The sequence below is a fragment of the Bos taurus genome, chromosome 11, assembly GCF_002263795.3.
Source record: "Bos taurus isolate L1 Dominette 01449 registration number 42190680 breed Hereford chromosome 11, ARS-UCD2.0, whole genome shotgun sequence".
Classification (NCBI taxonomy): domain Eukaryota; kingdom Metazoa; phylum Chordata; class Mammalia; order Artiodactyla; family Bovidae; genus Bos; species Bos taurus.
The window spans coordinates 20858135-20980030 of record NC_037338.1 but is presented as its reverse complement, the minus strand read 5'-3'; the positions used below and the strand labels follow the sequence as shown (position 1 = coordinate 20980030).

At 40.0% G+C, this 121896-nt stretch overlaps 1 protein-coding gene, 2 long non-coding RNA genes, 2 other non-coding genes and 1 pseudogene across 6 annotated transcripts; 1 reads left to right on the top strand and 5 right to left on the bottom strand.

Annotated features, from left to right (window-relative positions):
• Positions 1-2597: 2597 nt before the first annotated feature.
• On the bottom strand, positions 2598-33367 carry LOC132346554 (uncharacterized). Its single transcript, XR_009496389.1, has 3 exons — positions 32627-33367; positions 8371-13545; positions 2598-7471 (listed from the first exon to the last, which is right to left on the bottom strand). It is a non-coding gene; the product is annotated as an uncharacterized lncRNA (long non-coding RNA).
• Positions 22673-22776, bottom strand: LOC112448976 (U6 spliceosomal RNA). Its single transcript, XR_003037425.1, has one exon. It is a non-coding gene; the product is annotated as a U6 spliceosomal RNA (small nuclear RNA).
• Positions 32015-70281, top strand: HNRNPLL (heterogeneous nuclear ribonucleoprotein L like). 2 transcript variants are annotated; one of them, NM_001076900.1, is made up of 13 exons: positions 32015-32453; positions 44494-44612; positions 48517-48754; positions 50165-50250; positions 52250-52346; positions 52436-52508; positions 56766-56837; positions 61398-61615; positions 64383-64504; positions 64982-65183; positions 65867-65924; positions 66015-66113; positions 68599-69639. In NM_001076900.1, the coding sequence occupies exons 1-13, from the start codon at positions 32268-32270 to the stop codon at positions 68652-68654; spliced, it is 1626 nt and encodes a 541-aa protein (NP_001070368.1). In that variant the 5' UTR covers positions 32015-32267; the 3' UTR covers positions 68655-69639. The 2 variants fall into 2 exon arrangements, with proteins under 2 accessions (NP_001070368.1, XP_059747321.1); XM_059891338.1 differs by having other exon boundaries at positions 32075-32453; positions 50165-50245; positions 52245-52346; positions 68599-70281.
• Positions 70282-99930: 29649 nt separating this feature from the next.
• On the bottom strand, positions 99931-100001 carry LOC112448939 (small nucleolar RNA SNORD5). The gene has a single exon (XR_003037396.1). It is a non-coding gene; the product is annotated as a small nucleolar RNA SNORD5 (small nucleolar RNA).
• LOC783737 (tyrosine--tRNA ligase, mitochondrial-like) lies at positions 99969-102170 on the bottom strand (annotated as a pseudogene).
• Positions 102171-118429: 16259 nt separating this feature from the next.
• Positions 118430-119960, bottom strand: LOC132346509 (uncharacterized). Its single transcript, XR_009496332.1, has 3 exons — positions 119467-119960; positions 119060-119213; positions 118430-118603 (listed from the first exon to the last, which is right to left on the bottom strand). It is a non-coding gene; the product is annotated as an uncharacterized lncRNA (long non-coding RNA).
• Positions 119961-121896: the final 1936 nt, after the last annotated feature.

The following is a 121896-nucleotide window of genomic DNA, read 5'->3' as shown; positions in this document are numbered from 1 at the left end:
TCTTGATGAAAATGAAAGTGGAGAGTGAAAAAGTTGGCTTAAGGCTCAACATTTAGAAAACGAAGATCATGGCATCTGGTCCCATCACTTCATGGGAAGTAGATGGGGAAACAGTGGAAACAGTGTCAGACTTTATTTTTCTGGGCTCCAAAATCACTGCAGATGGTGATTGCAGCCATGAAATTAAAAAACACTTACTCCTTGGAAGGAAAGTTATGACCAACCCAGATAGCATATTCAAAAGCAGAGACATAACTTTGTCAACAAAGGTCCGTCTAGTCAAGGCTCTATGCCCCAACCAGTAACACTGAAGAAGCTGAAGTTGAACGGTTCTATGAAGACCTACAAGACCTTTTAGAACTAACACCCAAAAAAGATGTCCTTTTCATTATAGGGGACTGGAATGCAAAAGTAGGAAGTCAAGAAACACCTGGAGTAACGCAAATTTGGCCTTGGAATATGGAATGAAGCAAGGCAAAGACTAATAGAGTTTTGCCAAGAAAATGCACTGGTCATAACAAACACCCTCTTCCAACAACACAAGAGAAGACTCGATACATGGACATCACCAGATGGTCAACACCAAAATCAGATTGATTATATTCTTTGCAGCCAAAGATGGAGAAGCTCTATACAGTCAGCAAAAACAAGACCAGGAGATGACTGTGGCTCAGACCATGAACTCCTTATTGCTAAATTCAGACTTAAATTGAAGAAAGTAGGGAAAACCACTAGACCATTCAGGTATGACCTAAATCAAATCCCTTACGATAATACAGTGGAAGTGAGAAATAGATTTAAGGGCCTAGATCTGATAGATAGAGTGCCTGATGAACTACGGAATGAGGTTCGTGACATTGTACAGGAGACAGGGATCAAGACCATTCCCATAGAAAAGAAATGCAAAAAAGCAAAATGGCTGTCTGGGGAGGCCTTACAAATAGCTGTGAAAAGAAGAGAAGTGAAAAGCAAAGGAGAAAAAGAAAGATATAAACATCTGAATGCAGAGTTCCAAAAAATAGCAAGAAGAGATAAGAAAGCCTTCTTCAGCGATCAATGCAAAGAAATAGAGGAAAACAACAGAATGGGAAAGACTAGGGATCTCTTCAAGAAAATCAGAGATACCAGAGGAACATTTCATGCAAAGATGAGCTCGATAAAGGACAGAAATGGTATGGACCTAACAGAAGCAGAGATGGCAAGAATACACAGAAGAACTGTATGAAAAAGATCTTCATGACCCAGATAATCACTATGGTGTGATCACTGGCCTAGAGCCAGACATCCTGGAATGTGAAGTCAAGTGGGCCTTAGAAAGCATCACTACGAACAAAGCTAGTGGAGGTGATGGAATTCCAGTTGAGCTATTCCAAATCCTGAAAGACGATGCTGTGAAAGTGCTGCACTCAATATGCCAGCAAATTTGGAAAACTCAGCAGTGGCCACAGGACTGGAAAAGGTCAGTTTTCATTCCAATCCCAAAGAAAGGCAATGCCAAAGAATGCTTAAACTACCACACAATTGCACTCATCTCACATGCAAGTAAAGTAACACTCAAAATTCTCCAAGCCAGGCTTCAGCAATATGTGAACCGTGAACTTCCTGATGTTCAAGCTGGTTTTAGAAAAGGCAGAGGAACCAGAGATCAAATTGCCAACATCCGCTGGATCATGAAAAAAGCAAGAGAGTTCCAGAAAAACATCTATTTCTGCTTTAGTGACTATGCCAAAGCCTTTGACTGTGTGGATCACAATCAACTGTGGAAATTCTGAAAGAGATGGGAATACTAGACCACCTGATCTGCCTCTTGAGAAATTTGCATGCAGGTCAGGAAGCAACAGTTAGAACTGGACATGGAACAACAGACTGGTTCCAAATAGGAAAAGGAGTTTGTCAAGGCTGTATATTGTCACCCTGCTTATTTAACTTATATGCAGAGTACATCATGAGAAATGCTGGACTGGGAGAATCACAAGCTGGAATCAAGATTTCTGGGAGAAATATCAATAACCTCAGATATGCAGTTATGGCAGAAAGTGAAGAGGAACTCAAAAGCCTCTTGATGAAAGTGAAAGTGGAGAGTGAAAAAGTTGGCTTAAAGCTCAACATTCAGAAAATGAAGATCATGGCATCTGGTCCCACCACTTCATGGGAAATAGATGGGGAAACAGTGGAAACAGTGTCAGACTTTATTTTTCTGGGCTCCAAAATCACTACAGATGGTGACTGCAGCCATGAAATTAAAAGACGCTTACTCCTTGGAAGGAAAGTTATGACCAACCTAGAGACCATATTGAAAAGCAGAGACATTAGTATGCCAACAAATGTTCGTCTAGTCAAGGCTGTGGTTTTTCCAGTGGTCATGTATGGATGTGAGATTTGGACTGTGAAGAAGGCTGAGCGCTGAAGAATTGATGCTTTTGAACTGTGGTGTTGGAGAAGACTCTTGAGAGTCCCTTGGACTGCAAGGAGATCCAACCAGTCCATTCTAAAGGAGATCAGCCCTGGGATTTCTTTGGAAGGAATGATGCTGAAGCTGAAACTCCAGTACTTTGGCCACCTCATGCGAAGAGTTGACTCATTGGAAAAGACCCTGATGCTGGGAGGGATTGGGGGCAGGAGGAGAAGGGGACGACAGAGGATGAGATGGCTGGATGGCATCACTGACTCGATGGATGTGAGTCTGAGTGAACTCCAGGAGTTGGTGATGGACAGGGAGGCCTGGCGTGCTGCAATTCATGGGTTCGAAAAGGGTCAGACATGACTGAGCGACTGAACTGAACTGAACTGAATTCAGAGATGAACTGGGCTACTTGGGAATCAGTCTCTGGAGTTAGGTTGTTGACAACAATTTTTAGCCTTTTTCCTTTAAACCTGGGGTTCTCAACCTCCAGGCCATGGACTGATACCTCCTGTCAGATAAGCAGTGGCATTAGATTAGAAATAAATATGCAATAGATATAATGCACTTGAATCATCCCCAAACCATCTCTTCCACCCTCCTTCTGTGGAAAAATTTTCTTCTATTAAACCAGTCCCTGGTGCCAAAAAGGTTGGGGACCACTGCTTTAAACATAAAAAAATTCATAAACCTCATGGTAATGCAAGTCAAAACGGTTGGGGAAAAGTCACTCATAATTTCATCACCCTAACAAATGAACTGGCAACCCACTCCAGTACTCTTGCCTGGACAACCCTATGGATGTAGGAGCATGATAGGTTACAGTCCATGGGGTCACAAAGAGTCAGACACGACGGAGCGACTTCACTCACTCACTCACTCAACAAATGAACCATATTCATTTTTACATGTTTAGTCCATATGTCTTTTAATGGTTTGACACATACCCTTGAGATTACAAATTGGCAACACAAATATAGATTGCTTTTGAGCTGTGAGAGATGCTTGCATAGCATTTGAGGAGTAACACCACACAAGCGGCTTCATTGTCTTTAAAAACTCTTCTGACACTTATAAAAACATTAAAAAAGACCATAATCTGGAGCTTCCCTGGTGGCTCAGTAGTAAAGACTCCACCTGCCAATGCAGAAAATGCAGGTTCCATCTCTGGTCCAGGAAGATTCCACATGCTGTGGGGCAAATAACCCCATGTGCCACAATTATTGAGCCTGTGCTCTAGAGCCTGAGAGCTGCAGCTACTGAGCCTATATGCCTCAACTCCTGAGGCCACACACCCTAGCGTCATTCTCTGCAACATGAAAAGCCACGCCAATGAGAAGTCCGTGCACTCATTGCACTTCAACTAGAGTATAGGTCCTGTTGCCCGCAACTAGAGAAAAGCCTGAACAGCAATGAAGACCCACCACAGCTAAAATGAATAAATAGTTTTTAAAATGTGCTTATTAAAAGAAACATAATCTGTATACACATCTCCTGTTGGAGATTACAGTCTCAGAGAACAAATGAAGATCATGGTTTGTTCACTACTGTATACCTTGTACATAAAGGACAATCTCTGTTGGAAAAGTGAATGAGATTGATAAAGATGGGCGTCTGACTACTGGAGACTGAGACCAAGAGGGAAAGGAAAGTAAACTATTCTCCAAGCTTCTCTCTGACTTGACTAGTGACAGTCTTGCATGAGAAGGGGTATAGAGGGGTAGATAGAGGACACCACCAGGAATTTACTCAGTGTAACTCTCTGGAGTCCTTGTCCACTTCTGGCCACCTAAGGCTCTCATCTCCACTTATCTAGAGACCAGAGGGGAAAAGCACTGTAAGAGTTTTGAGAAGCCCTATTCTTTCACAGTAGCCAGAGATTCAAGAAGGTCTATAGCAGACCACAGTAACAGGCAGGTCCACAAGAGGTGCCCTACGGAGCACCCCGTGCAGTTAGGGGTCTGAGGACATGAGGTAATTTGGAGACAGCCAGCTGTTAAATATTAGCAGCACACCACTGAATAGAGGCCTGTGCTGGGACAAAGAGCCCTGTGGAGACATCATGACTGAAAGCAAACGGACAAAACCATCAACTCCACCAGTGGTGACAGCGCAATACCTTAAATGGCCAGAGAGGAAGGAAACATGAGCTGAAGTTCATCATCAAGCAATAAGACCAAACTAGTCCTTCCAGAACAGTGACTAAGAAGGATCCTGGACACCCCCTAGACTTCAGGCTCTTCCCCTTACTGCCCCAGCATTCTACAGTTCCTATCACTGAGCCACTATCCTCCCGAAGTCACTGAGCATCTACCTACCCTCATTACTGAGTCATTCAAGAGACTTTAAAAGCCAGGACTGAGAGACTTTTGCTCATTTAATTCATTTTTCATACTATAATCAAAGAACATAGAGCTTGACAAAATCTCCTTGGAAAGTAGGAAAATGAATTTACTTATTTAGGCTTAGCTGCAGGGCATGTGGGGAAGAAAGGGGAGGGGTATCTTAATTCCTCTACCAGGGACTGAACCCATGTCCCCCTGTAGCGAAAGCGCTGAGTCTCAACCATCAGATGGCTAGAGAAATTCCAGGAAAATAAGTTTGTTAGAGCTGGCATTTTTGTATCAATATTTACCAAAAAAGGAGAAACGTTTTTTAAAAATGGTGAGAAACACTGTTTTACACTAGAGTATAGATACTTCTATTTTCTGTACACCTCATAATTATGCTATTCTTGATCTTGATCTGGTATATATTAGACTCTGATTGAGGTGGGATTATATAAATAAACAAATTAACAAAAAATAAATAAGCAGGATGTTATTCTCAGTTCCAAAAAAGTCATCATTAAATTTGGAAATGGTATCTTAGTAATAGTTCTGATAGGGGTGGGCCAAAGTTAAGTGTGTCTATTGTATCCATACTTGGAGTTTTTTAAAATAGTGATTTCACATTTATATAGGGCAATTCTGACCTGGTTACATCAAAGTGACTTTAAAATGTAGCGCTTCAGACCTGTGTCCTAAATGATCTTCTATCTTCACCATTCTACTCCCTCCTCCTTAAAACTTCAGCATAAAGAAGACAGGAGCTTTGCCAATGACAGTGGTCACTAATGTCATTCATAAACAACCATGACCACATGCTTTATACAGGTAGTAGGAGGTAAATAAAGTCTATGCAAATTCTTTTTTTTCATCATATTTTTGGGGGTATGGTAAAAAAAATTCTACCTCTTTATGGTTGAAAATACCCTTTTGCTGGCTGCACAATGTGAAAATACTATAGCATAGAATAGGAACCAGGCAGCAGTTCTACCTTTTGCAGTCAAGTTCCTCATATGCCTGACATGTGGTGGTTTTCTTCTGCAAAAGTAGTAGGTGGTAGAGTAGAAAAACAAGAAGAAAAGAGGGAAGTCAAGAGAGTCATTCATTCAGTTAATATTTATTGAGCCGTACTATATTCCAACTGTTGTTCTAGGCGCTGTTGATAGAAACAAAGCCAGGATCCTTGCAAAGATCCTGCTTTGAGCTTGAGTTCTAATGAGATAGAAATGAATTAAGTTTTATCACAGAGTATGTTGCACATGAGTATGGGAGCTATTGATGCACGATGACAGGCTCACATTGAAGCCTACTGTATGCATTTTATAGGCATGTTTGGAACTTATTGTAGATATTAATTACATGTACCCACCAATGAGAATTCTAATAGCAATTATGATGTTATGTTAAAATTATTTATTTATTTTTGGGTGTGCTGGGTCTTTGTTTCTGTTCAGGCTTTTCTCTAGCTGTGGTGAATTGAGGTGTGCACTCTCTAGTCGAGGTGTGCGGGCTTCTCGTTGTGGTGGCTTGTCTTGTTGCAGAGTACCAGCTACGTACTTGTGGCTCCCAGGAAACAGGCTCAGTAGTTGTAGTGCATGGGCTTAGTTGCTCTGCCGCATGTGGGATCTTTCTGGACCAGGGATGGAACCCATGTCTCCTGCATTGGTAGGCAGATTCTTTAGGTATATGTTTGGTTGCTGGCATTCTGGGAGCAGGAAAGGGACATGGCTAGGGCTTCTGTAGTTCAGCATATAGCTTCTTATACAATATACCAGTTTTCAACTCAATGACTTGTCCTTGCCCTGTGTGTGGCTTGGTCTCCAAGTTCAGAGCCTTTTGGGTTAATTTCTCCAGAGTACGAACTTCCATTCTCCTGTGCAGTAGTGAGTAGAGAGGGGAATATCTATCTGGCTGTTTAGAGTTGGAAGGGGACCTGGGACTAGGGATCCAACCATTTCCCACACTTGTCCACCAATCCCACTAATTTTAAAGTCACATCTTCACTTCTCCTTTTGTGGTACTTGCTACCTCCAAACACTGAGACTTTCAATTTTTAGCTCATTCATCGGAATTCCCCTCTGAAATGCTTAGATTTCAACTCCCTCTGCTCTATTAAGTTAGTTATTACTACATTCACTTTCCATCTTCTGTAAGTTTGTTGAATATTTCTGGTTTCTGTTTCCCCTCCAACTTGTTGTATTTCTTTACTGTTATATTATTGGTGCTTGAGAGGAGGAATAGACGTGTGGTCACTCTGCCATGTCTTTCTTCCTTTATCTAGTTAACTTGATCTTTAATCCCAGGCTTTATGACAGTTAGCATCCCAATAATTGGATGTAGGAATAAAAACTCCCAAGAAAGGTTTAACAGTTGAGCAGGTTGTTGAAGGAGCTTGAGTCATTTTTCAACTGTTTTAAATATTCATTTATTTGGCTGTGCCAAGTCTTAGTTGTGGCACGTAGGATCTCTGACCTTCACTGCTGCTTGTGAGATCCTTAGTTGCGGCATGTGAACTCTTAGTTGAAGGATGTGGGATCTATTTCCCTGACCAGGGATTGAACCCAGAACTCCTGCACCGGGAGCACGGAGTATAGACCCTGACCACCAGGGAAGTCCTTGAGTCACTTTTTTCTTCAGTCACTTTTTAGTGAAAGAAACCCTGTGCACACAGGTTCAAGCAAAAGAAGAACTGATTGGCTCATGCCAGTTGGGAGATTCAGGGGGCTGAAAGAACAATTTTGGTCTAAAAGAGAAATTCAGAGAAATAATGTATTATATAGAAGGAACGTAAGCTCTCTATATCAATTAGTATAAATAAAATAAGTTAATAAATTCAAGAAAAGCAAACATGTCAGCTAGAAGTTTTGGAAGGAGACAAACAAGAAGAGAAACAAGTAGGAACTGCAGAATGTCTATATTTTTGTGAACACAAAGCAAGGGCAGTGAAGAACACAGTGGAAATGTCTGGTGTATTTCAAGCTTCACTCAAATTGTGATATGTACGCTCTTTCCCCACAGTAGTTCTAGCAATAGAACGTCCTCTTTATCATAATGACAAAGACCACTTGCACATTAAATAACTAACTGTAGGGCAAAGTCATAGGCAGTCTTGCTAGCTGAACCTTGGGCAACTATCTAGAGAGGAGTTTGGGGAATGATTTGGAGAGAAGTTTCAGAAGTGTTTGACCACAGATACAAGAGTAGTATCATGAAGAAAATAATTTGCTTGTGAAAAGGATTATCTAGACGTGAGAGAGCTTTTGGTACTTCCAACCTGTTATCTTTCTCCCTGACTTTGGTCAAAGTTAATGAAGACAATACATCATGTGCTTGCATGTTCTAATTGTCTCAACAGTTGTTTCATTCACACAAATGAGCTTGAAGGAAATTCAAGGAATCCAGGATTGGGAAATAGTGAGACTTTTTACTCCTGGTGAGCTGGGCAAGGGCGTCCCTGGTGGCTCCGACAGTAAAGAATCTGCCTGCAATGCAGGTGACCCAGGTAAATAAGTCTGGGACTGGAGCAATTGAGCCTACTGCTTCAGAGCAGATGGTAGGACAAAAAAGGAGTTAACATGGAGTGGGCTTTAGATATTACTGGATCCAGGGGCTCAAATGATGTCATCAGGGCTGTTTCCCTACCTCCTAGTTCTGCTTATCTCTTGCAGTTTCATTCTGGGTTTCTCAAGTTCCAGATGTTTATGCTTCCAGCTTAGCAAATCCAGAAAAGAGAGAAGCCTTTCCCAATAGCTCTGATGAAAAATTCCTGAAGGTGATTCTGATGTTCTGCTGGGTTACCTGTACATCTCTGAAACAAGAAATGACACTCAGGAAATGGGGAACTCTGGTTGGCCTCATCTGGCCACTTGTGCTCTCTTGTGATGATGATCATGTGGCCCTGAAAGTTCAGCCCCAACTAAGATACCTGGATTGAGTTCCTAACAGGAAAGAAGAGCTCTAGTCTAAAGGGAAGGAATCAGACTATTAAAATAAATGACGTCCATTACAGATTCATTCAGTATTTATGGAGTAGAATCTTATCCTGTGTGCTAGCAAGCATGGTCCCCAACAGAGATTATATCATTTGATATAAAACATTCCAAGCTTTTAGAATAAACATGGAATTGACTTGTAAAGCAATGCTTAAAATTCTCCAAGCCAGGCTTCAGCAGTATGTGAACTGTGAACTTCCAGATGTTCAAGCTGGTTTTAGAAAAGGCAGAGGAACCAGAGATCAAATTGCCAACAACTGCTGGATCATGGAAAAAGCAAGAGAGTTTCAGAAAAACATCTCTTTCTGCTTTAGTGACTATGCCAAAGCCTCTGACTGTGTGGATCACAATCAACTGTGGAAAATTCTGAAAGAGATGGGAATACCAGACCACCTGACCTGCCTCTTGAGAAACGTGTATGCAGGTCAGGAAGCAACAGTTAGAACTGGACATGGAACAACAGACTGGTTCCAAATCGGGAAAGGAGTACATTAAGGCTGTATATTGTCACCCTGCTTATTTAACTTATATGCAGAGTACATCATGAGAAACGATGGGCTGGAAGAAGCACAAGCTGGAATCAAGATTGCTGGGAGAAATATCAATAACCTCAGATATGCAGATGACACCACCCTTATGGCAGAAAGTGAAGAGGAACTTAAAAGCCTCTTGATGAAAGTGAAAGTGGAGAGTGAAAAAGTTGGCTTAAAGCTCAACATTCAGAAAATGAAGATCATGGCATCCTGTCCCATCACTTCATGGGAAATAGATGGGGAAACAGTGGAAACAGTGGCTGAATTTATTTTTTTGGGCTCCAAAATCACTGCAGATGGTGATTGCAGCCATGAAATTAAAAGACGCTTACTCCTTGGAAGGAAAGTTATGACCAACCTACATAGCATATTCAAAAGCAGAGACATTACTTTGCCAACAAAGGTCCATCTAGTCAAGGCTATGGTTTTTCCAGTGGTCATGTATGGATGTGAGAGTTGGATTATAAAGAAAGCTGAGCACCGAAGAATTGATGTTTTGAACTGTGGTGTTGGAGAAGACTCTTGAGAGTCCCTTGGACTGCAAGGACATCCAACCACTCCATCTTAAAGATCAGTCCTGGGTGTTCATTGGAAGGACTGATGTTGAAGCTGAAACTCCAGTACTTTGGCCACCTGATGTGAAGAGCTGACTCATTTGAAAAGACCCTGATGCTGGGAAAGACTGAGGACAGGAGAGGAAGGGGACGACAGAGGATGAGATGTTGGATGGCATCATCAACTCGATGGACATGGATTTGGGTGGACTCTGGAAGTTGGTGATGGACAGGGAGGCCTGGCGTGCTGTGGTTCATGGCGTTGCAAAGAGTTGGACATGACTGAGCAACTGAACTGAAGAAATAATTAAGTAAAATTTAATTTAGTGTACATAGTGTACATAGTACCTGTAGAAAGGTTGCTATTACAGCCTCATTTATTAGGCTTCATAAATATGAGCTTAAAAAATTGGTAGCTGTGAACATGGAGCCATGGCAGTGGTTAACAGAGGAGGAATAATTTTAGAGTAGATGATATGCCCCTATTGACTTCTTAACACCCAGCCTTCTCCAACCTAGTCTTCATCTCAATGCTCTTCTTATCAAGTTTTTAATCCAATTTTTTCCTGCCTGAAAAAGAATATAATGGTTCCATGTATGTAAATTATACCTAAAAATGCTTACTTACAAGAAAAAAAGAATTTTACCTATGAGAAAATAGTCAACTTTTCTGAAATATCTATTTTATAAAGTGAGGAATACCTAACAAATATAAAACTGGAACTGCAAGATATTTTTTGTTAATCAGATATAGTCTGAATGTTCTCACACCTATTAGCCTATGGGAACCAAAAGAGTCACATCAATAATAAACACATACCCAAAAGACTTCAATAACTTCCTCTCTCAAAATCTTCACCAGTTAATCTGGGAGTTTTGACTGGGTATTTTGCACGCACTTAGGAACAAACCTGCTCATGTTCCTGTCTTGGTCTAATCTCCTGGTGGAAGTCCCTTGTTCAAAATCTGTTTGAAGGAGTCACCAACCCTGTTACTGGAACTCACCAGATAAATTCTGCTTTTTGTCTGCTGAATTCCACACAGCACTTACTGTACTTGCTTTGCTCCACTCATTCAGAAATGAAGACGATATCCCCAGCCCACTCTGTTCTTTGTTACTTGGGTCTGACAGATTCTTGTTCACAATCTGCTCTCTTTTCCTTTCTTCCTCAGTTTTCAAATCACTCAAACCGCCAGTCAACACCTATGTTTGTTTACAGATTCAAATATATGCCCCAGAACCATCATTCTCTTTGCCAAAGCGGAGGTCCACTGGATCACCTGCTTTTCAGATAGAGTGATTTTCAGAATAATGTCATTGAGACTTCCAAAATTAGCTTTTAATCATCCCGTACTAATGGAGCAGGGAACAGAATGGCTATGTACATGATGACAATGGTTTTATTCTTCCCTAATCCTACAGTGGCTGAATAGCCTACACTCTTTGTTCTGTGTTCTATACTGGCCGTGCTGCTCAGCACATATTCATAAACAGAAGTTCTATTTCTTATGCTCATTTCCATTAAATGACAGAATGAACGCTGTAAGTTTGGTTCATTTCAGGTGCTCAGTCGTGTCCAACTGCGGGGAGCCGGTGAGGCATTCCACTCGTGACAAAGGTCATGAGGAAGGAGGCTCGGCATACGCAAAGGCGGGATCGAGCCTCAGGAGTCCCCCCGGATATTCTCGAGCATTTTCCCCCAAAAAAACCAGAGTCTGCCTACTTTATTGCTTTGTGCTCTCACCTCTGACTTTACTGGGGGCTGTCCCCTACCACCGTCTCTCTCTCTCTGTGTCAAAGAGTTAACTTACAGCTCCAATTAATAAAGTTCCTGGGCAATTAGGAGTGTTTAAATCCAAACCCCTCTGATGGCTCTCTAACTCGCCTGACAAGTTTACCCGGACTCCTGCAGCTATGCATACGATTGTTTACAGTCTCCCAGCCTCGAGAGGCATGGGAAGCTTAAGATATTCAAATAGCTTAGAGCCTCTCAGAGAGTTAAAAACTGTCAGAATAAACTAGTAAAGGATTTCATTGATGAGTCAATGCTTGTTGCCAAGTTTTCACATCCCCTGAATTGTATCCTTGAATATGTATCAATTAATAGTGGGTATGTAGAAAAAATAAGTAGTGGCCTTGGTGTTAGTAACTTTAGACCCTTAAGGTAATAAATTCTTTCTTTGTTGTAAACCCATTACACATCCGCCCTATAGGAATGCAATTTTATCTTTGGAAGATGGTGCCAAACCTTGAAATAATTACTCTTAGAGAAAGTAAGTCTTTGTTGATAAGTCCTTGTCAAGAGTCATAAAATGTTAGTAGGCCTTCTGGCCAGAAGATGATGTAAATCACCTAAACCATTTGTATACGATACATTTGCAGGAAAGAAACCTTGGTTTTTGATAAGAATCAAAGACTGCTGACTTTGCATCCCCTATTATCCTCTATGTGTAACTTAGGGTATAAAAGCCCCTGTTAAAAATAAAGCTACGGGCCTTGCTCACCAACGCTTGGTCTCCCCATGTCATTCTTTTAACTTCCAGCTGAGTCTCCATCTGGAGCGCGGAACCCACCACGCTTACTAATCATGCCTGGGCTTCTAAGACCCACTCGAGAAGGTGTCTAGGGTGAGACACCTTCCGCTATTCGAGAGGGCGCCTGCGGCCTACGTAAGTGGTGCAAACTTCTTGTCTTGAAGTTTTATTGGTCTCCCGCGTAAACCAAGCTACTCAGCTTCTTTTCTCCACTGAAATTTCCTACTGAGCTATCCTCATTCTATTGTTCTCTATATCTCTAATTAGCATATAAATAGTCGCCGACGCCGTCTCCCCTTCGAATACCCTGGATCAGCCGGGGCTGGTCCTCGGCATCCAACTCTTTGCAATCTCATGGACTGCATCATGCCAGGCTTCTCTGTCCATCACCAACTACCGGAGCTTGCTCAAACTCATGTCCATCAAACTCATGACCATCAAGTCGGTGATGCCATCTATCATTGATGGTGAGTCGGTGATGCCACCCATCTCATCCTCTTCTCCTCCTGCCTTCAATCTTTCCCAGCATCAGGGTTTTTTCAAATGAGTCAGCTCTTCACATCAGGTGGCCAAAGTATTGGAGTTTCAGCTTTAGCATCAGTCCTTCCAATGAATATTCAGGACTGATTTCCTTTAGGATTGAATGGTTGCATCTCCTTGCAGTCCAAGGGACTCTCAAGAGTCTTCTCCAACACCACAGTTCAAAAGCATCAATTCTTGGGCACTCAGCCTTCTTTATGGTCCAACTCTCACATCCATATGTGACTACTTGAAAAACCATAGCTTTGACTATATAGATCTTTGGCAGCAGGGTGACGTCTCTGCTTTTTAATATGTTGTCTATGTTTGTCATAGCTTTTCTTCCAAGGAGCAAGCATCTTTTATTTTCATGACTGCAGTCACCATCTGCAATAATTTCAGAGCCCAAGAAAATAAAGTCTGTTATTGTTTCCATTGTTTCCCCATTTATTCTGCAACTGTTAAATGCTATAACTCCTAATACTTTTTTTTTTTAACAAAATTGGGCATTGTCAAATGTTTTCAGTAACTTTCTCATTGAAGTCAAACATACATTAAGTTCTTACTCAAATCCAGTGATGGAGATTGGTGATGGAATAATTCTGAATTCACTTTTTTCTTGTATGAAGTTCCTTTCCTTTGAAATTGTGGCAACTCTGAATGCCGACTAAGTCAAGAAGCATTCTGCAGAGTAAGAATCACATCCAGTATTAATGAGTCATTCTGTCCTTCTTCCTCATCTGAATCACATATCAATTTGGCTTTATGAGTTTTTAAAAAATGATTTTGTAACCATCTAAATAAAGTTTCTTTTGATGATATGCTTATAGTGGGGAGATAAACATTATTTCTAATAGTGAAATGTATCAATATAATAATCTTTAAAGATTTAAATTCCTTAGAAGATTTTATAAATCATAACAGTCCTTAATTTTAACACTTAATATTTTCATTTCAAAAATATTAAAGAGAATGTTTAAAAGCTTCAAAAACTTCATCATCCTATTAAAAATGTCTTTAAAAATCTTCCAAATTTCCTTCCAGCTTTGTCTCTATGTGCATATATTTTACATAACTGTGATCACAGAAATATGTACTATATATGTTGTTCATCTAATAAGGATTCTCAACAAGAGGTGATTCCCACTCCCCCTGGGAGACAGCTGGAAATGTCTGGAGACAGTTTTGACTGTCTTTACTAGGGGCAGGAGTGCACTACTGGCATCTCATGGGTAGAAGCCAGGGATGCTGCTAAACATACTACAAAGTATAGGCCCCTCTCAAAAGAATGAACAAGCCAGGCCAAAATGTCAATAGTCCCAAGATTAAGAAACCCTTGTACATACATGCACATTTGTATTATGCATTTCAAAACTGTTAAATAATACACCCTTTTTTGTAACAAGATTACAAATGAGTTATTCCTCATTTTATCTATTTGACAATCATAATTTATGTAAATGATTCCCCACTCTCAGATATAGATAATGTGAGCACCTTCATGTACATAGCTTTTAAATTTGTTTGGATTAAACTTAAATTATTATGAGTAAAATTACTTTGATAAATGGTATTATTTTATGGCTCAAACTTGGTATAGGGACCTTATAAACATTAACTTAGCAAAACACATTCATTATTAATAGCTTATTAAAGAGAATTAAAGTTTGCCTTTAATTACAATTTCTAATGCTCTGATTTTGTAAGTGGGATGTAATGGTGCTGGGTGAGGATTTTATCTGACAGTTTTAGCTTTTGAATAGGCAATGTGATTTCAGAAGCAGAGGATTTCTCTTTCCCTATATTATCTTCCTCACTGTTTTATGAAATATCACTTAAGTCCATGGGAGTAAAAGATAACCATGTGCCTTAGCCTTCTCTAAAATATAAGTACTGGGACTTCTCTCATGGTTCAGTGGTTAATACTCCACGCTTCCAATGCAGGGTTTCAATCCTTGGTCAGGGAACTAAGATCCCACATGCCACATGTTGGTCAAAAAAAAAAGAAACACACACCTATATATATACATGGATCCAGAGAGAGCTGTGATGGGGTCTTATTCATCTTCGTATCTTTAGTGCCCACCACAACATCAGGTTGAAAATGTACATTATTATAAACATTTGTTGAATGGACAGAGAGGGGTAAGAGTAGTAACACACGAAGTGATTAACTGAATATGTCTGACTTTATTGGGGCTGATGATAGCATAGAAAGGTTGGTGTTCCCATAAAACCATTAGCATTCGTGTTATGATTAGTTCTTATAGTTATCATTATACTTAATGATTTAAGAATTGTTGCCCTTGCTATCAGACTCTGCTAGAAATATCTGCTAAGGTTGGTGGTAGAAGCCAACATATTAAAGATCTGGGAACAAATACATTCCTCCTCCTCTTGGCCAGGATGAAAAAGCACTCTCTAGCAAGATAACATTGGTTTTTGTTTAGCAGGGACACAAAGCCATTAAAAATTAATTAACTGATTGATGAATTTTTAATAACTAGGGAATACATATACACAGCACAGAAGCTGAAAAGTATAAAAGAATGTATAAAATATTTTTTCAAACTGGGATTTCCAGCAATCCAGTTTCCCTCCCTGGAGGGTTTAACATGGATATGCTAGGTTTAGTCTAGAAACTGCCATAAACAACAGGTCACCAAATAAAGCACACAAGCAAAATAGGAGTTTGCCTCTGTAATGTAACAGTCTGTAAGTACACGGGGGTGGCGCTGCTCTACAAAAACCATTCCAGGACAAGGTGCCTTTAATTTGCTATTCTGCTCTTTTAGTGTTGTGCATGGCTAAAGCTAACTTGGCAGCACATCTGTACTCCAGCCATATAGGAAAAAGAAAGAAAGGTCATGAAAGTCAAACAATTTCTTTTTAAACCAATGGTGCAGAAGTTGCACCATCATTTCTACTTATATTCCACTGGTAAGAATTTTCTCATGTGGCCATGTTTAGCTACAAGGGAGGCTGGGAAATGAAGTCTTTAGCTGGGTGGCTGTATGCCTAGCTGAAAATGCAGAAGAGAACTGAATTTGTAGTTATGAGTGTCTATAAATAAGCATTCTTTCCAAATGTGGCAATGATATCAACTGGATTATGAATCACTGAATCTGTCCCACTAGTGAACTATGAAGTCTGGCATGTCAGAACTTGATCCCTCTAAAATACTAGGAGATAAACAGCAATCAATAAATACTTGATGATTCGATCCATTTCATTTGTAGATTGTTTTCTTTAACCCATTCTTCTCTTTCTTGTTTGAATCTCTAAGACTGTTGTTCAGTTGCCCAGTCAGGTCCGACTCTTTGCAACCCCATGCACTGCAGCACGCCAGGCTTCCCTGTCCTTCACTATTTCCCAGAGTTTGCTCAAACTCACGTCCATTGAGTCAGTGATGCCATCCAATCATCTCATCCTCTGTTGTCCCTTCTCCTCCTACTTTCAGTCTTTCCCAGCATCAGGGGCTTTTCCAGTGAGTCAGCTCTTTACATAAGGTGGCTGAAGTATTAGAGCTTCAAGGGCATGATAATCTAGAGGTCACTGGCAAGCCAACATTCCTTCTCCACTACAACACCTGGCAGAGTTAGTCTTTTCAAGTTGTGAAGTAGGGGAAATTTGTCTTTGGCAATCTTAGCTTTCTTTGCCCTTCTTCCCTGGGCATACAACACCCAAGGTGCCCTGACCATTTAGAACCCCACACCATGGTACATACAAGACAGCTTTCCATGTAAGGTCATGATTATAAAATTCCCTCCTTTGCTCACCCAGAAATTACCCCTTTATTACTCCATCTCTAGCTGGTTGATAGGTTTGAGAAATGGGGTATAAAAGGGTTGTTTAAGGAGTAGTTGAAATGTTACCACTTTTGAAAAGAACTCAATCTGATTAGGTAGAATGGTTGCCTTACCTAGTTTAAAATGACTAGAGTTTGTCTTACTGTTTGCAGGACAAAACCAAAAAAAAAAAAACCAAAAAAAAACCCTCAAACAACCTCCCCCCAAAACCACAAAGACAAAATCCCCAAACATATAAAATGTTTTAGTTATAGATTACACATTGGAATTTGTGGAGAAACCATTTTTGAAAATTTTCACTTCTTTTCTGCAAAAAGCATTGTACTATGGAAATAGTCAAGCAGATTGATTTTCTTCTCCCTTCCTATGGTCATTTTGGTGTCATTGGCAGAACAGCTGAGACCATCTTAAAACTGGTTTTGGACAAAGATAACTTGCTATATTAATATATTCTTTTCTCACTGTAAACATTACAAAATGTAAATCAACTATACTTCAATAAAAAAGAAAAATCTTTATTATAAGAGTTGATCTGGTGATATATAAGTTGATTATTGTTATTTTTAGTTTTATTAATTTGTTGAAAGAATATTTAATATTTAAAAAATTACCTGTGACTCAGGTTCCAAAATGAGCATACATATTGGTCAATAATTGACCAAGATTCAATAATGGAAATGTTTATTCAAGCATTTATCCAAATGCTTCCCACATCACAGTATCAGTTCAGTTCAGTTGCTCAGTCGTGTCTGACTCTGAGACCCCATGAATCTCAGCACACCGGCCTCCCTGTCCATCACCAACTCCCGGAGTTCACTCAAACTCATGTCCATCGAGTCGGTGATGCCATCCAGCCATCTCATCCTCTGTCGTCCCCTTCTCCTCCTGCCCCCAATCCCTCCCAGCATCAGGGTCTTTTCAAATGAGTCAACTCTTCGCATGAGGTGGCCAAAGTATTGGAGTTTCAGCTTCAGCATCAGTCCTTCCAATGAACACCCAGGACTGATCTCCTTTAGAATGGACTGGTTGGATCTCCTTGCAGTCCAAGGGACTCTCAAGAGTCTTCTCCAACACCACAGTTCAAAAGCATCAATTCTTCAGCCTTCAGCTTTCTTCCCAGTCCAACTCTCACATCCATACATGACCACTGGAAAAACCATAGCCTTGACTAGACGGACCTTTGTTGGCATACTAATGTCTCTGCTTTTGAATATGCTATCTAGGTTGGTCATAACTTTCCTTCCAAGGAGTAAGCATCTTTAATTTCATGGCTGCAGTCACCATCTTCAGTGATTTTGGAGCCCAAAAAATAAAGTCTGACACTGTTTCCACTGTTTCCCCATCTATTTCCCATGAAGTGATGGGACAGGATGCCATGATCTTAGTTTTCTGAATGTTGAGCTTTAAGCCAACTTTTTCACTCTTCACTTTCACTTTCATCAAGAGGCTTTTTAGTTCCTCTTCACTTTCTGCCATAAGGGTGGTATCATCTGCATATCTGAGGTTATTGATATTTCTCCCAGCAATCTTGATTCCAGCTTGTGCTTCTTCCAGCCCATCGTTTCTCATGATGTACTCTGCATATAAGTTAAATAAGCAGGGTGACAATATACAGCCTTGACGTACTCCTTTTCCTATTTGGAACTAGTCTGTTGTTCCATGTCCAGTTCTAACTGTTGCTTCCTGACCTGCATACAAATTTCTCAAGAGGCAGGTCAGGTGGTCTGGTATTCCCATCTCTTTCAGAATTTCCCACAGTTGATTGTGATCCACACAGTCAAAGGCTTTGGCATAGTCACTAAAGCAGACATAGATGTTTTTCTGGAACTCTCTTGCTTTTTTGATGATCCAGCAGATGTTGGCAATTTGAATTCTGGTTCCTCTGCCTTTTCTAAAACCAGCTTGAACATCTGGAAGTTCACGGTTCACATACTGCTGAAGCCTGGCTTGGAGAATTTTGAACATTATAGGTAGAAAATATTAATATGTGTATTGCACAGTGATGTAAGGTAGAGCCATCTAACCTGGAGGCTCTGCCTGCACGTAGCCTAACCTAACTGCCCCAGGGATTGAAGGGAATCATCTCAGTGTACTCCATTCAATGGGCAACCTGGTTGGAGAGGGCTGATAAAATGCTATTCAAAATGTAGTCTTCACATCAGCAACAGCAGCATCACCTGGGAGCTTGTTAGAAATGCAGAATCACAGCGCTATCGAAATTTACTGAATCAGAATCTGCATTATTATAAGATTCCCAGGTGATTTATGTGCACATTAAACTTTGAGAGCACTGATCTAGAAAACAGTAGATAATATTACTAGACAGCTGGGAGGCAAAATAGATAATCATTAACATGCTTTTTACCTTTCAAGAAGTTGTGCTAAAATGGCCTGCCTGGGATCTGAGATTTGATCTTGTAACTTTTCTGGCAGCATGGAGCTCTCTCTGTGCTACTGCTACTGCTAAGTCACGTCAGTCGTGTCCGACTCTGTGTGACCCCATAGATGGCAGCCCACCAGGCTCCTCCGTCCCTGGGATTCTCCAGGCAAGAACACTGGAGTGGGTTGCCATTTCCTTCTCCAATGCATGAAAGTGGAAAGTGAAAGAGAAGTCACTCAGTCGTGTCCAACTCCTAGTGACCCCATGGACTGCAGCCTATCAGGCTCCTCCATCCATGGGGTTTTCCAGGCAAGAGTACTGGAGTGGGGTGCCGTTGCCTTCTCTGAGCTCTCTCTCTATATACAAAGTATATATATAGAGAGTATTATATATATATATTCCATATTCTGTGAAATGTGCAGCACAAAATGTATGGTCTACTTAAACCAAATATTCATTTGAGTATGGAAGATAAACAGGCTTGCACCTAATAGTCATCTTCTTCAAGCTTCAAGTATGCTTCCTGTATGGCAGAGGACTGTTAGGCCAGGATCACATTCTCTAGACTCTGTTGCAGCGCTTATATTATGGAAGTATGTAGGTTTCAACAAACGCTTCTATGTAAGATTTGGAAAGCTGTTTCTCTGATAGGTACAGATGTGGAGGCAACTTTTTCTTCTGTAGCAGAGTTACAGAGGTGTCACTGTTCAGTCATTAGTTTTGTGAACGTCAGGAAGCATGGGTGGTGCGTCCATTTTGCTGGTTCAGATTGCAGGTGGTATAGTGTGATTCTGGAGCTCACTGAGGAAGTGGCAGCTTCTTGATTCTGGTAGCTTCCAGACAGTGGCCGCAGTCCCGTAGTTCTGAAGATGTCAAGCTTCTCAAAAAGGAGGAGCATAGCTCTTTTGGTGTTAGCTCTGAGGTGTGGTTTTGAGAATTGGTCCCTAATATGAAGTCTCTGGGGTTGCAGAGAGTCGGAGACGACTGAAGTGACTTAGCAGCATGACCAATTATTTTTTTCAAGTGTATTACTAACTGGAGTGTATTCTGTTCTCTGCAGCCTAACTTTGACTGATAAAATCTGCTCAATTTGTTTTTAGGACCAAGCATTTTTCATTGATTTAGCAAATATTTATTGAACGCCTTCTCTGAAACAAGTGTTGAGACATATTTTTCAGATGTGTCAAACAATAGTTTTAGATCACACATATGTTTTTATATGTTGTTTTAAAAATTATATTTCCAGCAAAGTAGGTCCATCTAAATAGAACAGAAAAATTAAAAGTTCCACTTCCAATCTAATCACCACAGATAGTTCATTTGTCCTCATTGGTATAATGAAAAGATTATGGGAATTTACAGACAAAAGATTAGACTTTCTGAACTTCATCTGACAAATGGAGGCAGTAAGGACCTGTCCTACCTCATAAGGTTTCCATGAGAATCAAATGATGCCAAGTATGTGAAACTGCTTTATACACAGTAAAGTGCTACACAGTGCTGGTTATTTATAATTAGTTATAATAATTTTATCCTACAAAGTTTTCAACATTGGATGCTTATGATAGCACCTTTAAAGAAAACTTTTTTTGTTTGCCTAATTCTCAATTCAGTACAAATCCTGATTTTCATATAAAGGTATTCTGAAAGATAAATCATAGAGTGACTACTCATTTTGGGAGAGGAATTTTCTACTTTTGAAAAATATCCACAAGAGGAAACCTTTTACTAAATATGCCTCTCTCACATTTAATAAAATTGTTGCTTTACATATTTAAATAATACACATCTTGGTACATTCAGTGCACACAATAAGCTAATTATTTAGTTGTTTGAAAAACAATTATATCTTACAAATGATCTCATTTCAAATATGGGTGAGGAGCACACCAAATTATAAATCAGTCTTTAAGACACCTGCATAGTCAAGTTCACATGCTTTATGTTTTTTTTTTCATGAGTTATGTGAAAGAGAAGCTTGATTTAGATCAAGAAATGTCTAGTTAGTGCCTCCTACATACCAGGTAACGTTTTAGGTTTTAAAGACACAAAGATGAAAAAGACACAGTCATCTTCTATGTTATACTTCAGTCCAGTATTATCCAAAGCTGCAGCCAATTGTACTTGTGGCCATTGATCATTTAAGTATGGCTGGTATGACTCAGAAACTGAACTTTACATTTTATCTATTTAAATTAAATAGCCGTTTGTCACTAGTGACCACTGTATTGGACAGCACAGGTCTAGGCCAAACCCAACAGCTGACCTGTGGTTCTTGAGGATGTGGTGCTGGGAGGATGAAGTATGGGCAAGATCCCTTTCTTTTGTCTTAAAATAAAGGTGGTTTATTAATTTTCTGGTCTTATAGGTGGCAGTGGGGAAAGTGATGCAACGGTTTGGAAGAATAAACAGCAACAAGAGAAGTAGTTATACAATTCTGTTTAAAATCTGTTCTTTTGATTAAAATGTCCCCTAACATGTGACTGCAGCCATGAAATTAAAAGACGCTTACTCCTTGGAAAAAAAGCTATGACAAACCTAGATGGCATATTATAAAGCAGAAACATCACTTTGGTGACAAAGGTCTGTATAGTCAAAGCTATGGTTTTTCCAGTAGTCATGTTTGGATGTAAGAGCTGGACATTAAAGAAGGCTTAGTGCCGAAGAACTGATGCTTTTGAATTGTGGTGCTGGAGAAGACTCCTGAGAGTCCCTTGGCCAGCAAGGAGATCAAACCAGTCGATTCTAAAAGAAATCAACCCTGAATATTCACTGGAAGTGCTGATGCTGAAGCTCCAATACTTTGGCCACCTGATGTAAAGAGCTGATACACTGGAAAAGATTCTGATGCTGGGCAAGATTGACGGCAGGAGGAGAAGGGGGCAACAGAGGATGAGATGGTTGGGTGGCATCACTGACTCAATGGACATGACTTTGAGCAAATTCCAGGAGATAGTGAAGGACAGGAAAGCCTGGCGTGCTGCAGTCTATCACGGTCACATAAGAGTCAGACACTACTTAGCAACTGAACAATGTTTAGAATGAAAGACGTTGCCAGGCCAAGAAAGCTAGACAGCAAAGGTCAAAACACTGAGGTCTAAAAAGTCTAGGGACATCCCTGGTGGTCACATGCTTAAGACTTTGAGCTACCATTGCAGGGTGCATGGATTCAATCCCTGGTTGGGGAACTAAAGTCCCACGTGCCACACGGGGAGGTCAAAAACAATTAAACAAACAAACAAACCCTAGTTTATGTGTTATTGTTAGCATTCCTTGTCATTTTACATTGGCCATCAAAGATCAGAAAAGGATGAGGTTAATAGCAAATTCCTTATGAAAAACTTCCTTGATGGGGTGGGGTGGGCCATATCCAAGATAATTTTTCACTCAAATTTAAAAAGAACCGAGAGCTCATATTTAACAAAAAGGTATTGCATGCTACGGATCACTAATTATTGGGGTGATCTGTAGCACTTAATACCATTTTGTTAAATGTTAACAGCTACTGGTTAAATTTTTAAAAATTCATTTAAATTGAAGAATAATTGCTTTACCATATTGTGTGGTTTTCTGCCATACATCAACATGAATCAGTCATAGGTATACATATGTCCACTCTCTCAAAAATATGGAATGCTTCATGAATTTGCATGTTGTCCTTGCATAGGGCTCTTAATCTTCTCTGTATGGTTCCAATTTTAGTGTATGTGCTGCCGAAGTGAGCACCTGGTTAATTTTGCTTTACCTCTATTTTCATATGCAAGATGAATTTATTTTGATAAATTCTATTTATTCTAAACAGTGAACAGATGTTATGATTTTACTCTATTTATTACAGTTATTTTAAAAGATATCTAAACACTATCAATTCACATGAGTCAGACAGGAAGGTAAAAATAATGTCAATATTGTTGCTAAGACTAGGGGTAAGTGGCTATAACTGATAACAAGAATATGACCTGTCACTGGTCGTATACCACATATCCTTCTAGGGTCAATGTATTCATTTTGCAGATTTGTCCCAAATTACTGGATTTTTTTTTTTTTAAGAGACCAAACACAGTGGCAGCTCCAGCCCAAAGCAGATGTGCCGGGTGAGAGCATCTGAAATAGAATACCATTGTGGTTACACTTGACTGCACAGTTAGGTAATAGTGCTTTGATGCACTTCCTGCAGGGTGCATACTCTTGGAACGGTGGCTTCTTTTTCACCAAAACTAACCAAATGTGGACTGAATTAAAGGGGTTGCTGCTGCTGCTGCTGCTGCTAAGTCGCTTCAGTCGTGTCCAACTCTGTGCGACCCCATAGATGGCAGCCCACCAGGCTCCCCCGTCCCTGGGATTCTCCAGGCAAGAACAATGGAGTGGGTTGCTATTTCCTTCTCCAGAATTAAAGGGGTTAGTTTTGGTAATAGCACCATAGTGCTCATTCTTGGTGATCTTTTACAAGGAAAATAGTATCACAAACAGTATACTCTGGATTTGACAAACTTTCATAGGAACTATTAATAATTGAAATATCTCTGAATGGACTTTGTTTGAAGCTGGATTTCATGTTAACGTGAAAGTGAAAGTCGCTCAGTTGTGTCTGACTCTTTGCGACCCCATGGACTATACAGTCCACGGAATTCTCCACGCCAGAATACTGGAGTGGGTAGCTCTTCCCTTCTCCAGGGGATCTTCCTGACCCAGGAATTGAACTGGGGTCCCCTGCATTGCAGGCAGATTCTTTACTAGCTGAGCTACCAGAGAATCCCTTCATGTTAAATATGTATTATTTAAAACACATCCCTAGGGTTCCAATCCTTTGGAAATATTGTTCACAGGTAAGATGAAGGCTTTGATTTTTGCAGAAGCTAAGGCAGGAAACAAAACTTTGTGTATTCAGCAAAACAGCAATATTGGAAATTGAGTTTGGGCATAAAATCTTATCATTTGCATCTCTAGCTGTTCAAAATGATGCATCCATCAGAAAATGGTGAGACTTTATGATTTCTGGGCCTTGTCTATAGAAATTACATTTTAAAATGAACACTAAAACAGTATATTTGTAATTTCCTACAGACGCTAATTGAATTTCCTTATACCAGTGAAAAAAGTGATAATCTATTTATGCCTTCCCAGAATTAGAGGTATAAGCCCTGTTAGAAATTAGTGACTGAATATCATAATAAGTGACTCTAAATTTGATCTGTATGTCTTTGGCAGTAAATAACACTTAAATAATCATTCTTCTTGATGAAAAGTACTGGCTCTGGAATCAGATTCTTGGGTTCCAGTCCTGGCTTTCCAGTTTACTAACTGTGGCTCTAGGGCAGGTCTCTTAACTTCTCCTAGACTTTCTTTAAATGTACCATGGCCACAGTAATAATAATGCCTGTGTTAGGGGGTTTCTGTCAGAATTTACTGACATGACCCTTGTAGTGGTTAGCACAGTATACAGCACGTTATTTAAGTGGCTGCTGTTATTATATGTATGTTAGATGTGCTTTGTGGGGCTTCCCTGGTGACTCAGATGGTAAAGAATCTGCCCGCAATGCTGGAGACCCAGGTTTGATCCTTGGGTCAGGAAAATCCCCTGGAGAAACGAATGGCAACCCACTCCAGTGGGTTTTTGCCCAGAGAATTTCATGGACAGAGGAGCCTGGAGGGCTACAGGCCATGAGGCCACAAAGAGTTAGATACGACTGAGTAATGCTTTAGATGTGCCTTGTAGTCTCTCCTGGGTATGTGCCTTGTTTCCTCAACTTAACTGCAAGCTTTGAGAAGACAAAAACCAGCTCATATAGTTTTCTAGTCTCTTCATCATCCAGCAAAATATCTTATAAATTATATTATACAGGTCAGCAATGAGATTTAAAACTAAAAGGCAATTTGGGGCTAAAGAACCTTGACTATCAGTTTCCTGAGACTGTCCGTGAATCTGTCTCCCACTCTAGGATAACCCTGTAGTTCCCTGTGAGTTGTGTCAATGGGAATTCATGGCTGCTGCCTACACCAATCACCAACAGTCAATCCAATCAAGCAATTTGTCAAAGGCCTGAGGCTGTATGCACAAAGTAGTGCAAAAGAAATTGCAGTTGAGTTAAATAACTGATTATTTGCATGAATTACAAACTGTTTCTGAGTTTTAAAGGCATTTCTGGCTAACCGGGAAGTGTGTAATTTCTTTATCTCACCTAAGTTAAATTATGCAGAATATAATTTATGCCTTCCTTCTTTAGCTCTTCTCATGTTTTAGTGACAGGCTAATTAGCATTTTCTGTATCTAAGAACTTACTGTCGCTGAACAACTTATCTGCAATAAGCTCAAAGGTCACTCACAGTGACCTTAAAAACCTACTTCTTTTAAACATGCCTCCTGAATTTTACTTCTCAATCTTTTTAAAAATATTTATTTGGCTGCACCAGATCTTAGTTGTAGCACATGGGATCTTCAATCTTCGTTGTTCATATGTGGGATCTTACAGTTGTGGCATGTGGAATCTAGTTCCCTGACCAGATAGCGAACCCAGGACCCCTACATTGGGAGCGCTGAACCTCAGTCATTGGACCATCAGGGAAATCCCTACCTCTTAAGTCATTTAAATTAACAGTTTGATTTGAGCTGTCCAAAGAAAGAATTAAGTTTAATTCTAGTACATATTGACTGTAACCTACTATAAGTTAAGTAAACCCTGAGTATAATAGCAACGTTCAGCAAGGCTGGGTTTCCTTACCAACTGAGGGGTGTGAGAACTGCATTTTAACCTGGTATAATCCATAGGTGGATTTCCCGGTGGCTCAGACGCTAAAACGTCTACCTACAATGCAGAAGACGCGGGTTCAATCCCTGAGTCAGGAAGATCTCCTGGAGAAGGAAATGGCAACCCACTCCAGTATTCTTGCCTGGAAAATCCCCTGGATGGAGGAACCTGGTAGGCTACAGTCCATGGGGTCCAATCACAGAAAACTAACCAATCTAATCACATGGACTGCAGCCTTGTCTACCTCAATGAAACTATGAGCCATGTCATGTAGGGCCACCCAAGATGGATGGGTCATGGTGGAGAGTTCTGACAAAATGTGGTCCACTGGAGAAGGGAATGGCAAACCACTTCAGTATTCCTGCCTTGAGAACCCCATGAACAGTATGAAAAGGCACAAAGATAGGACACTGAAAGGTGAACTCCCCAGGTCAGTAGGTGCCCAATATGCTACTGGAGATCAGTGGAGAAATAACTTCAGAAAGAACGAAGACACGGACCCAAAGCAAAAACAACACCCAGTTGTGGATGTGACTGGTGATAGAGGCAAGGTAAGGTCCGATGCTGTAAAGAGCAATATTGCATAGGAACCTGGAATGTTAGGTCCATGAATCAAGGCAAATTGAAAGTGATCAAACAGGAGATGGCAAGAGTGAATGTCGACATTTTAGGAATAAGCAAACTAAAATGGACTGAAACGGGTGAATGTAACTCAGATGACCATTATATCTACTAATGTGGGCAAGAATCCCTTAGAAGAAATGGAGTAGCCATCACAGTCAACAAAAGAGTCCAAAACGCAGTACTTGGATGCAGTCTCAAAAACGACAGAATGATCTCTGTTTGTCTCCAAGGCAAACCATTCAATATCACAGTAATCCAAGTCTATGCTCCGACCAGTAATGCTGAAGAAGCTGAAGTTGAACGGTTCTATGAAGACCTACAAGACCTTCTAGAATTAACACCCCAAAAGATGTCCTTTTCATTATAGGGGACTGGAATGCAAAAGTAGGAAGTCAAGAAACATTTGGAGTAACAGGCAAATTTGGCCTTGGAGTACAAAATGAAGCAGGGCAAAGGCTCATAGAAATCTGCCAAGAGAACGCACTGGTCATAGCAAACACCCTCAATACAAGAGAAGACTCTACACATAGACATCACCAGATGGTCAACACCGAAATCAGATTGATTATATTCTTTGCATCCAAAGATGGAGAAGCTCTATACAGTCAGCAAAAACAAGACTGGGAGCTGACTGTGGCTCAGATCACGAACTCCTTATTGCCAAATTCAAACTTAAATTGAAGAAAAGTAGTGAAAGCCACTAGACCATTCAGGTATGACCTAAATCAAATCCCTTACGATAATACAGTGGAAGTGAGAAATAGATTTAAGGGACTAGATCTGATAGAGTGCCTGATGAACTATGGATGGAGATTCGTGACATTGTACAGGAGACAGGAAGAAAGACCATCCCCAAGAAAAAGACATGCAAAAAAGCAAAATGGCTGTCTGAGGAGGCCTTACAAATAGCTGTAAAAAGAAGAGAAGCCCAAACCAAAGGAGAAAAGGAAAGATATATTCATTTGAATGCAGAGTTCCGAAGAATAGCAAGGAGAGATAAGAAAGCCTTCCTCAGCAATCAATGCAAAGAAATAGAGGAAAACAATAGAACAGGAAAGACTAGAGATCTCTTCAAGAAAATTAGAGCTACCAAGGGAACATTTCATGCAAAGATGGGCTCGATAACGGACAGAAATGGTATGGACCTAACAGAAGCAGAAGATATTAAGAAGAGGCGGCAAGAATACACAGAAGAACTGTACAAAAAAGATTTTCATGACCCAGATAATCACAGTGGTGTGATCACTCACCCAGAGCCAGACATCCTGGAATGTGAAGTCAAGGGGGCCTTAGGAAGCATCACTACAAACAAAGCTAGAGGAGGTGATGGAATTTGAGCTGAGCTATTTCAAATCTTAAAAGATGATGCTGTGAAAGTGCTGCACTCAATATGCCAGAAAATTTGGAAAACTCAGCAGTGGCCGCAGGACTGGAAAAAGTCAGTTTTCATTCCAATCCCAAAGAAAGGCAATGCCAAAGAATGCTCAAACTACTACACAATTGCACTCATCTCACACACTAGCAAAGTAATGCTCAAAATTCTCCAAGCTGATTAAAAGACGCTTACTCCTTGGAAGGAAAGTTATGACCAACCTAGACAGCATATTCAAAAACAGAGACATTACTTTGCCAACAAATGTCCGTCTAGTCAAGGCTATGGTTTTTTCAGTAGTCATGTATGGATATGAGAGTTGGACTGTGAAGAAAGCTGAGTGCCGAAGAATTGATGCTTTTGAACTGTGGTGTTGGAGAAGACACTTGAGAGTTCCTTGGACTGCAAGGAGATCCAACCAGTCCATTCTAAAGGAGATCGGTCCTGGGTGTTCTTTGGAAGTAATGATGCTAAAGCTGAAACTCCAGTACTTTGGCCACATCATGTGAAGAGTTGACTCATTGGAAAAGACCCTGATGCTGGGAGGGATTGGGGGCAGGAGGAAAAGGGGACGACAGAGGATGAGATGGCTGGATGGCATCACCGACTCAATAGACATGAGTTTGAGTGAACTCCCGGAGATGGCGATCGACAGGGAGGCCTGGCGTGCTGCAATTCATGGGGTTGCAAAGAGTCAGACACGACTGAGTGACTGAAGTGAACTAACTGAACTGAGGCTTCAACAATACGTGAACCGTGAACTTCCAGATGTTCAAGCTGGTTTTAGAAAAGGCAAACAAACCAGAGATCAAATTGCCAACATCTGCTGGATCATTAAAAAAGCAAGAGAGTTCCAGAAAAACATCTATTTCTGCTTTAGTGACTATGCCAAAGCCTTTGACTGTGTGGATCACAATCAACTGTGGGAAATTCTGAAAGAGATGGAAATACCAGACCACCTGACCTGCCTCCTGAGAAATCTGTATGCAGGCCACGAAGCAACAGTTAGAACTGGACATGGAACAACAGACTGGTTCCAAATAGGAAAGGAGTACGTCAAGGCTGTATATTGTCACCCTGCTTATTTAACTTACATGCAGAGTACATCATGAGAAACACTGGGCTGGATGAAGCACAAGCTGGAATCAAGATTGCTGGGAGAAATATCAATAACCTCAGATATGCAACGGAGAAGGCAATGGCACCCCACTCCAGTACTCTTGCCTGGAAAATCCCATGGACAGCAGAGCCTGGTAGGCTGCAGTCCATGGGGTTGCTAAGAGTCAGACACAGCTGATCGACTTCACTTTCACTTTCATGCACTGGAGAAGGAAAAGGCAACCCGCTCCAGTGTTCTTGCTTGGAGAATCCCAGAGATGGGGGAGCCTGGTTGGCTTCCATCCATGGGGTCGCACAGAGTCAGACAGAACTGAAGCAACTTAGCAGCAGCAGCAGATATGCAGATGACACCACCCTTACGGCAGAAAGTGAAGAGCTAAAGAGCCTCTTGATGAAAGTGAAAGAGGAGAGTGAAGAAGCTGGCTTAAAACTCAACATTCAGAAAACAAAGATCATGGCATCCAGTCCTATCATTTCATGGCAAATAGATGGAGAAACAGTAGGCTCCAAAATCACTAGAGATGGTGACTGCACCCATGAAATAAAAAGACGCTTACTCCTTGCAAGTAAAGTTATGACCAATCTAGACAGCATATTAAAAAGCAGAGACATTACTTTGCCAACAAAGGTCTGTCTAGTTAAGGCTATGGTTTTTCCAGTGGTCATGTATGGATGCGAGAGTTGGACTGTAAAGAAAGCTGACCACCGAAGAATTGAAGCTTTTGGAGAAGACTCTTGAGAGTCCCTTGGACTGCAAGGAGATCCAACCAGTCCATCCTAAAGGAAATCAGTCCTGCGTACTCATTGGAAGGACTGATGTTGAAGCTGAAACTCCAATACTTTGGCCACCTCATGCGAAGAGCTGACTACTTTGAAAAGACCCTGATGCTGGAAAAGATTGAAGGCAGGAGAAGGGGACGACAGAAGATAAGATGGTTGGATGGCATCACCGACCTAATGGACATGAATTTGAGTAAACTCCAGGAGTTGGTGATGGACAGGGAGGCTTGGCGTGCTGCAGTCCATGGGGTCGCAGAGTCAGACACAACTGAGCGACTGAAGTGAACTGAATCCATAGGTTGGATGTAGGCTTTGAGAACTTAAATATGTTCACTATCACACAAGATATTTGGAAAGTTTGTACAAGGCCACTGGGCTCTGCTCATTGTTCTCAGTGTTTTGTCAACGTTTCTTCATCTGAGATTCCTCTTTGATACGTCTACTTTCATTTTATTGTAGTAATTAAAAAAATAAATTCTAATTGTTTTTTGGTTTATCAGTGTATACCTGCAGGCGCACACGAATTTTGAGTCTAGCTGTACTGTGTTGTGAAAAAACTTGCAATTGGATCCTAAAATGACAGCAGTGTAAATTATAAAGTACCAAACACTGTAGGTGAAAGCACTGTCAGCAATAAATAAAAATGGCTTTCTTTGGGAGGAAATAACTGGAAAGAGAGAGAATAGGCTGGGGGAGGAAATGATCCACACCATTAGGAAAGGAAGAGCCATATTTAGGAAAGCATCTGAGGGACAAGGATATCTGAAACAAGTGAATTTTGGTCTTAGGCACTCCTCCAAGGGTTCAAGTCACAGAGGCAGTTAGGTTGCCTGAGCTTTGCCATTTCCTGTTTTGAAAAGACACTGGACTTTTATTTCCCAAAGACCGCTCATTCCGTTTTGCTGAGAGCATAACTTGTGTGCAGGGGCCTGTTCAGGAACTGGCTTTGCAAAGATGAAAAGAGCCCAGTTCCTGTCTCCAAGCGCTTTTCGGCCTTAAAACAGAACATCCTAATAGGTAGGTATGCTGCTACTGCTGCTGCTGCTAAGTCGCTTCAGTCGTATCCGACTCTGTGCGACCCCATAGACAGCAGCCTACCAGGCTCCTCTGTCCATGGGATTCTCCAGGCAAGAACACTGGAGTGGGTTGCCATTTCCTACTCCAGTGCATGAAAGTGAAAAGTCAAAGTGAAGTCGCTCAGTCGTGTCCGACTCCTAGCGACCCCATGGACTGCAGCCCACCAGGCTCCTCCGTCCATGGGGTTTTCCAGGCAAGAGTACTGGAGTGGGGTGCCATTGCCTTCTCCAGGTAGGTAGGTATAAAGGGCCCTATTATAAGATGAGAAAAAGCTTGCGGAGGCCTGTTGCCACAGAGGAAATGAGCTCTGTGTGGTCCAAAAGGCAAGCACTTTTGATAGGCTTTCTTATCTTCCAAAAAGAATGATCATGTGAAATATGAAACAAATAGATCGCCCAGAAAGGAAAGGATTGGGATGAAACTTTATATGGAAGTTTGAATTAAGTCCTCAGTATCTTCAGGAAAGAAGGGTCTAGAAGACCCAGGAGTGCTAACTGATCAAACGGACAGTACCCCCAGTGGAGCGTCTTCCTCAGACTTGCACCTCAGGAAATGTTGACTGTTCTGGAATATCTACTTAGGGGAGGGGAGAGAGTCCACCCACTTGTATCAGATTTGAACATAACATGGGGAGAAGGCTACTTTCACGATTCTAAGCTCTTTTCTCTCTTCACCCCCTGTAGTTTCAGGGCTGTGTGAGGTGTATCGGCAGGAATGTTCTCTTTTGAAGAGAATAAAAGCATTTAAATTAGCGGGAGGGTGGTTAACACCCGCAGCTCTGGCCCCACAGCACGCCACCTCGTCCGCTGGGGTTCACTCCGCACCTCCCCTAGGGTTGGCGCAATAGCGCTAACGGCCGCGGGGTAGCAACGGTTCCCGCGCAGCGCGCGGCGGGCGTTACGCGGCCAGGACTTGCAGGCCAGCCGCAAGTTCAAGAAGGGGCTGGGAGGGGGTGGGGGGACGAGGCCGGTCCGGGGGCAGCTTTTGACGAACAGTCCTTACAGCCAATTGGAAGCCTGGTCGACTTTTCCCTCTGCCAATAGGGAGCGAGGCCCGGACTGGGGAGGGGGGCGCTTCCCGAGGGCTGCGGCTGGATTCGATCCCGGGCGGCTGCCTTGAAGGCGGGGGCGGAGGCTCGGCCTGGGCGGCGAGGAGCGGATTAGGGGAGGAGGGAAGACCGGAAGCCACGGTCGCGTCCCCATCCTTAGATTCGCTCCTCCGGGCTGGGAGCGGAGACGCAGGAGGAGGGAGAGGCTGGATGTCGGCCCCGTGATAAAGAGGAGCGGCTGCTCCGGAGCCTCTTCCCGGGGCGCCTCCTCATCCCGCCAGTCCTCCACAGCCACCCGGCTCCTGGGCGCGGGGCCCCCGCGGACGCTTCGTCCGCCCAGATCTTTGCTGGAGAGGCGCTTGCCGGTGACGGGGACTGGCCGGCGGCGTCCGAGGCCCGCGCCCCGCCGCCACCCCCACCGGCCTGCCGGCCGGTCCCTCTGGCCGCCGCCATGTCCTCCTCCTCATCCTCCCCCAGGGAGACGTACGAGGAGGACCGGGATTACGAGAGCCAGGCCAAGCGCCTCAAGACCGAGGAAGGGGAGATCGATTACTCGGCCGAGGAAGGCGAGAACCGCCGGGAAGCGACGCCCCGGGGCGGGGGCGATGGCGGCGGCGGCCGGAGCTTCTCACAGCCGGTAACAAAGCGTGGCGCCCCGTCAGCTGAGTCTGGCGGCTCCCTGGGAAGCAGGGCTCCGCGGCTGGGACTCGGCCTCGGGGCCTCTCGCCCTCCTCGTTTTCCCTTTTTGCGGCGCTGACCAGGTCGGGAAGCGCCGACTCTTCTCTTTCGGGCTTTTATTCTTCGTCCTACCTGTTTCCAGCATCCCGAACGCGAGTCCGCCCCGGCCTGGCCGCAGGCCCCGCTGCGAGTCCACTGCCGGCCCTGAACTTAGGGAGGGTCGCGCGCAGGGGGGTGGCGCGAGGCGTTGCTTCCGCTCCGGGGGGCTCTGGTGCGTGATTAGCCCTTTGTTAGTTTAACTCCTCAGGCGGTTGACGGGCGTTGGACAACCGGTTCCCTTCAGCCCCTAGCCCCCAGCCTGCAGCATCCGCGCGCTGGTCTAGATCGCAGGATGGTGGCGTCGGTTCCGCCCAGGGATCTCTAAGCCTAGATGCTGAGGAGAGCCTCGGCTCACTGACAGATTACGCTGAGGAGCTCACAACCCAGTTCCCCTCAAGGTTTAATTATATTTTTTTTATTCCTGCTAGGTCTGGTGCGCATGCTTTGCTCCCCAGTTTCATGGTTATTGCTCAGTACAGTTTTCGGCTCTTCGATTAAAAATAAAATGTGTTGGCAGGTGTTCGCATACCGCTACTTTAAAGTAAAGGAATCTTAAATCTCAGTTTTTCCTGGGCAGTTTGTTCCCAATTTGTTCCATAAAACTGAACTCAGAACTGCATCAGACACACGTTCCGAGATTCTTGTTTTTCGCATCAAAAAGCTTAGATAGAGGCAGAAGGAATGTGAAAATTGTTTCATCCGGAGCAAGTGGTAACTCAACTTCAGTTGAATGGAAACTTTAAGGACGCGAAGCAAAGCAAAAGTTTTTTTTTTGCCATTTTTGGTGCACTTAAGCTGTCTTTATGACTTAGGTGTTCCTTAAACATGTAACACATTCTAACTGATTAAAAAAAAAACTATACCTGAAATTTTCGGAATTGTGCACATATGTTCTAATATCAGATTAAAATGTTTTTCACCTTTTATAAGAGGCAAATTAGAAGTCAGAAGTCTTTCAGCTCTTGTTTGCATTTTAACGTAAAAAATTCTGGTCAGTAGAATTTAGAGTTTACAAAGAGGATTATGTTGCAAGACATTTAAAAAAGGAACTTTTTCTTCCTCTAAATAGTTTTCTTATGGCTAGATACAGCTTTCAACTTCTGTACCTAGCTATTTGGAATATTCAGAGTGTAACTTGGAAGTGTGAATAAAAGAAGTGCATTTCTTCTTAGGAAGTTTTAGTTCAAAATCAACTCCATCGTGGAAACTGAAAACAGGAATGTTGGAATATTATAGCTGATATTTAGATGCATTGAATCAGCATATTTCTTTTGCCAAAAGTCTTGGTTGAGTTTTTGTGCGGTGGCGTGAAATGTCTTCCATTGAGTGTCTTGGAAAGATACTTTAACCAGTTTACGAAAAATTGTTTTTGAAAACAGATTAAATATTAAGCCAATACTATTATTTTAGCTGTTGGGAAGAAAATAAAGTATAATTAATACATTCAAAGTGAATTGTATTTAGTAGTGGAAGTAGCTCTGGGCAGGGCTTGGGGAGTCAAAGCTAGTATACAATGTGTGACCTTGGTAAAGTCAGTTAACTACTTTTCTGAGTTCTCTTTGTAAAATGTGAAAGTTGAACTTCGTGCTTTCCTACACTGAATTACAACCTGAAATTGTAATTCAGTGATCTAATGCAGCTTTTAAATTACCCAGGCAGGAAAAATTCAGATTTTAACTGCTTTTTTTTGTCTTAGGAGAGTGTGAATTGCTTTTATTTAATAGTAGAGCCAATATTGCACTGTTGAATCTAATGTCGGATTATTTTTCCTGTTTTTAAACATTTTTCTTCATGTAATGTTGGATACTATCTTGAAATCATTGCGGTTGTGGAAACCTGTACATAATAAAATTTTACTAGGACAGGAATGCCCTAAATAGAAATTTATTGTCTAGTGCATCATCATTCAGAAATACGGTAATTCATCTAACTGAGAAGGGTTTGACTCCACCTCAGCCTAGCCCCAGAAGACTTCGTGATCAAACTGTTTAGGTAAATGTATGTTAGGTACAATGATGGGTAACCTCTTCAACACTAGCTGGAAGATTGTAAAAGTGTGCAGTAAGACTTAAGAGATTTACATTATTTGGCTTTTCATGGGTTTTCTTGATTCTTTTATAATAACTAGGTTTAAAGAGGATGTATTTAAGAAAAAGTTTATACAAATGCTCCTGATTTAAAGATGAATTAGTCATCGTAAATGATGTTTTTAAGGTGTAAAGAGAAATAAGTTTGTAGTTTGGGTATGAGAAATTAAGACACTTCAAATTTGTGTCTTGTTGCTTTGAAGAGCGAAAACTCCCAGAGTGTTTTGCATTCTTTGGGCTACATTTTGAATAAAGCTTATGGAGGTTCATGCTGTGTATTATACAATTACTTTATTCTTGTGGAGTAAATTGTGTTCTTAAATTTAGCAGGTATGGCCTTCAAGATCATATTAACAGTAAATATCTTTATCTGCTTCAGTTCACTTCAGTTGCTCAGTCGTGTCCAACTCTTTGCGACCCCATGAACTGCAGCACGCCAGGCCTCCCTGTCCATCACCAATTCCCGGAGTTTACTCAGGCTCATGTCCATTGAGCCGGTGATGCCATCCAACCATCTAATCCTCTGTTGTCCCCTTCTCTTCCAGCCCTCAGTCTTTCCCAGCATCAGGGTCTTTTCAAATGAGTCAGTTCTTTGCATCTGGTGGCCAAAGTATTGGAGTTCCAGCTTTAGCATCAGTCCTTCCAATGAATGTTCAGGACTGATTTTCTTTAGGATGGACTGGTTGGATCCCTTTGCAGTCCAAGGAACTCTCAAGAGTCTTCTCCAATACCACAGTTCAAAAGCATCAATTCTTCAGTGCTCAGCTTTCTTTATAGTCCAACTCTCACATCCATACATGACCACTGGAAAAACCATAGCTTTGACTAGACAGACTTTTGTTGGCAAAGTAATGTCTCTGCTTTTTAATATGCTGTCTAGGGTGGTCATGACTTTTCTTCCAAGAAGAAGAGTTAATTTCATGGCTGTAGTCACCATCTCTAGTGATTTTGGAGCCCCCAAAAAACTTTGCAGAAAGCAGCTTGATTTCAGAATGTTAGCTCTTCACTTGGCAAAACCAGTTGAAGAATTGAATTGGGAGGTTACTTAGAAAAAATTCTGTGTTTATAAAGATTGATATCAATAAAAATTTATGGAGTACTAATTCACTTTAGAGACTTCTAAGTTTTTCTTTTACTCTATTTTGCTAGTGACTAAAAAGACAAATCAAAAATTGTTAAAGTGATTAGTGATGAGGTGAAAGTTAAAAGTTTCTCAACTTTTAATAAATAGACCTGTAAGATGGCAAAATGCCAAGATCAAAATAAGAATCCAGGATTTCCAAACAGAATATTCTGTCTGCCATACATAAAGAATCTCATTTGAATTTAAGACACACTATTACCTTAAGCTTTAATGATCTGAATTACAGTGATGATAGGACTACTGTGATGGCTTATTGGGATGAATATAGAATGGGAGATGGGTTGAAGTCACTTCGTTAGCTCCCAAAGGAAGAGTTTAGACTGTGACAGTGAGCATAGTAATTACACTCTGGAGAATAAAAAAGTTCAAGGATGTGTACCTCAGAGGAAAGTGCCAGAGCCTTGAGGCTTCTGTAACAGTAATGTCCTGTGTCTTATTTAGCTAAGCTGCTGCAGTAGAGTGAGAATTTTAGGTTTAGTTTTGGGAAGTAAATGAAAAGTAGTAGGTTCTGGGACTTCCCTGGCGGTCCAGTGGCTTGTGCTTCCACTGTAGGGAGCTGGGGTTCAGTCCTTGGTCAGGGAACTAAAATCCTGTGTGTCAGGCAGCAGAGCCAAAAAAAAAAGGTAGGTTTTACTGCCCTTTGGTTTTAACAAGTGACTTTTTTTTCGTGTTAGTACATAAAAGTGAAAAGTGTTGTTAAGAGAGCCGTAAGCCCAACCAAAGCAGGTGTCTTGGCTCTGCTACCAGCATGCTTTGTGACTTAATCTCTTTGGAACTCAACTTGCTACCTGTCACATGAGATGGTTGGATTAGATGATCACTGTGATCTCTTAGCTCATTAAAAAAATAATACTTGAGCCCTATCATGTGCTAGGTGCTGTTCTTGGTGATGGGGATATAATAGTTAAAAAAATTCCATACTTAAAAATGTGTGATTCTGCATGATTCAGCACTTTATTTTCCCTCTGTGAAATTGAATACAACTTTCAAAGCTTGCAGTTGCAGCTACATCACCAACTCAGGTGAGCTTAAAACAAAAAGGGGTATAGGGAGTTTATCGGTCCATATAACTATGAATGCCAAGTTGTGCCATAGTTTTAGGCATTTCGTGATCTAGGGATTTAGATGAAGTCATAGGGACTAGATTCTGTCTCTTTCCATGTTTCACCTTTGTGACTCTGCGATCCCATAGACTGTAGCCTACCAGGCTCCTCTGTCCGTGGCATTTTCCAGGCAAGAGTACTGGAGTGGGTTGCCATTTCCTTCTCTAGGGGATCTTCCTGACCTGGGAATCAAACCAGGTCTCCCACATTGCGGGCAGACACTTTACCCTCTGAGCCACCAGGGAAGCCCCTATTTCCTCTATGTAATGATAAAGTTAGGCCTACATTGTTTTTGCTAGCAAATAAAGAGAACACAGTCTGTCCCTCAATGTCTGTAACTATCCCCTCGGATAAGCCATTTTTAAAAAATATCTACCTACTCCTGACGAGTCACTGGACTACTTCTAAAGTTGGGAAGTTACAACTGTGTGAGTGAGAATACCAGTGGAATAATGTGGGACTGGGGTGTTTTTGTTTGCTTGTTTTTGTGTTTAACCAAAAGGAGGAGGAGAGAGTTTTGGGTAGACAAAACCATAGGATTTCTACCACATGAGCAAAAAGATAGATTATTTTTTAAAAAGTTGTTTGAATCATATGACTCTTCATTTTTAATCTTAGTTATATGATCAAATGTACCTTAAAACTTTGAATAGGAAAATTAAAAGACTTCCTGTATTTGGGATCTGCTCTATTGTAAGGAAAGAAAAGACCAAGCTATGTGATTGTTTGACTTGAAGACCATGTACTAGTTAACTCTAAGCATAACGTAAGTTAAAAAAAAATACTTGCATCTGTCCCTTGAAACTAGTTGGTCCTTCACCTATGTGAAGTATCCAGAGTAAAAGGGGGGAATAATCTTAAATATCTAGACATCTGCACTCATTTCTTGGTACTACTTTGATAAATTCTAATGTATCCGGAAAACAATTACCAGAATAGAGAAGGTACACAAGATCATAATCATAAGAGGAATGACAAGAATCTGGGGGATATTTGGCCTGAAAGGTAAACTTCAGTGTGATTTCAGAAATCATTACAAATAGAAAGGTTATGTAAAAGAGGGAAATGAAGATAAGGATGGGGGTGGCAATGATTAATATTTATTGAGCTTTTGTTCAGTAATTACATCTGGCACCGTGCTCAACATTTTGTACTTGTCCTTTTTATTTGTTGTAATTTTAAGTGATGAGGATTTCGTTTTCTTATTTTTTTTACAAGTGAAACTGAGCTTCAGAAGGGTTAAGTAAGTAGTGTAAGATCACAAAGCCTATAAATGTCCAAAGATTCAAACACTGATCTGACTTCACAGGCCATTTTGTATAGGAAGCTACAGGGAGACAAATTTAGATGCATATTATGAAGAACTTTCTAAAAATGTAATAGTCTCTCAAGGTTTTTCCCTGTCATTGAGGGTGTTTAAGGAGAGGCTTATAATCATCAGTTGCAGTGGTTCTGTGCACATTTGGTTTTGGAGGATGAGTTACTCAATTTGAGGTTGTTCACTTTTAATCCTATATAGGAGGACAGAGAATGTTGTTTGGTGTTGCACATGTGTTATGCATGGAAATGTTGGGAAAAGCAAAAAAAGCCTGAAGACATTGTACATTGCCTTTATGAGTTTAGTTTCACTGTGTCGAGAAATGTAGTGGACCCTTCTCATTTCTCTCATTGTGGAAGCTTCATTTGTACTCTATACAGCTTCCCTTCTCTTTAGTTGAGCCTGGTTTTCAATCAGCAGTAGTCAAAATTAGCACTCAACGTTGGTATTATTGGAGTTTGTCTTTGAGGTAGCCTTTGAAGAGGGGCTGGGTGTTTGTAACTGGTCTGTAGCTTGCCGAGAGAATCAAAAAATGCCTCCGTTACAGTTCACACAGTTTACCTAAAGAAGGGATTGAGTGATTAAAAAAGAAGACAAGCACATGTAAATTGAAGGCACGCCTCCATTTGCTTGGTTCTTATTTAGAATCTTGTTTCTAGTCTGATAAATAGTAGATATAAATAGACCAGGAGAGAGCCTAGATAACTAAACATTTGAAGTGGACAGAATAAACTTCTATATGAGAAACTCTTTAAGCCTTAGAAGACATAGTCAAAATTTTAATACGTGGATGGGGTAAACAGTGCTGACTTACCAATTTAAGATTGAGATGCATAGTATGATGCTTAAAGGAAGTATTTTTAGGGTAGCAAAAGAAGGTCTGAAGATGATTTCAGATTTCTTATCACCAGTATATAGTATAAAGAGTTGATTTAAGAAAATGTTAGTATTTGGGGGGAAAATGAGGGGTATAGTGAAAATATAGTTTGAAAAGATATCTTTAATACATCAGTTTTATTTTTGGAAACAACCGTAGGGTTTTGTTTTTTTTTTTTTTTTTCTTTTCTTTTTTAAATAAACTACAGAAAGGATGAGAAAATTTTAAGTTCAAGAAAAGGGTACTAATTTAGAGAAATGTCAAGGTAGGTAAACTCATGAAAGGCAGAGTCATTGAGTGGGAATAAGGGACATATATAGGGGTTATGGGATATGTTCTCAGCCTTGACGTGAGATATCTCAGATATGATCATATCTGAGATCATATGATACAATATCATATGATCATATCAGATATCTTAGAGATGATTATCATATCTGCCTCTAAGTACCATACTGATTGCATTTAACATCTTTCATAAAGAATGACTTAAATTTTGATGTTTCACTTAGGAAATATAAAATCAGATCTTCAGAGAGATTTAAAAAGTGGTCCTATAGTCCATTTCTTTGTAAGACCAGTTTGAAAAATACTCTTTTTTTATGAGTTTATTTTCCAGATACTCGTTATCTATGTTGGGAAGGGAGGTAGGAAGAAAGAAGTGTCAACTGATTTGGCAGTATTATTAAAGTAGGTGTTGAGTTCATGAACATTTTTTATATTGTTCTTCATACTTTTTTGTAGGTCTTAAATGTTGTTCAGTCACTCAGTCATGTCTGACTCTTGCAACCCCTTGGACTGGAGCCTAGCAGGCTCCTCTGTCCATGGGATTTCCTAGGTAATAACATTGGAGTGGGCTGCCATTTTTTTGTCCAGGGGATCTTTCCCACCTAGGGATCGAACCCATGTCTCCTGCAATAGCAGGTGGATTCTTTACCACTGAGCCACCTGGGAATACAAGAATTTCCCAACTTTTAAAAATGTGTAAAATGTTTAATTACGTATGTCCTTCCTCTAGATTCAGCAGTTTTTAACATTTTACCCTTTGAGATTTTATCTCTATATACATACTTTTTCCCCCTATACTATTTGAAAGTAAATTGCAGATATCATGATCAGTTCAGTCACTCAGTTGTGTCCTACTCTGCGACCCCATGAACTGTAGCATGCCAGGCCTCCCTGTCCATCACCAACTCCCAGAGTCCACCCAAACCCATGTCCATTGAGTCGGTGATGCCATCCAACCATCTTATCCTCTGTTGTCCCCTTCTCCTCCTGCCCTCAGTCTTTCCCAGCATCAGGGTCTTTTCCAATGAGTCAACTCTTTGCATCAGGTGGCCAAAGTATTGGAGTTTCAGCTTCAACATCAGTCCTTCCAATGAATACCCAGGACTGATCTCCTTTAGGATGGACTGGTTGGATCTCCTTGCAGTCCAAGGGACTCTCAAGAGTCTTCTCCAACACCACAGTTCAAAAGCATCAATTCTTCAGTGCTCAGCTTTCTTTATAGTCCAACTTGCACATCCATACATGACCACTGGAAAAACCATAGCCTTGACTAGACGGACCTTTGTTGAGAAAGTAATGTCTCTGCTTTTTAATATGCTGTCTAGGTTGGTCATAGCTTTGTTTCCAAGGAGTAAGCGTTTTTTAATTTCATGGCTGCAATCACCATCTGCAGTGATTTTGGAGCCCAGAAAAATAAATTCAGCCACTGTTTCCACTGTTTCCCCATCTATTTCCCATGAAGTGATGGGACCAGATGCCATGATCTTAGTTTTCTGAATGTTGAGCTTTAAGCCAACTTTTTCACTCCTCTTTCACTTTCATCAAGAGACTCTTTAGTTCTTCACTTTCTGCCATAAGGGTGGTGTCATCTGCATATCTGAGGTTATTGATATTTCTCCCAGCAGTCTTGATTCCAGCTTGTGCTTCCTCCAGCCCAGCGTTTCTCATGATGTACTCTGCATATGTTAAATAAGCAGGGTGACAAAATACAGCCTTGACATACTGCTTTTCCTATTTGGAACCAGTCTGTTGTTCCATGTCCACTTCTAACTGTTGCTTCCTGACCTGTATATAGGTTTCTCAAGAGGCAGGTCAGGTGGTCTGGTATGCCCATCTCTTTCAGAATTTTCCACAGTTGATTGTGATCCACACAGTCAAAGGCTTTGGCATAGTCAATAAAGCAGAAATAGATGTTTTTCTGGAACTCTCTAGCTTTTTCGATGATCCAGCAGATGTTGGCAATTTGATCTCTGGTTCCTCTGCCTTTTCTAAAATCAGCTTGAACATCTGGAAGTTCACAGTCTACATATTGCTGAAGCCTGGGTTGGAGAATTTTATGATAGTTCATCCTTAAATACCACAGCTTTCCTAAGAATAAGGATATGCTTTTCATATAGCCATTACCATCATAATGGTACCTTAGACAATCAGTGGCTTCCCTGATAGCTCGGTTGGTAAAGAATCCTTCTGCAATGCAGGAGACCCCTGTTTGATTCTTGGGTTGGGAAGATCCACTGGAGAAGGGATAGGCTACGCACTCCAGTGTTCTTGGGCTTCCCTTGTGGGTCAGCTGGTAAAGAATCCTCCTGCATTGCAGGAGACCTGGGTTCGATCCCTGGGTTGGGATGATCCCGTGGAGAAGGGAAAGGCTACCCACTCCAGTATTCTGGCCTGGAGAATTCCATGGACTGTATAGTCCGTGGGGTCAGAGAGTTGGACACCACTGAGCAACTTTCGCTTTTACTTTTCAGACAGTCAGTACTTCTATTATTTAATATCCTGCCTATAATTCAGTTTCTCCAGTTTTTCCTAAGATGACTTTTATAGCAATTTTTATCTATTATAAAATGAAACTTCACATATTGCATTTGGTTGTCTGTCTTCAATCTGAAGTCTTCCTTCCACTAATTTTTGATACTTTTTGAAGAGCCCAGACCAGTAGAGTTTTATTTACACTTTCACCTTGGCCAGCTCATTCTAAGGATCAAAGGAGATAGCTATCTTATTTCTTGTAGTTTATTATTGTCTAATTATTTTTAGAATAAAACTTGTTATTTGTATTTTGTGTTGTCTTTAAATTAGGTTTTTAGGTATTATTTAGAGCTTTCTTCCTGAATTATTGTCATCCAGTAGTATTTAAGAGCTTGATGATGATAGTGTCCATTTGGTTGTTGAGTTTCACCAAGACAGTCTCATTTGTTTAGGCTGCTAATAGAATATTGGTATACATAGGGTACAATTAAAATGATTCATTTCAGACTTGGTGGCATGTAATGAATATCGGGTTTACCTTAGAAAAGACTCAGCATAAGCAATTCAAATGAAATTCCCTGGACTGAATTAATATTTTCAAAGGACTCAATTTTGACAAGAGTGTCAGAGTAATCTCATGGTTACGTATATACTTAAATTAGATCTTTAGATTCTGACATTTTTAATTAGCTGGGCACAAGACTGTTACAGTATTTTCTAACAGTCTTTATAATAAAGCAAAGTTGGTAGGTCTTTAAAAATAGCCATAAAGGGATTTAATTTTCTTAAAATGATTCTTAAGTTTTAATGGTAAAACGTGCTCTTTTAGATTAGAAGGAAAAACCTTTCTTGTCGTTTGTAGGAGAAAACCTTTTCCTTTAATAGATTTTTTGGTTATATATACGAATTGTACATGGGTTTCATTCCTTTCATTTTAAAAACTTTTAAATTGGAATATAGTTTATGTATAATATTATGTTAGCTTCAGGTGTACTACATAGTGAATTGACTTTGCATACATTGTGAAATGATCACCATAATAAATCTAGTAACTATCAGTCCCTTACAAAGTTATTATAATATTACTGACCATATTTTTTTATGCTGTGTATTACGTCCCATGGCTTATTTACTTTATACCTGAAGGTTTGTACCCTTTAATCCCCTTCACCTATTTCACACTCCTCCCCTCCCAACGTCCATTTGTTCTCTGTAACTGTGAGTCTATTTTTGTTTTGTTTTGCTTGTAGGTTTGTATTGTTTTTTTAAATTTCATGTAATACCCTTGAGCTCCATTCATGTTGTCTCAAACAGCAAGATACTTTTTTTTTGCTGAGCCTTGGGGCATGTGGAATCTTAGTTCCCCGACCATGCATCCAACCTGTACCCCTTACAGTGGAATTACTGAGTCTTAACCACTGAATTGGCAGGGAAGTCCCCAGATTTCATTTTTATGGCTGAATAATATTCTTTATCCATTCATCTGTTGATGGACAATTACATTGCTTCATTTCCGGAGTGAGGTCATTTCTGAAGCGATGTGATAGTGGTGCCCAGTGGCTATTTGTATATATAAATCTTTGACTTACTAGAGCTTCAGTAAGTAAATGAGAGCTATTTTCATTTTCAAGCTAATTCTCCTACATGGTCCCTTTTAAAATAAAGTATAAGACTGTATATTTTAAAGCTTCTTGCTGGGCATACTCAAAGATACACAGTATTTCACAGAAGCCCAGGGAGGCTTGTGTTTTTTGTTTATTTGTTTTTGGCTGTGCCTGTGCTGCTTGTAGGATCTTAATTCCCTGACCAGGCCCTGGCAGCGAAAGCACCCAGTTCTAACTACTGGACCAACAGGGAATTTCCAAGGCTTGTATTTTTGAGTACTCCTTGTTCAGCAGGAGATGGTTGTTGTTGTTGTTCAGTTGCTGAGTCGTATCCGATTCTTTGTGACCCCATGGACTGCAGCCCACCAGGCTTCCCTGTCCTTTACCATCTTCCGGAGCTTGGTCAAACTCATGTCCATTGAGTCGGTGATACCATCCAACCATCTCATCCATTGTCGTCTCCTTCTCCTGCCTTCAGTCTTTCCCAGCATCAGGGTCTTTTGTTACGTGTAGGCTCTTCGCATCAGGTAGCCCAAGTATTGAAGCTTCAACTTCAGCATCAGTCCTTCCAATGAATATTCAGGGTCAATTTCCTTAGGATTGACTGGTTTGATCTTGCACTCGAAGGAACTCTCAAGAGTCTTCTCCAACACTACAGTTCAAAAGCATCAATTCCTGGGTGATCAGCCTTTTTTATGGTCCAGTTCTCACATCCATACTGGTACTTCAGCAAAGATGGTACCTTGTATAAATTTGTCAAGTGTACTGAGTAACATCAAATTATGGTGGAACTAGATAATCAGTTAAACAAGGTCAAAAGATGATACTCATGTATATCGAAGAAAAATAGGGTGTATACCCTTATATTAATTGGGACTTTTTGTTCACTTTTTGTGATTTCAGTTTGATTTGGGATTTTTATATAAGTGTTTGCTTTTTAATGCAGAATCAGATTTACTAAAAGATGCAATTTAGACTTTTAACTAGAAATTATTTTATCTTGCTAGGAGGCTGGTGGAAGTCATCATAAAGTTTCTGTTTCACCCGTTGTCCATGTTCGAGGACTCTGTGAATCTGTGGTGGAAGCAGACCTTGTGGAGGCCCTGGAAAAATTTGGGACAATATGGTAAGGCCAACAGGGACTCGATATAGATTGTGGAAACAGTGCAGAGAGCAGACTTTGTTTTCTTGCTACAAGCCTTTATGCTTAGCCATACAATATATTGTTTGCCTATAACTGTATTTCTTTGAAACCTGAGTCTTTCTGAGATTAATTTTTAATTTTAATTTTTCTGAGGTGAATTTTTGTGGATCATGATCCCATCTCCCTCCTCAACCAGATTGTGTGTAACACCGATTATTGCATCTTTCATCTGATTTTCAAATGAATCCATGATTCCTTCTTAAATACTGTTTTAAGCCATTGAGTTAATTAATTATGCCCTTTATCTTCAGAGTTTCAAGTAGTGGTACTTAAATACTGGGGGGTTTTTGGTTTGTTTTAGTTTGTTTTGAACTATTTATTAATTGGCAGTGAAAAGGGGGTAGACTACAGGGTAGGCATTATTTGCTTAGTGTGAGTTGCTGTGATATCATGAGTGGTCAGTGTTTTATCCTAGCTTATTTTCCTTTTGTGTTTTGTATTCACTCATGCTCTTCCTTTACAGCTGGTGTATACTAAGAATACTGACTTACATGAAAAACGTGATTTGAAAAATGAATCTGCTGCCCAAAATAGACACTTAAAAAAATTCTTTCTAAATTGAAATATGCTTGGCTGTTCTTTTCTTACTATGGATAATATAGAATTTATTACCTTTTTTTCCATTGATGAATACATTTGGGGTTTTTGTTATAGGCAACAGAGACTATACAGACTAAGTCATAATATATAACAGGAGAGAAATTTCAATATATTTGCTGAGATCATTTGACTGCTTCAATTTTATAAAAATTTATGTGGAATTTTGAGTATTGAAAGAAGATGGTGAGGGAGGGATCAGAGATTCCAGAAGAGGAATCATTTCTTCAAAGGAGCATCAGTAGTGTTAGGTGATACCTTCCATCATGGCATCTTGTTAATTTCTTGGTGACCTCAATGAGAGGTGGATGACTTAGCAAACTTATTACCCTTAACTTATGGACCTCAGAAACCGCTGTTAACATTTTGTTTATGGTTGGAGGTACAAATTGGAAAACCACATGGACATAAATAAAAGTCCATTTCTTGAAATATCACTAATGACTGTATCACTTCTTAGTCATTTGGAATGGATATTGAAAGTTAAGTTTGTCTGGAGAGTTACACTGTATTGGAGCAGACTCCTTAGACGATACTTAGACTTGCATGTTGACATTGATTCACCCAGTCACCACTTCCAGGTGGTGTGTTGTCTCATGGAGTTAATAAAGAGACTCCATGAGACAATGAGGTTATCTCTGGATTTTTATTTTCTTCTGTTCTTATGTATTTAGGGCTTTTTAAGTTATTTTTTTACAGCCAAGAAATACTGAATATTGTCAGGAAACAAGTTGGTGAACAAATGAAGTTGGAAACTTTAGGGAAATAATAACTGTATTGATATTTTGATGTCAGTTATTACCATGAACTGGATGTTGGGGATTAAAGAAATAGAACTGTTTGTTTAAGGTTGTGATTAATTTGAATTACTTTTGAGTGGCTCGTCAATTTTTGGACTCTATACTGTTTGATATTTAGTCTTATGGTAATGTGTTCCATATGAATTTATTTAGTTAATTTGCATAGTACATCATTCTGCCCTCAAGATTTGTAGTTATGTGGATAGAAAAATCGTGAAATAATTGGAACAAATTAGTGTATAATTAAGAGTTTAATTGGCATAAATATGTACAATAGGAGTTTCAGTTGTGTGAAATGATCTTGAATAAGATATCTGCTACCAAAGCTGAAAGAAGTTTGAATAGCCTCCTATGAGGGGTAGGTGTTTGCTTCAAAATGTCACATTTATAGAAACTTTCCATATTTTTTTGTTTGTTGATTTATTTGGTGGTATATGTGAGGGCAAATATAAAGATTATACAGAAACTGCTTGTATTAAAAAGATGAGTCACCAAGTTCAATGTATAGTAAGTTTATACTTAAAAACTAGATGTATAGGAAAGAAGTTCAGAAGAAACTGTAAGATGTTAAAAATAAGTCAGGATAATTGCTATTTTTTGTCTTTATTTAATCAAAAGAATATTTAAAAATATATCCTTATAAGTCTCTTCTCCTCCCTTCTTTCTTTCATTAAAGGAAAAAATACTAGGTAGTGATTAGCTATTCCAGTTTGAATTTTAAAACAAAACTTTTGAGACCTGATTTATGTAGTAAATCTCTTGCTTCCTTTTGTTATTATTTAAAAATTAGTAAGCATGTTTTAAGCTATAAGTTGAACATACCTACTCTACCATATTTCTTGTACTTTTTATTTTTTCTCTCTTTGGTCTTCCAGTGTTTCTCATATTGTACTTTGAACTTTTTTTTTTAAATTATGTACCCCAGAATTTAAGTGAATTATAAAATGCCTGTGACATTCTAATTTTCCATTCCCTGTCTTTGTATGATGCTATTTTTCCTGGGTAACCTGTGTAACATTTAACTCTGTGCTTCTAACTTACTGCTTATTGTAGCTATAGAAAGCATTTTTTTTTTCAACTACAAACAGATAAGTCTATTATAATAGGCCAATAAAGAATTTATTTTTTTGAACCTTTTTGATTTTTCTGTGTTTCCAAAGACCCAAAGGACATTATTAACATATTTACTTGGTGATACCACTTAGCTTTAAACCAACTTAGATTTATGAGAGGGAGGATATTTATTATTCTTAAATTTCTTTAGCATAGACCTAATTCTGGTGTTTTCTATTTTTTTGTATACAAAACTTTAGAACCTCAACTAGGAGTTTGAGTTTCTAAAAGGAATGTTTCTCTCCTGAAATTTATATCTTGCATTTATAGTTGGTAAAACTAATCCCAGGTGTTACTGTTTCTGTTTTAGTCTTCAGTTTTGAATGATGTGGGCTGAAAGCTAATAAACCTCCTAGACTAACAAGTATTGATTGAATACCTGTCATGTGCCAGGCTCTTTGTTTCTAGATGCTGAGGATGTAAAGATGAATGAGGCAAGGCAAACAATTTGTATGCAGGAACTGTAATCTTGACAGCCGTGTTCCCAGTTGTATAAACAAGGAAGCTGAAATTCTTAAGAAATTACATAATTTGCTAGGCTACAGAGTGGTCTGTTTCTTACTAAGAAATGGCTTGCCAGTTTTTGAAGTGTGGTTAGTTCTGGATGCCTGAGTGAGAAGCAGTGCTGTCACTGAGTACCTGACCTCATGTTATTTCTCTGGCCTTCTGCTCTTATAAAAAGCACATTGACTGTATTTAAAAATATTTTTAACACCCTTGTTTCTGTGAATAGAGGACATGGTTCCCTGTTCTTATCCATGTGTTCTGATTTCTTGCTAACCTCCCTTCATCTCTAGTTTTTTTTTGACACGTACACACTGCTTTATTTGTTTTCGACTGCATTGGATCTTCATTGCTGCACAGGCTTTCTCTAGTTGCAGTGAGTGGGGACTGTTCTCTAGTTGCAGTACACGGGCTTCTCATTGCAGTGGCTTCTCTTGTTATGGAGCACAGGCTCCAGGTCCCCAGGCTTCAATAGTTGTGACTGCTAGATATTTTCTAATGCTGCTTATAAGTGGCAGCCTGAGGAATAAAGTGCATGGGATTATTAGTAACTGATAACAGAATTGTGCTTGAGGAGGGCATGAGGTACATAAAAGCTTTTAATCACAAGAGGACCTTTCAAACATATACCATCTACCCGGTATACCACAATTTATTTGGATAATTTAAGAGTTTACTAACATTGGGTGTAGGTAGTGAAGACTACTAGCCTGTATGATTTGAGACATTTTAAATTAAAGTCTGCTTTTACTTGAGAAAAATGTTAATTAAACTTGCTATATTAAGGTATTCGTTCCCTATCTTCCTTTCAGCTATGTGATGATGATGCCATTTAAACGGCAGGCTCTGGTAGAATTTGAGAACATAGATAGTGCCAAAGAATGTGTGACGTTTGCTGCAGATGAACCTGTGTACATAGCTGGTCAGCAGGCTTTTTTCAACTATTCTACAAGCAAAAGGATCACTCGGCCAGGAAATACTGATGATCCATCAGGAGGCAACAAAGTTCTTCTGCTGTCGATTCAGAATCCTCTTTATCCAATTACAGTGGTATGTATTTTAGTAAGACAGACTAAATTAAAAGTGATTTTGGAATTTGCCTTGGGTGACTAACCTGTAGTTTTCTTCACTGCCATATAAATATTTGAAAATAGTGGGTTTAAAAAAAAAAGAATTATTAAAAGTAACCTTAGTTTTGACTATCACGTTTAATGAACAAAGACATGGTGAGCACTGAAGTTGTAGAAAGGTCAGAAGCACAGTTGTCATAATTAAATAGGTGCATTACTTTTATTTACTACTCTCACTGTTAACTCTCTTTCTGATGATAAAGTATAGACAGACTTGTTGGAAATGATTCAAGAAATCTCTGTCACTCACACGCCAGCACATTCACTAAGAGCATCTACTAGGTAGTGACAGAATCCCGTGGTCTAGTAAGATGTACTTATCATTATAAACTGTTTAGAGATAGCTTGTTAAAAACTTCTTTTCTTCACTCTTTAAAAAAATAATGTTAGAATTTTAAAAGGATTCATGTCCTGAACCAATTGAGTTTTCTACTTTATAATAATAACATGCTGTTTAATAATAAACTAGTGATAAGGACACTTGATTTTTGTAATGAATAAAATGTCATAATAAGAGGAGCTTCATTTAGTATGATTTCTAGTAATAGTATATGATATTTGAACATAAACTTAAAACATTAGGTACTATTTAAATTTAAATAGATATTATGTATCTATTTATTTTTGTGATCTGTATAGACTTATTAATAAACACCATTAATATATTTACAGTATTTGGTGTTTTGGGAAAAAGAATGTAACTAGTACAAGTACTCTGATTTGTTTATTATATCCTTAGTTACCTAATGGTGTTGCTCTGTAATGTAGGTACTCAAAAAATTTGAATGTTGAAGATTTGTTTCTAAGTGGGTATTTAGGGTTCTCTCTTAGATTCATGCATCTTGTTTGGTGAAATTTAACTCTTCATAAGTGATCTTCCCTGGGTCTTTTATCTATAGCCATTGTCCTTGAAAAATAAATACTGAGTTGTACTACTCCTACTCTTTAATAAATATTTTTTATTGTAATTTAAGTGATTATAATATTAAACATTTCAGAGTCACATTTGGGAAAAAATGTAATTGGTTACAGCTTTGGTTTATTAATTGTATTATCAGAGATTCTTTTAGGTACTTAAAAATTTAAGGATTCATTTAGGAGATTATAAGTAATAATGCTTTTCAAATTTTACATTGGAAGTTCTCTAATGTGAGTATATTGTGTAAGTGAAGAAATAGCTTTAGATTTATCAAAGTTTAACAGTTTTTAAAAGTTTAATGCTTAATAGAAATGACATCATGACAGGTTTTTTTTGTTGTTAAACAGAGTTTAGCTTTATTATATTTCTGAATATAAGATGTGATGAAGTCTTGTTTTCTTTCCTTCCTAGGATGTTTTATATACTGTATGTAATCCTGTTGGAAAAGTGCAGCGTATTGTTATATTCAAGAGAAATGGGATACAAGCAATGGTTGAATATCCTTTATTTGTAAATTTTTTATTGATGTGTATGAATGCTGTGTAATATAGATCTTACTTTTTCCTGCTTAATAATTTTGAGAACAAGTAGTGTTTATTATCCCCCACCATCTAATTGTCTTAGGTTTAAAAACAAAACTGCAGTACCCACAGAGAATTTTACTATTTTTGATAACTTCTACTGTAAAGTAATCCAGTGCTTCATCTTACAGTTTGCTTGCTTTTTTAATGGGGGAAAAAAAATAACACTGTTTGATTATATGTATACTTGTACCTTTTTGGAATTTATCTCAAATGGACTTTTTTGAATCTCTTTAAAATAGTTTGGAAGTATCAAAACGTTGGAATCAGTAGAATGTTTCTTTCCTTTTTTAATTGAATCTTTTAAATGATCATGGTTTATGTAAGACCTACTCTTCTATATTAAATTTGTTATACAGTGAGTAAAATAAGCAAGCTGTACATATAGTACAATCCCATTAAAAAATAATTAAAAAAAAAAAACAAAAAACCCTAACCTATGTGTACATGTATATGCATAGAAAAAAGTAGGGATATATAATGGTAATATATATTATATATATTACTCTGGCAAGATATTTTTGCTTTTTTTTATTACCACTTTTGTGGTTTGATTTTTTTTTTTAAAAAGAAACTTAAAGTAAATTTTTAAAGGCCAGTAAAATGAGGATAAAGGTTATAAACTCAACCTTCTCAGAAATACATAAAAATCAAGTATTTCTTTTGTTATTATATTGATTCTTTGTAATATTCTTCCTACTTATTTTTTTGGCCTTCCTGTGTGGCTTGCAGGATCTTAGTTCTTGAACCAGGAATTGAACTTTCGCCCTTGGCAGTAAAAGTGTGGATTCCTAATCACTGGACTGCCTAACAGAAAATTATCTGTTCTTCCTACTTTGAGAGTACAGTATTTCCTATTTCAAGATAGCAAGCTGTAAAAAGAGAGAACGAAGGGTTCTTGGCTCTTGCCCAGTCGGCTCAAACCAGCATGGAGAAGGAAATGGCACCCCACTCCAGTATTCTTGCCTGGATAATCCTGTGGACAGAGGAGCCTAGAGGGCTGCTGTCCATGGGGTCGCAGAGTCGGTCACGACTGAAGCGACTTAGCGTGCATGCATGCATGCATGCATTGGAGAAGGAAGTGGCAACCCACTCCAGTATTCTTGTCTGGAGAATCCTGTAGACAGAGGAGCCTGGAGGGCTGCTGTCCATAGGGTCACACAGACTTAGCAGCAGCAGCAGCAGCAGCAACAGCACGGTCTGATCTGGAAATACGGCCTCTATATGTGCTGTCAGTGTTTCCACCAGTATGCAAAAGATGTTGGCTTCATTAAGTTGACTAAGTGAACTTCCTTGAATGGATCATCCAGCACATCTAACTTCAGTTCAGTTGTTCAGTTGTGTCTGATTCTTTGCGACCCCATGGACTGCAGCATGCAAGGCTTCCCTGTCCATCACCAGTTCCTGGAGCTTGCTCAAACTCAACGTGCATCGAGTCAGTGATGCCATCCAACCAACCATCTCATCCTCTGTTGTCCCCTTCTCCTCCTGCCTTCAGTCTTTCCCAGCATCAGGGTCTTTTCCAATGAGTCAGACATCTAACTTAGGCAGAAATAATACTAGCTCTTTGTATATAAAATAAAAGTTTAAAAGCTTCAAAAATCGAAACAAAAAGATAGCAAGCTGGCCTTTGATAGGGAATGAGACCATGCTCCGTTTTCCCCCTCCCACTCCCCAATTTATAAAGTATTTCTGATGACCTAGAAGGATTAATGTAGATACTTTGGTTGCATTATGTTTTCTTTGGTACCCTTGATCTTAAAAATAAATTCTCATACTAAAAATTGTTAGAAATTTTATTTCATAAAGCATTTTCAGAAGTAAGTTATTTCTGACTTTTTTCAGTCCACTTCTTAGGGAGTGAATAATGATAAATTTTGGACACTTTAAACCAAATTTCCTTAATAGAGCTTATGTTTGAATCAGTCCTATGTGCCCAGAAAGCTAAAGCAGCTCTCAATGGAGCAGATATATATGCTGGATGTTGCACACTAAAAATTGAATATGCAAGGGTAAATATTTTTTTTCCAACACTTTGCCAAAGAAGTTATTTATGCTTTGGATACACAGTTTGAACTCCCTTTCTTTTTAATCTTAACAGCCAACTCGTCTAAATGTTATCAGGAATGACAATGACAGTTGGGACTACACTAAACCATATTTGGGAAGACGAGGTAAGTATTTTATGCATTTTAGATGTACTTGACATCTGCTGTCAAATTTTTACATGCAGTTAGATTCCTTTTTTCTGACATGAGCTAGTTCATTCAAATGAAAACCTTGTTGGTGAAGCTTTTGTTGCAAAAGGCCTTGTAATGCTGGAAAAGAACCTTGAACATTAGTGCCCCCTTCTGGTATGTACTGAGTTAACGTATATTTAGTTCAACAAGGAGCCCACACATACAGGCACGCCCGCAGTTCAAGGACTTGCATTTCTCCAAGCAGCTCTCTCTCTTTGGAGGAGAGGAAACTGATTCAGAATATTCCTTACAAACTTCAAACTTGCACACTGCTTCTCTATGGAAAGGACTTTCCCCCCAAGCTGGACGAGGCATTAAGAAGGATAGAGGACTCCAGCAGGCTGACTCTACACTTCATCATGCACAACATCGGCATCAGCAAAAAGCCCTCTGAAAAACTCAGACTTGCAATTCACCTTGACTGCATACTGCATGCACCATCACCCCAAGTTTTTAAAGGAGGACACTTAACAGTACTTCAGACTTGCATGGGATGAATACCATGATAGACTGTGCCCATTTATTCAAGTTGTATGTATATATTGGTTTGATTTCCCTTAAGGTTTCAGTTGTAGAATTTAAAACTTTTCACTGACGGATACTACATTTTATCTACAATGTTGTAAATCTTAATGCCCATTGCTGTAACTGTTAGCAGCTTAGATTCAAATTGTTAATTGAATCCTTAATAGAGGATATAATCCTTAATAGAGCTATCTACAGGTCTTGGGAATTATAATGCTCAACCAATCCACACAGATATTAAAGATAAAAGAAATAGATACATACTTGCTGCACCTAAGATTACTTTTTTGTTTTTGTTTTCCTCAATTGTGGACATTGAATAACATAATAATGAAAAGATGCATTATATGTAAAAGATTTTCTGTGTGGTTTGATTTTTGTAAAGTGGCTGTTTATAAGTTGTCACTTTTTGTAACAATTTAAGGTTATCATTCATGTTAATTTGTGTAACTAGAAACTTTGACCTTTCAAATGTAGGTGAAAGTACCATGTCTGTTCAAGGTAGAATATATTTAAACTTTATAAATCTGAAAATAGGAGCATTTCATTTGAGATACATTTTCACCTATAACTTATAAATGCTAGATCTCATGAGCATAGATTTGAATGATAAAATTGTTCAACTGACTGTGTGGCAATTCTGGAATATACAAATCAAAATGTGGATCTTGTAAAAACAAGGGGGCTGCAGTATTGGCTACATCTCAACTACAATATCAGTGTTTGAACCATGTGTTGGGAAACCTCACCAAGATGAGTGTATCCGTAAAAGTCAGTAAACTAGGAAAAATTTTTATGGATCCAAAATATCTGGGTTAGTAGGAACTCCATAGTGCATGTACTGTTGCCAAAAAAAAAAAAAAATGAGACAGTGTGGTGATCCTTTGCATGTTCAAATATTTAGGACTTTTGGGTGATTGACCCCTTTAATTCTTAGTTCTCAGGAAATCATCTTGCCTTATGCATGGGGTTGCAAACAAGTTTGTTTGATAATGCAGCTTAGGCTGGACCCCACATTTTTTACTACTCACAGAAATCTGCTTGGCCTGGGCTTGGTATAGTTGAATACAGTATTGAAAAACAAAGCCTTGGTCCTCAAACAAAAGGACAAGTGGTTGATGAGAAATCTCTCACTTCTGTCAAGTTACAGTTACTGAACATTCAGTTTTGTTTTTTTCTAAACTCATTTGAAGTAGTAAGTTTGGTTATTTTTCTCTTAATATTTCTTAAAATATTTATGGACATCCTTCTTATTTTAATAGTGTTTATTTCTATTCTTTTAAAATAACTGAGTTTTGCAAAAGCCAGCTTAGATTAGATTTTTATACAAGAAATTATAGTCAGGAAAGTTTAGAAATGTAAGATAGAAATTTAAATAGGGAAATATAATTAAAGGAGGTAAAACAGTTAGCTGTTTATACTTTCAAAGGGAAAACATTCTTGTTTTCTGATTCCTTACAGATAGATATTTGTCTGTGCAGCAAATATCATATAGCAGTTTATTTTTGTTTTTGTAGTGACTTCAGCTTCCATTCAAGTTGATATTGAATTGTAATTTTTTCTACCAAAAACAAGAGTGACTTTATAAATACAACCACATTTCAAAAAGTTCTTTTCAGGTCAATTTACATTTTAGTGCAAAGAATTCTTAGCCTAGACTCCAGAGAATCCCTCCAGAAATGTTAAGCAAAACTTGTGTGTGTGTACATCTTTTGGGGGAGAAAAGGTCCACAGCTTCCATCAGATTTCAGACTGAATCCATGAAAGTTTACAAACCACTGTTTATACATTGATAAATTCAGTGTTTGACTCTTCCTCATACTTCTTTATATGACCTTATGTTAGTGCATTCTTCCAATTATTGAAGAGAAATCATCAAAGAGAAGTAATGACAATGTTTGGCTGAAAGATACCTTAGAGATCATCTATTCTAACTCCTTCATTTTATACATAAAGATTGTTTCTGTGATTATATAGCAAATTAGTGGTTAAGTTGAAATCTTAATTGATTCCCAATTCAGTGCTCTTTCTTTTATAGCACACAGTTAACTGTCAGTAAAACTAAGCCATGAAGACTTTATGACGGTTTTCGTTTAAGATTCTTAGATCAGATAAGCACTTATATTTAGCATTTGGTTGCATTCTTGAGCAGAGGAATGTTAGCAGAGTAGAATAGCAGACTGCATTGATAGAGTGAGACTTAAATGATAATACTGGGAAGAAGGAACTGTGAGTGTTTAAACTGGAGGAGAAATAAATGACTTTGGGAATATGGGGAGGAGCATAATAACTTCTAAGCATTTGAAAGAGTTTTTGGAAAAAGACTTAAGTATTGAGTAAGGCTTGTGAGGCCCTAAATGGAGTAGAATATATTTAGAGGACAAATTTCTATACAATATAGAAATTAATTTTTTCATTATTTAAGACTAACTGAAAATGTAAGGGAAAGTAATGAGTACCTTGTTACTAGAGTTGGGTCAGCAGAGGCTAGGTGGTCCCAGTTGATAGTCTCAGGGATGATATAAAGAGAATTTATACACTGAATAAAAGTTGAACTAGATGACCTCCTAGGTCCTTTTCAATGCTGTGATAACTTGAAATAGGTAATTAAAACAATACTTCTGTAGCGTGAAGTGAAAATTAAAGTATTTCTCATCTCCCATTAACCTCATTTGTTTAGGTGACTAAGGATATGTAGAAAGCCTTTCTCTTTGAATTTTCAAAGAATGACCAGACTCTTAATATTCATTAAAAATAAAAGAAAGAAAATTTTACTGAACACCATAATTTGATCAGCAAACTTTCTCAAAATATTACACAATGATTTTTAAAGTTTACTAACATAGGAAGTACTATTTTAGAAACTTAGAATAATTTTTTTATTGTTACCTTAGATTTGAGGAAATTGGCATGCCTCCCCTAAAGATGTAGTTAACATAAAAATTATCCTTTAGGAGTATTGTAGTACTCTCGTCCAATAATGTAGCCCCCTTGGTTAGCTTTAACTTGGCATATTTAAGCTTTGGGGGTGTTCCTAGTTCTGCCTGGTGTTAAGGTCTATAGACAATGGCCAATCCATGATACACAGTATGGGCCAGTGATGTGAAAATTTCCAGCTCTCAAGTCAGTAGGTGTTTGTAAATATGTGTATATACATACAAAATACTCTGTGTTTACTGATTGTGAAACCATGTAATACAGGTTGTTGTTGGCTTATGCTGAACTTCTTGAAAGAAGCCCACTTTGAAAATGTGTTGCTGTTGAAGCTAATAGTATGCATCAGGTACTGTCTTTCAAAAGTACTGCACTTAAAGCTTGTTTTAAAGACATGTATTGGTAAAAAACTTCTGTACAGTGTCAAGCTTTAGCATTGTGTACCTCACTTTCTGAAAAGTATCCATTCTTTCCTTAAATTCGAAAGTGTGATTGTATTTGGCGTTTGCCAAAAAGATATTTTCAAGTTAAGTGGAATTTGTTAGATAGAATTATTTTCTTAAACTTCTGGTGTTTGTATTTAAATTGGATATGAATGGATGTTTAACATTAACCAGGAATCACATTTCTCATGAATTGTAATGGATGTTTTGAATGGGTGTTTCCCATGTGAGAACTCTGTTAAGTACTTGAGTCAAAATTGTTAAAACCATGTTTCTACTTTTGTGTCAGATAGAGGAAAGGGTCGCCAGAGACAAGCCATTTTGGGAGAACACCCTTCTTCGTTTAGACATGATGGCTATGGTAAGTTTGTCAAGGCAGAAGGAAGGTAGTATAGACAAACTCTTAGAATTTTTGCATTTCTGATGAAGAATGGCACAATTCTTGTCTCTCTTTTTTTTTCTGCTCCCTTGATTTGGTTTATGGGATCAGTCCCTTATTAATATACTCCAAAGGAGTTGTCCAAAGTTCTTTGTTTTCTTAGGCTGTTGTACATCACATAATCTTTGGGATAAATGAGAGCTCTTGTTTGGGATTGAAAGCTTTTTCACTGTTACATTTTGTTTTGTTTTGGTTTTGATTAGTTATGAGCTCCAGACTGTTAGAAGACCAAAAAGAAGTATAGCTCAGTAAGTGTATTTTCTTCCATTCCAGCAGTTTATGAGCAAAGAGGAATGTAGAGTAATAAAAGGCAGAGCGAATGGGGTATTTGTTGAAAAGGAAACAGGATTTTGGTTAGATCTCTTAATTCTTTTAGTTCTACACTTGGCTACACTTGGTACTTCACCTTTGGTTAAATTTGTATTTAGTTCTCTTTTTTTTAAACTTCTTAGTTTTAATGTTTGCTATGTTGATAAATTAAGATTATGAAACCTAGATTGATAATCTTCAAGTTAGGTATCTTCAAAGTTAGGTATCTGGCTGTTGTCTTTATAAGCAGATGTTGAGAATTGTTGATAAAAGTTTAAACTGGTTCCAAGTTCTGTGTTTTTAAGTATTTTTTTAGTTTTTAGCAGTAGTTATTGACCCCACCTATTCTGTGGTTTAAAGTTGAAGTACAATTAGCGTTACTATTAGAAGTGGTAGAAAAATTGCTATGTTGTGTTCTTGGGATTTATTATTGAAAAGCCACCAGTGTTTCCTGTTGTTTGAAATGTTTTTAAATAGTGTACATATTTGATGACCATTCTTTGCTGTGAGTTTTAGCTTAATCCCTAGTATCTTTTTTTGAACTCCAGGAATTAATTACGTGTATGTATGTGTGTCTAATTGTTCAAGTAGTCTGTATTGCAGAAGAGATTTTGAAACAATATGTTATATCAAAACAGTAAGTGTAGTATAAAGTGAAAATCTTACTACAGTCATTATACTGTGTTCCTTGATCATTTTTCTTAGTTTCTTTAACAGTAAATATTAATGTGGTCATACAAGTAGTTCTGATCCTTCAGTAAAGAAACCCTTATTAGGAATTTACTGTGCATTGTATAGTGGAGGGTTTCAAAAGAATGGCTCATCAAAGTTTGTAGTATAGTTGTAGATTATATAAATGTGTCATGGCAGTCAGCTTAAGGCCAAAAATTGGTTAAATATTCTGCCAAAGGGAGTTAGAAAAAAATCTGTGAGCATATAAACAGACAGAGTACTACAGTAATGGTGACACAAACCATTTTCTTAGTGTGGCTTTTCAGGTTTGTCTTCACTTAATAAAATACATGAAAATTACATTAATAAGAATATGTTATATGCCCTAGAAGAACTTTATATTTTCTGAAAGCCTGTTGTGAAATTCTCTGTTGGTTTCCTGCCCTAAGAGTGTGTGTGTATAAAATTTAAGATGTAAGCTTAAAGAGAGATGCAAAACTCTTTGGAATGATTGTTAAATAGGGGTCATTCCGGTTCTGGAGAGTCCTGCTGAAGAAGGATGGTTGTGGTGGGTTTGTGTAGGGGCACCTGCTCTGAGCTATGTTTATTGAAACATTTGTCTCAGAGGAGAGTTCGCTCTATTTTCCTAGGGAAGTAAGCAGGAGAGGGGATAGGAGATAATGACGAATCAAGATTGACTGAAGAGAGAAGTAGCATAAAGAAACTGGGGTAAAAGCAAAGATGGGAGTCAGTGCTCGTGATATTGAGCCTTTTTTACAAATGCTTCAAATCATAACTGTGTTCCTTCAGATCAGCAGTTCAGCAAAGCAGGTTCATTTGCATTTTGGTGTCATATCATAGATGACTTTTCCTTTATAATAGTATGTGAAAAAATAAAGGAAAGGTTTATTTAACAGATGAAACTTGTTCACTAGTGTATTATAGCAGTATAAATCTGTGCTTTAAGAATTCTTTATCTTTATTTGAAAGTCTAGCCATGTGAGATGAACTGATAGAAGCCCTCGTACTTGAAAAGTGGCAAAAAATAATGTACAGATTTTAAAGTGTTGAAGATGGGGAAGGCCTTCAAAGTGTTCAAAATGCCATTTATGTAGCATTTTCCCATATAAATGAATTTTTTAAAAACAGAAGCAGCAATACTTTTTGCATGAGTTATTTAGAAAGCTTTTAAGAGACTTGTTTTTAATCTTCTTGATATAGGTAATGATTTAAATAGTGTATATAGCATAATTTAATCCTGATGGCTCAGTGTCATTACAAACATCAGATAATCTTTTGCACTGAAATTGTTACCTGTGACATTAGATCTAGAGTTTTTGGACCTTGGTCAACTTCAGCAGAGTGGAAGTTTCCATTAGCCATCTAATGTACATTTTCCCACTGTCTGTGAAAAAATTTAGTTATAATAGTGTAGTGTCATTACTGTACAAGCAAATGGTAGTATTAGGGGAAGGGCTGGGTGGAGTATAATATATATGTGCATTTTTGCAGTAGGGGTAAGAATAATTGATATTTAATGCCACTGTATATATAATAGTCTAAATTAGAGGCTGAAATACAGATAATTACTTAACAAGTAACACACCATGAGCTATATTGATTGTTTTGATAAACTAGATTATCGACAATAAGAGCAGTTGAAAACCTTGACCAATTTAAGGCAACACTGATGATGATATATTGATAAAGTATGCCTCCATAACGGAGAAGGCAATGGCACCCACTCCAGTGCTTTTGCCTGGAAAATCCCATGGATGGAGGAACCTGGTAGGCTGCAGTCCATGAGGTCGCTAGAGTCGGACACGACTGAGCGGCTTCACTTTCACTTTTCACTTTCATGCATTGGAGAAGGAAATGGCAACCCACTCCAGTGTTCTTGCCTGGAGAATCTCAGGGACGGGGTAGTCTGGTGGGCTGCCATCTCTGCGGTCGCACAGAGTTGGACACGACTGAAGTGACTTAGCAGTAGCAGCATGCCTCCATAAAATTGTAGGAATTCACAGTATATTTACATGTGCTCAGTGATAGTATTTCTGTGTTGTTATGAATGGCAGCTATATTTAGAATATTGAATATTGAATCCACATAAGCTGTAATAATGTGCTATGATACCAAAATATAGTAGTTCTTAGTAACTCGCTCTACATGACTAGTGTTCCCTAGTCTTACATAAAAGTGAAAGCCAGTAGCATTACATATTCTTTATTTCTTGAAAAATGAGGGAAGGACTTGGGTTTTTGGATTGGTTTCTTGCACAGTAGGAAAATCTTTATATGCACCCCAGAGTATGCTTCTGTAATCACTGACTCAGCCCAGTTGGTAGAGAATCTGCCTGCAGTGCAGGAGACCCAGGTTCAATCCCTGGATGGGGAAGATCCCCTGGAGAAGGAAATGGCTACCCACTCCAATATCTTGCCTGGAAAATCCCATGGACAGGGGTGGGCTGCAGTCCATGGGGTTGCAAAGAGTCGGGCACGACTGAGTGACTAACAGTTGACTTCACTTCAGGAGCACTAAGATGTGTGGGTTTACATTTTTGAGTTATATCTCTCCGTCTTAGTTGCTTGTTCTCAGTTCTTATGCCTCTCTTCTTCCTGCTGTAAATGTGCCCTCTGCCAACTTTTAGTATCAGTTTCTCTGGACTCCTTCATTCCCATCTATTCCATTCACTCTTTGTTTTTCCTGTTGCTTCTAATCTTTTATGGATGGGAAAACTGAGTAAATTGAAGTTACTTAGAGCTAGAGTACTCTAGAGTTAGCTAGTCACTCTAGAGTTAGCTAGTTGATTCTTAGTAAAGATTCTCAGAATGAGAGACATGGTTTTGTGTGTTTCTGTGACAGCAGATTCAGATATTCAAGCATTATCTTCTTTTGGATTTTTGATGTTTCAAAAAATGGAAGTTGCTGAATAATGATTACCTCTGAGTGTGTTTATGGGTGGTTATTAACTAAATCTAGGCTTTTTATTTCCTAAATTATAATCAGGAGAATACAATTCTAGCCTGAAAGTACATTAATAGTAAAATATATTCAAGGGGACAACTTCTTAGTGGAACTAAAGGTGTTATCTGTATATAGATTTCACTGAAGATTTTATTGTATTATTCCATCCTCCAAAAGATGTTGGCAGGTTTTTTTGAGTTTGATGTATGATTTATATATAGTGGCCCAAAGTTTTACACTGATTCCTTTTCGTCCATCCATAGCCTGATCTTTTTCATCCATCCATAGCCTGATTTTTGTTAAAATCACTTTTTAAAAATAAGAACTTAAATCCTGGTGTATGCAGGTGTGTGCAGGTCAGTGTATATTGGATCTGGTGCAAATAAATACAGATTTTTGTTAATTCCCACAGGTTATATTTGAATATTCATACATTTGAGTTTTCCTTGGATATGCATCAACCTAGCTAATAAGAGTTTGTTTTTGTGTATGGTGAAGTGTGTCTGCTAAAGTTTTATTTTGTTTTGTTTTTAATAGGATCCCATGGTCCATTATTACCTTTACCGAGTCGTTACAGAATGGGCTCTCGAGATACACCTGAGCTTGTTGCCTATCCATTACCACAGGCCTCTTCCTCTTACATGCATGGGGGAAATCCCTCTGGTTCAGTTGTAATGGTTAGTGGATTACATCAACTAAAAATGAATTGTTCAAGAGTCTTCAACCTATTCTGCTTATATGGAAATATTGAAAAGGTAAGTTTCATTTTTTTAAGAAATTATTTTTTAAAGGTTCATTTTATATTAACTTCTTTTGCTAGGACATATAATAGGAAAATCTGAAAAGGCTGCCAGATATATGTGTTTTCTCGTATTTAAGAACATGCAGGTTCTTTCAGTAGTGATCCACATAAGTTAAAAATTCATTAGGTAGAAATTTAGAAATTGTTTTCTGTTGGTTAGTGATCAGAGTAGATTGTTGGTACTAAAAATATTTTTCTATTTTTATTGAAGTATAGTTGCTTTACAATGTTGTATTAGTTTCTGCTGAATAGCAGAGTAAATTAGTAATAGAAATAGAAGTCTAAAATGGTAAGTAGTTTAATCAATTACTAGCATATTATAGGCTTTATGCCTATAAAATTACTTTAAATATATTCTGGTATTTAACATATTGAACTGTGGAATTTTGAAAGAGCAATTACTTTCTTGGAGCTTGGTCTACATAAACATGTCTCAGGACTTGGCTGTCTATGAATTTTAGGAGAGTTCTAAATTGATACATCTGCCTCCCAAATGCTAGAGTTCTAGTATATTCTGCAGGGACAACATGCTTTTACCTCACATCAGTATTTAAAACTGACCCACTTTGATAGACTGTGTCCAAAACTTTCTGTCTGGAGGCTTTACACTCAAAAAGTGGTGAAACATTTAAATTTCACATATTTTGAAGATCTTTAAAACTTCATTGAACTTTATTTTCACCAGATAACTCTATGCTTTCCCCAGATCTGTGATGTTTTATTGATACCTCACACTTAGAAAAGTCCCTGTCACAAACTATGTTCTAAACTTTTTTGAAAGAATCATGGAAAATTTAACTGGGGAAATGATTGGTAGTCTTCTTACCACTTGTTGGATACATTTGCTAATTTGAGTTTTAGTACTGTAGTATGTTGTTTTTTCCTGTTGTTTTAAGTGATTTTAGTATTGTTTTCACAGCAATAAAAGAAAGTGCAGTGTGTGAGTCATAAGTGTGTGTGGCGGGGCGGGGGCATGGAATTGCTACTCTTGAGTTCTTAGTTCATTAATTCTAAAGCCTCCTTGATCTGAGACAGCAACTTGGAACATCTCTGAAAAAAAGTTTCCACTACCTATTTGACCATGTGAAAGAGAAAAAGAAAAAAGAAAGTCCGTATTTGGTTTAGGGGATAACATAAGGAATATTTCTCCTTGTATAACTAGCCAAGAATACATGGAACAGATTCAGCAGCATTGAGAAAAGTAGTTCAGAGTTTTTCATATACACATTTATCTTACACATCATCTGTTAAGGTCCAGAAACTGCATAATTTATAACTGATATGCTTTAATGTATATGTTAACCTTCTTTACATAGTGTTACTTTTCTGTTTGTGCTTTTCACATTTGTAGACAACTGGAATCAGGCAATTCAATCAACATTTTTAGAGCATTGTTTTTTGTGTCGTGAACTGTTGTCTCATTTAGAAATCCAAATCACTTTCTAATAAAAACAAAATTTTTGTATGTTATTTGAACAATTCTGGTCTCCACATCTCAAAAAATAAAAAATTTTAAATGATACATTTTAAGTCATCATAGTCCTTTAAAGATCTATTTATGGTCAGTTTCTTTTTTTTTTTTGAGATTTATCAGTTGGACTACATACTTCACATACATATTTCGTCACTATTACATTTGTAAAAATGTTATTGGATTAAATCAAGGGAGAGAAATTTTGCCCGCAGGAAGGCAATTGATTTCAAATAAAACTGAAAAGTCCCACTACAACTGGAGTTTTGTTCAAGTACAGGTGTAGTATAAAAATACTAGGATAGCCTATTAAAATTGATAATTGCAGTGATAGATATAAATGCTACATTACAATTTGTTATGTAAGTACTCTCACTGTTCCTTGAGGTTAACAGGTTAGAACTGTGTTTAATACGTTATTAACATTAGTAATACTTAATAGATATTTAGGGACTTTCCAAGGCATAGGCACTATGCTGAAAGATAGTCATACTGTATCCCGTCTAACCCTTATAGCATTATATACTAAAACTGGAATAATTTAAGAGGACAAATATGGCTTCTCTCAATGATGTCATGAAAACGTGTATTTCCTATTTTTTAAACTGCTCCTACCTTGCCCGAGCCTTCCCACTGGAAATGCTATCTCAAGGTCATTTTGTATTATTTCTCATATAGTATCTTGTTTGTTGCTTGTTTGTTACTAAGGCAATAAACAGCACGCTGAATAGTTGGTAATTATTATTTACTTCAACATTTCTGACCTTCCTACTTGAACATAATCTTTAAGAAGAACATGTCTTTAAAAAAAAGACCATGTCTGTTATGTTTGCCATTAAATCCCCAGTACATAGTACAGTGCATAATTATTAAAGCATATTAGGTACTTAATAAATATTTATTGGATTAATAAATATTGATGAGTTCTGCCAAATGTTATCATTATCTCCATTTTAGAAGGAAATCTGTGGCTCAGAGAAGTGAATTGCCCTACATCACACGGTTAATAAATAACAGAGTCAGGGTAAGCTTGTGCTCTTCTTTAGGGTGTTATACAATAGAAGACAACAGTCTTCTGTTTTAAACTATTGCATTTTGATAAGAGTTAAGAGTGTCTAATAGAAGAGCAGAATAAAGTTAAGATTCCAGGTATTCTTTACTTGACATCAACCACTTACAATGTCTTTAGAAATTCTGTTACTGTTAAAGGGAATTAGATGTTCACCTTTTGGGAATTTTGTACTTACAGGTAAAATTTATGAAGACCATTCCTGGTACAGCACTGGTAGAAATGGGCGATGAGTATGCTGTAGAAAGAGCTGTCACACATCTTAACAATGTCAAATTGTTTGGAAAAAGACTTAATGTTTGGTAATTATTTATCTTAAGTGGTAAATTTAAAAAACATTTATCCTTTTTATTGGAGACATTAATTTCCATTTCAGAATATTTTAATGTAACTGAGGGCACATTTGAAACCAGCAGCTATAATGGTGTCATTTTAAACACTTCAGATCATATAATTTATATTGTGTATATTACTTATACACAGTTTTATAATCAAAGCAAAATGTTAAAATGAGCAATTTTTTATTTGTTTTCTAGTATGAAATATTCAGTAGGTTTTTCTAAGTGTAAGAGCAATTGATTATAACTCAAACTAAATATAAATATTAAATAAATGTTTAAAATAGTGAATAGTAAATATTTAAATTGTATTTAAATAGCTGCATATGCCTTTTTTATTAGGATCAATGCAGGCATATATGTTAACAGTTTGAGACTGCCAACTTGCTGCTTTTATCTAACAAAGGTATGTTCTATACCTCTTTGATTTCTAATTTTTAGTGTGTCTAAACAACATTCAGTTGTTCCAAGTCAAATATTTGAGCTGGAGGATGGTACAAGTAGCTACAAGGATTTTGCAATGAGCAAAAATAATCGTTTTACAAGTGCTGGCCAAGCATCCAAGAATATCATCCAACCACCCTCCTGTGTGCTGCACTACTATAATGTTCCATTGTGTGTCACGGAAGAGACCTTCACAAAGGTAGGCACTGAAATGTACATTGTGTAAAATGTTCCTGTTTCTTATTTTAAAATATGTGATGTTTTAACATCATTTTAAAGTCTCTCACTGTTCATCTTCTGCTTTTGATATTATTGGTTTTTTTTTTTTTTTTTGCTTATTTGGTACTTAATACAGTTCATTCTTTGACCATTATACTTTTCTGGCCTCCATCCTTCATTGGTCTTCTGTTGTTTTGTGGCTCAGTATTTTTGAGAATTGGAATTAGAATGAGGTATGCTTAGTCCTGCATTTATAAAGTTCTTTTACCATGTCCTTAAATCTCACCCATAACAGAACTGTATGTATCCCTGCATTTTCCCCTAACTGCAGAAATGCTTCAGAAAAGAATTGATTTTTCCAGAACACCACTACCCACCTTAGGTACTCAATTAAACCTTGGTCAGCTGTGAGAATATATGTTTCAGTTATAAGTCTTGGCTTTATTGTATAGCACTAAAATTATGTACGTAGTTTATAGGATATCACCATTTTTATTGATTTTCTCATGTAGCTTATTAATCTAAAAACATTTGGTTTAATTCATTCATGCCATACTCAAAACTTTAAATGCTACCGTAAAGTTTACTTTCTCGGGGAGGGGGCAAAAAAGGTAGGAATATTATTTGGGCCTTTTTTAATGGAGTTTTACATTTCTTTGACAGTTGTGTAATGACCATGAAGTTCTTACATTCATCAAATATAAAGTGTTTGATGCAAAACGTAAGTGCACATTCCCTCTTTTTAAGTTTCCTGGTTAATTTGATGATAAGCAAATAACAAGTGGATTTGTGTTTCTTTGTTTTGTTTTAGCTTCTGCCAAAACACTTTCTGGGCTTTTAGAATGGGAATGCAAAACTGATGCAGTAGAAGCCCTCACAGCACTAAATCACTATCAGATAAGAGTTCCAAGTAAGTAAAATTGTGTCATAGTTATTCAGTGGGAGTTACTGTCCGAACATTGATGATCATTTAAAGATAGCATTTCTTATTTTTTTAATATAGTATAATATAGAAGTTCAAATTTTAAAAAGGCATATAAATTCCACAACCCCTCATAATTCTTATATTAGTGACTTTTTGCTATGTAACAGATTATCACAACATTTAGCAGCTTAAAACAGCAAATCTTTATTTATCTTACTGTTTCTGAAGATCAATAGCTGTGTGGGTCTGGCTCTGGTCTCGTAACGCTGCAATCATTTTAAGTCTTATGACTGGGGACTGGATAATCCAGTTGCATGCTCGCTTGTGTGTTTCTTTGTAGGGACAGTCAAACCACGTTGGCCATTTCATGGTAGCTCTTTTGCCTTTTTTAAAGGAGCGAAAGAGAGATGAAAGCAAAAGACCAACAAAACAGAAGGCACAGTGCCTTTCGTAACCTATTACTGGAAGTTACATGATATCACTTATGCTGTAATCTGGTGGTCACACCGACCAACTGTGATACAGTGTAGGCGGAGGCTATATAGGGCTGTGAATGCAAGGAGGTACAGAGCGTTGGGGCCCGCTTGGAGACTGACTTGCATAAATCCTGTTGATCTTTTTAGAAGAAAGCAATAAATATATACGGTTAAAAAACTCAAATGGTACATACTGGTACAAAATGAAAGTTAAAGCTTTCTATAACTCCTAATCTTTCTGTCTTTTCCTTTTATTCCTCCTCCCCAGTATATATATCTACCTTTTTAAAACTTACACAAAATGGGTCTTCTATACATACTATTATGTGCCTTGCTATTTTCACTTAATATGTCTTGGAACTGTTCCTGTATCAGCACGTGTAAAACTACCTCCCCCCCCTTTATTTTCACCACAGAGTAGCTGTTTTTAGTAGTGATGTACCACAGTTTACTTGATTTACCCATTTCCCCTGTGATGAATACTGTTTGTTTCTAATTGTTTTTCTCTGTTACTATAATAAACATCCTAATAGTTGCATGTTTTATATTTGTAGGGCATTTTCCTCATAGAGAGCATAAAGGTTTATATTTTGGTAAATGTTGCTAGATTGTCCGTGGAAAAGGTTACACGAGTTTACTACCTGTGGTGTATGAAAATGCCTGCTGCCCAACACTCTTACCAATGCTGAGTGTTGTCAGACTTTGGATTTTTACCAAAATGATAGATGAAAAATGGTATCCCACATTATTTTAATTTGTATCAAATGAAGTGTCGCTCTCTTTATGATGGTAAATGGCCTCTTTTTTATAGTGCAAAGAATATACAAGTATTTAACTTTTGAAGCTTTATGCTGTATAATTTACTTAGCTCCTCGCTCTATAGGGTGTTAAAACGTTATCTTTCTAAATAAATAATAGAATAATTAATACCAGTTTTATTAGGAGTGATGATGAATGGTAGTGGGGGGAAGAAAATTACACACTGAAGTATTTATGGATGGAGTAACATATCTAGGATTTGCTTTAAAATATTCCAGCACCCCAAAAGCGTATGGAGAGTAGGTAGATGAAGTAAGCCTGCCACATGTTGACAGTTAATGAAACTTTGTGGTTGTTCATTATACTGAGCCATATATTTTTTCATGATTGAAAATTTTCTCAGTAAAAAATTAATAAGTAGGAATACCTCCTCTCATTTTACCTTAGTCACAAAAATAAATAGTGAGTCAGGCTAAATTTTTAATGAAAGATTTTAAAAGACTTTATATGCATATTTGAGATATAATAAAAATATGGTATATTAATAGTAAACTCCTTGAAGACAGGTACAGTTCTGTTTTTTTTTTTAATCTTCTGCAGTGTCTTGCTAATACTTGCTGATGTATGTACTTTTATAGGAATTTTATATTTCTTTGCATAATCAGTTGACGAAGAACTATCTCTGCTTGTTCTGAAAAGTTAAAGAAGTATTTTTGTGTATTATACCACCCCTTCTTTTCTTTAGCAGTTTAAAAATTTATATGCCTTGTTGATCAGATTTAATACTTAACTCCCTTAGAACTTTTTCAGCTCATTTCTTTTACATTCCAATCTTATTCCATTTCTCAAACTATATTTGAATTAACTTTTTTAGAATGATTACCATTGGTGATATTTTCTGCAAAGTGAGTTTTGCAAATGGACTTAGATAAGCCTAATCCTGATACTGTTTATCTATAATGATTAATTCACTAAAAAAAACAAAAACCATTTATGAGTGCATCCTGTGTGTCAAATGATGTTTAGAACTCCAGGAATGTAAAATGGACAATATTCCAGCCTTCATTTAGCTCACCTGCTAGTAGGTATGAATGAAAGTAATCTTCTCCTTACCTTACATAGAAATTTTCCTTCTTCAAATACTATAAAAAAATGAAATAATTTACTCTGCTAATTCAATTTTATCATGAAAGTTTGATGAAGGAAACTGTTAACTGTGTTTTTTAATTTTACAGATGGTTCCAATCCCTATACATTGAAGCTTTGCTTTTCTACATCATCCCATTTATAAGAAGAGACAAGCATGTTAGAATTTATGATTTACCTTTATTACAATTTTAAAGCTACACTTCATTTAAAAAAGAAACTAAAATGGTTAATCTAATGTTGCCTTGCTTTGATTTAAGATTCTGTTCTGTAATAAATATTTTGCCTTGAGTAAATTTGTTGTAAACTTAAATATTGCTTTCATTTTAACATAGAATATCATAATGTAGACTATCTACAGCTTTCTTGTAGATTATACAAATATATGATTTCTAATCTTATTTTTCTTCCACGGTGAAAATATATTTGCATTCTTATGCTAATTATCTGCAAGTATTTTTCCATTGTGTATGAGATTAATGCAGGTGAAAGTATTGCATTTTAATATTATAGAATTCCTATTAGATGTTTAAGTATGTTGCAGTTATTCATATTAAACATGTATTTATTAAGTATTTTAATCAAGTTTGAGAATAACATTGCATATGTTAAATTTTAAGTACTACAGATTTAGCTGATTTTATATTTCTGAAAAGCTAACAGACATGGATACACTTGTACAGTATGCACTCAAACTTATTTAAATTGGTGTATTTTTTTCCTTAAGTCATTGTCCATTTGTATTGACATGCCTCTGTTTCTAGTTCCCGTTTGGCAGTTTTATAAAGTTACAGCAATGAGTTAACGTGTTCATCTTCATTTGTTGCATGTGACTTGATCCTGAAAACACATCTGGTATTTGGCATTGAAATTTTAATAGAAGGTATAATTAACTGTTCCTCTTCTAGATAATCTGAGATCCATGGATGGGCTTTAGGGAGTCTGTGAACTCCCTAAATTTGTATGTAGAATTTTGGGTACTTGCATTTTTATTTTTTACTCTGAAATCCATCAGTAATATATGTATTTTTCTACATGGTACAAGGTATAAGGATCTAATTTTATTTTTATTCCAAACAAATAGCTATTTGTTTCAACGCCATTTATTAAACATTCTTTCTCCCACTGGATCTGGTTTTTTTTTTTTTAAGGAACAAAACGTATCTTATACATAGGCAAGTAAAATGTAAGGACTAAGCATGGTATTGAGAGACTATACTATAACACATCTGTTACCAGGTTCATAGTTTTTTAATAATAGAAAACTGATGCGGGCATTTTATTTTCATCTTTAGTAGAAGGGAGAATATGTTTTATCTATCTTGGGTAACTATGAAATCTATAGTTGGCAATAGCCAATCTCTTGATTCTGAGAGTTTTAAACAAACTTGTATATAGAAGTTCCATTTAGATCTTTTGAAAAAGCTTTATTTTGAATTTTAACAAAAAAGCAGTTTGCCTTAATCCTTTTAGGAATGATGCAGGGGTTTAAAAAAGTTTTAAGAGCTGTTGAATAGAAAGTTTTGATGGAATTAAGCATACATTAACAGTTCTCATTGCATTTTGACAGCAGTGGACTAATGTCCCTTTAGCCTTCTAGGTCTAGAAATTTTAAATTCAATCTAGAAGCATTTTAGACCCTTATGGAACCCAGTAAATTATGTTGAAGGTAACCTGTGAATGAACTTCTGTAAATGTATGGTACTGTGCTGTATACATAAGTTTACCTGACTTTACAATAAATGAAGCTTTTTTTTTCCCTCTTCTATAAATACTTTTCTACATTTGTTGTAAAATTGAGATGTCTTAATTTTAAAAGGTAACTTGTGAGTTTGTGTAATAGTTGTCTCCTTCCCTTGCCCTCTGAAAATTAAGATGGATGTCAGTGTTACAGATTATTTTGTGCCTAAGATTTTAGGAGACAAACCTGTGGATGGTTGACAGGGCTTATTTAATTTATATGTGCTTTAAGTAGTATTGACTTTACATATGAATTCTTTGTAATGCTTTCTCCCCACCAAAGTAACAAGTAGATTCTTCAGATGTAATTGGGGTGGTAGGCGGGACCTTGCTGATTTGTGCACTGGTATGTCGGTCCTCTTCTGTTGCTGTCAGTAATGTTTCTGACAGTTTACTTGGGTTTCACCACTGTGTACGCTTTGGTGACACACCCTCTTTCCTTAGCCTTAACAACAGTCTTGCCTTCGTGATCTTTCAGCTTTTAGGAGAACATGAAGGAGCAGGTTCTACAGCTGCCCTTTTAAGAAATAGTAGCTTGGGGACTTCCCTGGTAGTCCAGTGGCTAAGACTCAATGCTCCCAATGCCTGGGTTCAGTCCCTGGTCAGGATACTAGATCCCACATGCCGCAAGTAAGACCTGACACAGCCAAATAAATAAATATTTTAAAAAAAGAAATGGTAGCTTTGAGTTTATTTTTTTAATACTGAAATTCCATTCCATAGCCAAATCCCATGAAACATTTGATAATAAATCCGTAGAAGTGAGTTACAAAATATTAGCTGCCTTTTAAAATCCCTACCTTCCTGCTGAGGGATTACCCTATCAAATAAAAATTATTTGCAGTTGTAGCTGGCATGAGACTTAGCAGCATCTTAGTGAGTTGATTATCTAAACAGTATGTTTTCTAGGAGTGAACTGAGAGATGAGAGTAAGAATGACTAAATGGGGTCAATAATTATATTTAATGTTTTTACATTGTTCTCTGCAAGGATAGGTTGCTGGGTAACTGCTTCTTAGTAGTTATCAGTGATATTCTCTTTCTAGAAGAAAATTTTTAGTGTAGAACATTGTTCCATAGTAATCTAAAGCATAGATTTGCTTCATTTAAAAAGTTCAGTTGAACTAAAGTCACCCTAATTTAAACAGCATAAGGAAACTGCTGTGAGCATAGGCTGCTTTGATTATACAGTATTAGCTGTATTAGCCCAAACTATTAATTGCTCTGGTAAATGGTTAAAATAGGGGTTACCAGAGACTGGGAATGGGGAGAACAGAGATTAACTGCTAATGGGTATAGGATTTCCTTTGAGATAATGAAAATGTTCTGGAACTAGATAGTGGTACTAGTTAACTACATTGTAAATGTACCAAGTGCCACAGAATTGTACATTTTAAAATTGTTAAAATGGTAGTTTTAAGTTATGTGTATTTTACTACAGTGAAAAAAAGTCTGGCCCAGCAGTCCTTCAGTTTAAACAAGGGCCGATGCAGTACTTCACTTTAATGTAGCTAGTTAGGTATGTTGAGAAAAGGGTTTGGGGATAATGTGGGTTAGTTTCACCCCACCAGCAGATGTAATTCCAGATCTGGCTTATGGTTTTATCGCTGTGGTGGCTGTCAGCTTCTTTGTCCAGTCACCCTGGGCTGTGGGTCAGGGTGGGTCACGGGCCAGAGAAGAGACGGATCTTGAGCACCATGAGCAGTTAGGGAAGGATTTGAGATGGGGAGAGGATGATTCCATGAACAGAAACTAGAATTTCTCTTGTGTTCCTAAACCAAAATGATGCACTGGCTGCACAGTTCAGGTTCTGCTGGGACTCTACTATGGTTTGAGCTGCGCTGACTTAATGAGTCTCAGCCTTCAGGAAGACATATTAGTGAATGTAGTCAAGTTTCCTTGAAGGTTAAGAGGTGATTTTACTCAATTGACTCAGTTTTATGTAGATTTTCACCTGTATACTAACTATAGCTGTTTCAAAGTCTTGAAGAGGAATTCAGTGAGATTGAAATTTATAGAAAATAATACATAGAAACAAAAACATATATATAGTATATAAATTCTTCAGAGGGCCTTTTATTTGTTACCAAATCAAATTTGGATCCACTCACACGCCCAGTAAAACCAATCTACTGACACTGGTCTGTGGTGAAGGAAGGTACATTGTTTATTCCAGGGCACAAAGCAAAGAGTCCAGGCAGCTAATGCTCAAAAAGCCCAAACTCCCTAATGACTTTCAGGGAAAGATTTTAAAAGACAGGAAGAGGGTTGCAGGGTATATGTTCAGTTTATGGGCATTCTTCTGATTGGTTGCTGGTGAGGTAATCAGGAGTCAGCATCATCAACCTTGTGGTTCCAGCCCACATGGGGATTACATGCTTGTGGATAGCCTATAGTTTTTCCACCTAGTGAGGGTTTCATTATCTGCAGAACAGTTCAAAGGATATGGCTCAATAGCTCTTGAGGGGAAACTAAAGGTCCTTGACATCGTTTAATGGCTGAGCTATCATTATTTTTCTTGCTTGACCGTTTTCCTTTGTTTCTGTGTTTTCTCACTTCTCTGATTAAATTTATTGTTTGAAACTTGGGGAAGGCCTAGGAGGCTCAAGTTATTCTGCAAATAAGAGGCATTCAGAAGACAGGCAGGGGGGTCTGTCCCAGAAAGGTCTAGTTTGTTGTTTAGTTGCTAAGTCGTATACAACTCTCTGTGACCCCATGGGCAGTAGCCCTCCAGGCTTCTCTGTTCATGGAATTCTTCAGGCAAGAATACTGGAGTAGGATGCCATTTCCTTCTCCAGAGGGTCTTCCCAACCCAGGGATTGAACCCATTGCAGGCAGATTGTTTACTACTGAAGCCACCAAAGAATCCCTGCTGGGTTACAAGATGAGAATGCAAATACATTTTGTTTTAGGCACTTGTGTGATACAATTATAAAACCTGAACTATTTCTGCCTAATACAGTATAGTAGGACCAATGCCAATGTCAATGACCTCAATCATGGTAGAGCTTTTCTTGCTAGACTGTTATAAGAATAAGTAATATCTATAGTACTGTTGCCAACACAAAATCAGACTTGTCCTACAAAAGCCTCTCATATGATTGTTTATTTAATGCTATGATATCTCTCAGTAAACTGCTTATATTTGTGCTGAAATTACCACTTGACCAGAAAGACTAAAATAGTTCTGTCGCCTGTTGTACTTATTCCTGCTGTGTAATAACCCTTTGCTTCCCACAGTTTCTGTTCAAAACATTTTAGTCTCAGAATCAGTAAAACTTGTTATTTTCCTTAGTTTGTGTTTCTGAGGAAGGCAGAACTGCTCTGGGGTGTTGTTTCCATTATGTGTGAATGAAGGACCACATGGTTTATAAATTCTAGAAAATGTACAGAGATAGCATTTTGGCGCCCCAGCCTCAACATACTTGCCATCAGGTGTGACACATTAGAGGATTGATCTGTAACCTGGAACTGTGGTCATGGGCCATGATGCTCTTCCAGTGAGAAGCAGGTGAGCATGTGATTGTGATAAAGGAAAGGGCAGAGACTGAGGTAGGAGAGACCTGATTGCACATTGATACAATGTAGAGTTTAGGCTAGATGACATGATTTGCTAAAGAATACTATTTTAGGACTTCCCTGGTGGTGCAGTGGATAGGAATCCACCTGCCAGCACAGGGGACACAGGTTCAATCCCTGGTCCGGGAAGATTTCACATGCCGTGGAGCAACTAAGCCTGTGTGCCCCAACTACTGAGCTCACATACCTAGAGCCTGTGCTCCACAAGAGAAGCCTCTGCAGTGAGAAGCCTGCACACTGCCACGAAGAGTAGCCACTGCTCGCCACAAGTAGAGAAAGCCTGCGTGCATCAACAGAGACACAGCACAGCCAAGAATAAAAACAAAAAGACATTAAAAAAATAGTTTTATTTAATTGTGGTATTTTTTCTGTTTCTTGTTTGACCCAGCAGTTACCACTTTTGGAAAGGGGCTGTTGTAATCAGTAAGGGGATAACATCAATTATACTTCAGTTTTGAAAAAATGAAAGATAACAAACAAAAGACCTGTACTAGCCTTAGAGCTGCTTCTCCCACTGCACAGGCAGAGAAACTAATAACCCTGGTGATTGCTTAGTATAGTCTTCAACCTACTTGACCTGGGAACCTCACCGGAGTACATAGGATGCTGTGTAGCCCATCCAGTAGCTCATGTCCCTAATGAGTTGTGTGACCATGAGCAGGTCATTTTAAGGAACTTAAGATTCCTTTTGTGTAAAATGAGAACAATCATCTGACCTACTTAGCAAATAAAATACATATGTACTTTCGGAGATGCTCATAAATCTTCAGGAAAGGTGGGGCACTTGCATTTGAGAAGGCCTCTGCATTGTCATGGCATTGACTCTTGGGAAGGATACATAGGCCACCACAACTCAAATCATTGCTGTTTCAAATCCATATTTAGCTGCTTCTTGGAGAATCTTTCAGCAATACCAATGAATTTTATACAGATAAAAAGTTTTATAGCTCAGGTAAAAGAAGATCCAGCAAGTTGGTGATTCAAATTATTTCAACCTGTCTGGACAGTTTTTTAAAGACTTGGCTCGCTATACATTGATAAAAGCCCTCCCAAGTTCTAGAAGCAGGCAAAGTTAAATTTAACTATTAGTTTAAAAGAAGTATATGATAGAACTTTACTTTTAATACTGGATATATATAAATTATGTATATTCGTATACCTATCATAATAAATGCAGATCTCATAGGCAACCAGGATGTGGTACATATAGACCTTTTTTAGTGAAGAGAGTTTGGAAGCTGTAATATGGATTTTAATACTATATCTGGTTTATTTATACCTGATGCAAAAAGCTAACTCATTGGAAAAGACCCTGATGCTAGCAAAGATTGAGGATAGGAGGAGATGGGGACGACAGAGGATGAGGTGGTTGGATGGCATCACTGACTCAATGAACATGAGTTTGAGCAAGCTCTGGAAGATGGTGAAGGACAGGGAAACCTGGCGTGCTGCAGCCCCTGAGGTTGCCAAGAGTCAGACATGACAGTGAGGTTGCAAAGAGTCAGACATGACAGTGACTGAATAACAAATATTCTCTTGGTCAAGACCCCTCATCATTCTCCTGGGAAATGGCAAACGGTGGGAAAACAATTTAGTTCCTAATGACTATGTTTTCAAGAAACTCACTGGTATGAAGACTGCCTGCCTATTTGTGACTTCATGAAAGTATAGAGATTGATACATTTCTACTCTGTTAAGTACTTTTATAGGACTTTGAAAGATGCCAACTAGATTATAGAAAACAGTGCCTTGCAATCTTAGTTCTGTCTGGATTTGATAGCATTTTTTTTTTTTTTTTTTTTGCAGATGGACTATTTCTAGGTTGAAGAGTTCCCTTTCTTTTTTTTTTTTTTTTTTAGTTTATTCTAATGAAGTAGTTCTTCTTTCACCAAAGTCCCCAGATTTCTTCCATCCTTTAGCTGTCCTTTTTCTTGGACATTTCACATTCTGAGATGTGGTTAGCAGAGCTGTATGCCAGTTGTGTAACTACTCCAGTTCATAGAAAGCTCTTTTCCATTTTGGTTTCCACACCTTTAGAAGGAAAAGTGCTGAGGGGGTAGGAGTGGAGGATTGGAGTCAGACATCTTAGGTTCATGGCCTCACTCTGTCCTTCATTAGCTATAGAAGCCTGAGTAGGTCCTATAACGAAGGCCTGAGGAACTTTACTGGTGGTCCAGGGGTTAAGACTCTGCACTTCCATTTCAGGGGGTGTGGGTTGTATCCTGGTTGGGAAACTAAGGTCCCACGAGTCACACAGTGTGGCCAAAAATATATATTTTTTAATGGCTTGGGCCTTGTTTATTAATCTATAAAATGGAGCCATTAACATCTCTTCTATGCTAAGTCACTTTAGTCGTTTCCGACTCTGTGCGACCCCATAGACGGCAGCCCACCAGGCTCCACCGTCCCTGGGATTCTCCAGGCAAGAACACTGGAGTGGGCTGCCATTTCCTTCTCCAATGTATGAAAGTGAAAAGTGAAAGTGAAGTCGCTCAGTCGTGTTCGACTCTTAGCGACCCCATGGATTGCAGCCTAACAGGCTCCTCCATCCATGCGATTTTCCAAGCAAGAGTACTGGAGTGGGGTGCCATTGCCTTATCCAACATCTCTTCTATGTATCATTTATCCATTTAGAACTAAATTGTCACAGAGTGGGGGGGGGAGTGCTTTGCAGTGATCCCGCTTTTTTTTTTTTTTCATTTGTCAAGAGATTATTAGACTGAACTCCACAAGGACAGGAAACTGTTTTCTCTCCCCTTCCTGTCAGTACCTCATCCAGTAGAGTCAATCTCCCACATGCAGTTATCTTCACAGAGAGTTGTCTCCACTGGTGCCTAAGCCCCAGCTTGACCTTGCCTAACTTTGTGACTGGGAGGAAGGAGAAAACACGCTTATCAAGGGGGAGATAATGGAAGTCTAAAAGGAAGTTACAATACTAAAGACCACTGAATCAAAATGAAAAACTTTCCAACCCAGGCTGTGGCCCTGGGTTGGAAACAATAAGGTGAAGTTAAACAGATAAAAGTTCCTCATTTAAGTTTAAATGGCTAACATTTGGACTGCAAAGAGATCAAACCAGTCAATCTTAAGGGAAATCAACCCTGAATACTCGTTGGAAGGACTGATGCTGAAGTTCCAGCTTTTTGATCATCTGATGTGAACAGATGGCACATTGGAAAAGTCCTTGATGCTGGAAAAGACTGAGGGCAGAGGGAGAAGAGGCATCAGAGGATGAGATGGCTGGATGGCATCACCGATGAAATGGATATGAACTTAGGCAAACTTCAGGAGATGGTGAGGGACAGGGAGGCCTGGCATGCTGTAGTCCATGGAGTTGCAAAGAGTTGGAAATGACTGGGTGACTGAACAACAACAACAGCTAACTTTTAATTGAGCATTTATGTATGCTAGGACTCCTGTTTATTATGTATGTCCACTTCTGGAGTGGACTGCACCCCACTCCAGTACTCTTGCCTGGAAAATCCCATGGATGGAGGAGCCTGGAAGGCTGCAGTCCATGGGGTCGCTGAGGGTTGGACACAACAGTGACTTCACTTTCACTTTCCACTTCATGCATTGGAGAAGGAAATGGCAACCCACTCCAGTGTTCTTGCCTGGAGAATCCCAGGGACGGGGGAGCCTGGTAGGTTGCCGTCTATGGGGTCGCACAGAGTCGGACACGACTGAAGCGGCTCAGCAGCAGCAGCAGCAGGACTCCTGTTCAGTACACATGTTATGTAATTCTTAGACAGTCGGGTAAGGTAGATATAATAAAGATGGGGAAATTCAGTGTAACTTATCCAAGGTTGCTCAATCATTAAGCGGTTGAACAAGGATTCCAACCTATGAGAGTTCCAAAGAACAAATACTTAACTGCTATTGTTGTTCAGTTTCTCAGTCGTGTCCAACTCTTTGTGACCCCATGGACTGCAGCATGCCAGGCTTCCCTGTCCATCAACTCCTGAAGCCTGCTCAAACCTATGTCCATAGAGTTGGTGATGCCATCCAACAATCTCATCCTCTGTTGTCCCCTTCTGCCTTCAATCTTTCCCAGCATCAGGGTCTTTTCTAATGAGTCAGCTCTTCACATCAAGTGGCCAAAATACTGGAGCTTCAGTTTCAGCATCAGGTTTCAATGAATACTCAGGATTGATTTCCTGTAGGATTGACTGGTTTGATCTTGCAGTCCAAAGGACTCTCAAGAGTCTTCAACAACACCACAGTTGGAAAGCATCAGTTCTTTGGGGCTCAGCTTTCTTTATGGTCCAGCACTCACATCCATACATGACTATTGGAAAAAAACAGTCACAACAAACTGGAAAATTCCTCAAGAGATGGGAATACCAGACCACCTGACCTGCCTCCTGATGAATCTGTATGCAGGTCAAGAAGCAACGGTTAGAACCGGATGTGGAACAATGGACTAGTTCCAAATTGGGAAACGAGTATGTCAAGGCTGTATATTGTCACTCTGCTTCCTTATATGCAGAGTACATCATGTGAAATGCCAGACTGGATAAAGCACAAGCTGGAGTCAAGATTGCCAGGAGAAATATCAATAACCTCAGATACGCAGATGATACCACCCTTATGGCAGAAAGTGAAGAGGAACTAAAAACCCTCTTGATGAAAGTGAAAGAGGAGAGTAAAGAAGCTGGCTTAAAACTCAACATTCAAAAAATGAAGATCATGGCATCCAGTCCCATCACTTCATGGCAAATAGATGGGGAAACAATGGAAACAGTAACAGACTTTTTTTTCTTGGGCTCCAAAACCACTGTAGATGGTGACTGCAGACATTAAATTAAAAGACGCTTGCTCCTGGAAGAAAAGCTATGAGCAACCTAAGCAGCATATTAAAAAGCAGAGACATTACTTTGCCAACAAACGTCCATCTAGTCAAAGCTATGGTTTTTCCAGTAGTTATGTATGGATGTGAGAGTTGGACTATAAAAAAAGCTGATCATTGAAGAATTGATGTTTTTGAACTGTGGCATTGGAGAAGACTCTTGAAAGTCCCTTGGATTGCAAGATCAAACCAGTCCATCCTAAAGAAAATCAGTCCTGAATATTCATTGGAAGGATTGATGCTGAAACAAGCTCCAATACTTTGGCCATCTGATGCAAAGAACTGATTTATTGGAAAAGACCCTTATGTTGGGAAAGATTGAGGGCAGGAGGAGAAGGGGACAACAGAGGATGAGATGGTTGGATGGCGTCACGGACTCAATGGACATGAGTTTGAGCAAGTTCTGGGAGTTGATGATGGACAGGGAAGCCTGGCATGCTGCAGTCCATGGGGTCTCAAAGAGTCGGACACGACTGAGTGACTGAACTGAACTGAGCAGACTAGACAGACCTTTGTTGGCAAAGTAATGTCTCTGCTTTTTATTATGCTGCCAAATGGCAACCCACTCCAGTATTCTTGCCTGGAGAATCCCAGGGATAGGGGAGCCTGGTGGGCTGCCGTCTCTGGGGTCGCACAGAGTTGGACACGACTGAAGCGACTTTAGTAGTAGTAGTAGTAGGTTTGTCCTAGCTTTTCTTCCAAGGAGCAAGCGTCTTTTAATTTCATGGCTGCAGTCACCATCTGCAGTGGTTTTGGAGCCCAAGAAAATCAAGTCTGTTTCTGTTTCCATTGTTTCCCCATCTATTTGCCATGAAGTGATGGGACCGGATGCTATGATGTTAGTTATTTGAATGTTGAGTTTTAAGCCAGCTTTTTCACTCTCCTCTTTCACTTCATCAAGAGGCTGTTTTAGTTGCTCTTCACTTTCTGCCACAAAGATGGTGTCATCTGCATATCTGAGGTTATTGATATTTCTCTTGGTGATCTTGATTCCAGCTTGTGCTTCATCCAGCTTGTTCTTCATCCAACCCAGTATTTTGCATGATGCACTCTGCATACAAGTTGAATAAGCAGGGTGTACCCCTTTCCCAGTTTTGAACCAATCTGTTATAAATGTTGCTTCCTAACCCGAATACAGGTTTTGTAGGAGGCAGTTACGGTGGTCTGGTATTCTCATCTCTTGAAGAATTTTCCACAGTTTGTTGTGACCCACACAGTCAAAGGCTTAGTGTAGTCAATGAAGCCAAAGTAGATGTTTCTCTGATCCAGCGGATGTTGGCAATTTGACTCTGGTTCCTCTGTCTTTTCTAAATCCTTCTTGAACAGCTGGAAGTTCTCAGTTCACATACTGTTGAAGCCTAGCTAGGAGAATTTTGAGCATTACTTTGATAGCATGTGAAATGAATGCAATTAACTTCTATGGCCCTCAGAATCTCTTGGGCCCATCCCAAGATATCCATGTCATAATCCCCAGAACCTGTAAGTATAAAATTTTCATGGCAAGGGAACTTTGTAGATATGAGTAAACTTACTGACATTTAGAAGGGGAGATTACCCAGGTGGATCACATACGTGTTTGAAAGTGAGAAACTTTCCTGTCTGCAGTGAGAGGGGACAGGAGAAGCAAAGATTTGGAACATACGAACTCTATTTGCTGTTGACATTGATAATGGAGGAAGGAGGCCACAAGCCAAGACTGTGAGTGGCTCCTAGAAGTTGGGAGCACCCATCAGCTGACAGCCAGCAGGAGGGGGACCTCAGGGCTAGAGTTGCAATGGGCTGAATTCTGCCAATGACCTGAATGAGCAAGAACGTGTAGAAAGGAATGTAACCTTGCCAATGCTTTGATTTTACCCGTGTGAGACCAAGGGCAGACATCTGATCTATTGAACTTTATGACAATAAATTTGTGTTTAAGCCATTACATTTGTGGTAATTTGTTATGACAGGAGTAGAAAACTAGTACTGTTGCATTTATTTTCTAACAGAAACCACAGTCTAATATGAAACCACACTGTAATGAAGCTAAAATAAAACTAATTAAAATAAGGATAGAGAAGCATTAGTTTTCAGATCATGTCTTATTATTTTCTATATTGGCCAGACTATTTCTGGAATATTGGGTCAATTCTGAAAGCTGTGTTTCGAAAGTCAAAAGCAAATTAAAAGTGCATCAGGCATAAGAGTGATGAGCCTAGGAGTCACAAAATTTTAACACTTTGGGACATGGATGCATTTTATACACATCTAGCTTTGTCCTATTCCAGTGTCTTCTTAGTGTATTGATATATCTCATCAGGGTATATAATATAGTTTTTTTGCTGTTTTTTTTTTCCCCTGACTTCAAAGATAATCAGACAAAATATAAAATACATGACTAAAGTCCATTGTAATCCCTGCTCCTCACCACTCTCATAACCTAGCAGGATCTTACTCTTTTTGTTTATATGTATATTAACCTATCTACTCTTATATTTTTGAGTGAACAATACCACAAGGTTTATAGATTATGAATCTTGAAAGACAAAATTTATTCCAAGATTCTACAGATATTATTTATAGTTTAATGGCTTTTTTTAAATTTAGATTTTTTGGTCTGAGAATTTATTTTTGTGTACTGTGTAATATAAAGATCTACTTCAGTTTTTTTTTTTTTGTATGCATAACTAATCGTTGTAACACAAGTTTCTGAATAATCCAGGTGGTGACATTTACTATACCTGAAATCCCTATAGTGCTTGTGTCTGATTTTGTATTCTCTTAATTTGTTCCATTGGTCAGCTATTCCTAAGCCAGTGCTGTGCTTTTGTTGTGATATCTGGCAGAGTACACCATCCTCATCCATCTTCTTTTTCATACTTTTCTTTCAGTCCTATTTCTTCTGTATTATTCTCAAGTATTCTTCCAGATTAATTTAAGGATTAACCTGTCAAGTTAAAAAAAAAAAAAGTCCGCTCTGTAAAGCAATTATCCTTCAATTAAAAAAAAAAGTCCTGTTGGGGGAATTCCCTGGAGGTCCAGTGGTTAGGACTTCAAGCTTTCATTGAGGAGGGCCCCGGTTCAGTCCCTTTTCAGCTAACTAAAATCCCACAAGCTGCTTGTTGTGGCCAAAAAAAAAGGTTCTGCTGGAATTTTCATTAGAATTGTATTAGATATATACATTAATTTGAGAGGAATCAACTTTTTAAACATTATTATATATTTACATTTATTATATAAATATAATATTAAAATGTATTATATATTTATATTATTTTTTACATTGTCTGTCCAGGATATTCAGGTCTCCTTTTCAGTCTTTCAGAGTATTTTAATGATATTCTTTATGTAGAGCTTATACATTTCTTGTGCAACTTACACCTAAATGTATTATTTTTGTTTTTATAAATTGAATCTATTTTCTTCTGTTTTCTAACTACTTATTGCTCCTATAGTGTTAATGCTATTGAATTCAAAATATTTATTTTTTATTTTTCCATTCTACTGAACTCTCATTAATCCTGATTTTTTTTTTTTTTTGGCTTTGCCGTGCAGCTTGTGGGATCTTAGTTCCCTCAACAGGGATTGAACACAGGCCCTTGGCAGTGTGAGTGCCAGGTCCCAACCACTGGACTACCAGGGAATTTCAGTCCTGATCATTTTTCAGTTGAGGCTCTTGGATTTTTTTTTTAGGTAGGCAGTTACATCATCTGAAAATAATTACATTTTCTCTCTTGCCAACATTTAAACTTATAATTTTGTTCTTGAATTGTGCTACTGACTACTGACATTTTGAATCAGCTGTTTTGACATCCAAGACATTTTAACATAACCTTAACACAAATCACTAAATAATCTTTGTTTTTCCAAAATGAAATAGTAATAGCTGATGCTTACTGCATGCCAGGCAGGTTCTAAGCATTTTACTTATATTAATGTATTTAACTCTAACAACAACCTTACAGTGTGGATATTATTACATTTGGTTTGATGTTGGGCAAACTGAGGAACAGAGACATCAAGCAACTTTTGAAGGTTGAACAAGGGGGTGTGCTAGAATTTGATCCTACTGGTTCCCAAGGTCATACTCTTAAATTGCTTCTAAATGATTAAAAAAAAAATGGATTCCTTAAAAATGGATTTCTTGACTCTTCTGATTATAAAAGTAAGACATGCTTATTATAGAAGGTTCAGTCAAAGTAAAAGGCACAGACAAAAGAAAAAATCATTTCTAGTTCACTGTCATTTTTGACCACTGCAGGGTATTCTATGGGATAGAATGGTAACATCTTATTACTTGGGTTTTCATATAGCTTTTCAGGCATCCATTTATTTGCTCATGATACTCTGAGCTGGCATTTCTTGGTCAAAAAGTATTAACACTTCAGTTTTACAGAGTTACAAAATTGTACCTGTCACCCCAAGAAAGGTTGACCTGTTAAACTTTGTTAATTTGGTAGGTGAAAATTAGGTTAATATTATTTAAATTTGATTGCAATGTATTTTCATGTATTTTAGCCACCTTTATTTCTTTTTCTATTGGCTGTTCATCTTTATTGATTTATAAGAGTTCTTTCATTCTTTCTCTATTAGGGGAATTCTGGTTTACAAACATGTTGCAGTTTTTTTTTTTTTTTTTACCAGTTTGTCATTATAGAAGGATTATAGAAATAGTGATTTACATTTTCTTATGTATTTTCACAAACTACCAAATTTTGACTGAACTGGGTCTTCATTATTGTGCATGGTTGCAGCAAGCTGGCTCTACTCTCTAGTTTCATTTAGTGGGCTGGCTTCTTGTGATGGCTTCTCTTGTTGCAAAGCACAGGCTCTAGGTGCATGGGCTTCAATAGTTGCAGCATGCTGGTTCAGTAGATATGGCATGCGGGCTCTAGGGCATGCAGGCTTCAGTAATTGTGGCACATGGGCTTAATTGCCCTTGGCATGTAGGATCTTCCTAGACCAGGGATCAAACTGGTGTCCCCTGAATTGCAAGGTGGATTCTTAACCACTGGACCACCAGGGAAGCCCCCAAATATTCCTTTTAAATTACTAATTGAGTGATCCAGACCCCATCTTTAAGCATCACTCCTTCCCTTAGACTTAACCCCCCAGCCTTCTTGGGTGGGATGAAGGGTCAGGGCTGCCACTTAAGGAGTTTTTAGTTGGTAATTCAGAACTGTTTGATCATTTTTCTAAATGATGTGGATTGCATATTTGTACAAAGGGTAAGCATGCTTAAATCCATGTAGGATAGAAGAAGTCAGTGAATTAGAGACTCCAGCAAACATTAGGAAAGAGAAGCATACAGATAAATGGTAACTGACCTAGCCTATAGAGGAAACTGCCAACAGTCATACCAGACTGCACAGCAGAACTCTGGAAGGTTCGGGAGTTGGAGGCTCCAAGTACCTCAGATAGCTGGAGGGGAGAGGAGCTCACCACGGGACGATTTGTTGAAATACTTTATAAGGGGCAGGGCCCTTCCACACCTTACCCTGCAAGATGACTACCTGTCCTTTACCCCAGAGGAAGAAAGGAAGTTTATTTTTTTAAGAAGTTCAACCTCAGGTGGTCCCCAACTTATGATGTTTTGACTTACGATTTTTCACCTTTATGGTAGTGCAAAAGGAAAACTCATTCAGTAGAAACTGTACTTCAAACTTTGATCTTTTCCCAGGCTATCAACATGCCCTATGATATTCTCTCACACATGAACTGGGAAGGACCCAGAAGAGTCAGAACAACTTGGAAGAAGAAGTACAAAGTTGGAGAACTACAACTACCTTGTTTCAAATTTTATGATACAGCTATAGTAAGCAACACATATAGTAGCTCCAAATTGGAAACAGCCCCAAATGTCCGTCAGCAAGTGAATGAATAAACAAATGGTGGTATGTCCATGCTTAGTGTCACTTCTGCCACACCACAAGCCTAAGCAAGGTCAAGGGAAGGGTACACAGACCCCACTTCTCATCGGCAGGAGGGTAAGTCAGTGTAAGAAGAGCATGTGGGACGAGGGCTACTGCTGAATATGTCACGGTGTCCTTAGAAATACTAACACTTTCTAAAGCCCTACATCATATGTCAAGCTCAGAACACAAAGAACCATTGTCCCATAGCATGATACAGGGCTTTTGTTTGTTGAAAGCCCATTAACTAGAACAGCTCTGTCTCTGCTTAATGAAAGCTCTTTTCTGAGAGGCAACAGAGTATGTGCTATCATAAACTATGCTCTTCAAGAACTGTCTGAGCTCAAAGAAATGAAGTATAGGATTGTGGCTTGAGGGTCAGGTATGAAAACTGTGATTAGCTTGGGTCAACACTTACTGTTTTGGACTTCCCTCGTGGTTCAGATGGTAAAGAATCTGCCTGCAATGCAGGAGACCCGGGTTCAATCCCTGGATCGGGAAGATCCCTGGAGAAGGGAATGGCAACCCACTCCAGTATTCTTGCCTGGAAAATTCCCATGGACAGAGGAGCCTGGCAGGCTGCAGTGGGTTGTTTAAACCAGATGCCTCGGACATTTTAGGGATGACTGAAGAAATCTGAATATGGATTGGTATTAGAAAAGATACAATTTTATATGAAACAGTAGTAATCATTAAAAATCCAGGTTATATAATAAAGTCTGATTTTGGTACAAAATAAACAGAAATACATAGTTGTCTCTCAGTATCCAAGAGGGATTGATTGCAGGATGCCCTCGTGCATAACAAAATCCAAGGATGCTCAAGTGCTTTATATAAAATGATGTAGTATTTGCATATAACCTATGCATATCCTTCTGTATATTTTAAATCATCTCTAGATTATTTGTAATATCTAATACAATGTAAGTGCTATGTAAGTAGCTGTAAATGCTATGTATATTGTTATCAGCATAGCAAATTCAAGTCTTGCTTTTTGGAATTTTTCCCCGTAATATTTTCAGTCTGTGGTTGGTTGAATCCATGAATGTGGAAAGTGAAAATCGTTCAGTCATGTCCAAATCTTTGTGACCCCATGGACTATAGAGTCTGTGGCATTTTCCAGGCCAGAATACTGGAGTGGGTAGCCATTCCCTTCTCCAGGGGATCTTCCCAACCCAGGGATCAAACCTAGGTCTCCCGCATTGCAGGCAGATACTTTACCGGCTGAGCCACTAGGGAAGCCCATGAATGTGGAACCTATGGATGAAGAGGGCCAGCTGTATATGCAAATTGATTGTCTAAACTGGAACCCTTAAGAAAATAAAGGAGAGCACTACTGATAGTTATCCTAGGACAATAGATACAGATTCGTTCTTCCAGGGGAGCCAGGAGACTGGCCATCCTAGAAGCAGCTGTTCTCAAATCTTACGGGGCTGCAGAATTGACTGGGGTGGGTAGGTGGTGGGGTGTGTAAAATAAAGTTTCCTAGCCCCATTCTCAGAGATTCTGACTCAGTAGCCCTAGGATGGGCATAAGAATTGGCCTTTTTCACTAGAGCCCAGGTAATTTTGATGCTGGGAATGGCACTTGTCCTAAAGCAATTTTTCTGATGACAGTAAACAGGGATTGGCTAACCTTTGTAGACATATTTAACTGAATTCTGCTGTTTTGTTTTCCCTTCTTGAATTAATGGCTCAGCAATGCATCTGTTGTCTATTAAAACAGACAGAAATCACAGTGGTTAAATGAATGGCCTCTACAGTCTGATAGAACAGGTTTGAGCACCAGCTTTAGTACGTATTAACTGTAGGAGATGGGTATGTTTCTTAACATCTCTAGGTTTGTTTTCTGTTAGGTAAAATAAGAATATTGATAAGGTGATGAGAATTAAATGAGATGAGACATTTTAAGCATATAGTAAGTCTCAGTGAACAATTCCTATGACTTTTTATGATTATCATTACTCTTACTGAACCAGCAGGGATTGCACTGGGCTGACCCTGGGAGTGTGCAGTGTGTGTCTCTCCCTCTCAAATACAGGGTGTCTCCTGGAAAGCAGAGTGGGCTCCTCTCTTCCTGACCCATGTAGGTGATTCATCAGTGCTTGGTGAACAGCTTTATCTGCTCCCTGACAGCCTCTGAGAAGTCTGTGGAACAGTTTTCAGCGTCTTTGGCATGGAAGCCTAGCATGGGAGTCCTACACGGCACAGTGGCTTCACTGCTGTGCTTTGAAATCTTGGTTCTGGTTGCTGCAGAGTAAAAAGCTGAGCACAGGAACCAGAGGGAAGTTTGCCAGCCTTCTGAACTCAACTTGTCCTTTCTGGGTGTGTTTTATTTCTTATCCAACGTAAGTCTAAGAAGGTGAGATTTTTGTGGCAACATAATGATGGCTAGCCAGTAAGAGAAGATGATTTCCTAAAAGATTCCTACTGTTTTCTTAGCAGGTGGAAACGTGTTTGCTGCAGAGGCTGTGTGCGGTCATTGTCCTTTCTGGGTTTATTTCTGTTTTTGAGACAGGAAACAAAACATCCAGAGGAAACAATTGGTAGTCTGTCCCTATTTGTACCTATTGGCGGTGGGGGTTGGTTTTTGTTTTTGTTTTTTTGCTTTGTTTGTCTTGTATTTCCATTCTGTAACAGTATCACCTATATTTTTTGAAAAGTCAAGATGTATCATTTGACACATGGCCTGATAAAATATTTGAAAAAGGAACTGTCTTGAAAACTCTGGAGCTTCTGGCTGCTGTGAGCCCTTCCTCCTAGAGGACAGCTCTGTGCAAATACTTGTGAGGAATTCGCAAGGGTGCCCCTGGTGTGTCCTACTTCATTTCATATAAGGCCCAGGGGCAATTTTATCCTTAAGTTTTAGGAAATTAAGCTTCCGTACCCATCATTTTCCAGGGTCTGGTTCTTTCTAAGGCACTTCAAGGGGACCTAGTGATATGTTGATATGTTTTTGTATAAATAGTAAAAATAAGACATTTTGTATTGTTTTCCATTAAAGATGATCTCAAACGTTTTTTAAGCCTTAGGCTGGACAAATCTGCATCCACTCCTGACCGGGCTTTCCTTTCTGGTCACACCTGTTGTATTTCACCTTTTCATAACGAGATGGTAAGCAACCTCAATTTCAGGCCAAGACACATTGGAATGCCAAAGTTCAAGTGCGAGTGCAAGAACAGAGCAATATTCATCATTCCATTAGCTACTGGAGGACCACCTTGACAGTCCAGTGTTAAGAATCCACTTTGCCATGCAGAGGATGCGAGTCTGATCCCTGGTCGGGCACATAAGATCCTACATGCCACGGGGCAGCCAAGATCCCCGGTACCACAACTGAGACCCAATGCAGCCAAATAAATAAGTAAATTATTTAAAAGGTATTAGCTGCTGGATGTTGGAAAAGGAAATGGCAACCCACTCCAGTGTTCTTACCTGGAGAACCCCAGGGACGGCGGAGCATGGTGGGCTGCCGTCGTGGGGTCGCACAGATTCGGACACAACTGAAGTGACTTAGCAGCAGCAGCAGCAGCAGCTGCTGGATGCGGGTAAAACCACAAGCTGAAGCAAGAGCACACCTCTAGCGGGAGGAGAAGTTACAGACTCTGGTCTGGGGCCAAGGGTTCTTCAGAGGAATGGGTGGCTAATCATTTACTTGTGTAAAAGTCTTTGAGAATGTGCTCGCTTCGGCAGCACATATACTAAAAAAAAGTCTTTGAGAAAAATTAATGATCTACATTTAAATCCTTTTCATATTAAAGTGTCTGGCGTGCTGCAGTCCATGGGGTCACAAAGAGTGGGACTTGACTTAGTGACTGAATAACAACAACTTTAAAATGCCATTGCCTGCGTGCTGTGTAGCAGCCTTGAGAGTTTATCTCCTGTAGTGGAGAGAACCGGTAGTGGCTACTCCTAACCCCAGCTACTTTGCTAAGCCTGTGATTTTGGTCAAATTATTAATCTCCTCCAAGCCTTACTTTGTTCATCTTTATTTATTTTTGGTCACCACTGCAGAGCTTGTGGTGATCTTAGTTCCTTGACTGGGGATTGAACCTGGGCCCTCAGCAGTGAAAGCTTGGAATCCTAATCGCTGGATGACCAGGGAGTTCCCATTTTGTTTATCTTTAATATGAGGAGTAGGATTAGGGAGCCTTATTCTGAAACTTGAATAATTTTATGATATGCAAGTAGAATTTAGAGGATTTCGATAGTGATATGAGGATATTTCCACTGGGAAATATGATGCACATGTTGGGAGGGAGATGGACATATGGAGAAAAACTGGACCATATGGGATTAGGAAATTAAAAAATTATCTCCTCCTGCTAAGTAAATGTGCCAAATATGAGCCTCTCATCCTAAGAACTGTCTTTCTTTTAGCAAGTGAGAAGACATTTTGAGCATTTCCAAAATTAAAAAATTCATGTCATGTCAAATGTGAGATGAGTGTAGGCAGTGATGTGTTAGGTTCTAGGAAGGAAATTTGTATTTAAGATGTGTTCTGGGTTATTTGGGAGACTACAGCTAAAATAAGACTATCCCAGATGAAACAATCAGCAAACAAAGCTGATCAGATATAACCATGAGCCAAAATTGATGATGAGCTGATTTAGTAAATCTTGGTGCAACCATTCTGTGGAAAACTATCTAATTATCAAACAGAATGAATCACGTTTATATGTATTGACTTGGAAAGGTGTAGAAGACATATTGTCAAGTGAAAATAAGCAAGTGTTGAACAATATGAAGGAGATGATCATGTTTTTATAAGAAGCAAAACCGAGACTCCAAATAGATAATTCTCTGTTTGTATAAGTGTAAAAGAAGCATGGAGGAATACACTCCAGCATCCTACCACCAGTTACTTTAAGAGGATGGGGTTGGACAGAACAGGAAGAGAGAATTGTTGTTTAGTCTCTAATTCATATCTGAGTCTTTTGCCGCCCCATGGACTGAAGCCTGCTGGCTTCTCCTTCCATGGGATTTCCCAGGCAAGAATACTGTAGTGGGTTGCTATTTCTTTCTCTAAGGGATCTTCCTGACCCAGGGATCAAACCCATGTCTCTTGCATTAGCAGATAGGTTCTTTACTACTGAGCCACCTTATGTTTTTTTTTTCCTAATCTTTCTGTAATCTGAAATGTTTAAATTGTTACAATAAGTGTGTATTATACTTTTTACAAGTGTTCTTGTAAAACAAACAAACAAAAAGCATAACCTTTGTTTCCTCAGGCCTCACCAGTGTGTGGGTGTATGTTGGTTCATATGGTTCAATCTTTTACTCTGCAGTATCCCCAGGTCTGTACTAAAACCCACCCGGTGGTCTCAGAGTCAGACTCTTCTCTTTAGCACAGGAGAGACTTTAGCACAACCCTGGAGAAGGAAATGGCAATCACTCTAATATTCTTGCCTGGGAAATCCCATTGACAGAGGAGCCTGGTGAACTACAGTTCATGGGTTCCCAAAAAAGTCCGCCATTAACTGAGCGACCAAGCAACAGCAAAAGAATTTAACACACCAGGTGGCTCAGATGGTAAAGAATCTGTCTGCAAAGCAGGAAACCTGGGTTCAATTCCTGGGTCAGGAAGATCCCGTGGAGAAGGGAATGGCAACCCACTCCAGTGTTCTTGCCTGGAGTATTCCATGGACAGAACTACTATCCATGGGGTCAGAAAGAGTCAGATACAACTGAGCGACTACACTTTTACTTGCAAGGCAGATGCCTGCCGCGAGGGGGCGCTGGCGGTGCTCAGCGCTCTGCCAGAGCTCTTTCACCTTGGGATTCCCAAGGTATCTTTGTTAGGGAAGGAGAAATGAGGAGAAATGCCTTTCCTCTCGCTTCCCCATCACCCTTTGCTGGGTGGTCACCGGTGGAGGGCCCACTTGGGCTCCTCGAGCAATCAGCCCTCCCAGTCTGGTCCCACTCTTCAGAAATGCCTGGGCCCGCAACGTGGGTTCAGCCTCCATGGGCATGTCCACACACAGGGAGGGCTCAGTTGTGAGGGGGAAGCAGAAACTCGGTAAAGGGCAAGATCTAAGGTCCAGATGGGGCTCGAAGGAGGGACGGAGACAGGGGACATCAAATTGTGTACAGTAATGCCAGCAGCATAAACAGAGTGGAAAGAGTAAGAAAGGGAAGAGAAGCCCGCCCAGCACTGTTGGTCAGTGTGGGGCACATTCTCCTTAAACACCATCTCATTGAAGGGTCCATGTCAGACAAGACCACTTTGTGACCCTGATGGATGGAGACAAAAACAAGACTCTGGAATCATGTCTGACTATAAAATCAAGAAATTGTCTAGACCACAAAAATGGCCACCAAACTATGAGTGACTTTGGCTTCCTACCAATTACAGCTGTAGGCTTGCTTTGCTCCTTCTGCCTTTTAGATAAAGAATAAGGTACCAAGTGCTTTGGGACAACCTAGAGGGATGGAGTAGGGAGGGAGTTGGGAGGAAGATTCAGGATGGGGAGACACATGTGCACCGTGGGTGATTCATGTCGATGTATGGCAAAAACCACAATATTGTAAAGAAATTATCCTCCAATTAATAAATTAAAAAAATAGTAATAAGGTACCAATCCTAGAATCATCCCTGCTTCCTGACAACATCCAACCCAGAGCAGAGCCCCACTTCCTTGAACCCTCCCCAGAATCACCAAACACAAGCCCCCCAACCCTATCCTCAGCCCCTTTTAACACTGTCTTAGTCAAAAGAAATGCCATTGTCCCAGCTGGACATGGGAGAGAATGAATTATGGGGGTGGTGATGTCCAATACAGCAAGGCTTTGTGGGATAGGGTGGAAGGAAGAAATGCTATACAGAGGGGCGCTTCGTGAAAGGCAGCCACACCTTGGGCTGATGGAGACAGCAAGAGAAAAAGGTCCCCCCAGAGTGTGGTCATCAGCAGAGGGATTCCACTTCTAACCCTGAAGTCCATGGACCATAACCCCTTCCACTTGTGTGCTGTTGCCAGGGCTTTGCCATCAATCACACAGAGAAAGGCTCCTTCCAACGGGAAGGACAACGCTGAGCTCTGAAAGTCGGTTCTGGCTTCTTCCACATCTTAACTGTAGGTGAGTGGCCAAGGTGGGCCATTTCACTTTAACCCAAGGGCAACTGACCCCAAGGAGGAGAAAATAGATGATAGGTGTCCAGACCTACATTTTGCAACCACCCTTTCCTCACCAGCTGTACCTCTAGTGGTTGCTGAATTTTACAGTTAATGGTACCCCGGCAGACCTTCAAGCTAGTGCATCTCTCACCTAGCAAGGAGGTTTTGGATCTGGAGGATCTTCCCTGGTGGCTCATATGGTAAAGAAACTGCCTGCAATGCAGGGTACCCGGTTTGATTTCTGGGTCAGGAAGATCCCCTGGAGAAGGGAATGGATATCACTCCAGTATTCTTGCCTGGAGAATTCCATGGACAGTGGAACCTGGTGGGCCGCAGTCCATGCGGTCACAAAGGATGGGACATAACTGAGCGACTCACACTTAACTTTTATATCTGGAGCATTTATATTTCAAACAAACAAAATTCATGGTGAGTTGTGAAAGACACACAAAAAATTCCAACATGTACCACATTGCAGATGGTGTACAAGAGAGCAAAGTCAAGTCAACAGCAAGTTGCCTCCATGATTAGAATAATAAAATCAACCAACGTTTATTGGGGACCTACTTTCTATCAGGCTGGGCATTGAGGAATTAAAAGATAAATAGCTGATCTTCGTTATCTAGTGGGGAAGCTGAAAGTATATCAACAAATCTAATGCAAAATCATAGGAAATGTACCCAGATCACCATGGTGATGGGAAGAAGGGAATGATTACATCTATCAGAATGATCAAGCAAGTAAAGTTTGGATTTTAAAAGAAGAAAAGGATCTTGAGGAGTTCTTAATCTAGGCCAACAGCCAGGGACATAAAAGTCACCTCCATGTCCCTCCCCTGGAAGTGTGTGAGGGTCCTGGTCCCTAAAAGACATCTTTTCTGGCCCTTTGTGTCTCTGCTTTTCCTCTTGGTAGCCTGATAGAAGGATGGACTCAAAAAAGAGTCAACCACTGCTCAGCTCTCTTGATCCCAAAGGAATCTCATCCCAAAGGTACAGAGGCCATAGGAATTGGAGGTATATCATTATCACACTCTCAGCATCCTAATCCAGACAGCAGAGAATGATGATCAGAAAAGGTGTTGCAAGTGTTGAAAGTGTAGTTGTGATAACTCATGCAGCTTGCTGAAAGAGACTGGAGGGATTGGGAATTATGTCCCTTGGTCTAAGCAGTCTCTCTGCTAGATTTAATGTGGTCACATTTTTTTCCTGTTTTGAGAATGAGAGGAAGACAGATGCCTACTTTATAAATATAAGAAAAACAGCACTAAGGTTTGTAGAGCACTGTTGATTCAGTGAGGGAATCCACTTAGCTTATTCAAGCCATAAATTAAAGTGTGTGTGTGTGTGTGTGTGGACTCCCTTGCATTTTTTGTTCAGTGTCCTCCTCTGCAAAATGGGCATAATACCAACTTCACAGGGCTGTGAGGACTAAATATAGTCTTTTTTGTAGAAAGTGTCTTGTAATATAAATATCAGAAGGTCTCAGACACCTTGATGCTGGCTACTGGTATTATTACACAGAAAATAAGCTAACCCTTTCCAAAGAAGCTCAAAAACATCCCTAAGTGCTGCCCGATCCTGCCTCCCATCATGTCAGCATCGTCGGTCAGGCAGTATGTAGTGACACAGCCAGCAGTAGTGTGAATTTCAAACAGTTGAATGAGAACCCTATTATTTGTCTAGTTCCCATCTTCTTGTCTCAAAGGGGTCTTAATGTAAGGAATATTAGGCAGTTCTTGATCTGTAATGTAAGGAATATTAAGCAGGGGTGTGTGTGTATGTTTATGTCTTAAGTCAATAATTTAAAATGTTAACACAGTTCCAAGATGCCTTGAGGGGGAAAATTTGGCTACAATTTCAGTCACTACAAAGTGACACTGACATTGTAAAAAGAACACTCTAGGAGACAGTGGTTCCAGTGGTGCGACCCTGTTCCACCCGGAAGTATTGGGTGTATATCCTAAAATCTTCAAGTGTCTGGAAAAGTGGTTTCCTTCTTGAAATGGATCATATCCTGCTCTGTGTGCAGGAATATAACTACTTAGGAGGCCTCTCTTTCCCCGATGGTGAGAATTCAGCCTGGGGTGGTCACCATGGATCTCAGAGCTGCCTTTGGATTCTCCCTGGGAGGGAGTCAGGGGCTGAACACACGGTTCCTTCAGTAGAGAGAAAATGTCTCTTGAGAAATGGGAGTACTTTTCCAGCAAAGAAACTGCTACTGATTCAACATTCAGTTCCAGCTTCTATGTCAAATGCTGATGTTTGTGTTGTGGGAAATCTCGGGACTGATGACTATAACAGACTGCTCAGAGACAATATTAAGTAACGCTGAACTTTAAAAATACTGTGTAATAGTCAAGTATTTACAGACGAAATGATATGAGAGGAGATTTGGGATTTGCAACTGACTGGGGGTAGAGGATGTGGGGTACAGATGAAACAGAACTAGCCACGTGTTGATAATTACTGAAAGTAGGTGATAGATCCTTGGGGGTTCATTATACTATTTTCTCTACTGCTGTAAACGTTTGAAAATTTTCATATAAAAAGTTAACAAAAACCCCCAAAGGTATGACTTATTTGAATGAAAGAACTTTTTTTAAAATAAATAATTCATAGAAGTTGCATACTAAAATATAAAATATAACTAACATTATTGGTGCTTATTCTGTGCTTGGCATATGACTTTATATTATGTACATATATTAATAATGTTTTATGTAATGTATAGATATTCATACATATTTAATATAATTTAATCTATATATATACTAAATACACACGTCTAGGCAGTGTATCAATTCATTTAATTCTTGTCAACAATCCTATGAGGTAAGCTCAATGTAAATTAGTGGCATTTACAGAGGAGGCAGTGAGGTGATATGCAGGTTAAATACCATACACAAGGTTGTTCACCAGATTTGAATGCTAACTCCATCACCCACGCCCCCTTTTTCTCTTCAGTTCAGTTCAGTTCAGTCGCTCAGTCGTGTCCGACTCTTTGCGACCCCATGAATCGCAGCACGCCAGGCCTCCCGGTCTATCATCAGCTCCCAGAGTTCACTGAGACTCACGTCCATCGAGTCAGTGATGCCATCCAGCCATCTCATCCTCTGTCGTCCCCTTCTCCTCCTGCCTCCAATCCCTCCCAGCATCAGAGTCTTTTCCAATGAGTCAACTCTTCGCATGAGGTGGCCAAAGTACTCGAGTTTCAGCTTTAGTATCATTCCTTCCAAAGAAACTTATTTATTTTAATTGGAGAATAATTACAATATTGTAATGGCTTTTGCCATTCATCAATATGAATTGGCCATAGGCATACACGTGTCCCCTCTTTCTTAAACAGCACCTCTGCTGTTGCCTGTGTTCAGGCTGTTCTGTACGTTGACGCCAGCTTCCCTTATCAGTTTCTTTTTTATTTTTAAATTGATTTGGGAGGAGTGGGCGGTTGGAAAATTTTTTTACAAGACTGTTCAGCAACTCTGCTGAAGCAGTCTGTCCTCCTTGGCCCCAGGCGCGGGGTTGGTGGGACCGAGACAGGGTGCATTCAGGGATTGGGAGAAGGTTGGCTCTGAAGGCCGGTTACCCCGGATCCCCGCCCCGTCCCGGGACTCGCACCTGGAGCGGCGCGCTGGCTGCCTAGTGGCGCCATCTGGTGGCCAGAAGCCCCACAGCGGCGCCTCCACAGGGCGGGGACGAAGCAGAGGTTCAAGACCTCTAAATCCGCGCGCATGGGCCGCTCTTTAACTCTTGTCTGAACCGAGCGGGCCTCGGGAGGGCGATCTGGTCTCCGGCCACGGACACTGAGGGAACGCTCTGTTCCTTCCAGGCCGCCTTCCCAGCTCGAGGCAGGCTTCCCTTAAGAATTTGCTCCACCTTCGAAAAGGGAATTCATTTAAGAGGGGGTGGTTTTGCCTAAGGACTCTTGAAATGAGCCCTTAAACATTTCCTAGTACTTAAAATTCATGTATTTATCCATGTAGGCACATGCATATTTCTTTATAACCTCACCTCTTTCCAGAAAGGGCTATTAAAGCTGGAATTATGACATGTAATTGTCCCCCCTCACGACAGTCATATTAGTCTGTGAAGAGCAAGTATGATGACCCCTCAGAGCCCTGACCTATGGAGTCAGCATCTGGCAGCAGTCTTGAGGACCTCCTGCAGGGGTTCTGAGACCCCTTGACTGGCAGATCGGCCCTTCCCCCCGGCGCTGCAGGAAAATGACACAACTGGAGAGGCAGAGCAGTGCTTTGGGGCCCTGGCAGAGGGCACAGTGCTCCAGAAGGTGCAGCCCCCATCAGAGCAAGGGTCTGGGTACCAACTCTCCCTCTCCCATTAGCCTGCCTGTACAAGGTGAATTCACAGGAGTTCACTGGCTTCCTGAACCCAAAGGCAACCCTCTATGGCACATGCTCCCGTTCCTATGGTTGGCACTGCCCTGGGGCTAGGCACATCCTGAAGGAAGCTCCTTCCTGGGCCCTCTTCAGCTCACAGGTCACAGGCCATGTGCTGTTCCACACCTCCTACTACATGAAGCATACATGAAGCAGGTCCTGGCTGCCACAGAGGTAGGGGGCACCCCCCCACCCCCCCCCACCCCCCCACCCCCCCACCCCCCCACCCCCTGATCCTGCTGTCTGAGCAGAGAATATTCCGGTGGGCTGCAGAGCCAGTGATCCCACTTTGCATGTAGAGAGAGGATGTCAAGATTGCCAATGAGGGGCCTCTTGGGGGCAGGGCTGGAGGATGGTGTAGAAATGAGAGACCCAAGGGAGATTCGTGAAGACTTGTTTCAGACCCGCTGGGCAAGTGTATAGGTCTCTCAGATTCTGAGTGAATTGGGTTAGAACCTGTGAACTCTGGGGACAAATTAGCTATGTTGGAGGCAACTTCCATACTGGCAGTGCCACTTGTTCTTAGCAGAGTTGAGAGAAAACCACCAGACTAGGGAAGGTGTGGTTCTACTCTTAGCCCAGAGCTGGGACAGAAGGCTGTAGCCGGGTTCCAGTGCAGGGTTGACCTGGTACCTGAAGTGAGAGCACCCAGAGCTTAGTGATGGAGTTGGGGATCCTTAGATAACGAGCCTTTCCTCTTTGCCTTCTTCTGATGCTAAACCTTGCAAGACCTAGGCTTAGTTTTTATTTAGGAAAACATGTTTCCCTGTAACCAGTGGTTTTTATATGAGCCAATAGAGAAGCTGGTTAAAAAGGTAAATGCAGGGTTTGTTTGCATTAATAACAGCACAGCATCTGGGCCAAGGGATATAATTATCTCACTGTAGTGTACTTATTTTTTCTTGGTTGTCAGCTGTTACTCTGTTGGAGGGAGATGGAGAGCCCTTGGGACTGGGTGAGCTTCAAGCACTCTTTTTTCCCTCAAACTAAGTGAAAAACCTCTTTGGCCCCCTTTATCTGAACTTTTTTACTTGGTTGATGAGTAGGCCTGGCAGAGGAACCGCAGCATTGCTCTTGGTCTACAGTAGAGCTCTAGGTCAGTCACTCCCTATCTCTTCTACCTGGCTTCACCTTGGTCCTGCTGGCCAGGGCAGGTTCCATCCCCACACAGGGGGCAAGTCCTGGTCCTTTTGACTAGAGGCATGTGCTTCTGTGGGATGGAGATCCTAAAGAGGAGAGTGGAAGAGGTCAGCAGAATGCCCAACTCTGTACCCTCGACCAGGTTCCAGATGCTTCCTTTCCAGACTAAGGGGGCCTTGATCATCCCCTTGTGGCTAACGTGTGGCACAACTCTGGTCAAAGCATCTCTCTAAAAAGATGCGTAGTCCATTAGTATACAGCTAGCTAAAAGGTTATCCTGGATGACAGGCCTGGGAACCAAGAAACAGTTGCTGTAACTAAGGATGTTTAGGTTTAGGATAAAGAAGATATGCAAAGACCAGTCTCTCTTTTAAATATTTAGAATGTTCTTGGAAGAGAAGATTTTTTTTTTCCTGTGTAGGATTTGAGGGCAAAATTGGGACCAAGAAGTAAATTACTAGGAAATGGAATTTTTTGTTTGTTTGTTTCAATAGTAAAACTATCTCCCATGGAGGTATTCAAGGAGATACTTCTGACCATGTGGTGTCGCTCTGGGAAGGAATATTGTTCTGGAAAGTCATCCAATCCTCCCATCCCTTGTCTCAGGTTTTTGGAACAGTCCTGATTCATGGAGTTGCAAAGAGTCGGACACGACTGAGCGACTGAACTGAACTGTTTTCAATATTCTCCCTGTGATGGTAACCATAAGCCATCACATGTCCTGGAAACTCTATAACCCTTTGAAAGCCTCTTGATTTTGGAAAGAGAATAAAGATGTTTGGTCAAATATATTCTGACTTATGTTTCTTAAAATATGGGCAAGATTTTAGGGTCTTATCCAACTCTGAAGGTCTGTAACTCCACATTTACCAGACAAGATTAAGTAATCATTTTTGATTATTTAATGACATAGCGTCAGAAGAGGAGCTAGAACCAAGGATCTGACTTCTCTCTGGATGTTATTTGAGACTTTTACAAACATGGCTCAAGAGGAGTCAGCTTTCCTAAATGAGATGCAAGAACCATCTCTTGGTTTGGAGCAAGCTCTGCCTGCTCCATCCTGCAGGTCTTTACTCATCCCCCTTCTTCCTGCTTAACACATTTCCATAATGATGGCTTTCACCTGTTAGCTCGCATGTGCCTGGCACAGTATGAGACAAGACAGAGTTCGCTTCTGGACTGAACTGTGTTTTTCTGCAGGTGAGCTCTCATCTGTATTATATCCATCTACCCTTGGCAAGGACAAGCCCTTGTATAACCCAGTGTCCCTACATTAGCAGTATATTTGGAGAGTCTGCTATTGCCTTAGAGGCTATAAGTCCTCAAGGGCAAGGAACACTGAATCATTACTCTGAATCTCCAGGCAGCTAATAAAGTATTACAGCCTGTGGGCATTTGATAGCTATTTGTTTCTCTTCTCCCACATGAAATCTTAAGATTCTACCATTTGGGGACTTAGTTCTACCAGGCCACTCCTCTTTCAAGCTCAGCTTTGGGAAATAAGGAGTGTGTCTTCCCACATACGGTTCTTTTCAACTTAATGTGTTCATTTGAGCACCTAGAAACCATGGTGACAGATGCCATAGAAATAGAAAGAGCAGGGAGGTGGAACACAGAAAGGGAGGGCCCAAAACACCAGGGGGCTGGGAGCAGTGCTTTTGGGACACCAGTGTTTATTCTGAGCCAGCGGGATTATTTATCATGTCTTCATGCACAGCCTCTCCTTTGGGAACGTAGATGCTGTCGCTTCCTTACACACTTACATTCTCTGGGTCTCCAGAGGAGGAGAGACGCTGCATTCAGTGTTTAAAGACACACGTCACCATCACTACATCCTACTTTTGTGTCGCTTGTCACTTTTCAGTGCACATTCATGCACATTACTTCCCTCATTTGATGCTAACTGCGGGCAGATATTAATAGTATTCTCTCCTATTTTTCTGATGAATTTGAGGCTCAGACTAACTCGTCTCACATCACATGGCATGTGAGGGGTCAGAGCTAACCTCCAGCTCTGTTTCCTTGAGCAGGCCTGCCTCTGCTAAGATTGGGCTGTACAGTGATGGGAATTCAAAGCAGGCAGTACAGATGGCCAGTGCATTTTGGCCCGTGGCATTCAGGTTAGAATGAGCTGAGTACAGTGAATCGTGGAGAGACAGCTGGCACTTCTGCATGAAGCCCATAGAAAGCTGTGCTTGGCTACAGGAGAAATTTTGCTAATTTTATGCCCTGAGACAAAGAAAAAGGTAAACCATAAGTGGATCCTGTTTTAAAGGCCGATGCGTCTTCACTGGCATGAGCAAACTTAAGTGCTTTCAACTTGATCTACCTGTGCTAACCCTCTGGTCCTGAGAAAGGCCACACAGCTGTCTCTGTCCCTCCTCAAAGCAGACTGAGTCAAAGGCAACAGGAAATAGAGTCCTGGGCATAGTGGCTGGGCATGTTTCAACCTCATATCCAGGACCCTGCTTTGTGCATGTCTGATGTAGTTGAACAGTGCTGCCTACAAATCCTGCCCCTTCTTGTCCTCATGTTACTGAGCAGCACCCTCTGGGGCTTTCCTGGGACAGATTTCCCTGTCCTTCTGCCTCTTCTATGATTTGCAAAAGCAAGAGAATAAGTTCATGTGTCTTGAGAATGAGTGGTGCATAAGTTTGTTTGAACCACCATATGGAGTTTTCATCATGGCTGAAGGTATTTTTTTTTTTTTTTGCTCTATCAGAATTAAGTTTTAGTTCATATCTGTATCATTCAGCAGTTGAACATTAAATTCATCATCTGAAGAAGGTATTTTTTAATGTAGAAATTCCTTTTTCTATTTTAAGTAACCAAAGTTCATTCTTAAGAATACATTGTCCAACAACTAAAACACTCCCAGGATTTGTTTCTTATTTATACTGATTCTGCCTTCTATTATTATCCAAGAGCCTCTGGAATGGCATTTGCTTTTCAGCAGGTATCTAGAATCTAGGGTCAAGAACTAACTCAGAAAATGAAATTTCTTTTAAAAATTATAAAAGAGTTTAATCAGACATGACCTCTAGTGTATCTGTGCTACTATGGCACAGGGCTTGTGTACATCTTTTAGCAGAGTCCAGCCCTTCTTGTTGGTGGACAAGCTTTGTTACTTCTGCAGCAAGTTATTTCTGAAGACCCCACTTTACTGGCTCTTTGACATGCAGCTGCATTATTTATGCATGTGGTCAATCTCTGGAAGGGGCAGAAAAATGAAGAGTTTCAGGAACTTTTCTATCAAATCATCTTGCTATCTGTGAACAACTGATACAACTCAAATGGTGATGTCTTATCTCTGTTTAGCTAAACAGCATTGCCAGTGGCCTTTCCCAGTTTTGCTCCAGTTGTAAGTAGAGGAATAGATTCCAAATATGTCTTCTCCAGTCAACTTATGGATGAACTCATATCCGGATATGATATTGCCCAGCTGATCAGATCCACCTAGTTAGACCCAGTGTCCATAAGGCTGGAGCAGGTAGTAGAAATCACAAGCCTAGATACAATAGTCAGGACAGGGAAGCAACAGAATAATGGATAAAGAAGATGTGATACATATATACAATGGAATATTACTCAGCCATCAAAAGGAACAAAAATGAGCCATATATAGAGATATGGATGGACCTAGAGTCTGTCATACAGAGTGAAGTAAGTCAGAGAGAAACAAATATCATATATTAACATCTATGTGGAATCTAGAAAAATGGTACTGATGAACCTATTCACAGGGCAGGAATAGAGATGCAGACATAGAGAAGGGACAGGTGGACAGAGGTGGAAGGAGAGGGTTGGGGGCATTGGGAGAGTGGCATTGATACATATACACCGCCGTGTGTGAAACAGATAGTGAATGGGAGCCTGCTGTACAGCACAGGGAGCTCAGCTCGGTGCTCTGTGATGACCTGGAAGGGTGTGATGTGGGGGTGGTGTGAGGGAGGTCCAAGAGCGGGGGATGTATGTATAAGTTTGAGTCATTCTGTTGTGTCCAACTCTTTGTGACCCTCATGAACTGTAGCCCACCAGTCTCCTCTGTCCATGGAATTCTCCAGGCAAGAATACTGGAGTGGGTAGCCATTCCCTTCTCCAGGGGGTCTTCCCAACCCAGGGATCAAACCCGGCTCCCTGCATTGCAGGCAGGTTCTTTATGGTCTGAGCCTGATATATGTATACATATAGTTAATTTACTTCCTTGTACAGTAGAAACTAACATAATATTGTAAAGAAATTATTCTCCAAAAAAAGAAAAAGGAAAAGAAATCATAGGCCTGGAGTACCTGGTATAAAAGCTTTGCCAGACTATTGCCTTTTAGGCTCTTAAGCCCAGTCCAAATGCCCAGCCAACTCAGCAGCGTGCCCCCTGCCACCCCTCCCCTCTACCCATGTAAGGGGCCGCCTACTGCCTCTAGGAAGTCCACCAGGAGATACTGCTGCTACCATGTGAGGTGTCCAGCACCACGAAGTTGCCCCAGGTCCTCCTATTAGTGAAGAGCTGCAGGTGATGAACCGCCAGGGCCTCGAGCCCTGGGCAAAGTCATGCACTCTGCGACCGTCGCCTGGTGTTCCTGGGAACCACCACTCTGATCTCCCAGGGACGCGAGGCGCCGCCCACTAGTGACGTCACGCTGTGGCCAGCTCGCTGGAAGAGAAGAGGTCCAACAGTGCCAGGAGGTGTTCACCGTGAAACGAGTTGGCCTGGGCTCCAGGCTGCCATAGATGGTCCTGGGGAAGGTTTTCCACCGGGTCGCGATGAAAGAGCGCTGGGAGCTCTGTCTTTGTACGAGTCTCGGGGAAGAACTCCTTGAACAGACTTCGAGCCTTCTGCACCACCATCCACCCCTGAGTGTCCATGCAGGCCTCACGACGTCCCGGGGGCAAAACTCCTAACCCGCCTGCGGTACCAAATCACCGTGAAATGCACTGCAAAAAGGGTGCCGCCATCTTGGTGAAGCTCTGGACTAAGAGAAAGAGGATGATGACGGTGGGGATGAAGATGATGAAGACGAAGCTGGTCTGCCTGAAGGATATGAGGAAGAGGATGAGGACCAAGATGAACCAGCACTCTGGTGTCTGTCTAGTTTGGTCTGATCTGTGAGATACCTCTGGTAAGTGGCAGAACCCGAGTGTGAGGACACCGGAGTGTATTTCTGTACTGGGGTGCATTGATTGGAGATTTTCCTTTTGAGGGGGAAAGAGGTATGATTTGGTCACCTGGTTTTGAGTGGAGTGCCTGCTGTATTTGGATTTTCCCTTCTGGGATGAGGAGTCCTTTGGCCACCTGGCACTGCCTGAGTTGTGTTTGGAAAAATCCCCTAAGGGCTGAGACCCGTCTGTACCCGTGTCTGAAACAATAGGAAATCTTCCATTCTTGTGCTAGGGAACTGTAGCCCTGGGAAGCCATTGAGCTCTGGTTTATCTGGTTCTGCTTTGTCCGTTTCTGGTAATATCTACTGTGTGAAAGAACAGTGGGGAAACTGAGGGCCTGAATGACACTTTTTAAAAAACTAGAGTTTCTAAGTATGACTAATGTGGAACTAAGTTCCCTGGCCTGGCTGCCCAACTTAAATAAACTTTGAAAGTTGAAACTTAGTGACTATAATTTCTGGAGGCTTGGAAGTCCCGGCAGAGAAACGTCTAAATGTTCCTTACAATTTGAGTGGAAACAAAATCAAAGATCTTTCTGCCATGTCTTGGCTGTTGTAAATAGTGCTGTTTTGAGATTGGGCTGCATTTATCTTTTCAAATTAGGACATTTTGTTTTGCTTTTCCCAGGAGTGGGTTTGCTGGGTCCCATTTGTTGTTGTTGCTCAGTCACTAAGTTGTGCCTGGCCCTTTGCAACCCCATGAACTGCAGCAAGCCAGGCTTCCCTGTCCTTCACTATCTCCCTGAGTTTGCACAAACTCATGTCCATTGAGTTGGTGTTGCTGTCCAACCATCTCATCCTCTGCCACCCCCTCCTCCTCCCCTCAATCTTTCCCAGCGTCATTGTCTTTTCCAATGAGTAATCTCTTTGCATCAGTGGCCAAAGTATTAGAGCTTCAGCATCAATCCTTTCAATGAATATTCAGGGTTGATTTCCTTTAGGATTGATTGGTTTGATCTCCTTGCCATCCAAGGGACTCTCAAGAGTCTTCTCCAAGACCACAGTTGGAAAGCATCTATTCTTCAGTGCTTAGCCTTCTTTATGGTCCAACTCTTACATCCATATGTGACTATTGGGAAAAACCATAGCTTTGACTAGACGGACCTTTGTTGGCAAAGTGATGTCTTTGTTTTTTAATATGCTGTCTATGTTGGTAGCTCTATTTTAAGATTTTTGAGGAACCTCCATATTGTTCTCCATAGTGGCTGTACCAACTTGTATTCCCACCAACAGTGTAGGAGGGTTTCCTTTTCTCCACATTTATTGTTTGTAGAATTTTTGATGATAGCCATTCTAACCTGTGTGAGGTGATAACTCATTGTAGTTTTGATTTGCATTTCTCTGATAGTGATGTTGAACATCTTTTCATATTTGTTGGCCATCTGTATGTCTTCTTTGAAGAAATGTCTATTTAGAAAGGTCTTCTGCCCATTTTTTAAAAATTGGTTTGTGTGTTTTTTGGTTATTGAGCTGCATGAGCTATTTGTATATTGGAAATTAATTCCTTGTCTGTTGCTTCATTTGCAAATATTTTCTCTCATTCTAAGGGTTGTCCAAGTTTTGTCTTGTTTATAGTTTCCTTTGCTGTACAAAAGCTTTTAAGTTTAATTAGGCCCCATTTGTTTGTTTTTATTTTCATCATTAGGCAGTGGATTGAAAAAGATCTTGCTGTGATTTATGTCCGAGAGTGTTCTACCTATATTTTCCTCTATGAGTTTTATAGTATCTGCCCTTACTTTTGGGTCTTTAATCCATTTTGGATTTATTGTTGTGTATGGTGTTAGGGAATGTTCTACTTTCATTCTTCTACATGTAGTTGTCCAGTTTCCCCGGCACCACTTATTGAAGAGACTGTACTTTCTTCATTGTGTATTCTCGCCTCCTTTGTCATAGATCAGGTGGCCATAGGTGCATAGGTTTATCTCTGAGCTTTCTCTCCTGTTCCATTGGTCTATGTTTTGTTTTTGTGCCCGTACCATATTGTTTTGATTACTGCAGTAATCAAGCTTTGTAGTATAGCCTGAAGTCAGGGAGCCTGATTCCTCCTGCTCTGTTCCTCAGAAAAAGTATTTTTGAACTGCTGCAGCGAATCACATACTTAGATGCATTTAACCAGGAGAACAGGCCCCATAAGGTCCTGATAGTTACAGACTCAGTCTTAAATCTGAAGTGATCAAAGGTGACTGGAAAGTTATAGAATATGGCAAAAAAGTGAAAGAGGGATGGACCAATTTGGACTAGTTAGAGAGTAATTACAGGACCAAAAGTCATGTTTTTATTTTCCAACTAGTTGACATTATTCAGTAAACTCTTTAGAATTATTTTGCACCTGGTTTGTCTCTCTTTAAAAATTGTGGAAAAAGACACAAGATTTATTATCTTAACATTTCTAAGTGTACAGCACTAAGTATATTCACACTGTTGTGCAACCACTCTCCAGAACTTTTTAATCTTGCAAAACTCAAACTCTGTGCCCGTCAAACAACTTCCCCAGCCCCCTCGGAACTATCACTGTACTTTCTGTTTCTATGAATTTGACTTCTCTAGATGTCTCACATTGGAGAGGGAAATGGCAACCCACTCCAGTGTTCTTGCCTCGAGTATCCCAGGGACGGGGGAGCCTGGTGGGCTGCCGTCTCTGGGGTCACACAGAGTCGGACACGACTGAAGCGACTTAGCAGCAGCAGCAGATGTCTCACATAAGTGCATTTGCCTTTTTGTGACTGGTTTATGTCACTTAGCATAGCGTCCTTTATGTTGCAGCACGTGCCAGTGTTTGCTTCTTTTTGAGGCTAAGTAATACTCCCCTGTACGTATATATACACTTTAATTATCCAGTCACCTGTTGATGGATACTTGGGTAGCTTCCACTTCTTGGCTCTGATGAATAGTGCTATTATGAACATGAGGATGCAAATATCTCTTCAAGATCCCGCTTGGATTCTTTTGGCTATATTCCCAGACATGGGATTGCTGGCTTGTCTTAGTTTGTTTGGGCTGTTATAATAGCCACCTTATACTGGGTGGCTTAAAAACAAGGGGAATTTCTTTCTCAGGGTTCTGGAGGCTGGAAAGTGCAAGATCAGGACAAATTAGGTGTCTGCTGCGATCTGTTTTTGGTTCATAGATGGCAGTCTTTTTGCTGTGTTTTCACATGGTGAAATGGGTGAGGGAGCTCTGTGGGCTTCTTTATAAGGAGCCCTTCTTTATAAGGGCAGTAACTGATCATAAGGGCTCTGCCTTCATGACCTAACCACCTCACTTCTCAGGGACCCGGGCTCCAAATGCCATCACAGCAGGGGTTAGGATTTCAACATATGAAAATTAGAGGGAAACAAACATTCAGTCCCTTAGCTGGATCATATAGTAATTCAATTTTTAATTTTTTGTGTAGCCACCATACTGTTTTACACAGTGGCTACACTATTTTACTTTCCCACCAGCAGTGCACAAGAGTTCTTATTTTTCCATATCCTGGCCAACAATTGTTATTTTCTAGGGTTTTTTTTTTTTTTTTTGGCAGTAGCCATCCTCGTGAGTGTAAGGTATTATCTTACTGTGATTCTGACTTACATTTCCCTGGTAAATAATGATGGTGAGCATTTTTTCATATGCTCGTTGGTCATTTGTATATCTTCTTTGGAGAAATGTCTAGTCAAATCCATTGTCCACTTTAAAATTAGGTGGTGGTTGTTGCTATGGTTATTGAGTTGTAGAAGTTCTTTATATGTTCTGGATAGTGACCCCTTCTGAAGTATGATGGGCATGCATGCTCAGTCGAGTCCAACTCTTTGTGACCCCATGGACTGTAGCCCACCAAGCTCCTCTTCCCATGGAATTTTCCAGGCAGGAATACTGGAGTAGGTTGCCATTTCCTTCTTCAGAGGATCTTCCAGACCCAGGGATCGAACCCGCGTCTCTTGTGTCTTCTGCATTGGCAGGTGAGTTCTTTACCAGCTGAGCCACCAGGGAAGCCCCAAGTATATGATATATACCAAGTATGATTCGCAAATACGTACTTCCATTCCATCAGTTGCCTTTTCACTGCTTTTTCACTGTCTGTTTCAACTCCTCAGACCCCAGGGGTCGCCATCCCTGAATCAGCCAGAAGAGGGCGTATCATTGCAAGAGCAGAGCTGGGGGAGGATGTCAGGATCCTGGGTTATATATATATAACTGGGTTATATATCCCCACTAATAAGCTCTCTATTTAAAGGTGCAGCAAAAATTATAGACAGTTTATTGAGGAATTTCAATAAACTTTACTTCCTTTGAAAACTAAAAGGAGAAATATATATGACTGATAAATATATTTAAAACATTAAATGCTTAAGGAAATTCTCTCACTGCTGAGGGCCTTGGTTTAATTCTTGGTTGAGGAACTAAGGTCCCACAAGCTGGTGTAGCCACGAGGTGTAGCCAAAATAATAATAATAATAAATAATAAAGCTAAACAAATAAAAATAATAATTTTATTTCAAATAAACAAATAAAAATAATTTACTGACATATTGTGCTTCATAGGTGCCAGTCACTGCTCTTAGTACTTTACCTATATTTAACTTACATGCATTTAGTCACAAAAGCCCTGGGAAATAGTATTATTATCACTCTCCTTTGATGATAAGAAAACTGAGGCACGGGAGGCTGAGAAACTGGTCCAAGACCCCACAGTTAGGAAGTGGCAGAGCTGAAATTTGAACTGGAAGTCTGGCTCTGGAGCCTGTGCTTATGGCCTTGGATGGTTTGATTTTTAAATTTTTAAAAGAAATATAGTTAATTTACAGTATTATATTAGTTTCAGATATTCAGCATACCGATTCAGTATTTTCACAGATTATATGCCATTAAAAGTTTTTAGAAGATAATGGCTATAACTCCCTGTGCTATATAATATATATCCTTGTCACTTATCTGTTTTATATATAGTAGTTCATCCCTCTTAATCCCATAGCCCTAATTTGTTCCTCCTCCCCGCTTCCTTCTCCTCCTTGGTAACCATTAGTTGTTTTCTGTGAGTCTGTTGCCGTTTTGCACATACATTCATTTGTATTATTGTTTAGATTCCACATATAAGTGATATCATATAGTATTTGTCTTTGACTTATTTCACTAAGCATAATATTCTCTAGGCTCATGTTGCTATTAATATTCTGGGGTGTGTGTGTGTGTGTGTGTGTGTGTGTATACCACACTTTCTCTATCCATTGCCTGTTGATGGGCACTTGGGTTGCATCCATATCTTGGCTATTGTAAATTGAGCTGCTAGGAACATGGGGGTGCTTGTATCTTTTTGATGGATGGTTTGGTTTTTACCTGTGGAGAAAGTTTTTCCACTTCAACCAACTTGATTCAATAGGATATGTGTTACAAAGTCATTCCTTTTAAGATTCCATTTTCTCACTTGTACCCTCTGAAAAATTCGCCATTGACTTAGGTGTTTGATGTAGGACTTGGTGTCACAGAGCCCTGGAGGGGCTCCCAAAATCACCTCTTAGCTCTGTTGTTCAGATGCCTGGGAACCTCACTTATAGCCAAACTTGAAAAAAAAATTCAGAATAAATTAAAACACACAAACACGCAAGCGAAAAGACATAGACATAAGGGGAAAAAACTCCTAATTAGAAAGTATTTTTAAAAGTTAACATAATACCATTATCACATTCAATAAAGTTAAAAATAATCCCTTAATATCATCTAATATTAGAGTCCAATTTTCTCCGACTATTTCTGTTTTCTTTGATTTCAAAACTCTCCTTTCACAGATGTGTTTAGTTTTAGGTCTCTTAAGTCTTTTCTAACCTATAAAATAATGCCTTCCTTTTAGTTTTTGAACATATTATTTGTTGGTGAAATTGGGTCATTTATCCTGTGTTATCACGGAAGGCTGAGAAAATCAGTTTAAGATGTTTTTGTGGCTCCCTGTGTCCCTAGGCACTGTTCCACTAGGGGTGTTCAGTCAAAATACCGTGTTTTAAAGTCACTTGAGATAATTCTTCCCTATGTGATTATGAAATCAGTTTGATACACTGTTAGTTTCATTTGTTCCAGTTTGGTTTTGATTTATGGGGGTTGCCTTTTCTAAATATGATTTCATTTTACAATGCTGCAAGATATCTACATGGTTGAAAGTCAAAATTATAAAAAGATATGAACAGAGAAGTATAGCTTCCATGACTGCCATCTTCTCCATCCAAGAGTCAATCTCTTCCTTGCCTTGGAGATGTTTTTGGTTTTTTAAAATTAGTTTTGGCTTTATCCTCCCATTGTTGTTTATATGTGTGCATGTTTGTATTCCTCCTTGCTTCTTCTAACCTTGTATTTCTGGAGGCCATCCTTATTCCTTTTTTTATAGCAGCATAACATTCCACTGTGTGTGGGTTCTGGAATTTTCCAACCAGTCCCATACTGATGGACATTTGAGTTGTTCCCAGGCTTGGCTACTGCAGATAATGCTGCAGAGTGTATGTCATTTTGCAGTTTTGGTCGTTATGTTTGGGGTAGAGTTCTGGAACTGCGACTGTTGGGTCAAAGGGAAAAGGCACGTGCAGTGTTGCTAGACATGACAAATTCTTCTCTGTAAAGATTGTTCTATTTTCAGTTCCCATCAGCAATGTAGCAGAGTGTTTCCTTGGAACCTTACCAATAGAGTGTATTGTCACACTTTTGGATTTTTGTTTATCTGAAGTATAAGAAGTGATATCTCAGGGTAGCTTAAATTTGCAGTTCTCTTGTGATGAGCAAAAGTTCATTGGTTTCGTTTGCTTTTCTTTTTCTGTGCAATGCTTGTTTATATCTCATTAGAAAAAATCAAGTTATTGGGCTTTTTCTTCTTCAGAGTCTTTAATTGTTAAGAATATTAGCCTTTTGTCTATGACAGAATTTGTAGTTATCGTTCCCAGATTTTCATTTGCCTTTTGATTTTACTTAGGACTTTAAAAAGATTGCCATGCAGCCAAATTTATTATTGTTTTCTCTTATTAGTTTTGGATTTTGCCTCTCCTAGGATATAAAATATTTCACCCATTTTCTCTGTTATTTGTATGGTTTCATTTTTACATTTAGCCCTTTGACCCATTTAGAATTATTCTGGTGTTTAGTATAAGAAGTAGGTCCAATTTTATCTTTTTCCTTATGGGTGTCCACTTGTATGTTAATTATATCTTAATAGGGCTATTATAAATATATATATATATATATATATATTTGGAACAGTACATCCTATGCTTTAACAGTGGTTGATTCTGGATGGTAAGATTCAAAATATTCTCTATTTTTTTCTCTATATTAATAGATATGCCCTATTCTATTCTCCTATATTTGCAGGAACTTCTTTCTATGTTATATACCTCATAAGGCTAGGATATTTATTTCTGAATGGATATAATGCAAGCCCAATAATTTTGGAAGAAGTTTGTCCATGGTTAATGTATATTAATACTTAGGAACCAAACAAGTATTTGAATGTTTACTGTGCACTCTGAACTATGCTACGTGCTGGGGGAAATTTTAGAAGCCAAGTCATCTAGACAGACATATTTAAAGTCGAGTCAGTGAACCTCAATGTGAGTAGGAGCCGTGGAAAAAGTTGAATGCGTGCTTCAGACAGACAGTGAAAACGGAGGGAGAGGGCTCCGTAGGCAGGGCTGGCCCTGGAGGCTTCAAAGAGGGCGTGTCTTTTAGTTAGTTCTTGAAGGATGAATACAGCTCAGACAGGGATGAAAACAGGCACGTGCAGGCAAAGATTACTTGTGAGTAGAGGGGAATGGGAGCCCTTCAGGACGTCTGGGGCACCAGGTAGGCAGGGCTGGTCAGAGGGTCTGCCCTGAACATCTGACACTGTGCGCTGTGACTGGGCGCACAGCTCTCTGCTCCTGACAGGGGGTGAGCTGTCTTCAGCCTCCAGGGACTGGGAGCCTTTCAGAGGATCCAGTTACACACAGAACCCCTCCCCAAGGAGCTCGTTTCTGGTGGTGAACCTGCTTGCAGCTGCTGAAGCCTGCAGGAAAAGGGGCTTTCACGGTTTGCATTTGATTTTCCTCCCTGTCATTCCAGTCTTTGCTGGCACCCATGGTGTGGGGCCCTGGGTCTACCCCAGGACCCAGCTGGTCCGCCACGGTTGGGTACACAGCAGCTGCTTGGCAGGGCAACTGCCCAGGCTCAGCTTGACTTCTGCTTCGAATGACTCTGAGCACAAACTTGCCTCCTCCTCTTCCAAGTGTCAGAATAAGCAATGGCATATGTTGGGGTTGGGGGTCAGGGAGGTGGGGTGGACAAGTCTAACAGCCTAAAACAGCCACCTCACCACTTGTCGGACATCCCAGCCTCAGTCCTTTGAGACTTAGCGTGAAAAAAGGCCCTCAAATTTTCAGTTAATCTTTTTGATTGTGTGTGTGTGTCTCTTGGGTAGGGGTGGGAGGTTTCTGCGGTTCACCATCCTTTATGACTCTCCAGAACCACTTTCAGACCACACATACATTCCTTTTCCTCTGCACTCCCTCTCAATTGCGATCGGTGCCCTTCAGCATGTGTTTTCCTAATTCAGGACAGGGCAATAATTCCAAAGGGATTTCTTTAACTTCCTGAGATAATCCATTTCCGTTGTAACCAATCCTACTTATGTGTAACCTAACACTGTCATGCTGAAGAAACAGAGAATCCCTGAGCGACACCTTTATTCCCTTAATTGCAGACCCTAATGCGTTCTTCCTAGAGAGCCACATGATGGGATGGACAGAGCGTGGGTCTCAAGTCAGATGGACCCCTGGCTCTGTCACTACCAGCTGAGTGACCTCCGGCAAGTGATCGAGCTCTGAGCCTCTTTTTGAACCTCTTGGTTCTATGTGTGTGTTAGTCGCTCGTGTCTGACTCTTTGCGACCCCATGACCTGTAGCTTGCCAGGCTCTTCTGTTTATGGGATTTCTCAGGCAAGAATACTGGAGTGGGTTGCCATTCTCTTCTCCAGGGGATCTTCCCCACCCAAGGATTGAACGCGGGTCTCCTGCATTCAAGGCAGATTCTCAACCATCTGAGCCACCAGGGAAGCCCTCGCCTGGTTGTGATGGTGACTAAATAACCAGGCAAAACTCATGGGCAGGTGCTACAAAAAAATTTTCTTTGCTATGTTCAGAAGCCCCCAGCCTTCTGTGTTTTAAATTCCCTAATCTAATCCATCCTGTTTTCTGAACTTTAATCAGTCCCCTGCCCTTTGAGTGCATTGCTGTCCCTGAGGCACTGGCTCACCCAGCAGCCTCCTTTGAGCCTGCAAACAATAGAAATATTTGTTTCCTGGCAAGGTTTCTATACCAAGAATGGTTTCTAGGCCTGAGGAGGCTGCCCCTGGGAGAGAGCATGCTGGACACGGTTCCCAGAACAGGAGTGGACACAAGCGCCTGTGTACAATCTTGTCCTCAGTTACCTGACACCAGTCTCCAGGGGAATTAGCCAAAGACATCTCAAATGTCAGGGCACATTTCTGTCTGAGGTTGCCCTGTCTTCTCCCTCCATGGGCCTGTACCACATCCTTCCAGAATTAAGTGACCCAGCCTCCTTGTGGAATGGCCTAAACAGAAAGCATGCCTTCCTGGGCACCGGACAAGAACTAGGACAGTGCCGAGGGGGAGGTGAGGCTGTTGCGAATTAAAGAGGGCACACATAGCTGGTCAGGAGCCAAGTCATTAGTGTTTCTTTGATTTCCCTCTGGAGTAGTCAGGGGCTTTTTCCTCTCACCTTTCTTCCTCTCCTTTGCATCTTGCAACTGTTTGATAATCAAGATGGAGGTACGTACAGACAGGTACCCAGTAGCTCCCTGTAACCTTATTTCGGTGTCTCCTTTCCTCCTTTGCTCTTGAGAAGCCACCCTTATACCCACATCTTCAGGCTGCCCCTTCCTCCCATCTCATTGTTCCCTGGGGCTGGTTTTAGCTGTGGTCCTACACATAGAACTTCATTTCATCTCACTATCTCAGCACCAGAGTGTTAACAAACTAGTTTAATGAATGTTGCCAAGCTGAATGAGAGAAGACCAGAACATACTCCAGTTTCCCTGTTGAGTTTCCTGTTTAGATCCAGACACACCATCCCTGACTTGGTGATTCTGATGTTGGAACTTTCTCATGAAGTGGGAGATACTTTTGGGCCAATGGGTCATTCAGGCGATTTCATTAGATGCTGAATACCAAAGTTCTTCATAAATTGAAAACAAAATTGTGAGATGATCATGATGCTCATAAGCAATCAGTTTTTGAATACTGTGTTTGGTAATTGGAACCAGTCCTATAATTAAGTATGCCATACAAAGACCATCTGATAATCTGATGCATATTTAGTGATATTATTTTTTGCTTCCGTCCAGCCCTCAATTAGCCCTTGAGGAAGAATATCTTTTAATTTGGCTTCTTAATGACAGTGTATATTTTCTGATAAGTTTTTAAAATTTTTGTCTGCTAAGCTTGTGGGACCTCAGTTCTCCGACCAGGGAATGAACCCACTGGACCACCAGGGAATTCTTAGATAAACTGTAGTTATCTAAAATTCTCAATCTTAGATTCAAGTTTGAGATCCGATGGTGGAGAGTAACCCATTAACCAATCAATAACGTATTAACCTGTTCTAGTCTGGAGCACCGGCCTGCCCCTTTGTAGGAAATCTTCCAGAGAAAATACAATTCTTGTCAACTCTGTCTCTTTTCTAATCAAGTTGCCTTGTTTTGTCTGGAGCAGTGAATTGAGGTGAGGAGGAGGGACCTAGTCTTTGGAACAGCAGAAGTACCTGCTTAGTCTGACTGAGCCACAGGCAGGCGGTACACCTGGGATTAAATTAAGCAAAATGGGAGGCTCAGACACACCCTTTGCCCAGACACCCCCTCCCCAGTGGTAGGTTCCTTGTCTGATCGTTCTTCAGTGGGATAAACATCTGTTATTGCTGTGTGGTCAGGTTTTAAAGTAAGTCAGGAACAGAATTTATCACAGGGATGGTCTACAAGGGTCCAGCCTTTTTTTTGACACAGACATGATAAATTAGATTTTAGATTGGAAATGATTTATCCAAAGTGTTGCAGTAAAAGGAAAAAAGAGGAATGAATTTTTCTCTTTCCCTTTCCTGAGAACAAAGACGATAAAGAGAATGAATAGTAAGCAGGCCTGAGTATTCCTAGTTTTCTTACTTTAACTGCTCCTAACTCTGCATGTCTGTAACCAAGTTTGCTTTTCTGCCTCATAACTCTGCAGGAGCTACAATTCACATTTTTCTTTTGACTCTATGCTAAATCCATCCCCTGTCTGGTGTTTACCCTTACAACATCCTTCCTTATAGTTACATATCAGAAAGGCGGCAGAGCTACCCAATTGCCAGACTCAATTACTGGGTTTCTGATGCCAGTCTATGACTGTCTTTGAAACAACACAGGAGGAAGGAATCAAGATCCTATCACCTTTATTCCGCATCTCCGACTCCTGACTTTGAGCCCTTGCCTTATATAAGCCCCTAGACTCCTCATGGAGGGGGGCACAGTTCCTAAGGCATGAGCCTACTGAGGTCCCCTCTCCGCCGACTGAGAATAAAAGCCACCTTTCTGTTTTCTCCAAACTCTGTCTCCACATTTTTTATTCGGCTTCGGTGGGCAGAGAAGGCCAAGATTTTGGCCAGCAACAATTGGAGGTGTTAGAATTGTAATAGTTCACATTGGCTGAGTGCTTCTTACTACAGTGTGGCCACACCAGTTGATTAAGCTTGATAAATACCAATCACCTCATTGCATTTGCTACTCAGAACAAGTGTCTTCAAGGGAGACACTCTTATTAGTCTATTTATCAACGGGGAAACTGAGGCTCAAAAAGATCGTCAACTGCTTGTTGTAAAGAGACAGAACTGGTACTTAAACTAAACAGCCTCAAAAGCCCAGGTGTTTAAGCACCAAGCTGGGCTCCCTACCGTGAATCTAAAGCAGTGGTCCCCATCCTTTTTAGCACTAGGGACTGGTTTCAAGGAAGACAGATTTTCCACGGACCAAGGTGGGACAAATGGGGATGGCTTCGGGGTGATTCAAGCACGTTACATTTGTTATGCACTTTATTTCTATTATTATTACATCAGCTCCACTTCACGCCGTCAGGCATTAGATCCTGGCAGTTGGGGTTTGAAAGGGAAAGTGAAGTCACTCAGTCGTGTCCGACTCTTTGCGACCCCACGGACTGTAGCATACCAGGCTTCTCTGTCTATGGGATTTTCCAGGCAAGAGTACCGGAGTGGGTTGCCATTTCCTTCTCCAGGGGATCTTCCTGACCTAGGGATCGAACCCAGGTCTCCCACATTGCAGACAGATGCTTTACCTCTGAGCCACCAGGGGTTTAAAGGACCAGAATCATCTTTTATTCGTTTTCCATGAAGTCTCAGCTTCTCTGCCCCTCTCCCTTTGCCTTCCTGCCCCTCTCTCCCATTTAATCTCCCTCTTTTTTTTTTCTCGTTTGTTGAGTCTTTTTTCTATCCTGGCTGAATGCTTTGTCTTCAGGGGTCTCTATGTGCTGCTTTTTGCCTGATCCATCGATAAATAACCCAGAAATTTATATTTAATTTTTTTTTGGTACTTTCTCAGGCTAAAAAAAATCAATAGGTTTTGTATAGTATTTATTTTCTGAATGGAGGACTGGCATCAGACCCCTCTTTAGATGTTGATGGTATTGGGCTAAGGTGGATACTATGACTAAACCTGTAAGGTATAGTTCGGGCCGAGGCAGAAAAAGGAAAGACGACCTCAACAGAAGTAGGTTACCAATATTCAGGCAAGGAGGGGCGACAGTTGGCCTATCGACCAGGCTGAGCTCGAGGAGGGATCAGGGAGGTTCCATATTTATAGGGACGTTTGTGGAAACGATAAGGGAAATGTTAATCAGGCGGGATGTTTTGGGTACTCTTTAGTTGAGATGGAATTTGTAGTTGGGCAGGGGATAATAAGTCTTCTGGGCAGGTGTAGGGGGTGGAAGGTTTCCGGACAGGGGGTGATAAGTCCCAGATAGATGCAACAGGCCTGGAGCATCAGGGCGGGACCTAAAGTTCTGTTTTGTTTTTTCCGAAGTTAGATGATTCAGCAAGGGCCTTTGAAACTGTTGTTTTCTTTTCTAGGCCCAAAAGACTCCTTCAAAACCAGTGGTTTCTGGAGCCCAGAGCAATAATCCTCTTGAGGTTAGATAAGTGAGCCACACTTATCCAAGGGATGTCCGAATCTGAGCCTGGCTATTTCAACTCTTCTCTCCCACTCTGATTCTGAATTCCCTGGATAGGGGTCAGGACATTGGCTGTTATTTAGAGGTCCCCAGTAATACTTAAGATCAGGCTCTTTGGGAAATGCTGGACTGAAGGAGTAAACCTTGTTTCTCTCATTTTCTTGTACCTCCAGATCACCTATTCCAGAATTTCCTTTTGCAGATCCTGAGGCCAAGGGTCCCAGGACCAAATTTGGGAACACTGCTCTAGAGCACATGTCCCTAAATTTGAGCATGCATCAGAATCCTCCCCAAAGCTTGTTGAAACACAGATTGTGGGCTCCTTTCCCAGAGTGTCTGACCCAGGTGGTTTTGGGTGAGGCTGGGGGATTTGCACTTCTAATAAATCCCCAGGTCACCCTGATGCTGGTGGTCCTGGGACCACACTTTGAGAACTACTGTGCTAGATCATTCCACCACATTAAAAAGTAGATTGACCCTCAGCCCAGACCAGAGACCTTTCTTCACTTCAAGCTAAAATGTATAACAGTAGTAACTCTTGACCAGCCAGAGCTTTCTCATAAATTACCAGGCTCCTTAAGTACCTCTGTTCTCAAAAGGTACAGCAAGTGCTCTCTTTGCTGTCAAAACCAGGTGCTGGGAAACCTGGTCCTAGGATTTAATTTACATCCCAGACAGCAACGTTGTGAAGGACCAGAGGGAAGTCAGCTACCTTTCTTTGGCTTGTTCTCTCCCCATCTGCAGACTATGACATCTTTAGGAGATAAAATGAGAGAACCAAGTAAAACACATTCAGGAAATATTTAAAGCTCAAGGTACAAATACTGGCCATGACCCTGAACCATTGATTGGGAAGGTGAAGACTGGCTGCCGTGTTGTGGTTTTTCACTTACTGTGGCAGTCGGTGATCCAGCTGCTGTTTCTTCATCTGAGCTAAATAGAACTAGACCCTGAGTGGAGCCTCTGCAAATTTAGCTGCTTTAGTGCTTACTTGTAGCTTGCAAGTTGGATTAAAACTGTCTTTAACATTCATTCTCATTGCTATTTTTGTTTGTAAGTTCTTCCGTTTATAAGGGGAGAACTCTGTGCCAATGGCTCCTGCCTGGGTGTGACCGGTAAGCTGTTAGGCAGCAAAGGCTAAAAGTGGGAGATGGGGTCAGAGTTTGGTTCAGTTCAGTCGCTGTGTCGTATCTGACTCTTTGCAACCCCATGGACTGCAGCACGCCAGGCTTCCCTGTCCATCACCAACTCCCAACTCATGTCAAACTCATGTCCATTGAGTCAGTGATGCCATCCTCTGTCAGCCCCTTCTCCTCCCGCCTTCAATCTTTCCCAGCTTCAGGGTCTTTTCAAATAAGTCAGTTCTTCTCATCAGGTGTCATTAGAGTACATAAAATATAAACAGCTGTTGTTCTTGTTTAGTTGCTCAGTTGTGTCTGACTTTTATGACCCCATGAACTACAGCCCTCCAGGCTCCTCTGTCCATGGGATTTCCCAGGCAATAATACTGGAGTGGGTCGTCGTTTCCTTCTGCAGGGGATCTTCCTGGCCCATAGATCTCTCCTGCATTGGCAGGCAGATTCTTTACCACTGAGCTGCCAGAGAAGTCCATAAACAGCTATGAACGTTAATTTTTGTAATAGTTAAGGATTGACTGATAGCAAGAGAGACTATTTAGCCATGATCACTAGAATTACAAAAGAGTTGACCCACAGTTGTAATTTTCTGTTTACGAGTCCACAGTTGCACTTAGACTACAAGGTCCATTTGGATGGGCCCATCTTTATATTTTCACTGATGTTGTCTCGCTACTATTAGAGTTGGCATTTAATAATTACTTGTTGAGTTAAATTATAGAATGCCATGGATGATAGATGTGAATTAGCTTAAAAATGTCACCTTTTGTATAAATCAGTTTTACCTTCACTCTCTTTTGTAACAAGGCAGGGATAAATATTTTAATGTTGAGTGACTGAATAAAACAATGATCAGGTGGTAAATAAAGAGCTGTTGCTATTTAGTCACTCAGTTCTGTCTCTTTTGTGACCCCATGGACTGTGGCCTTCTAGGCTCCTCTGTCCATGGCATTTTCCAGGAAAGAAAGAGACATATGGGCAAAAAAAATACACCAGTATCCTCTTGGCTGGTCTGTTTTGGGCTCCACATAGGTCCCTAGTAGTTTAGCCCAATTTCGATGGAGACTAGAGGAATGAGACCAGGGTCATCAGCTTGACTCATGAAGGAGCCCCTTAGTTTTGCTCTGCCCGGTGGCCTAAGCTGCATTGTGAAACCAGACCATCACATAGATGATGGTGTGAGCAACATACTTGCCTTCTCAGAGATCCTCCTTTGGGGTGATTCTTTATCTTCTTACAGGGGCGAGTCAGGGTTTACATCCTAGGAACAAGTTCCCATCACACAAATAACTGCATTCCATGGGTCAGCTCCCCACCCCCGACCCCCATTTAGTTCGTCAAAGGGCCCTTCCCATGGTATTCCAGTCTGCTGTACTCTTTAGACAGTGGGAAGGACCTGTTAATGGTTAACCTGGTAAAAGGAACAGGTCTCCAAGAAGTAGAGACTCTTATGATGAGACTGTCAGACCTAATAAGAGCCTGAGGAGAAGGCATTTCTGGGAAAATGGGTCACACATTCCCTCCTTCTATAAGTTAGTTGTTTATGTGTTCGATTCCAGGCCCAGTGCTGCAGAGGATTAAATACAGACACAGACAGATCAAGAGGCATGCATATACTCATGTATACACACACACACACACACACACACACACAGACTTTCCGCTTTAGAACCTTATAAATGGAGGAAGCCTTACAAATGCATAGGTTATTATAATAAAGGCAATAGGTAATAAGAACAATCATTTTCTGTTTAAATAATGATTTGCTGATTCCTATCAATAGCCTCTCTTGCCCCTCTTTTGTTCTCTCTTTCCTCTCTACCTTTATCTGATTGTGCTTTCCAGCTCCTGGGCCTTACACAGAATGGCAGTTCCTAGGAAAAGCAAAAGCAAGAAGAACAATAGCCTTTCAGTGGATTCTTGTTTGCAGGAAAATACTAGAGACTGGAAGGGTCATGTGAGTCAGGGAACTCTTGCTCCTGGCAACTGAAATCCTTGTCATCTGATAAAGAGAGGTCAGGTCTGCACTGGAGCTCAGCTAAAAGCCATGGGGTTACCTGAGGTCTGGGACCTGGTGGCCAGGAGCTGGGAAGGGAAATAACTGGGTGGGGCCTGGGCAGCAAAGGCTCCAGGAAGGACTTGGCTTCTTATCTCTGCTCTGCCATGTCCTGCCTCTGATTTCGGGAGTCACACTGCTCCTCTGAACTTTGGTTTCTTCATTTACAGTGTGGCTATAACATGCACTCTACCTAATGCAATTGTTGTGAGGCTGAAAATGCTCATTTCAGTAGAACTCATGTTTCTTGGTTCCCTGGAGAATTGGCACATACCTTACACCCCCTTAAACTTGAGAAGTGATTCAGCAATTTCCTAAAGGACCTTGCAAGGAAGCATACAGCTTTATACGGCATCTGCTCGGTAGCGATGTATGTGATTCAGTCTAATGATCTCAGCCATCCTACAAAGAAGATACTTTCTTCTTCCCTAAACAGAGGGAAAAATCAGAGCTTAGGGGAGTTGACTGCACCATACCTGGGATCCCTCGGAGACTAGAACTCAGGTCTGTCTGACTCAGCATTTATCCATTTCTCACTGTGCCCCACTGGCTCACACTTTGGATACAGATGGATATAGAAATAAAACCTAGGCTTCTCACGAAGTCATCAGGAGCCTGTACACTCAAGTAGCCCATGGAGAAATGGGAGAAGAGACAGTGGGACCTCTAGAAGACACCCACCTCAGGACTGTTTTGTGGAGACAGCTGAGACAGGTGAGAGGCCTGTGTCCACCCAGTGGGTGTCACTTCTTTCTCTCTCTCTTTCCTTCTCCAGTATCTATTTGGACAAGATCGGGCATGTTCAGGGTAGTATGGCCATGGACTCCAGTATCTATTTAGGATGACCCCAAAGCCAAGGGTCCACAGAATACATTTCCTGTCCCACACTGGGCTCTCAAAGCTGCCTAACTGCCCTCCAGCAGTTGGGCCGGGTGGAATGGAACCTGATTGGGGAACAGCTTGGAAGCTGAGTGGGGGTGAAGGGTCGGCAGTGGCAGGCTTTGCTCTAACTCCCTTTCATGGTACAGGCTGCCGCCTCCTCCTGGCCTGCTTTCTGATATCCCTAAGGCCTCTCCAAGTAGGGAGAGTGGAAGGACAGAGCAGATGTGGCCAATCAAGAGATGCCATCCTCTAATCAGGTCACCCCAGCAGCCCCCTGTCTAACCCAGTTGGCGCTGAGCTTTTTGCTTGGGGATCATTTTGTTCTGTAACAGTAACGCTGACCTCAAGCTAGGCCACTCTGTCCAGAACCTTGCTTGATCTAAAGCAACTCTCCCTGGGAGTTCTGTCTTGCTGGCAAGGTCTCCAGAAGGAGGCGGTGCCGTTTAGCCAGGGGAGTCAGCAAATGGCCTTTCCCCCAGCTTGGCCTGCTTAGATAATCTGCTGATGGGTTTTCTTTGAGTACAGAAGGATCCTGATTTCCTAGAGATGTGTGAAAAAGAGCCTCAGTTTATCAGAGAAGACATCAAAGTTGCTATATAGAAGCTCGTGATATAAAAATCAATTTGGATTTTTATCCAAAATTTTTATCAAAATCGAAATTGATTTTTATAACCAGTCAGTTAGGAAACAAAAACTTTTAAAGTGAACATTTATAAGAAACAAAGCTATGAGGGGCCAGGAATAAATCCAATGAGATATATGTATGATCTCTATGAAGAAAATTACAAAACTTCACTTACTTAGGTATTCTTTGCTAGAGAGATGAGGCATGTTCATGATATGAAGATTCACTGTTAAAAGATTTTAATTCTCCCTAAATTAATCTAGAAATTATAAAAATCCAGACAGGATATTTTGTGTAACTTGGTAAGATGATTCTAACATTGCTTCAAAAAAGCAAAGGGCCAAAATACCTATGAAATTTTGAAAAAAACCAAGATGAGTCACTTGCCTTATCAGACTTATTAAAGTGGTGTGGTATTAGCCCAGAAGGAGACAAATAGGCCTGTGGAACAGAATAGAGGGCCCCCAGGCAGATTCCTGTGCGTATGAAGGCTTGATGTATGACAGAGACAACATGCAAATCTGTAGAGAAAGGATGAATTATTCAAAAAATGATGCTGGGAATTCAGTAACCCATGTAGAGAAACAAAACCAAACACAACCCATTTAATTAGAGGTGAAAAATTTGAAAAGCAGGATTTTAGGACATCTAGGAGAAAATATAGAAAACTCTCAGGATCAGAGAGTAAACAGTAATACCTGAAAACACAGCAGGACAAACTATAAAGAATAGTGATAAATTTATCAGCATTCAAGTGTAAAGCTCCTTCTCATCAAAAGACGCCATAAGGCAAAAATAAAAAATAGTCAAGTATGATCTGGGAGAAGATGTTGGCCAGGGGATAGCTATAAGGGGTGCTTGGTCTCCCTTCAGGAGAGAGGCGCCTGCCAGGTGTGTGATTGGCTGACAGCCTGTGGCTGCCGCACCTTCTGGATCCACCAGTGTTCAGACCGAGACCATGCTCTCCCTGGCCCAACTGCGCATGGTGGGGGGACTCAAGCTGAGCCATTCTTGCCCAGCATTGGTTTCCTTTAAAAGGCAAACTTTCAAAAAATAAATAAATAAATAAATAAAAGGCAAACTTTCTTCTGAGGCTCTCTGTTAGCTGGACGGAGACCTCAGAACTCCCTGCGGATGAAGTCTCTTCCTACCCAATCCTCCTTTCTTCTCTCTGCCATCACAGGTAGCAAGATCTGCATTGGGATCTGAAGGGTCTTCCCAGCCACCCCTCCTCTTTGTCCCATTACCTTTCAGAGCATTGAAAGTAAAAAAAGTTAACATGTTAGTCGCTAAGTCATGTCCAACTCTTTGTGATCCCAGTAATTGTCTTCACTTCTAATTCCTTCTTGGTGTCTGCTTCTCGGAGGGCCTGAGCAGACATAACCTATAAAGTCATAGAGGAGTGCGGCTTTCCTGGTGGTCCAGTGGTTAAGACGTTACTTTCCAAGGCAGTGGTGGAGGTTCAGTCCTTGGTTGGGGAGCTAGGATCCAACATGTCTCGCAGCCAAAAAACCAAAACATGAAACAAGCAAGATTGTAATAAATTCAATAAAGACTTTAAAAATGGTCCACATAAAAAAAAATCTAAAAAAACAAGATTGGTA

Excerpts from the sequence above, each read along its gene's own strand:
- HNRNPLL (XM_059891338.1), top strand. The coding sequence starts at position 32,268 with ATGTCCTCCTCCTCATCCTCCCCCAGGGAGACGTACGAGGAGGACCGG. Across the intron at positions 52,347-52,435 it reads TAAAAATTGAATATGCAAGG|CCAACTCGTCTAAATGTTAT; the intron begins GTAAATATTTTT and ends TAATCTTAACAG. Across the intron at positions 64,505-64,981 it reads GGAAAAAGACTTAATGTTTG|TGTGTCTAAACAACATTCAG; the intron begins GTAATTATTTAT and ends TCTAATTTTTAG.